This window comes from Balearica regulorum, chromosome 11 (assembly GCF_011004875.1).
Source record: "Balearica regulorum gibbericeps isolate bBalReg1 chromosome 11, bBalReg1.pri, whole genome shotgun sequence".
In the NCBI taxonomy this organism is placed as follows: Eukaryota; Metazoa; Chordata; class Aves; order Gruiformes; family Gruidae; genus Balearica; species Balearica regulorum.
In genome coordinates this window covers 12074830-12214693 of record NC_046194.1, presented here as the reverse complement: position 1 = coordinate 12214693, position 139864 = coordinate 12074830, and the positions used below count along the sequence as shown (strand labels likewise).

Sequence of the window (139864 nt, the reverse complement as noted above, 5' to 3'; positions counted from 1 at the left end):
AAACGCAATTCAGGGCAGTGCAATCCCACAGCAAAGTATGCCAGGTCTGTGGGCAGGATAGAGAGAACATCCAGCTTGAACTGTAAGGTGTGGATGTAGTTGTCCCATAACTTCTTCAGGTCCTTAACCAGAAGGCCCTGTTCCAAGAAACCTAACAAAGAAGTAAATGATAGAATTATCTTGTTCAACTCTTCTGCAGACTTTATAAGCACATCTGTGAAACATTTTATGGTATGCCATGCACATGTGTGCACATATACACAGGGTCATCCAAATATTACCAGTTCCACCTGATCTATTCAGTTTACAAACTTTTGTCATCACTCAAACCCTTCATGTGGCAAAAGCCACCTAAAGGTATCACTTAGGGATTTACTCTGTTGCCACGAAGAAATGGGGACACAAAGGTTTCCATCCTCCAGATCATGCATTATTGCAGTTCTCACAGAAAATGTACAGCCACCTGCCGCGTTCCAAGAACACTAAATTCTACCATTTTTCTGTGTAGATAATTCATTAGCTGAACTGACGCAAAATCAGAGATACAGACCTTCAACTATGCCTGATACTAACAGTAATGCAGGTAATTTTGTACAATTATTCAAAGGTGAAGTTGAAAGCTGGGATGATTAATCTTTCATTCTGAAACTTACTCCATTTCTCAGATCTTTTAATTAGATTCTTTCTCTGGAGACTGCTTCGTACTAGTGAGTGCCAAGGTAGACAAAGCCCTCTTTCTAATGGAGCTGTAGATTAGGCCTCTCCCTTGCAGCTCATCTCCACTTTTAGGGGATTAAAGCAAAGCACTCACAAGCCAGGATGCTGCTTCTGCTTACCTGTGTGCAGGCGGATCACTATGTCCCCAATGTAGATAGAGTCTGAGATGTAGTCTAACACCAGCCAGAGAACAACATAGGTCTTTTGCAGGTCACTGAAGCAAGCCCTGGAGGAAGGTCATATAAAAAAGGATGGTGAGACCAACAAATCTCCGTATCATCTCCAACTATTACAGCTGAATATAGGCTGATTCTGAGGCTCCTAACTCTGCAACAGAACTTGGCCACTTGCCCGCCTTCTCCTAGAAATTAAAACCCCCTTCTCTGAAAAATCTGCCCTCCCTTTGACCTAGGTAAAGCAACGTCTTGAAACCACCTCCTAAATGTACCTTGCAGCTTTACCCTGAAGTCATGGTCCTTTCCAGCCGGGGCCAGAGGATGGATGCTCTGCCTTTGCACTGCAGAAGTCACAGTGATAGCGGGGGTCCCTTTCCTTTAGGTTCCCACCAGCCCCAGCACCACCAGTGTCAGTTGTCTGATCCTGGCTGAGCCACGACAACTAGGAGAACAGGAGGATTAAAGGACACAGGGACCCTACAACCTCCCAGCTCACCTGGCTATGAGCAAGCACCAGTTATAGAGGACAGGAACTGCAATGACAGCCAGCCAACGGTAATACCAGTCCCCTGCAGGGTCCACCACAAAGATCTGCCATTTCTTCCTGGAAGCAGAGAGAAGCCAGAGCTGGCAAGGTATGAATAAAGGGCTAAACATAGAAAATAGGGTTGGAAGAAACCATCTGAGCCACATCCTTCATCCCTCGCACTAGACTGGCTCAAACATAGCTGCAGCTTGAGTGCCAGTCTGTAAGCTAAAACCAATCCCAGCAGTACTGAACAAAAATGTCCAGCACTGTTTAAGCTCCTTTATCCCCAAAACTGGGCTCGGTAATGTACCAGAAGAGGAAACTGTAGGATGGTAAGGGAAAGCAGGTGGCCTACATGCACACAGCACCCCAGTGGCAGAGCCAGAAATAGATGTATGGAAGAGGATGATCAGAAAACTTCTCATTACATGACATTGCCTCACCCAGATGACGTATGGATTGGTGCCAGAGAGATCTTAAGAGAAGATTAATTAGAGCAGGAAGGAAAGTGTGCTGCAGATGAGTGGGAGCATGAGGAGGGGATGCCCAAGCCCCAGAGCAGCAACTGGGGGAGTGGCTGGCATTGCAAGGATGCCATCACCATGCTGCTCGCAGCTGCCTGCCTGTAGTCTGCTCAGTCCTGGGTCCAGCCTTTGAACTGCTCCCAAGTGTTTGATCCTGCTCGTCTTGGGACTCTGAGATAAGATGCGTGTGCTCCTGTCACCAGATTTCACTGGAGAAGCTGGGGAAGAGAAACTCTGGCTGCGCTGATAGGCTTAGCTGCTACGGCCTGGTAGGGCAAAGCTCCCTCTCCCCCTCCCTCCTTACCTCCCCTCCAGCTTTTGAACATGCAAAACTCCCTCCAGTGACGGAGAAAACCAACCCACTTGCCAACAGATTCCCCGTAACCACCCCACTACTTCTGACAACTTCAAAAGCAAAACCTCTGCCTTGAAGTCTCCTTCCCAGCTGCACAGGCAGCAGCACCCACAGTGCCTGGAGCGTTGGGACCAGCAGTGAGCACAAAGCCAGCAGCCGTCCTTCATGTTCACTCTGGGTACAGCCACAGACAAGCAGATGGTCCAACCTCCCCATTAAAAGTGCTCATAAAAAGTTTTGCTCAGAAAGTGCAACTTAAATGTTTTTTTTTGAGAAAGGGACTCTGCTCCCTGAGACATACAGCACTGACACAGGGGAAGCGCTGATTGACCTGCAGCCAGCCAGTGCTGTTGTAACACCCATAAGTGCTAATAACCTCAACAATGGTGTTAATTACATTGGTAATTTCAGCTTTAAATCACCAGTGTTGCTGACAGCAGGTGGTCAGAGTCACTGACATTATGCTGACAGTGGGTCCAGGGCTCTGGGTTTAACCCAGTAAGAGAGAATCATCATCTACCTCTTCCCAAAGGCTTTGCACCCAAGCCTGCAACCATGGAGGCTCTCATGGCCATGAACAGTGGCTCATGTTCAGAGTTACCAGACTTGGGGCTCTTCTTACCTACAGGGCTGAGGACCTAGAAAACAGCAGAAGTTACCACCATCTCCCCAGGAGCCCACTGGCACTGAGCAGCCCTTTCATGGCACACTTCAGGTCCCTCTGATAATTAACAAGCTCCCCTTAACCTCGCAGGGCAGAATGTTTTTTTCCATTACTAGTAAAGACTCAGATACAAGGCTCAGATGTAATTTTCTCCTACAGAAAATAATCTTTTTTTGGTGTTTTAATTACCATGTATAATGGTAGGGTCCAGAGTAGACCATGAGCTTTACCCTTTAATTAGCCAGAAGAAGAAAAGTCAGGTTATTGCTTTTCACTGGGAGTGTGAGCTGAAAGGGCTGAATTTGAAAGCTTTTTCAGAAAGCTGCCATCACAGTGTCTGCTCCTGGGGGGGCATGGGCAGCAAATGCACTCCCTTCATCTCCCTTCATCCTGCAGATGATGAATGAGACTGGCAAATCCCATGCGTTTGTGCTTGCTGTGGTCTCCTGGGTGGAGACCCCACACCCCTTGGCTTGTCCCCAGCTCCTCATGCACACAAGCTGAAGGTGCATCTCTTTACAGACCCAGGGCTGGCTCCAAATGCCAACTCTAGTGTTGAACTGCTCTGAAAATGAGGAGATCTGTTAGCTGTCATGAGCCATGCAATGCGTATTTCCTACCAGGGGAGAGAAGACCCCATGGGTGACAGACAGGACAGGTCTTTTCCACAGGGACAGGCTACCAGGTCCTGTGTGCCTGCACAACAGCCCAGCAAAGCCAGGCTGGCTGCCAGGACAGAACACGACATGACCACTGCGTCCTACCTCCCCCTTTTCCATCCCCATCTGCCTCCACTAGCCATCACTGCTGGGAGCCCCTAAGCACCAGGCATGGCTTATCTCCAGCAAAGGACAGTTGGGGCCACAAGGAAGGCACCCTACTTTTTGTTTTCCTCCTTGGTCTCCTTGTCCTCTAGATCGTTGGCAGCACCTGCAGCCACTGTCCAGAGCTCGGGGCCCTGGAAGCGCTCGAGGAAGGGGTCTGGCTTTTGCTGCTCCTCATGAAAACTCTTGCTGGCCCAGTCCCTCAGCACCAGCACCAGCCGGACTATCCTGGACGGGGGAGAGAGGCAGAGTCAGTAGGTGTCTGCGGAGCAAGGAGAAAGCAAAAGCTTGAGAGCAAGTGGTGGGGGGTAGAGCTGAGAAGAAACTCTCACAGCTCTCTCTCAAGCCCAAACATTTCCTTTTCCCCCCTTGTAGTGGTGGTGTGGGACCAAGAATATACAAGCAAGAGAACCCACCCTGGCAGAGTCCCAAGGCTCCTTCCCCAGTCCTGCTGCCATTCCCACAGGGACATGAAGAATGGCTGGATGACTTGGGCAGAGTGAGTTGAGGCTGCCTGCAAGGGAAAGGAGCCTCCAAGCCCTCACTGGGGCCCCAGGGGTGATGGAGCCATCCCCTTCCACAGCCCTCTCCGTGGGCACTGGGGCATGCGGAGCAGCATTCACAGATGCTGGTCCCTGCAACCCTTGAATGCCATGCAGCAGAAGGAGATGCTGATCCCAGGCAAGTCCCCAGTGTCAAAGCCAGGCACAAAAGGCTCAGGCTTACCCCGGGCTGGTGGCACACACAGGTACCTGGCCAAGGCTCGCCTGCCTCGGAAAGCAGAGGCAGCCAGCTGTTCCCCTCCATCCAGGGGACTCCCTCTCTGCAGCTCTGAGGAGGTGTCATCCTGCATTGAGCAGGCCCTGCAGTGGGGAAAAGGGGGGGGGGGGGTCACAGCCACACCGTGCCATTGTAGCACCTGCCCACAGCCAGACAAAGTGGAGGAAGCAGGCAGCTGAGGTTTGGCATCACAGCCCTGCCCATGCCAGGTCTCAGCAGACACACCGAGCTGGCCCTCCCCTGCCCCACCACTGCCTCCCTTAACCAAACCAGGGACCAGTCTGACCTCCTGGTGCTGAGCTCCGTCCTCTCCACATCACCCTCTACTCGAGCTTCGGTGGGTTGGCAGGGGTGGCGGTTGGCCGGTGAGCTGTGCAGACCATTACTCTTGGCCATCATCCTCCATGTGAGGAGACCACGGGCACACACTCTGTCCCAGAGACCTGCAAAGAGCAGAAAACAGCCACAAGAAGACCCATGCAGGACACATCACATGGTTTGAATACAGAGATAAGGCACAGCATGGGAAGAGAGAGGGTCAAACCCCATGGGATGTGCCTACCCCATATTTTCCACCACCAGCCATCACTGATGCTGCAATAAGAGCTCTGCAGAGCATTTCACCCTCCCCAAGAGATCCCACATCTGCCTGTGGCCCATGAAAGATGTACTCCTTGTGGTTGAGGCTCCTCAGCTATTGCCAGGGGAACAGCATCCCCAGTGAGCCGTGCCATAACAACAAGCCCACAGCTCTCAGCAACATTGCCTGCCGAAGGACAACAGAATAGACTCGTAAGGGATGTAAGGCACAAGGCCCGCCCTGGCAGAGAGATGCTGTCATGCAACAGAATAGGGTAGAATTTGCATGTAGAAGGGTGTTTGCACTCGAGCAGCTGCCCTCTTTCCCCAGGGTACTGCAACCTGCTGGTGGTCTGCCCAGTAAGCCCCACCTCTCATCACCACAGAAATCTCCACTACGTTGGAAATTGAGGTTTGCAGAGAGCCTTTAAAAAGAGCCTTGGTGAGGTTCCTGCTGGCAGGAGCTACCATGTGGTTTCAGAAAGCAGCAGAGAAGACTCTACATTAATACACAGAGGCCGCTGTGGAGTTGTTAAGTGTGGGATTTCACCGGAGTTTTTTTATCTAAAAAGTGAGAGATGCTCATAGGGCTTGCTTACCCCAGCATCACATGCAGCCCTCACTGTTCTGCTGCACCCTAGTATAGACCATACCATGCAAAAGCACCTCACAGAAACACAGACTTGCACATGCATGGACACAAAGGCACACAGGCATTGCCCAGCCCTACCTAAACCACATATTCCCAACTCTGGCAGTCCTGGCTGCTCCACCCAGCACACAGTAGGCCCTCCATACCTGCAATGCACAGATGGGGCAGATTCCTGGAGACAACACGCTCGTGCTCTCACACGGTGCAGCCCACAGCCAAGGCTCTGCTTGGGGGAAGACATTGCCTTGTACACCTCTACCAACACACACAAAGACTACATCCATGCTACACACACAGGGACATTCATGCATGCCCAGGCAAGCCACCTCCCCGGGGTAGCAGAGCTGCTGCCAAGAAGCCACCACTGTCCACTTACGAACCTGGCATGCCCTGAAGCTTTCAACACTTGGCTGCTGCCTAACGCAGGCTAGCAGTGGTGGCCTCCCCCAGGAGCCTCCCAGGCTGTCTCCGGAGCACTCAGGCTTTTAAAACGTGTGTTGAGCTGCAAAGCAAAGCCAGCACAAGTGCAGCTGCCTGCGCTCCTGCCCCTCTCCCCTGCCCAAGCAGAGAAGCAGGCGAGGCGGCTGGGCAGAGTGGCCTTTGCAGTGTGCAGGGAGGATGCACACGCGCATGTGTGTACCTCGTCACTACAGCACGCCCATCCCCTGAGCATCCTTGATGCCCTGAGCAGCAAGGCACACTTCACAGGAGTTAATAGCAGCCAGCTTTGTGTCTGGGCAATGAAAGGGAGGAGGGAAACATGCTGCTCAGGGGTGCTCCATTTCCCTACCCATGTGTCCCCTTCTCCCCCTGCCACCTCCTCAGTGGCTGGAGGGACCCCAGACATCTCTCAGGGCAGAGACCAGCTGGAGATCGCAGCTGTCCTGAACAGCTCTGGACCCAGCAGCTCCTGAGTCCCCAACAAACCTTGGGGAAGGGTCACTGCCCACCCAGGGACAGGCACAGCTGGCAGATCCCCAGCTGGGCTCAAGAGGGCCACATGAGGGGATGCGCGGGATTGCCTGCTTCTGCTCCCCTCCCAGCCCTCTGCTCTAGGGAAAAGCAAAGCTGGTGACTATTTCCCTGATACACAGGCTGTGCCACAGCTACTGCTTTGCTGGAAAATTTGCAGAAGTAGCTACATTTTAACACCCTCCCATCCATTTACCTCTTCGCACACTCAGGGATCTGGAGACCAAATGTGCTGCTCTGGAATCCCAACAAAGAAAGCTGCAGAGTTTGAAGATGATCATGTAGTGCATCTTTCACCAATTTCTGCCCTCGTATTTTGTTCACAAGGCCGTTCTAATAAACAGGTTAGCAAAAAAATTGCATCCCCAAAGGAATAAGGAAGAGGTTAATTTTTACCCCCTTCCTCCAGTATCTAGCCATTTGCAGTGGCTGAGGCTGGATCAGTCCCTGCCATGTGCAGGGCTGATCTGAAAGTACCAGCACAAGGAGTCCCTTCACTATCAAAGGTTTACCTTTTTTTTTTCCCCCTTCAAAGCCTTATATTCCATTTGTTCTGATCTCACTGAAAAACTGGACAGCAGGGAGCCCAAAGGAAGAAACAGAATTTTTGCAGCCTTGGGCAGGGCTGGTGGCAGCATTCGGTGCTGCCTGGGTGAGCACCCAGCAGCGAGGGACACGTCACCCTGCTCCTATCCCCACACCACAGACTCTGGCACGTGTTCCTCTTCTACCTCTCCTCTTGCTCCCTGCCTGCAGCTGCTTTCAAAAGCAACATGGGAACTCCAGGAGCTTGCAGATGCCTTGAGCACAAGACACTATTTTCCATGTACATCGTTGTGGCAGTGACCCTAGGAGACCCAGCCCTGCCACGTGTGCTGCCCTGGGACTCAGAAGAGCCAGGAGGAGGAGGCAGGGAAGAGTGAAAGGAAATTAAAAAAGGATGACACCCCAACAGGGACAGGATTAACTAGAAACTCTCCTCCTGCCGATCCCTCCTGGCCAGGATGGCTGGCATGCGTGTGGGCCAAATGGCCTGTGGCTCTAGAGATGTCAGAAATCCAGCACCCAATTAAATAAGCACACATAGCTGAGGCATCCAGCACCAGGTCAGAATCCTGCTGCCAAGAAATTAAACCTTACCCATTCCCATCCGTTGGTAGAAGCAGCACGTCCAGAACACATGGAGTTTATTAAAATAAGTATTTATGAGTCAGTGTTTCCAGATTTATGCCTTACATAAAAGTCGTATTGTATCCCCTACAACCTGCCAATAACTAGCCTTTGAGAACAGATACAGTTTAATCACCCCTCCTCCAAACACCTTCAGTCCACACTTTGAAGGTGGTGTGTCCCTCAAAGTGTCAGCCCTTCTCACCTTAAAATACAGCTTTAAAAAACCAACCTGCAAGCTTCCTCCAAAACACGTTTGCACCTCTTAGACAAAACAAACCAGCCAAACAATTTACCTACTTTCCTGGCACGAGTCACACAGTGGCAACCCCCTTATACAGACCCGTTGTGTAAGGTCCCCTGGTAATCCCAACCACATCCCTGAGCCACAAGCCATAGGAACAACCCCTGCACCAGTGCTCCCATCCCTTACATAGACCCTGTCATGGCATGGCATGCCAAGTCCACCACACCATCCTGGCTCTCATCTGCAATAAATCTCAGCACTCAGCTCAGCTATCAGGCACAGGTTCAGAACTGCAATTACTTGTGAGACAGTTATTTAATAGTCAATGTCCAGCTGCCAGATTTACAGTCACAGATGCTTGATGCAGTTGCAGGCAGAAAACACCCAAGCATCCATGTCTGCAAATTAGCTATTGGACATGTAGGTGACCTGCAGATCCATCTACAATTACTTACAGGTGGAACAGAGAGGTCCTGTTAGGCCATGCCAAAACCTGTCCCCAGAGCCTGCAAGCACAACTCCAGCAGATGTGCTGGATGAACCACCAAAAGCATCTCAGTGTCACCTCAGGTCCAAGTGTTACTTGGACCTGAAAACTCCAGAAAAGGAAAGAAACAGCAAAGCTGTTGAACTGGGCTTGTTTTTAGCTAAAGACCATCTGGGCCAAGAATTCCCCTCACCTGTGTTCTTGCACCACCACTGAAGTTACAGCTTGGCAGCAGACATGGGAGAAATCCTGCCCTCTGGCATTGGCAACCTAACAGATACCTACTTCTGCCAAATGGGTGATTTTCCATGGGGTGTCTGGTGCCATCACTGTTGGTACAAGATCTTATAATCCAGAGAGTCACCATGGGCAGGTTTCCCATTTAAATCTCTTTGGGAAAGAGCCAAGCTCCTGGATAAGCCCAGACATCAGCAACGCTCTTACAGTCACTTTGGATCTGAACATTTGCAAACCCTGCTGAACTGCCTCCAGCAGGACAGGAGCCGAGGAGACGGTAGCACAGCAGTGGCTGCAGGAATAGGAGCTCCTGGCTCCTCTAGCTCCATACCTCCTAGAGTGGGGGCTATGGCATAGGAGAACTGGCAGTACAACCTCCATGAAAGAGCAGTCGTGCAAGGAAAAGAAAAAGCACCAGCAGTTTAAAAATTTCAACCACTCTACACAAGCTTTTGGGGTGGAACATGAGGAACAGACCACAGCAGCTGACTGAGGACTTTTATGGGGTCAGAACTGAGTTATCCAAGCTGCGACATGGTCAGGGGACTGGCCCCACCGCAGTCTAAGACTGTAACAGGACCCCATGTCCACAAACACCCAATGCCTTGGTTTTGCATCTCCTCTGGCAGACGACCCAAGGGCCAGAGGGTCTCCCTTTGCTTTTCACAGGACAGACATCTGTATCAGCCACCAACTTCTTATGAGACCTGGGCTCTTCACAGCAGCTTGCAACACAAGCACTGACCCCATCAAACTTACAAGGTGGTTGCTAGTGTACACAGAGTATTTGCAGCCACAGCCCAGCCCTGGGACTACACCTGTTGGGCCATACTGCTTGTACCCCACTTCTCCCTGACACTTGTCTCCATCTGCTGAGGCACGACGTCCAGCTTCACTGTTTCTCTCCCCCACCTCTGATGCCAGAGCATGGGAGAGAGATGGCACCTTTGTTGTAAGTGGGGCCTAAATGACACAGATCCTCAAGGGCCTACAGTACAAAAAGCAGGTCAAGTTAAGAAGAAACACATAGTTTTACTGTTTGCAAGTACATGAACAAGGATTCTCTCCCTGCCCTCACCCACACTGCCAGGGTTGGGCAGGGGAGGTCAGAGCACGTGAAATCATTTCCTCAGCCAGAGCCATGTGTTGATGAGGCAGGCGGAGATCAGCACGGAGTAGACCAGGGCCTCCTTCTGCCGCCAGGCATTGCACTGCTCCTCCAGCACACAGAGCCTCCCCGAGATCCTCGTCAACTGCAAGGGAAGCAGTGGGGCTGCTGTCAGCCCTGCAGCAAAGTGCAGGACACTGGCTACACCCCAGAGGTGTGGGACAGCAAGGGATGGAGGGATTGGAGCTGCCATCTCCTTCAGGGCCTCCTTTTCTAGAGCAGCAGCTATCTTTGTGTGGGAGAATTAGCAGCAGTACCTCAGCTCCTGAGCACATACTTCAGGAAAAGGTCCTTCCCATCAGAAGAGCATCTGAGCCCTTTACTGCCAGCAGATGGAGGGGTCTGGCTGTCTCATGTAGCCCCTCAGCCCCTCAGGATAGGAGCTTGATGGGTCAACACACATGTAAGTCCTCCCCTGCTTCTCCATTAGCAGCATCAGCAAGGACTAGCTTGGCAACGCCAGCCCATCAGGACTGAGCAACAGACCCCTGGAGCCCCCTCATCCACCCTCCCATAGCTTTCCCAGGAAACATTTTCAGCCCTTCACCTCATCTCACCTGCTTTCTCATTGCTGCCATCTCAGCCACCCCGACCTCCTCCAAGGCACTCTCTGGGCCTGGGCCAGTCTCCTGGGAGCTGGGGAAGAAAAACAGAGATGCAGACGGACAAACACTTCTTGAGAGGTGAAATCGCCTTCCTGCACACGCGGCACTGCCACGGGGAGCCAAGCCATGCAGGTAGCATGTGCGTGTCCAGGGTGTGCTGTCTGGATGCAGTATCCAGAGAGAGGAAACATCACCTGCACAGCATCTACTCATCTCTTCTTAACCCCTATCATGCAAATTTATACCCCTCCACCATGCATCCCGTAGCGATCACAACAAAACATACAGCACATGCCATGACAGACAACAGGTAAAACACATGCCTGTATTTCTTTAGAGGTCCAACAGAGAGAAAACACAATATTTACCAAGCATCCATTCTCTATAAGTCAGGGGAATTCATTGAGGGTTGGATAAATCATCTTCAGAGCCAGTCAGGTAAATATGTATCACAGGGCCAATACCGAAATGGAGGGATGATCTCATTTACATCAGCAGGAGAGGATCCCACTGCTGGGAAGCAACCATCAGCTGGGGGAGACTATCTGAGCAAGTGCATCAGCCAGCAGAGGGTCCTGTGTTTGCCGAGACATGGATTTGTTCCTCTCCAGTATCTCCAGATACCACGAGCTCACTTTCCCCACCCTACCCACCCCCACCCCACGACAAAAAAAAAAAAAGTATCACTTTTTGGTCTTATAGCAAATTTTACCTGCAACTCAAAACATAAACAAGCAACCCAAGCATGCAACACTTTCTTCCATCCCTGGAAACAAAGGGGCCACCACTGGGATTAGCTGCTGCACTGGCAGAGGCAACACAAACCATGGATCTCCAGGGCATTCCCTGGAGACACAGCCTTGCTGCAGGGCCCACAGCACCAAGCCACAAAATAAAGTATATCCACAGTGAGAAAGATCAAAATTGCCATGTTCTGTCTGTTGTTCCTACTACCTTAGGCTAGCCCTACATCAGTTCTGCTATAATCAAAACTCCTCTATGCACACCAATAACTCACATGGGCACTTGCTGATACCGTACAGGTTAACGAGTGTCTAACATCACTTCTTCGGAGACCTTGGGGAGGAGAAGGTATTTATTCCTGTTTGCAACATGATGTTGATCTCACTGAAGACAAGGCAGAACAGCACTTGGAGATTCAATGAATCTCTGCCTGAAAATACATCTCTGAGATAATACCGCCACGTAATGTAGCTGCGGTGTAAAATGAAGTCACAACAGAAAGAAAATCCAATTTCCCCCAGCACAGAGCCATTAAAAAGGGAGACATCCTGCAGCTTTGGACTGAAAAATCCCAGTTGATACAGGTGAACACCCTTTAGAGTAGAGACTAGAAATTACTTTCATTACTCATACCTTTCAAGAGGTCACTGTCAGGCAAATATTCCAGTCTCTGTTCAAGACTAGACTTTTCTTTATTAAAATTTCAGAACAAACAAGTCAGCTCAGTCATTTTTTTATTTTTATTGTTGCATAGGGGTACAAAGTTGTCATATTGAAGAGAAACCATATGCATCTGAAGTGATACAAAGTACCCAGGAGAGGTGGTTCAAGGTGGCTGGCTTCAAAGGGAGATCGAAACTCGGGGAGAGGCCTGGGACTCACCCCACTGCATTACAGCAGCTCCACAAGCTACCACCTCTAATGGTACCATGGCCTAAACCTCCTCTGCTGCTGATGGGAAGAGGGAGAAGGTCTTATGTAGCCACTAATCAGATCTGTTGGCCTGCCTAGAGTTCAATTAAAAAGAAAAAAAAAAGTGACATTTGAAGACAATCAGCCTACTGTGGTTAAGAGCAGGGACATCACTTTGTATCACCCGTAGGCAGAAGCCAGGTCTGCTGCCTGCACGTCCGCACCAGCTGGGGAGGGAAGGCAGAATGTGCCACTGATGGCACGGATGATGGATGTGCACTCTCCTTCCTTTCTGCCTGAAGGCTTTCCTCAAGGAGAATTAGAAGTATTTAAACATTCCTCTGGGTGCTCAGCAGCCTTAGAGCAGTGGGGACACCTTAAGGCTGCAATGATGTCTTTGAACATGTTAAATTTGCACAGACAACAGCATGGTGGAGACAGTTGCTCCAGCACATCTGGAGAGATTGAGGTCATTGCATACCTGCTCCAGTGAGCATGCAGGCATACTGCACCCTGGCCAGAAGCATCGGCTATGGGATGAGTAACTCGATGCAGCCATCGAGTTACTCATCATGGAAAAGGTTAATTAAGGGTGACCACCTTAGGCTGGCTGCACCAGCGCTCCTGGGCCAGGCACCCAGAGCTGGCAGACAGGACAGGTGAGGAGGAGAATCTGGGGCAACCATGCAGGACCAGCCTGCTCCTGCGCCCTGCAGTTAACAGAGCTCATGCCTGGCTCATGCCTTAGCAAGGTAAATGCAAGTCCTTGCAGAGTGACAGAGAGGTGGCTTAAGATGAACTGAAGACACCTGGATGGCACTGTATCTTGCAGAGACCCCTGGACATGGCAGAACAGCACCTGGCCAAGGTGGTACATGGTCTGGAAGATGTTCTGTATGGAGTAGAACCTGCCTGTCTCTGCGAGGAGGGGGAATGGGGCACTGCATGCAGGCAGGGGGCACGCATCCAGCCTGGGGTGCACACAGAATCATGCCTGTTATTTCCTGGTCTCGTACAGCACGGGCACAGCCTGGTATTTCATAGAATCACAGAATCATAGAATGGTTTGGGTTGGAAGGGACCTCAAAGATCATCTAGTTCCAACCCCCCCCCTCCCATGGGCAGGGACACCCTCCACTAGACCACACTGCCCAAAGCCTCATCCAGCCTGGCCTTAAACACTTCCAGGGATGGGGCCTCCACAACCTCTCTGGGCAACCTGTTCCAGTGCCTCACCACTCTAACAGTAAAGAATTTCTTTCTAACATCTAATCTAAATCGACCCTCCTTCAGCTTAGACCCATTACCCCTTGTCCTGTCACTACACTCCCTGATAAACAGTCCCTCACCATCTTTCCTGTAGGCCCCCTTCAGAAACCGGTAAGCCGCAATTAGATCTCCCCGGAGCCACCTTTTCTGCAGGCTGAACAACCCCAACTCTCTCAGCCTGTTCTCATAGGAGAAGTGCTCCAGCCCTCCAATCAGCTTCGTGGCCCTCCTCTGGACTCACTCCAACAGCTCAATGTCTGTCTTGTACTGGGGCCCCCAGAGCTGGACCCAGTACTCCAGGTGGGGGTCTCACAAGAGCCGAGTAGAGGGGCAGGATCACCTCCCTCGACCTGCTGGTCATGCTGCTTTTGATGCAGCCCAGGACACGGTTGGCTTTCTGGGCTGCAAGCACACACTGCCGGCTCATGTTGAGTTTCTCATCAATCATTTCAATCCATTCCTCGCCCAGCCTATAGTCGTGCTTGGGATTGCGCCGACCCACGTGCAAGACCTTGCACTTGGCCTTGTTGAACTTCATGCGGTTCGCACGGGCCCACCTCTCCAGGTCCCTCTGGATGGCATCCTTTCCCTCCAGCGCGTCAACCACACCACACAGCTTGGTGTCGCTGGCAAACTTGCTGAGGGTGCACTTGATCCCATTGTCCACGTCGCCGACAAAGATGTTGAACAGCGCCGGTCCCAGTACCGACCCCTGAGGAACACCACTCGTCACCGTTCTCCACTTGGACATTGAGCCGTTGATCACAACTCTTTGAGTGCAACCAACCAGCCAATTCCTTATCCACCGAGCGGTCCATCCATCGAATCCACCTCTCTCCAATTTAGAGACAAGGATGTCGTGCAGGACAGTGTCAAATGCCTTGCACAAGTCCAGGTAGACGATGTCAGTTGCCCCTCCCTTATCCACCAACGCTGTAACCCCATCATAGAAGGCCACCAAGTTTGTCAGGCATGATTTGCGCTTAGTGAAGCTGTGTTGGCTGTCACCAATCACCTCCTTGTTTTCCATGTGCCTGAGCATAGTCTCCAGGAGGGTCTGCTCCATAATCTTGCCAGGCACGGAGGTGAGACTGACCGGCCTGTAGTTCCCTGGGTCTTCCTTTTTCCCCTTCTTAAAAATGGGGGTTATGTTCCCCCTCTTCCAGTCGGCAGGAACTTCGCCAGACTGCCAGGACTTCTCAAATATGATGGAGAGTGGCCTGGCCATTTCATCCGCCAGATCCCTCAAGACCCGCAGATGCAACTCATCAGGTCCCATGGACTTGTACACCTTCAGGTTCCTTAGATATTCTCGAACCCGATCTTCTCCAACAGTGGGCGGTTCTGCATTCTCCCAGTCCCTGCCTTCTGTGACCTTGGCAGTGTGGCTCAAGCATTTGCCAGTGAAGACTGGGGCAAAGAAGTCATTGAGTACCTCAGCCTTCTCCATATCCTGGGTAACCAGGTCACCTGTTTCATTCTGGAGGGGACCCACATTTTCCCTTGTCCTCCTTTTCTCACTGACATACCTATACAAGCTTTTCTTGTTGTCCTTGACATCCCTGGCCAGACTAATTTCTATCAGGGCTTTGGCTTTCCTAACCTGCTCCCTGGCTGCTCAGACAGTATCTCTGTATTCTTCCCAGGCTACCTTCCCTTGCTTCCACCCTCTGTAGGCTACCTTTTTTTGTTTGACTTTGCCCAGGAGCTCCTTGTTCATCCATGGGGGCCTCTTGGTGTTTTTGCTTGACTTCCTCTTTGTTGGGATGCATCGCTCCTGAGCCTGGAGGAGGCGACCCTTGAATATTAGCCAGCTGTCTTGGGCCCCTCTTCCCTCCAGAGCTTTGTCCCATGGTATTCTACCAAGCAGATCCCTGAAGAGGCCAAAGGCTACTCTCCTGAAGTCCAGGGTAGTGAGCTTGCTGCACGCCCTCCTCGCTGCCTTGAGGATCCTGAACTCCACCATTTCATGGTCACTGCAGCCAACGCTGCCCGTGAGCTTCACATCCCCTACCAGGCCCTCCTTATTGGTGAGAATAAGGTCCAGCATGGCACCTCTCCTCATGGGCTCCTCTATCACTTGGAGGAGAAAGTTGTCATTGACACATTCCAGGAACTTCCTGGATTGCTTGCGCTCAGCTGCGTTCTCCCTCCAGCAGATGTCAGGGTGGCTGAAGTCCCCCATAAGGACCAGGGCTTGTGAGCGTGAGGCTGCTCCTATCTGCCTATAGAGGGCTTCATCTGCTCGGTCTCCCTGGTCAGGTGGCCTGTAGCAGACCCCTCTATGATGTCCCCTGCCCCAGTGCTCCCCTTAATCCTGACCCATAGGCTCTCGGTGTGCTCCTCATCCATTCCCAGGTGGAGCTCCATGCACTCCAGCTGGTCATTGATGTAGAGGACGATGCCCCCTCCTCACCTGCCCTTCATCACTTCAGCAGCTCCAAGCATCTCTGGTGCCATTGGCACCTGGACCCCCACATCACCAGGTCAGAGAACCCCCTCCAGCAGCCCCAAGGCTCAGAGGTAGTCACTTGACTCCTCCGAAGCCAACCATGGCTGTGTGACAAACAGACCTTAATCAGCTGCTCACGCAGGGGTTGCAGAAGGCAGCTCTCCTATCACCCACGACAATCCTGGACTTCTAGGGGGAAGAGTGGCTCTGCTCTAGGATTAAGTTAGAGACAATTTCTCCACTGGAGAAACTCCAGAGCCCAAGGAGATGAGCAGAGGACCGCTATCACCATGCTACTGCTCACAAGCTACACTCAAAGAACTGAAAAGCAAGTGTGGCCTTAGCCCACCCTGTCTGCAAGGCACCGCAAGTTTCAACAACTCTTGCAGAAACCTGGTTAAGCCCTGGTGCCTTGTTTGCCAGTGGTCACCTGCCTGCAGCCCCCAGCACTCTGCCGTGCTGGTGCTGGAGCAAGAGAGCACGTTGGAAAGCACTGAGAGGAAGATGGACAGAGCCAGAGAGACTGCGACAAGCCAGAGCAGGCAGCAAGGTCCTCTCGGCCCAATGGCCAGGCAAGGACCAATAGCACTCCCAGCCTGCTGCGAGAGGGGACGTGCTCTCCTACGTGTATCTCAGCAGAGAGCTCATCACGCTGAGGACCAATGCAGCTGTCTTCAATGCTGCCTGGCACTACCCTCTCTGATGCCACAAGCCATGTTCCTCTTGTGCAAGAGTAAGACTTGCCAGGCACTGCCTTGATCTGGATACCCCCCCCACCTCAGGGCACCAACACCAGACAGCATCAAAGGAGCACAGACAACAGGAGATGCTGATCCCCACCCACCCAGCCCAGACAGCTCTGGGCTCGCGCTCACCACTTACGGTGCTGGCCTGGGCTGTGCAAGGCCAGCTGGGTACAGTCACTTGGAGTCCTCTCCCACCGCAACCTGCTGCTGTGATGGCCCTGTTGGCATCAAACACAACCATGTTAGTGCAGAGACCCTGCACAGGGCGAGGCCAGCCCAGTGCCCAGCGTGGTCTGCAGTGCCAGGAGCCCGTCAGCATGGGGAAAGCACTTAGTGCTGGGACTGTTACATGAGCCCCAAACCTGGTGAGCTGATGCTGGAGCAGGTGGGGAGACATGCTCAGAGCAGGGCCCGGGTCACCAGCAATCTGATTCAGATCTGCTAATCTGATTTCCTTTCAGATCAAAAATCCTGAACCTAATGCATCTGAGAATGGCGCTTGAATCTCAGGAAGGTGAAAGCACTTGAGAAGGCAGATCACTAGCTCCAGCAGCCAAGCCAAGCCTTTGTCTGCCCATGTCAGGGGACTGTCTTTGAAATAGTTTCACACAAGGTTAAAAATCTGCTTTCAACTCTGACACCAGAACCCTTTACAATGGAATGATGAAACGGCTCTGTCTCGTACTTCATCCAGGAGAAACAGTGGTTGAAAAGGTACTTCACAAGTAGCAGAAGGAGGTTGTGGGGGGACTGCACCTACTTCAGCCTGTCTCCTGCTCACAAAATGTGGTAGGAGATCTGGCTGAATCAATGTCCCATCATGCAGGTGTGCACTGGACTCCTAGGACGTTCTAGGAGGAGGGAGCACTCTGGAATATGAATTCTGGCTTGGGCTGATAACAGACCTCTGGAGAAACCCACCGCTGGCATTGCTCCCCCTTCCTACCAAAGGCAACCCTGTCCACTCTCAATATTGTACCGATCGTTTGCGTTTCTGGGAGCTTGATCTGCTGGCTATGTGCAAAAAAGGGAACTCCCCGAGGTGTGTGGGCTGCACAGCGGAGTCCGGGGACATATGCACCGTGACAGAGGGGACCTTCCTTTGCTGGTTCAGCAGGATGGGCCTCAAACTGGCATCTGATATTTCTACAGAGAGAAGAGAGGGAAGAATTAAACCAACCTGAATGCCCTCAAGACAGGACAGAAGAGAGATCCACCCATGCAGGAGAGCCAGCCCTGTGTCTAGTGTTACCAGACGTACATCAAAACCCATGTCCCACAGGTGTGAGTGGCAGGACAGCCCGGAGAGGCATAGACTGGAAAGAACCAGACACACTGCTCCAGGAAAGTGAGGTCTAGGAGCTGTTTTAAAGAGCCATATGCCTCTGCATCCCAAAGCCAGGAGCCTACCAAAGGCAAAGAGGGAAAGAGATGTGGAGGGAGATGCCTCCACATTTTGCTCCTCACCTTTTGGAGCTAAGATGCCTCTTGCCTTCTGATGGTTACCTTTGCCCACCTCTCCCCAAGCATCTCTCGACCATCTTGTCCTACCTTTCAGAAGGACATTGCCCCTGTCCTCTCATCTTGCAAAGCAAACCACTGGGGATTTATAAAGGGATCCTACTCCCTAAGATGTTGTAGACTCCCACCAACCTTCAGCCACCCCAAAAGACAACCCAGGACATTACCTGCAAGAGAAATCTTATCGGGGATGTGCATCCGAAAGGAAGGAGGGACATCCTCTGTCACTGGCTCCTCGTCCACAGGTCTGAAGCTATCTGCTACTTTCAGCCTGTTGGGAACCTGCATCCTTTGATTGATGGCTTCTGTGAAGAGCAGGTCACAGCGGACTCGGGTCAGGTCCAGTCCCCAAAATGGCCACATCTTTTTTTGATTTCCTCAGATTGCTTGAACACCCTGAGGTTTCACACAGAGGAAAAGAAAGCTGAGCGAAAGTGGTAGTAAGCAGCTCTTCCAAAATGGCATCACACAGGGATGACACGCATACTGTAAGGCAGCTAAAATAGAGGCAGAAACAACTCAAATGACAGACACTGTTAGAGTTGACCCAGAGAACAGGGTGTCCCACGAAGCCCAGCTGGCAGGGGCAACAGCTTGGGGCTGCTGCAGGTGGGAACTCCTGCCCGGCAGGGTGAGAAAGGAGAAAACTCCTGTATCCTGGCGACCAAAGCATAAGCTTAGCACCTATTGCCTCAATTGATAGCAAGGAAAGGGCAACAGTTTCACACACCTGTGGGAGAAGAGCAGTTCAGTATACTCTGAAAATTAGTAAAAAAAAAAAAAAAATTTTTTTTCAATCCAGAAGTTAAGTTTTTTGGAGGCCTGGAAGCACATTTTTGTGTTCCTACACCTTCAAGGAAAAATCAGGTTTTCTAAAAACAAAACACACATTTTGGTGATAAGATTTCAGGTCACCACAGGAAAAACTGAGCACTAAACTCTTTTTCCGTACTTTCACTGCAGTAACCCTCAGGGCTCATTCCCCACCTGATCCAGAACCCATCTCCTCAAGTGACCCACACCAAGCTGAACAAGATGGACTTTGCCCCGAGCAGAGCTGCCAGATGCTGAACCATCCTCTCAGAGGAGGAGGGAAAAGTGTATATCAGCTCCCTCAGGGCAGCACCGACTCAGGTCTCTCTCCCAGGAGGGGACTGGCACCAAGGAGGGTGACAGTCCCCAGCTCTCACTGCTCCTGGGGGCAGCCGACAGCAGGAACAGGACATGGGATGCAGATGTTATCTGGGGCTTTGCAGCTCCTCAGGACACACAACTGCCCCATGCCTCAGTTTCCCCTTTGCCAAGTCCCAGGGCTGCGAGAAGTGCTCTGGGGCCACAATGTCCCAACACTTTCACTGAGTGATGTGAGCAGAGGGCAATCAACAGACATTTTTGGGAGAGGAGCCAACAAAAAGACGCCTTCCTGGCTCCCAGCATATGCACGTTTTATTCTTTCTCAAAAAGCTGCAGCCGAGGAGAAAATCCCAACAAGCAAGAGCTGCCAAGGCTGGCAGACCCCAGCCAGACCCCAGCACTGCCCCAGCATCCCAGATGTGCCACATGCATGCGGCCCCCTGCACCCTCCTTGCTGCAGCTCTTTGAGCTCACCATGCCCATAAAGGTCCCCCTTTGCTTCCAGGTCAAAATCTCCACCATAAGAGGAGGCTGCCTGCTCCAGCACAGCCCAAACAGCCAGAGGAAGGAGAGGTTTTCCTCTTCAAAGCTGAAGGGGTTGGAAACAGGAGGAGGTGAGTGAGCGGGAGCACACAGGGGCCCTGCCTTCTTTGATCATGACCAGGGACTATATTTAGCAGCTGGGTCTCTGACGCTGCATTTCCAGCCCACCAGGCTGCTCCCAGCTGGCAGCAGCCAGAGCTGCCCAACACCACTTAGGGCTGCCCAGCACTACCCTCGCTGCTGCTTCTATGGGCACTTCAGACCCTCTGGCCTGCCCTAGCCTCCTGCCACCCCCTGGGATATCACCTAGGGGAGAGGAGCGGGGGAAATCCCTGGAGAGCAGCACAACCTCCCAAAGCCCAAAGAACCCCAAGAGACATGGCCCCCGAGCCACCGATCCTATCCCCTGCAGCAGCTGAGCCCTGTAACTCCAGGTACACAAGGGTGGCAGAACCGGCTCCACATCTACAATAACCAGCACTTCCAGTGATCACCTGCCTTGCACTGCTCTCTCCTCCTCTGTCATTAAAAACCTTTTAATTAAAGAGACAGAAATTCATCCAGCATCAGCTGCAGTGATTTCCTGCTTCCAGCCACACAGAGGTGAGATCCCAGTCTCTGTAACCGGGTCTGCCCCAGAGGCGCTGCTGGAGACACTGTGCACAGGGGGCACAGCAGCCCCTGGCTGCCCCACACAAACCCAATGCAAGCATGGGTGACACCAACCCATGGGTGTCACAACACACACACACACACACAGACACACCCACACCCCACACCCCCCCCCCCTGTTTCTCCCCAAAACCTGAAAGAAAGGAGATTTTTGCAGGAAGCCCCATTTGGGAGCAGGACAGTAAGTCTTGGGATGGTCCCACAAGTCCTGAGATGGTCCCAGAGTGGTATCAGTCCCACGGGAGAAACATGTGTCAGACACCCAGCCCCACAGTCCACAACCATGGAGAGCACCAAGTTTCTCCTTCACATTTTTTGTGCTTTAGAGGAGCCCACACCCTGTGTTGCTTTCTCAGCCTGCTCTCTGGGAAACCAGCATATATTAATAACAATAAATTTGGAGAGGGCAGATAGGTTCAATTTCTAATCACCTACGAATCTGCAGCAGCTCCCAAAGAGCAGAGAGATGGGAGGGGAGTGAGAAGCAGGCTCTCAGAGACTAAGCTATTAAGAAAAAAAAAAATCAGCTATCAAAACCCATAAGAACAAAATGCTTAAGTAGCTGGATTTCCTCCGTTAACTTTCTTTAGGGTTTTTTCCAGCTATTGCCAAGCAACCACACACCCCCGCTCAGCCTCCGCTTTCGCACTTCTTGCATTTGCAGCGACAAGGCATTTCCGGCACACTAAGCCTGTGAGTAGGTTTAAGTCGTGCAAGTCCGGAAAAACCTGCGTCGGGGAGGGAAACCCCACAGCCTCCCTCTCTCCGTCCCTCCCGAGCCCAGGATGCTCCATACAACGCAGGCGGGGGATACCAGCCTGCTCCAGCACCCCCATTTCACCTCTCAGGATGGGGTGCTAGGGTGAGCCCTCTGCTAGAGGAGCTGACCTCGCTCGCTGCTTCGCCCTTCAGCTCGGGGCTGCACCGTGTCACGGCAGAGGGGCTAACGGGGAGGGAACGGCTGTTGTCACCGGCTCAGGTCCTGCCGCCTGCCACGGCCAAGCCGCGGAGTGCAGCCGGCCACGCAGAGCGGGGGTGACCGCTCTGCCCCCCGCGTCCCCCGGCCTCCGCTGAGGAGCAAAGTGCTCCGGAGACCCAAACACAACGCCCCGGCTCTGATCACTGCGGGGGTGGGGGGGGAGATGTCGAGGCGGGAGACACAACACGACTGAGAAACTCAGGCCACGGGACACGCGTGAGAAGAGCCGGCTACCCGCGGGGTGCGAAGCGGAACGGGAGCGGGACTGGGGTGGGCTCCTGGGCACGGAAGGCTCCCCTGCCCTCCCACAGGAGCCATCCCGCCCCTCGCCCCCCGGGGACGCCCCAGCACCTCCCGCTGCCGGACGCGCTCCCCAGCCGGGGACGCCCGCAGAGCCCCGTCCCCGGCTCCGGCACCCACCGGCTTTGCGGCTTGGAAAGGGAAGGAGTGGGGGGCACTTACTTTTTTTTTTTTTTTTTTTTTTTTCTTCAGTCCAAGGCAACTGTCAGACCAGCAAACAGCCGCGCCAGCTGCCAACCGGTGCCGTGCCGCGCTGTGCCAGGCCAGCCCGCCCAGCCCGGCGGCCCGCCCGCCGCGCTTAAAGCCGCAGCCGCGGTAATTAACGAGCTGCGACTCATCAGCGCGCGCCTCCCCGGGTTCAGGGGGCACCGCTCGGCCCGGCCCCACCCCCCGCCCGCAGGTCAGCCTCTCCCGGCACTGATGACGGAGAAGTTTGCCAGAGCGAAAGGATTGCTCTTGTCAAGGGCAAAACCGGGGGACAGAAGCAGACACACACACACCCCACGCACACGCAGCCCAGGCATGTTTGCAGGCAAACCAACCCACGCTTCAAGGCGAGGCCTCATCCTATCTCTTCTTGGTACCCCAATTCTGCTGCCTGTGGCAGTCCCAGCCGCAGCAGGTCCCCATGGGAGCCCTGGCAGGAGCAGAGACAGTGGCCAACCAAGCACTGAGCTGTGCCAGACCTAATCTCTCCTGCCTCTCAGAGGAGTCCAGAGCGATGAAATGATCCATTTGGGACGAACGAGTTTTAAACACTTCTGAATGGGGACGGGGTCCAAGACCTGACTGTAAAATCTGGTTTTGAAAGGGCTTAAAATAAATCCCATGCTGCCCTAGTCTTGTTATTTAAAGGGGATTATCTAAGAGGTTTAGGAGCACACAGAGGAACAGCAAGACAACTTGTGCACCTAAATCCTCTCAAAGATCTTAGGAAATCCCTCTGCACTTCACCTACCAACTGGTCAGGGTTCACAGGACACACTCCAGCTCTCACTAAGAGTTGTGCCACATGCCCAGAGAATTCAAAGGCTGTTAGTGGATGTGTGGGGTTTGTTCCTAGCCCCACAGCAGCACACACCAGATCTCCAGAAATGGCCCCCTCCTCACTGGGGACTGTGCTGCAGCCGTGCCTGGGGCAGGTATTAGTGCCATTGTCCCACAGCTGTCTCCATCACCTCGCAGAGCCGAGCCCCAGCACTCCCACGAGATGGAAATCCATTTGTTCCCAGTGAGACATTCCCTCTGTGGGAAAAAGCCACCCTGTGCCACTCAGACAGTGAGGGTTTTTTAATAAATACCTTTTTTTTTCTTTTGCACAGAAATATACCAAGTTTTACAGAATACAAACTGTAGGGATAATGACTGAGCATCAAAGACAGAGGATGCAGAGCACCCTTCTGTCTCCCTCTGGTCTTTTCCAGGCTCTGTCCCCGACGCTCGCTGTCAGGTCTTCCCATAACCCTGATTTGCTAAGGTCGAAAGGCAGAGTAAAGGCCTGGGAGAGGACAGACAAGGTGCCAGCAGCTGCAAACCCCACATGTCCCGCCCCAGGAATGGCACACTGGGCAAGCCTCAGCTCTGGGCTGAGGGTACCTGCTGTGAGAGCATCACTGGGACCAAGCGTGGTGCAGGCAGCCAATGGATGTCCAATAGCCTGTCAGTGCTGGTGGAGAGACTGGTGCTGGGGTGAACACCAAGGAGTCTCAGTGCTGGGAGTTTCTGTGCTACTCCGGGGGGGTGGGTGAGCACAATGCCCTTTTTAACCCATCAGACATGACTGGAAAGGACAGCCCCATTGCTTGGACCCCAAAAGCAGCTCCCCAGGAAAGGGGGACACTGTGGTCCCACAGCAAAGCACCTAGCTCTGCCCTGCTCTGGCACCACAACCACCCCGTGGTCAGGCACAACACGGTTTGGCCCTGCTCCCAACCCACCAGGATTGCTGGGTTGTGGCATGGTCAGCTCTCACCTTTGCAGCCACCTCTGTCAGCAGGCCTAGAAGAGAGTGGAGTCTTGCATTCCCCTTTACCTGTTCTGGAGGAAAAAGAGCCTCAAAGAGAGAGGCCAGGCAGGACAGAGAGGTTCAGGGTCAGGAGAGGGGACGTTTGGCCCATCCGCAGTCTCCCTGTGCCAACATCCCACTTCTAGGGCAGATACCAGATAGGCCATGCTCCAGGAAAGAGAAGCATCCCCACCACTTAAAGCCATGGGACCACGTTTGGCTCCAGGTCAGAGATGACCCCATCAGCCAGCTCCGCTGCAGCCAGACCCTTAGCTGCCCTGCCCCCCACAGGGGGAAAGCGGAGAGCATCAGGGAAAGGACCTGCTACTTACCTCACATACAAGACCACCACGAGCCTTTCCCCCTTTCCAAAAGGATCTAGGAGATCAGAGAGCACCTCACTGACTGCTCCCTGATCTCTGGACAGCAAATGCTGCTACAGGGACCGCAGGATGGACCGAGCTCCCCACTCCCACCTGCAGCAAATCCACACGGGGGAGGCACTTTTTCCACAAACACAGACCATGGACACTGATTGTGGGGATGGATAGAAATTTGCCACATCCCTCCTGCATCCCCAACTCCTAATCAGAGCCCCGAGCAGCAAAATGGGACCCGATGAAGATATGGGGTAAGGCTGAGCAGTGCCCCAGGGAGGCAGTGAGGCCATTTTAATCATGGAGTATGTTATGTCTGTTTGAGGGGGAAGTGAGGAAATCAAATGCACCACAGGGACACCCCCGTATTGAGCCAGGAACAAGCTGCCGCTCTGCTCTCGCTGCTAGAGCACTTATGGGAGCAGGGAGTGAGGGGCAGGAGACAGCTGGCTGGCTCCAGAGCTATCCCCGCAGCCCAGCCTCACCCCACTTGGGGACAGCTATTTTTGGTTAGGAGGATAAGGCTATTGTGTGATGGCACCAGCAGGTGAGATGGGGTGCTGACTGGCACCCAAAGGGGGTCCTGGGCACAGCAAAGGGCGGAGGGGGGTGGTGAGCATGAGTGTGTGTGAAGAGGCAGGAGGGAGGCAGACCCGCTATTTGCCTGTGACAGAGGCAGCAGCGACGATCTCTTCATACTTTGGTGGTGGGTCATTGTAGGAGACACTGGTCTCTTCACTGCTGCTCTCTGGGTGGCCCGTCACCTCGTCATATGAAGGTGGAGGGATGGCACTGGACAGTCTGGAGAGGACAGAGACTGAATGTTCCAGTGGGTAGAGGGTGCCATCTTGCTGGGGGGTGCCCCCAGCCCTCCTGTCTCCAGCCACACGGTTGCTCGCTTCTCGCTGATACTGGGTTTCCCCTTGACTTTGCGACCGCTCCCGGTACACCATAACCCTGGGGAGGCTGCGTCCTGTTCGGCTGGCCAGGTAACGATTCTGGGCATAGGAAGGGCGGTGGCGGGTAGCCTTTTGAAGCTGGCACCTCCAGATGATGAAAAGGGCGATGACTATCAGAAGAGCCACTCCCAAGAGGGGCACCACCACGTACATAGCATCTGAACGTTCTGTGCTGTGCCCAGGGTCCTTGACAGAGTAGACAGAGTTGGTGTAGCCCTTCCAAAACTCCATCTGCAGCAGGAACAGAGAAGAAACTGTCATGCACTGCAGGTGGGACAAGCACCTCCTGACCACCACCAGCAATTATCACTGCCCTCCCTAGGCCCATAAAAGAGGCAGTTTTTTGGCTGTCCCCCACAATCCTCACCAGGGCTGCAAGTGTCTGAGGCGCTGTGGGAACCAACACAAAAGATCAAGGGAACATCCGTCAACAGCGGCCAACAGCTCCTGCACCAAGCAGGGAGAAATTTGGCTAACACCAAGCCCAGCCTGGAGAGAGAGCACAAATTTCCCATACATGCCATGGGAGTGACAGCTCAACCTGCAGCTGTGGGTAGGGTGTCCTGGCAATGCCAAGGTGAGGGCATTGCTTGGGAAGGGAAAGTCCTGCTGGAAAGCTAGGCCACAGTATGCTGCCTGCAGAAGGAAGAGGACAAACAGAATAGGAGAAGCTGTTCCCCCTGTGCTTTTCTTCTCTGTCCCCAGCCCACTAAGGCGTAAGCCCTCACACATCCACTGGGGAGCAGGGCAGGACAAACACACCGTTTTCTCCTTGTTCTCGAACACTTCCTTGACCTCCTCATAGCTGCAGACCTCCTCAATGCACTCCCGCTCAATAGTGCCCTGCCGGATCTCCTCCAGGAAGCCATTGGCTCGGGGAAAGCGCTTCAGCATCGAGTGGGCATTCCTGGCCCCCAAGAACACTGCAACACACAAGGTAGAGACATGCTGAGCACGGACAATCCCACACTTGGCCTCTGCCCAGCCAGGCTTTCCCACCTGGCTTCCCACAGGATTTTGTTGATACAGGCAGCCCAAACACCAAAAGCCCTGGGGTACAATTCAGTTAGCATAGCAGAGTGCCCGTTGAGGGAGAGCGTACGCAGAGGGGTGCAGGGCTCTTTGAATCTGCCCAGAGACATAAGGCATCAGGAGCATCCTTCCAGCAGGGCTGAGATGCTAAAGACATTGGAAGCAACAGCTGCAGACCACACAGGGCAGCTGAAGAAGAGACAGAAGGTTCCAAAAAGACTTGTTTTCAACCTCCTGCCCTTGACAGGATTTCACCTTGCTGCCCCTTTGCTGCAGGGCAAGGAAGATCCCACCAGGTGAGCTAGACCCCGCAGGGCTGGGGGGTGCAAGGCCAGCACTGAGATGGACTCACAACACATAGTGCATTGCGCATCATTCCACAGTGACCCTGTGCATCACCCCAGAGCCTCCTCTCCTGCTTCACACCTCCACAGCCCCCCAGAAGGAGAGCAGACAGCCTGCTAGAAGTTGGTGTCCCTGCTGCCAGCTGCTGTGGGCTCATGCAAGCCCAGGTGGCTTCAAGGACTCTGTTCAGATCCCAGAGAAACCCCTGTGTCTTCTCCCAGGCCCACCAAGGGCAAACATCCTCAACACACGGGGACAGCACAGGGGGTCATGAGTCAGATACTGAAAGGGGCCTGAGCCTCTCCTCACATGGCATCACATTTTCATCCCTACTACATTTTGGTGCAGAGGCCTCACAAACCTTCCTCTGCTCCCAAAGCCTTGGAGATGCTATGTTGCCCACATCAGATCTTCCCCAGAGCATGCAGTCAGGAAGCCAGACCAAGCAGGAACAGCACCTTCCTGCCTGCAAGAGACATAGCCCTTTTAAAGCCTCTTCCCCTCCATATTCCGCAGGAGGGAGACCTCCATGGGGTACAGGGAGCAAGTACCTACCAGGACCTACAGCATCACAGGAGAGCCAAATGAGTGGTTGCCCAGAAAGCAGAAACACCACACAAACCACGACCCTTCCAGGATCTAAACATCCCATGCACACATTTCATAAGGGAGTGTTTCTGTAATGCATCTCAACACACTCAGCTGTAGGCTGGCACCATCTCTTCCCACCAAGCCATATAATCCTGCTGCTTCCCTTGAGGAAGATGAATCAGTTCAGCTGGCTGATCTGTAGAAACCTATTTGCCTCTTCAGGCTGTCTTCCATTGGATCAACCAGATGAACCAACTTAAACTGCAGCAACATCAACAGATGCAGGACAAGGAGGCAAGGGGACAGCTGGAGTCTCCCATTAGACCAGTTTGGCTGTAACACAGCAATATTCCATCAGTAAGGAGGTTGGTGAAGATCAAATATAACAGTTACTGAAAAGCTACCAAATTCTTTCATTGGGAGCCTTTTACCAGAGAGACCAGCAGGTTTTCTTCTGCTTTACCTTCCATGTATCCTGCTCCTAAAACAATACAGGAAGGTATTTGTGAGAGTATTTGTAAATGTCAAGGCAGGGACAAGATCATGGCATAAGCAACTACTACTGTGCTACACCATCCTGTGCTTGGAGGCACTGTGCTCTTTTGTGCTGTGTAGGTGCACTTCCCCCCCCATAATTTATTAATGGCTTACTTCAGTGAGAGAGTTTGCAGAGGGCTGAACCACTGAGGTGTGAAAGAAGAGCAGCATGAATGACGTGAGTCAGACTTCCTCTCAGAATTGACTTTATTATGCAATTTTTTTTTTTTTTTTTTTTTTTTTTTTTACACAAGGACAATAGAAAAAGCTTTTTCAAGAGACACAGAAGGCATCTTGCAGTAAGGCTGGGATCAGCTTGCCTTGGCTTTTGCAGTTAAGGAGGGCTATCCTCGCTGGAGAGGGAGCAAGTTGGCAGGCCAACCTTCTCTTGAGCCTTTCCAGAATGAGACGAAATTGTACAAAGACACCATCCATTCCAAAAATGTCCCATCCTTTGCTGGAGAAGTCTGGCCTCACCTCCTTTGTCTCCCACCTTGATCAGGCTGCATTATCAATGCTCCCCACCTCAGCACTTGAGTCTGAGCCTCTTTCCAACTTCCTCAGCACACCTTGGAGCAGCACGCTTGGCCACAGATCTCACTGTCAGGGTCTTCCATCCCTGCAGATACCAGTCACTTGACCCCTTCTCTGCTTTGCCATGCTGAACCGGCCACTATGGTGGAAAATAAAAACAGACACACAGGCAGGGAGGCATCACGAGCAACATCCTGACTGAAAGCATGCTGCAATGGAGGTGTGCGCATCTCCCCACATCCAATTTCCCTCAGGGACCTTGAAATGGCAGAATACCAGACCCTAAGTCACTGCTGCCTCCCCTCTTTTACAGGGAAAGTACAAGGAGCTCCCACACACCTGGGGACCAGAGCAGAGAACCAATGGCCTTCACGAAACGAGCCTTGCCAACTCTCATCTCCAGCCTGGATCCCCAACTGACACGAAGAGCAGACAGCTGAGCAGGTACTGTCCATGAACCACAGGGCACAGGGGACTTCCCAAGGCCCAGCAGCTTCAGTACTGACCCCTTGTGCCTCTCCAAGTCTTCCCACACCAGCTGGAGAACCGGTGCTCAGGAAAGATCACAGCTTTAGGCAGGGGGAGCAAGAGCGAGGGCTTGGTTCACTACATCCCTGCTAGGTTTCCTGAGGTGCTGATGGCCCGTGGTGGCAAGCAGACTTGGCCACATCACTACCCCACAGCTATGCTGCCCAGCGTGTGGGGACACCCCCAGGGCTGCTTGTCTGCAGAATGACATGTGGCTGTGTCTGCAGAGGGACAGCCAGGGCTGCATACTGCCAGAGCATGATGGTGAGCATGCTGACCACCACATCCACCTCCAGCATGTCAGGATCACCACAACGGGGACATCTCCCACAACCAGTAAGTACTGGTGAGCCAGCACCTGAGCTCTGGGAGGGAGAAAAGGCAGCAGTGGAGGAAGGCAGGAACCCAGCTGGGTACCCTCCTCATTAAGAGAAGATTAAAACTGCCTTTTAAAAACACTGCCTGAAGATCTCTGCTCCCTGCCCCACCTAGCACAGCACAGATAATGAAAGAAGGCATACCTGTCATCCCTGGGGTCGTCCTCCTCCTGGCCAGCATGGCTACTGCCTCCACCTTCATAGCTGGCTCCAGTGACACCTTGACCAAATCCCAGCAAGATCTCTACATCTCCCTGTTCACAACCACCGTCCTCCTCAAGCTCCCATCACATTGTTGCGTGCAACCCCCATGCAGGCTGCCCAGAAAAGCGAGGAGGGAGGGCTGAGTCCAGCTTTTCACAGACCATAGGCCATCCTCCACCCTGCACCCTCACTAGTCTCAGCCCAGCTTTAGCCACTGGCCCCAAGCAGCCCTGTCTGCCAGGCACTCCTTCAGATGCCAAGACGCAGTGAGCTCCTGGCAGGGCTGAGTTAGGCAGCTGCTCATCAACTGGGAATGCAGAGCCACAGTGCCACCAGCCACCCAGGTTACAAGGTAGTGTAGCCCCCAGGATGGGCAGCTTGTGGGATGCAAGTCATGGGCCATGAGGAACACCGCTGTTAGGAGATGTCAGCAGAGACCGGCAACCCTTGCAGAGGCCAGTCAGTCCAAAGAGCCTCAGGGAAGCCTGCCTTGCACAGCAAGCATCACACAAATAAAGAAATGCTGCAGCGTACGGGGAGTCCCAGAGAGGTCAGCCATTCAGCACTTCCTCTCGACTCCCACCTTCCGCAGGGGAGAGAGAAAGATAAGTCAGGCCAGACCTCAGACCTCAGCCAGGGATAACAGCCAATGGCATCTGCTCCCCACAGAGAGTAACACCCTCCAAAAAGCACAGGCACCCCTTCCTTGAGAGGTGTCTGCCAAACATCCCCCTTCTCTCCTCCAGCACCACCGCCACCTCTCCGCTCTTGACTGGGGAACACTTACTTGCCATGCTGCCTCACTCAGCTACAGGGGGCTCCTGCCTACCTGCAGGGAAGAAAACAGGAGAGTCACTGACAGCTTAAATTTCACCCCCCCCGAAGCGCAAGACCTCCATCACCCAGGGTCAGATTCATGCAGAAAGCAGGATGCTGACTAGTGGACCCATGACAGTTCCTAGCCAAGCAGTGCCTCTTCAGAGAGCCAAGGACTCACACTGCTTCCCCACTCATCGCATGGCTGGAGGGACCCATGGCTCAGGGCACCCTTGGCTCTCTGAGAGCCTGGGGCAGGTCTCTGCCATACTTGTGCTGCACCAGCCCAGGGAGGGCCAGGGCCCTGCCCAAGAAGCCCAGAGGGCTGCAGACAAGTAAAGTAAGAAGGGAAGAAGCGGACAAAGGAGAGTCCGCATATCTCATCAGCAAAGATGACCTGCGTGTCAGAAGCTGCTGGGAGCAGCCTGGTGCTCTTCCCTTTCAGAAGAGATTGATGGATACAGGTAAAGCAGTCATCCTGTTTTAAATCAACTTCACAGCCATGCCAGTTCCCACTTCTGCAACTCCTACCCACAATCTGCAATAAACAGGGCTGTTTTCTCCACTGCCATAAAGCCAACTACACAGCAGGAAAGAAAAGGATATGCCTTTCCTGAAGGTTGTTAGGCCAAGCTAAGGGCAGCAGCAAGAGTGACAGAGCTCCCTGCACACCCAGGACAACAGTTCTCCAGCTGGAAAAGCACCTTTTGTGCTTCAAAAGGAAAACTAAACTAAACAAAACCCTACAAGAGTGAAACAAAGTCCTGCAGAAGCAGAGTACATCCCTCTCTGCTTGCAGGAGGAATTTCACTCGTTTTTCACGTATTGCCTCTTCCTGTGCTTGAGGCTCCACTGACCAGACTATCCTGGGCAAACTCATCTCCTCTTGCCTTGTGTGATGAAGCCACAACTCTGACAGGAGACAGAGGGGACAGGACTAACCAGCTTCTACAGGGATTTATTGCGGATGAAGGAGCAAACGTGGTTAGAAACAGCAGGAACTGAACCACATGCTGATCCTAGGTCCAGGACTTCAGATATTGAGAGTTATCCCAAAAGCACTTGAATCTGCTCAGCTGGAGCGAGGTCAGGGACAGCATAGGGCTGTTCACAGGGTCAGTGGGGCTAGAAATACATTTGTCATTTCACATAAAAGCCAGACATCCAGACACACAGAAGGGCTGATGCACACCACCACATCTCACCAACAGCCACCTTCTCAGCAAATGTAGCACCTCTCCCTGCCAACATCAGGTTTCCTGTGGTTTCTGAGGTTCCTGCCCCAAAAGTGCAAGGGGCCAAGCAAGCCTGGAGCTGTCTCCAGAGGCAGAAAGCAGCTTACTTCCAACAGTTTATGAAACTCAGATTTCAAACCTCAGTCTGGAGTTTAAGCAGGAGTGACGGAAAGCAGCAGAGCACCAGAATTACGCAGGAGGGGTCTGCCGCCTTCTGCGCCCCGCCACCCACACCAGGAGGTTTTTTCCTCAAGAAACTGCACACCCAACTCCGCTTCTCTGAGCTGTTCTGGGGGATATGAGAGCAGCTGAGAGGCCTCCAGATAGGAGCATTCCCCCCACAGGCTGCATCAGCTCTAAGCAGGGACTACCTGACCTGCTTTTGTTGTCATCAGTTTTTACAAGGAGACCCAAACCCACAGGATAAAAGAATGCACGGCATGGAAAACTTGCCCTCATTGTTACAGGCATTCTCCCCCCTTTGACAGACATGAGAACAGAGACGCAGAAATAAGGATATTCAAGACCAGATTTGTTAGGACCCCTAGCTCCATAACTCACGTCATACATCAGGCAACACATTTAATGCGTCAGGAAGGTTTTATCTTTAACTTTTTTCTAAGTATCTATGCCAATGCAGACAATGTCAGAACTCAGAGATAGTTTATTCCAGTGCAACAATAAGCCAGGTCTACACAAGCCTACAAGCACGAGTGATGCCTGCAAGAAGGGCAGACATCCCAGACATTTGTTTTCATTTCCACGTGCAAATTCCTAACTACCTCCCCTGGCTCCACTGAGCAGGAAGAGCTGGACCACCGCACACACTGACACCAAGACGAGCAGCATCCCTCCTGCCTCCGCACAGCCATGCAAGCCAAAAGATGCCTGAAGCTGGAGGCTGAACTAGCAGATGCCCACCCAGTCCTAGTCCCCCCTCCAGCTTCTCAACACGCATTCGCCTCCTCTGTAAATACCCCATTGACAGGAGGTTGCTAAGGCAACTGTGAGGAGGTGCGAGGGATGCAGCCGTGAGAGTGAGGATGCTGCAGTCGCACATTTGTGTCTCCCCGGGGCTCCCCCCATCTCCACCCTCGCTCCCATCACCGATTCCAAAGGAGGAAATCATGCTGGTAAAATATGATGCGTGCACAGTGCCGGTCTTCCGCAGACCTCGAGCGGGCATGTGGGGCGCACTGGGAGGCAGCACCTCATTGCCAGGCTGAGGGGCACAGGTACAGGTCAGGGGGATCCACAGATGTCAGTGACATGCCACAGCACACAGAGAGGCTGCTGGCTCTCCCAGCATCACGTAGCCACAGCTGCCAACCGCTCAGCAGGATCCTAGCAATATTTGGGGTTTTCCATGCCAAGATCCACAGCAAGGAGAAGAGGCTGCACCAGCTCTGTTTGCCAGGGGCCGCAGGGTCCCCGTGGGGTGCCAGGATGCCTCACCCTCCCAAAACAGCCTCTGAATCCCATCCGACCCCACACGGCCGGTCCTCGCACTGCCCCCAGCCAGCCTCCGCCCCAGCCCCTCCATCCCAGCACTAGCCCTGCCTTCCCCAAACCCAAGTCCAAATTAGTTCCACCTATGCTTTAGTGCCACCCCCCTGCAGGGTCCCCCCCAGCTCACCTGCCCCATCAGCCAAATGTGAGCCTGCCCAACTGAGCTGGGCTTTCTAGTCGCAGGCGAACCCCATCACCACACCCCCTGCCCCACTGACACACCCCACCTCCGCAGCTCTTCTCTTCCCCAAACACCCAGAAACCCTTTGCCAGCTCCGCGACCCCAGCCCATCCCCGCACCCCATAACCGACCCACAGCTCCTGTCGTCCCGCCCCATGCCCCTGCCTGCCGCCCCGGGGCCCCCCTCGCCCCATGACCACGGCCACTGTCGCCCTCGCTCCCCGGCAGGGCAGCACCGCCCCGCCCCGCCCGTACCTCATGACGACCTCACGCCCCGCTGCAGCCGCTCCCTCCCGCCGACTGAAGGGAAGGCCCCGCCCCCACTCCGCCTCCTCCCGCCCCAGCACCGCCTCCGGGCCAATCGAGACCCCCGCCGCCAGCGCGCACCGCCTTCCTCCTCCCGCGGCTGCAATAGAAACGCAGAGCGGGGGCAGTGGGCGGGGCTACACGCTCTTCCCCCACGCTGAGCCAGACTGGTACCCAATGAGAGAGGGATACAGCTGCTGGGAGCCGCCACAGTGGCTGCTGGGAGTCGTAGTCCCCTGTCCGGCGCGGCGCTGCAAGCCACCGGCGGGACTGCCGGGCGGCCTGGAGCTGGGCATGGAGCCGGAGCCGGAGCCAGGCCGGTGGCCGCGCAACCCCCGAGTGCCGGTGACCCCGGGCGGTGGGGTCTGTGCCCGCTGCCTGTCCACATGATGCCTGCAGGGCAGGCATCCGCCTGCACCTCCCTGGTGCCTGCCCTTGCCTGATGCACTGTGCCCTCACACCGGCCTGCCAGGACTGCCTGCTTGTGGCTGAGGACCTGCTGCCATGTCCCCTGCTTCCTCCTCCTCTTCCTCCTCCTCCTCTTCCTCCTCCTCACTGCCCGAGTCCTCGTAGAAGCAGAGGGTGGCCTGCACTGGGAAGTTCTCCAGCAGCTTCTCCCCCACGCCGTAGAGATAGTCAAAGGACTTGGACTTGGGCCAGAGGATCCTGCTGGGGAGACCCAGGGTGAGAGCCGCTGCCTGCCTGCTGCCCTCGGGCCCTGCCGGGATGCCCCAGCAGCAGGGGACGTACCTGACTGGGTGGTGGAAAAACGCCAGCGTTTTGTCGGGGCCGCCGTCCCCTGCTGCATCCCGAGGCCAAGCCTGAGGACACACAGTTGGGGTGGTACTGCACTGGGGCTGCCGCTGCCCCCTCCTCCTGGCGTGGTGGCAGGGGGTGCATGGGACCCCCCCCCCCCCAGCAGCAAAGGCAGGAACCTTTCTCTCCCGTTGGCAGGGGTGATTGCCCCACAGACCTGGCAGACCCTTGCGGGGTCATCCTGCCCTTCTGTCCTCTGCCCCTGGGTTTAGGTCCTCATACCCCCACAAAGGAAGCTGGCATCTACCCCCTTCCCCGACACGCTTTTTTGCCAGTGTAATCTCCCTGTTGTGTTCAAAAGCTCGTGCCCAGGCATTCCACTAACCCTCTGAGGAATGCCCGCCAGGCCTGGGAACAGGCGGCCCTTTCAGGCCCCCGTGGCACAGCTGTGCTGGCTGTGGCTGCCCAGGTGGGTCTACCGGGCCCTGCCCTGGCGAGGCTGCGCGGCTTGTGGGGCAAGGGGCGATGCACCAGGGGAGATGGGCACAGTGCTGCCCTCCAACACTGCCAGGGTGAAGGAGTCTGGGGCGAGAGGATGGTTTTCTGCCAGAGACCCCAACCCTGCCAGCAGGAAACTGGGGGGCACCCAGCAGGGAGTGTAAAACTCACAGCGTCCATCTGCTCCTGCTGCTGCCCAGTTCCCTCCTCTGCTTGGGGCAGCCACGGTCTCCAGGGAGGCAGGGATCTAGGTGTGGAAAGCAGGTTCAGTGCGACAGCCGCCCACCCTGGCCTGCTCCCCCTTGCCTTGCTTCCCCACCACCACAGCCACACACCCCCAGTCTCACCTGCCTGGCTCAGCCCCTGCCTGGGTGTGTGGCTGGGGTGCCAGGCACATGCAGGTGTCCTTCTTGCCCTGCTACAGCACCCCCCAGCATCCCTGGGAGCATCCAGCATTGCTCCTCAGGCTCTGCACCCCCTCTGTCACCCGTGGCTGCTGGGATCAGAGAGGTCCCCATCAGAGCAAGGAGCCACGCAACCTTCATCCGAACCCAGCTGGAGCCTTCCCCATCCCACCTTCCACTCATTCCCTGCCCTCTCCGCCCTCTCCACCCTCCCCATTCCCCGCAGGCTGCACAGCACCCAGGTACCTTCCCCCTTGCTGCAGCCCCAGGGCTGGGCAGGCATTGGCTCCGGGCACTTGGAGCCCATGGGGAGGCAGACAACAGGCAGCAGCTTCCATGGTGGCAGGCAACAGTGTTCCCTCTGATGCTGCAGACCCTTGGTGAGGACACCTTTATAGCCCTGCCCTGTCCGGTGACTCACAAATTCTTCGGGGCAGGGGCAAGGGCAGGGGAGTGAGGGACTGGGGTTGCAGGGACAGCGGTCCCCAGGGTGTGAAATTTGTCCCAGTTGTGTAAACAGAGCCTGGGGGCAGAGGAGGTGCAATCTCTGGTGGAAAAGCAAAACACAAAAGGGAAAAGTTAGACACCATTTGTGAGAAAATCCCCAGGGGGGAACAGGGGACAGCAGAGACAATTAACAAGGATGATTAAGTGCTCTTTGTAGCTATTTGCATAAGGGGGGGGGGGGCGAGGGGAGAGGATGGGGCGTGCTGGGGCAGCACGATGGAATGGGATGGGGACAGTGCAATGGCCATGTGATGGGACAACCTGATGGGCATGCCATGGGGACAGTGTGGTGGGCTTGTGATGGGGATGGTGCAATGGGCATGATGAGGACCATGTGATGGGCATGCCCTGCGGACACAGTGATGGGCATTGATGGGGTGCAGTGGTGGCAAGCACAGAGCAACCAGGAGGCAGGTGATGGGATGCTCAAGAGAGGACGGGGAGGGAAGACAGACAGCAGGGGTGGACCCCAGGCATGGACACGGCAATGGTCCTGCTCAGGCACCCAAGGCCCCTGCATGGATTGCCCCAGGGAGCTACCAGGCTCTGTTCCCACACTGCTGGCACAGTGGGGAGAGCATGCACTTGCCTGTGCTCCCTGCCCTCTCCTTTGGCTTTTTGAGATGTGGACCATATCAGGAGGTACAGAAAAGCTTCTCGATATGAGGGTGCAAGGCTCGGCCTCCCCTGGCACTGCCACACATCCCATCCCTGCCTGCTTCTCCTGCCTGAGTGCTCAAGGCAAGGTGCTACTGGCAGACAGGTCACCTCCTGCTCCGGGGAGGGTTTCAATTTGAGACAAGGAAAGAAAATAGCAAATGGTCCCTGCTGTGGCTCTGCTATCAGCATCCAAACACCCCTGTCCAAATGCTGGCTGGACCCTGCTCAGCTCCGAGCACAGTTTGTCATCAGGGGCTCTCCCTGCCCCTTTCCATCTGTGGCAGCCAGCAAGCGGGAGGGGGCACAGGGCCAGCACAGCCCTCATTACTGTCTCCATTTGCTCCTCATTTGGGCCAGGAGTCTTACAACAACAAACCCCACAGAGGACAAGCAGGGCCAGGAGGAGTGAACCAAAAGCCTGAGCTCACCCTGCAGGCACAGGGAGTTCAACCTGCCAGCGTTTCACTGCCCCTCCCGGCCCTGGCACAGGCGATGCAGCCCAAAGCAGACACGGTGGCACACAGTCACCTGCTGGCCACCAAGGCTGGCCAGAAAGGTGACAGCAAACCACAGACCTGAGCCACTTAGGCAAACCTACTCTGATAATTAATAGACAACAAGCAAAATGAGGCATTCCAGTTCCCCAGTCCTTCCCAATACTGAAAGGGTTTAATTCTGATCTGCAATAAGCCTCTGATCCAGGCTGAGATTTGCAAGTGGATTTTGCAAAGCTGTAGCTAAACAATTCACAGCCCCTGATCCCCCGGGCTGGGGCCCCAGCCACTCGCCCTGCCCCAACCAGCCATCTCCGGTCCTAGGTGACCCCTGGCCGCTGCCACCCTCGGTCCCATGCTGTGTCTCCAGCTGCCTCCGTAAGTACCGCAGAGCTCCGGCATGACCCTCCCGTGCCTTTTTGCCAGCACCCCAAGCACCCCAGGTGTTTCTTTTGCAGCAACACCCCTGAAACAGAGCAGGAGGTCTTGGTTAGCGCACAGGAAAGGAGACAGAAAGTTGGGAAACTTTGGTACCAAATATTCGAGTTGCCAGCTGGGTGACAGGGAGAGAAACAGAGGCACTGGTCCATGGCAGCACTCTCAGCTGGGAGTGTTCCCAGCGCCAGAGGCTGCCAGCCATGGTGTCGGCGTGGTTTGGCATGGACTTAGGCCGGTTTCGCAAGATGCCACAGGATGGGGAATTTTGAAACAAGGCAGAGGGAAACAAACCACCCCACTCCACTGCCTCTGCCAACCCCCCTCCCCCCCCGCCATGGCCAGGACTGCAGGCAGGAGATGGCACCGGCAAAAGAACTCCTGCCGGAAGCAGCAAGCACGAGCTGCACCCTGGCGTGCTCATCCCACCGAGGGATGGGTCACCCCGCTCGGCCAGGGCGCTCCTGGGAAGCATCCCCAAGGTGCTGCCAGCATGATTTGCCCTGATGTAATTTTGCCCTCCATGGTCCTCCAGGCTCTCCTGGGGATGCAGGCATCACTGTCACATGCATCCCGTTCCATCGTTGTCCCCAGCGGCACAGAAAGGCTGATAGCCATGGTTCAACCTCAGGTGGGCACATCCCCTTGTCCCACCGGCGCCTTGGCAGCTCAGGGTGGATAGTGGGTGGCTGCAGGTTCCTTGGGTGAGCCCTGTGCAGATGGGGATGAGGCACAATCCCTCTTCTTCTGCTGTGGGACCCTCAGGGTCACCACCTGAAATTGCCTCCGACAGGTCCCAAACAACATGGCACAGCCATAGCTTTTTGTCTTCCTTGGCTTGGGTCACCACAGAAGACAAGGGACACCCAGGAAGGATGGGGGTCTTTCCCCCTGCCAGCGGCCGGCTCTCCATCCCTGCCTGTGCCCCAGTGCAAGGGAGGGCTTTGGCATCCTTCCCAGGCAGCACTGCTCTGTCTCTGAAGTCTGGCTAGGCAGATAGCGGAGGTGAAAGGGCGCTTGGCGCTCCTCCACAGGCTTCGGTCAATCGTTAATCGGGGAGGGATTGCTTTCCACTCTTGCAGGTAACCTCTCCTCCCCCTGGCTCCCACCCACGCGCCAGTGCCTGCACAAAACCAGCACTCGCGGGAGTGGGGTGGAGCTGCAACGCAGCGAGCGGAGCCGCCAGCAGGGCCATGGGAAAGGTAAGCACGGGAGCGAGCTGCTGGTGAGCTGCGTGAGAAGCCGTGAGCCCTGGGGAGGTGACAGCCAGCTCCCACCATGGTCTCCATGGGGCTCCAACTGCTGGGCTACGCCATGGCCTTCCTGGGCTACATTGGCACGCTAACAACCACACTGCTGCCCACCTGGAAGACCAGTTCCTACATTGGCTCCAGCATCGTGACAGCTGTGAGCTTCACCAAGGGGCTGTGGATGGAGTGCGCCACATACAGCACGGGCATCACCCAGTGTGACATCTACAGTTCCCTGCTCAACCTGCCCACCGACATCCAGGCGGCCCAAGCTTTGATGGTGAGCTCCTGTGTCATTTCCTCCCTTGCCTGCCTCCTCACCGTCGTGGGCATGAGGTGCACTGTCTTCAGCCAGGGCTCACCAGGCAAGGACCGGGTGGCAGTGGCAGGAGGCATGGTCTTCATCCTTGGGGGGCTGCTCTGCTTCATCCCGATGGTGTGGAACATCCATGTGGTGCTGCGGGATTTCCACAACCCCATCCTCCCTGACAGCATGAAGTTTGAACTTGGGGAGGCACTTTACCTGGGCATCATCTCCTCCCTCCTCTCCCTCATCGGCGGCTTCATCCTCAGCACCTCCTGCCCTTCCCGGGACCCAACAGCCACGTACACAAGCAGCCACCAGCCCCGGCTGCTGGCAGGCAAGAGCCTCCAGCCCTCTGTCAGCCAGACACAGAAGACCAAGAGCGAGCTCAACTCCTACAACCTGACAGGATACGTGTAGCAGCTGCGAGTGGGAACCAGGCTGGCACCTCTCCTGGCTCCCCAAATCATCCAGGCTGGCACTAAGGGAGCATAAGAGGAGGATGCGGTGGCATCTCCCATGCTCAGCTCTCTCACTCACATGCTTGGGGGGTTTGACCCCACTCTCTGCCCAGGGATCCTGAGAGCCTTGTGACTGCTCGGAGATCCCAGCTGGTGGCTTACATCAGTGAAGAACCCCAAATCCGGCTTCTGTTCTCTCCTTCATGCTGCCAGCCTGCAGGCAGCCCCTGGCACAGTGGGATCCCAGCCCACATCCCCAGTGAGCCTGCCTGGATTGGGATGGGTGGGCTTGTGCCCCCAGGGACCAGCCCACTGGCCACAGAGGCATCACAGGGGGGTCAGGACATCCACACGGATCTGGAGTCGCTGTTGGGGGGGGTTGCGTGCTGGTTGCAAACCGATGTCACAATAAACCTGTGTTTCTAGCCAGGCTGTGGCTGAGCTTTCCTCCAGAATTGAGGGGCCCTGGCTGCTCCCCCAGCAGGGTGGGCTGTGGTGGGGGCCGTGCTCACTTACATGGTGAGTCCATAGTGCAGAGGGTGCCCCCAGTCCTTGCCTGTGTCCCCTCCACCCCATGGCTTTGCCACCCAGGAGCCCAGGTGGATGGGAGCGCTGTCAGAGGAGGACCAGGCAGGGGGAGATGGAAGGTGTCAATCCCCTGCACCATTTGTCCCTGGGCCACTGTGTTGGGTGGTTGCCATGTGCCACCACTGTGAGGGTGCCAGCAGGGACAAGCACAGCTCCCCAGGGGCTAACAGCAGGCAACACACACACACATACATACACACACACACTCTCCAGTCCTGCTAGCTTCCAAGGGTGCAGGTATCACTGGGACTGGGGTGCCCACAGGGGGATTTGCTGCCCCCAGGTGCATGTCTAGGTCCCCAGGTGGTGGGGAAAACCCCAGCATCACCACATCTCCATCCCAGGATGCTGTGAGCACCAGCACCCAGGGGGTAATACGGTCCTGAGGACCAGAGGCAGCTGCTGGCCATGGTGGAGGCTAGCACCCCAACACAGCTGCAGAGGGGTCTCGCAGGCAGGTCCCGAGCCTGGGGGTCCTTGCAAGGGGTTGTTTTGAGAGGAAAAATGCCACCAGCGAGACATTGGTAAGCCACAAGGGATGGGCAGACAGGGGCCAAGACTGCTCCACACAACCCTTCAGCAGCAGTGGGATGTGGTGCGTGGTTGCAACCCTGCACAGCAGCAGCAGCAGACAGCTTGCATAGGCTGCTGGTGGCACAGAAGGAGGAGAGGAGGCGCAGGCAGCACAGCCTCGCTGCCCACCAAGGAGCAAGTACATTTTAACCACCATGCTCCCTCTGACGTCCCACTGCTGGAGATGAGATAACCCCACTGCTGCTTTGCCACAGCACAGGGCCGCCTGGGGACCCCCTTGCCCTGGCTCCCTGTCCCCCAAGGAGCAGGAGGCTTTGGTCTACCTGCTGGCCCCTCATAAAGCAATTTAGATTAGGTCCCAGAGAGGAGGGGACCGTGTTCCCTGCATAGACGTCACCACCGTTACCCTTGCACCAGTGAAATCATGTTTGCCACGGGGTTAACACACTCCTGATAACGGCAAGTCACGCTTTCTCCCCTCCTCATTGAGCAAGGGGCCACCCGGGGACCCATCCCCAGCGTGACACTCGTTGGAGGGGACCAGGGTGGATTTCAAGGCAAAGGCCGGTCACCCCCTTTCCATGCCCAAGGGACAAAGCGCTGCCTCAGACTTGGACCAGCTGAGTTACTTATTGCTGCCCTGGGGAAAAGAGCCCTGGGTGCAGAGGATGGAAAGTGTGCAAAGGCTGCAGCCCCCCAGGAGTTCAGTTAAGTCCTTCAGCCGTAAATGTTTTGTTTCTGGGCAGCTGACGCAGAGAGGAGGTGAGAAAATAGTTGGTACAAGAGGTCATGCCTCCAAAAAGGAGGAATTCCTGGGCGTCAAGTCCTTGCCCCTCACCTCCCACCCCAGCCTGCAGGGCTGAACAGCACTGCCTGTGTCTGCGGACAGGGGCTCTGCTAATTAAACAAAGGGGCATTTGAAACTTTTGATTCAGAGTTTGATGGCTGCTGGGTTTATTAACACTTTAATTCAAGCAGCAGAAGGGCAGAATTTTGGTTTTAGAGGACGCAGCTTTTGCACAGCTTCCCCCTGAAGGATAAAGGCAGCCGGTACAGGCAAGGGCAGGCAGAGCAAGGAGCTCAGGTACAGAAACACCCGTGCTTTGAACAGACAAGCACAGGGCAGAGGCACTGCAAGGGGCCTCAATGTTCCAAACAGCCCCTCAGTTTCTTTCTCATCTGTGCACTCCTGTTCCATGGGTGCAGCACACCAACTTCAGCTGTGGCACAATAGGAGAGGAGCTAACAAGCATCACACTGAAAAGAGGGTGAGCCTCCAGCCCTGCCAAGGCGGGGGGGCCTGCATTAAGCGTGGGTAGGCTCAGGGAGGAGAAGGTTTCTTCACTCCAGCTTTCCTCGCTTTTAACTTGAACACACCCAAAGATGGAAGTGTTCAAGGCCACGTTGGATGGGGCTTTGGGCAACCTGGTCTAGTGGAGGGTGTCCCTGCCCATGTCAGGGGGGGGTTGGAACTAAATGATCTTTAAGGTCCCGTCCAACCCAAACCATTTATGATTCTATGATTCTATATATGAAACTTGACTACAGGTCAAGGCAGATTGAAAAGGATTTTCCACTTCTTTACGAGCAGGAGCGGAGGACAGGGAAGGGAAGGACACTGAGTGCACAAACATGGTGGCAGTGGTTATCTCTGCCTCGTGCAATAGACATTCCCAGTTATCGATAAGCCGGGTCCTTGAGGGCAGGCTGGATGTGGCCCAGCCCAGGGCCAGAGAGGACGGGAGCCCAGACTGCCCCGGAAGCCAGCTCCACCAACAGCAACCATGAGCAAAGCAATGGAGCCAAGCCAGCTGGTGCAGTACAGAGCCAACCTCTCGGGTCGCTTCTTGCCCCTCACCAGCTCAGCAGGAAAAACTGAGGATGCTCCAGGTTTTTCTGCAGGAAAGCCACAGAGGAGCATGGCCCCAGCTCAGGACAGGAGCGGGATGCAAGGGGGACGGGCAGGTAAGGGGAAAGCAGAGGAGGGGTAGGAAGAGGGCTGGGTGGGGAATGGCTCCCCCCTCAGAGCCCCCAGGCTGGAGCCATGGCCTTGCAGGACAGCATGGTGCTGCAGGGAGCCTTGCAGCCCCTCACTGGAGGGCCAGGCTGCAATGACTAATCCCCTGTCATAAGGAAACCAGTCCTTCCCCTCTCTTCTTCTTGCTCTGGATGGTGCCTCAGATGAAGAAAGGGGGCAATAAAATACTAACATGCCCTTATCTTCAAAAGCAATAGAGTCACTATAAATGCCCAGCACACCGAAACCCGCAGCTGCGCCTGGGCCAGGGGCTGCAATGTCATTGGATGGTTGTGAGAACCATGCAGAAAGTCCTCACTACTACTTCTGAAGAGGGAACAACACATGCTTGTCACCAAGGCCTTTGCATCCAACCCATGCTCACCAGGCACCCCCACCCACCACCCCCAGCACCCCTGGCGACGCCGTCACCAAAGCACCCTCCTGCTTCCCTGGCCCAGCAGTGCCCAGCCACTGCCCCATACAAGCAGGGCCTCTTCTCACACAGAGCACTGAGTAGGGATGCCCGGGGGGGCGAAAGGGCACAGGTTTGTCCCAGACCTGGCCAGATCCCATGCCTCCTGCCTCCCTGGAACCCTCCAGGCAAGCAGAGCTTTGCACCTTCTAGCATCCCCGACCTGCTGCTTGTTCCTGCCTAGCATGGCTGATCGGAAGCAGCAGCAAATAATCCATGCAAGCTCTCTGAAGAGTGTCAGGCCAGGTGCTGGGAGAGCCCGTCTGCCCACAGCCCCCAGCCCCCAGGGAGTGCTCAGATAGGAGAGGCAGGAGGGGAAAGAAAATTCAGGCCAAGTTTCTGATGGGCCAAGGCACTTGGAAAGGGCCTCCACATTCCTCCAGTCTCCTCCCAGCTGCAGCACACTCCCAGCTGCCTCCCGTATCACACTGGAGCCTCCCAGCCCCTCAGCAAGGCAGGGCTGGTGTGGAAGAAGACAAACATTTCCTACCCATGGCATTACAGCAGCCTTTTCAGGAGCAGCAGAGGAAGCGCTATGGAGAGGGGCTGCTCTCAGGAACTTCAAACCCTGACTCCTAGGCTGGGCTAAGCAACAGCTCAAGTCATGGACTGTGCTGGTGGGAATGGGAGATGCACTCCTCACCCCAGCTATGCCCTAGGCCCCACATGATGTTCCTGCTGTTGGCCACACTCTAGCCCAGGAATCAGCCTCATGGTTTCACCTCAGGGCATCTATGATGCTTGGCTGCCAACTGCAGTCACACTTTACCTCCAAATGCTTCCTGCCCTCCCAAAGCCCCAGGGATGGCCGCATCCAGAGTCACATGGCCAGGACACTGCCATGAGACCGCTGGTGCCTGGCTCTTCTCATTTTACTGGGAGATGTTGCAATGGAGGTGAGGGGCTCAACTTCCAAAAACACCTTCAGTCAGACAAAAAGCCTGTCCACAAATTCATGGCTTTCCATAGCCTCCTGGAAGAGACCTGTTTACAGGCACTTTAAAGGATCTTTTGATCTTTAAAGATATGAGGGAAACAGGGCGGAATGAACTCTGTGGCACCACAGGGGACAGAGACCTTAGGGTGTATCAGAGGAGATTGCTAGAAAGCACCTTCCTGGCTGGGTTTGAACAACAGCTCGAAAATCTATCAGGAGAGTTATAAAAAAGTGTTTATCTCAGAAAACCATGATATCTGTGAGGACAGCATGGAGGTTTGATCTTCCAGGCATTACATTAACATCACAATCAGATTTCTCCGTAATTTGAGTCTAATCTACGCTAGAGGAGCTTTAGGTTAGTGATTGCAGCAAACCTAGCATGTATGCAATCTGTAGTAGCGAGAGCAGGCTTTATTAGTAGAACCTACATCAATTCAGCAAGCAAAATAAGCTTTATCACCAAGACACACTTTTATAGTGATGTAAACATAAGCCCTTCCAGGGATTTTTGCGGAACTATCAGAGACTATTAGAGACTCCATCTCCAGCCAGAATCTGCCCTGGAGAACTGGCCTAGAGAATTGAAGAGAATTTATCCTGCACCCTTGGCAGCTTCACTGCCGATTGATGGTTAAACAGCACCACGCTGACAGAAGAGATGAAGACAGAGGATCCCAAACACCTTTACACGGACAAACTGAGCTACAACCACATCAGCCAGTCTACAGATTCATCCCAAGCAATCCAGTCTACCAGCCTGTCATCTCCATGCTCAGGGTACACTTGAGGGCACCAATATTTCAGCAGCTGCTAACCTAGTTTCATACCTAGAAGATGCTCAGACCCCAGACACAGCTGAGCCCCTCCAAGCTCCCTCTATGCACCAAGTGTCTGGAAGAAACAACATCACCCTGTAAGCACAGAAACTAGGGAGGCTCCACCGGCTCTGAGGCTGCCTCTTATCTCTGCTCCGGATTTCAGAGGAAGGGTGTGTTTTGATGCAGCTTTTGCCACACTGGAGGACTAATCTTTCCTCAAGGCAGGTGACTTTTTTCACAGAACTTATAACACTTTCTATTTCTGGAATGTCCAGCCTGCTAAAAAAAGCTAAAACCAGGACAAGATCCATGTCACAAAAAACCATGATTGCTTTGAATTTGCTTTCCTAGAAAAGCTGCCTCTCTAGGTTTCTTAGGTCACTGGAGCTAAGTCCCACGCCACCGGCTATACCTGGCAGGTGCTCCCAAGATTGCGCCGACGTGCATTTTCCTTACCCGGATTTTTACCCCTTTCCTTTTGGGGGAGGATGGGATCAATTCCAGCCTTCAGTATTTTCCAAGGCTTAGAGAAGCCCAGGGAGTCTGCAGGCATTACAGAGCTAAGGACCACAGCCATCGCTGGCTCCATGACCATGATGCTCCTGTGCCCTTTGAGCTATTCCAGTACCCTTTTACAGGAATGAGGGTGCTGGCCTTTGCCTTTGGATTTTCCCCTGGCTACAGTGGAGGCCAGGCACCGCATCTCATGAGTAGGCAAGGAGGCAATTAACCTCTGATCTTCCCTGCAACCGAATGCTTCCTCATTGGCCTTCTGGTCTTCCCAACGCACCTTTATTTTAATGGTGTTTCTAGATTGCAAACTGGCAGCTCGTTTCACCCCAGGTCCAGCCGCTGGCCTGTGCAAGGCTGCTCTCTCCATCTCTGTGCAGGCAGAGGAGGCACAGGCTGCCTGCACTGGGGGGAGGCTAGCAGATGAGAGACAGCAGATGGAAAAAACAATTAGCTCCTTGTTTTCAAGGCAAGGAGAGCAGGCACTTCAGGACCAGGGATGTTCCTCGGCAAGGGGAAGGACCTCTGTGCTGCAAAGCAAAACCCCTGGAAGGGGAAAGCAGCTACCAGCACAAAGACTGCTAGCTCAGTCCCAGGGAGCAAGACGTGAAGAGCTGCAGCTGCCAGGAGCCTGCTAACACATATTGAACTTCTACCTCCCTGGGCAGAGCTGGCTATAGGAGACCTGTCCCTGTAGCTGATGTCCCCAGGCTTGCTCACAGACAAGGGTCTTGCTGTGAGTTATGGCCTCCTTCCCAAAATCGAAACATCCCCTCACCCAGATGTGTTAGGGTGACTAGCATCCCACATAAGGCATGTGGGCTGATTTCCGGCTTGTAAGTCTGCAACTGAAAATAAGTAAATTTTACCACTCAGGTCACAGGCAGATGCAGCTAATCCACCCAACTTCAGTACTTCTGGCTGAGTAAAAGCCTCAGGGGGAAAAGGGGGAATAACCAGGGCAAAACACTCTGTAAACGCAGCCCAGTCTTGTACAAAGAGACAAGTTTATCCTCAGCTGTCCCTGAGCACAGCTACCCTTTCCCATGGGAGATCTTTGCAAACAGAAGGAGGCTGCCCACAAAATACAGTGCTAAAGCTCCCAGCTCACCAGTGGGATGAAGAGAGCCAGACCGCCTGTGGCGCTGTCAGCAGAGGGGAAACATGACAGTGCTCTTCCCTGGCTCCTCGCACCACCTGCCTGCTCCTGCACACTTCTCACTCAATGCTGGAAAGCAAGGGCAGGACAGGCTGGGTTTCCCCTCCGAGCCTTGCAGGGTTGCTGGCTACACAGGACTTCACAGGGCACAGTACAGTACTGACAGGGACGATGCGAAGAGCTCTGGGAGGGGAAAACTTTGCCAAACAGCCTTATCTTCGAGTTGCTTTTCTGACCTCTTCACCTGCAATAAATATTTATCTTCACTACACAACTTAATCCCCCCAAACTACTATGGCATCAACCTTCTAGCATGGGCACTGTTGACCAAGCTTTGAAGGATACAGGAGAGAATTGCCAAGTTTCAAAACCAGGTACTTTGATACCAACTTATCTAAGGAAAATTAATAGCTGCACTATTTGCCAAGTGACATCCATTTAGGAAACGCTCCATCACAGAACTGCTTTCTGTGTTATTTCTTTACACTGAGGAAAACAAATCAACTCAAGAAATGTCAAAAGACCCACGTATTGCTGTTAGGAGCATATATTTTGCCTTGCTGGTAATGTGAGACACAGAGAGATGAGAGTATGATGCCTGCTAACTGTTCACAAGCTGTTAAATGCTTCCGTGGGCTCACAGATCTTGCATCAAAGCTGCCCTTTGCTCACCACCTCCTCATTCAGCAAAGCCCAATCCTACCACTGACACCTGACCATCTGGTTTCTGTACATCACGCAAACATGTTCTCCTTTCCCTGGGTGGCAGGAATTAACCAGGAGGAGCTCTAAGTTGTGCAGGCTTTGCCACAGCTTCCTCCTGGGGATGGGGTCTAGTCCAAGGGCTCCACATGTCACATGACAAACATCAAGGATGTCTGTGAAAAATCTTCTAAAAAAATAAAGTCAAGCAGTATTAGAGATAAAGTTCAGATCCCAGAGCTAGTTATAATGGGATGGAATAAACAAGATGCAAAGAGGAGCAGCAGCAGCAGCTAAGATTACCAGCTCAACACATATGTGCTGTGAAGAGCATTGAGATAAAGCCTAAAGGAGGTGTGGACATTTCCTGCTTTAGAAGCAGCTTTGGAGAAGAAAATAAAGGTCTGTCTCTTCCCCTGCCCAGGGTAGATGCTTCAAAGGATGACTGGCTTTTGAGATAAAACTTCCTAGCATGATCAGAACCATGACGGCTCCCCAAGATCACTGGCTATTTTGCACCTCAGAAACCATATTTCATGCAACCATAAAAACTAATTCAAGTGTCCCAAACATTGTGAAAAGAAACTTTGACTCATTGGGATATCCTGGTGCACATTCAATCTCCTCAACAGCTCTACTGAAAATTAAATGAAATGGGGGTGTAGTCCTGTGGTTTGAGGACCAGCTGGCAAGATGTCAAAAACAAACAAACAAACATGAATGGAGATAAGAAATGCTACCTTCAAACCATGAATGGAGGGAGATAAGGAACCTACCTTCAAGCCTAAGTGTTATCACCCATAGTACTGACCTGAAAACATAGTAAACAGCACAATCCGAAAATGTCACAGAAACAGCTCTGAGATCTAGAAACACAAGCTGAAAATGAAACAGGATTCAACCAGAAAGGAAATCAGGAATGGTATACACAGAGATAGCACCTACAGCTGTATAGACAGATCCTTTCAATCTCCACTAGCAACAGTGAAAGTAACTTACTCAGTATTGTGTGTTAAGTCCAGCCACGAAGGAAAAGATGTCGCAAAGTCCTTAACACGCAGGATGGGGCACTCTCTGTCCACATACCTGTGTTGCTCAACTCTGACTTCCAGGCAACACATACTACATGTTTGGTGATACCACCTAAGCCACTGGTTTCTGTCACATGGTGGTGTGTTTTTTCCAGGATAAATGAAGTGCTTGAGTCAAAGGAGCAAGGCTGTGCTGGCCACTGAGGCACCCTCTCCTCCATACCCACCATTTGGGCAAGAGAACGCACTTCAGGAAGGACAGTACATGCATGACTGTAAGGGGGCTTTCTCCTCAGCTCCTTTAAGCTAGTCATTTTATACCAGTGGGAAAACATGTTTGATTCAGGAAGCTTCTGAGCTGGAAATAAGTACAGGCTTGAACAATACTGAACTATATGCACTTGCCCTTGCCCTTAGTTTCTTCCCATGAACCATGCTGTAGGCAGGACAGGGAGCTGCAGCATCCTTTGGTCTGAGCGTGATTCTTCCCCTGTGTCATGTCTGGCTGCTCTCAAACCCCACATCTTCCTCCAAACACCCCATCATCCTCAACATTTCCCAGGTTAAAAGGATTGTCATGCTGCTGGCTAAAGAAAAGTCTAAGAAAATAAGCCTAAAAAGAAAGTTTAAAGGCAAAGCTCCCACACATGACAGCATCTGTTGCAAGAAGCTGGGCTCAGCCACACTTGCCCAGAGCCTTGCAGCAAATCTGACTGCAAGCCCCAGCATCATCATACCACCGACTGTTCCCATAGCTACGCAGGAAGATAAATTTAGTTCAAGGAACCTTGTGTTGCTACATTATTTAACAAACAGACACACTCAAGAGGAAAACACAGGGAAGAACCCAGTTTAGCTGACATGTGGGCTGATCAGACCTATGGACTCGAGACTGCTTCCTGGAGTGAAAGGGCCCAAATCCTGAACCTCAGCACCATGCTGCTCTAGCCCAAGTCAGTCAGCTGTGTTATTCACAAGAAGACTCCAGCAGGGCCACAGAGGAGTGCCAGGGCTGCACTCTCCTGGGATATTTCTTGCATCAGGAGCTGTGCAGCCACCGCCAGGGTCTCCCTGCCTCTCTGCTATGCAACCCAGACTACTAAGGAGTGCGGCAAAGAGGCCGTTGGGGGTGTCTGCTGGCCAGGCATGACCCAGCCTGGCTGTGCTTGGAGCCATGCCTGTGCTGCAGTCCCCTCTGCTCACAGTAACTCTGGGTTTCCACTGCCCCAGGAACCCCAGCCCCCAGCAATGGGGAGCAGAAGAGCCATGCGAGTCCTGCAAGACAAGGAGGGTGAGGAGAACCCCCTGCCCCACCAGAATGATAGCCTAGAGTACAAGTAAAGAAGTCAGGGTTTTATTAATGATCATGTGCAAAAAAGCAGGGGACTACTCCAATATGAGGTTTGTCTCCTCCAGTATGGTCTGCAAAATCTCATCCACCTGATTAGACTCAAACTTAATATCCTGGAGTTCCAAGGTGGGGGAGGATAAATGAAAAAAGCCAGCAGGTTAAGTTTCTCCATAACACTGTGGGCAAGAGGGCAAAAGCCAAGAAGAGAATAAGTAATGAGAGCCTGGATCTGGTATCTCCCATCACACATCCAGCTGCTATCCTCCTTCCTGCCACAGAGTACCATGTGCACAGGGGTTCCTTGCTCCGTATCTCCATTGCAGACCCAACACCGTGCAAGGGATCCAGCAACACGGTGCCATAGTATAGGACAAGCACAGTACGGACAAAGCACCTTCCTGTAGGGCGTCTTTGAAGCTGGATCAATTGTTTGGATTCATCTGGTGATTCCACCTCCTCACAACAGCAGGATCCTCACTTCTAACCCAGTTACCTATACAGCAGGGTGATGGATACCAGGGAAGCAGTGTCCTGTGGAAATAGCAGCCCACAATGACTCCTGCCCTCTCACCCCATCTTAAGGATAACAGGGCTGCCAACCAGCCAACCCACAGCTCTGACCTCGTCGTGTCTTCTTTCTCTGGGCCCCTGCAGGAAACCTGTGCCTCCCTCAGCATCCCTAAATGCATCTCTGTATTCTTGAGTCTCTCTGTCTGTTCAGCCTTCTCCTCTGCGGACCTCACCAGCTTTGCTTTCAGCTTCCGCCACACAGCTTGGCAGTAACATGTGCATTTCTTGCTGCAGGACAGGCCTTCCATCTTCTGAGCTCTGAGCAATGCCAGTTCCTGTTGACATTTCAAGAACTCTGTTTTCAAGCAACACTTCTCACACTCAATTTTCTCCACCTGAGATGTGAGGAGGGTACATGCACAGGAATTACATCAATCAGCAAGAAAGAAAGAGTTTTGCCAGGCCTGAAGAAGTTAAGAGTCAGCAGATCGAGGAAGAAGCCCACTACATTCTTTAGGAGAGGTCACTCCTTCTCAACACACTTCAACCTGCTCTCTCCAAAACCCACCAAACCAGCAAGGATGCACAGACAAATTCATTACCTTGCAACGGAGCACATCCCACTCTGCTGAAATAGTCTTCAGTTACACAAAAATATTCCTCACTGATCTTCTCTCACTGCATTATATTTTCCAGCTCCTGTGTGTTAAGGACCTGCAATTCTCTTCCTCCTCTGTCTCCATCACTGAGGCATGGGGCTTTCTCCACCTTTGATCTGTCAAGTAGAATCATAGAATCATAGACTATCTATCTCGAGTTGGAAGGGACTCATAAGGATCAAGCCCAACTCCCTGCTCCTCACAGGACTATGTAAAGCTAAACCATATGACTAAGAGCATTGTCCAGACACTCACTGAACTCTGACAGGCTTCGTGCCATGACCACTTCCCTGGGGAGCCTGTTCCAGTGACCAATCACCCTCTCAGAGAAGAACCTGTTCCTTAATGTCCAATCTGAACTTCCCCTGACGCAGCTTCATTCCATTTCCTCATGCCCTATTGCTGGTAACCAGAGAGAGAGTAGATCAGCACCCCGCCCTCCACTGCTACCCTTGAGAAAGTTGGAGACTGGGACGAGTTTCCCCCTCAGCCTTCTCTTCTCCAAGATGAACAAACCAAGTGACCTCAGCTGCTCCTCCTAAGTCTTGCCCTGGAGGCCTTTCACCATCTTGGTCACCCTCTTCTGGACACACTCCAATAGTTTGATGTCATTCTTATATTGAGGCGCCCAAAACTGCACACAGTACTTGAGGTGGGGCCATATCAGTGCAATAGCCTCCCTCAACCAGCTAGGTATGCTGTGCTTGATGCACCACAGGACACTGTTGGGCCTTTTGGTTGCCAGGGCACGCTGTTGAATCATATTCAACTTGCCATCAACCCAAAACCCCAGATCTCTTTCCACAGGGCTGCTCTCCAGCCTCTCATCCCCCAATATGTATGTATAACCAGGATCACCTCATCCCAGGTGCAGAATCTGGAACTTGCTCTTGTTAAACGTCACATGGTTGGTGATTGTCCATCTCTCTAGTCTATCCAGATCTCTCTGTAAGGCCCCTCTACCCTCAAGGGAGTCCACAGCTCCTCCTAGTTTAGCATCATCAGCAAACTTAATGTACATTCGACTCCTGCATCCAGATCATTTATAAAAACATTAAAGAGCACTGGCCCTAAAATTGAGCCCTGGGGAACTCCACTGGTGAATGGCCACCAGCCTGATATAACCCCATTTACCATAACTGCTTAAGCCCCAGCCATCAGCCAATTGTTCACCCATCATACTACGGACCTGTCTAGCTGTGTGCTGGACAGTTTGTCCAGAATGATACTGTGAGAGACAGTATCAAAAGTTTTGCTAAAATAAAAAAAACCCACCCACATCTACTGGTTTCCCTTGGTCAACTAGATGGGTGATATTGTCATAAAAAGAAATTAAGTTTGTTAAGCAGGACTTTCCCCTCATAAACCCATCCTAGCTACGACAAATGACTGCATTGTCTCTCAAGTGTGTTTCAATAACTCCCGGAATAATCTTTTCCATAATTTTACCAGGCACTGGAGCGAGACTGACAGTCCTGTTACCAGTGTCTTCCTTCATACCCTTCTTGAAAACTAGGACAACATTTGCCAGCTTCCAGTCTACTGGGACCTCTCCAGACTCCCAAGACCATTGAAAAATAATGGAGAGAGGTCTCACAATGACATTGGCCAGCTCTTTCAGTACCCTGGGATGAACCCCATTGGGCCCCACAGACCTATGCACATCTAGCTGGAGCAGCAAGTCTCAAACTTCAGGTTTGGCTATGAGTTCATCATCCCTCCAGTGACAGTCTTCCAACACAGGGCTCTGGGAGTCCCAGGGCCCATCATCGGTGTTGAAGACAGAGGCAAAGAAGGCATTAAATGTCTCCACTTTGTCTATGTGCCCATTTGTGAGGTGACTGACTTCCATTGGTAATGGACCAATGTTATCTCTGATCCTCCTTTTGCTGTTAACATATTTAAAAAAGCCTTTTTTGTTGTCCTTCACAGTACTGGCCAGCTTGAACTCTAATTGAGCTTTGGCCACATGATTTTTCTCCCTACAATGGCGAACAGCATCTCTGTAGTCCTCCTGCGTCACCTGTCCTTGCTTCAAATGTCCATACACTTTCCTTTTCCACCTAAGTTCTAGAAGAAGATCCCTGCTCAGCCAAGCCAGCCTTCAGCCCCACTTGCTTGACTTCTGACTTTGGAATTGCCTGCTCCTGCACTCTTAAGAGATGGCTTTTAAAAAATGACCAGCATTCATGGACCCCAATACCTTCAAAAGCAGATTCCCAGGGGACCTTACTAACTAGGTGGCATATTGGGTCTTCTGTTCCCCTCAGAAGAGAGGCTCCTATGACAATAACCTGTCTTTTTTTCTTAATGGATGTGGTTTTGATGTGGGGTGCATGCCAGCTTGACCTGGGTGACACATCCAACCTAGATGGACCATTGTCCTCATCACTGTTTCGTTCCACTTGCAGAGTACCTATTATGTAAGGGCACCTGGGACAGAAGGGTAGTTATGGAGGAGATGCGCCTGCTGTGTCAGGCAGGAATGTGTTGCCATTCCCCCCTAAACTTTAAGTCACTGCATTCTGCCAGCTGGAGAGAAGATAGGGAATCCTCCACATCATTTTTCTGGTCTGCCTGACACACCTGTCCCAGGGAAGGTAGGGTGCAGTTCCCTCTTAAGACTCCCTGATACTCCTCAACCTAATCACCTCCTCCCAGAGCTCTGCCACTAAGCTGAGGAGCTCCTCTGCCAAGGCACACCTCCTACAGGTGTGCTCACTACTGCCGTCCTGTACTGGTGTAAGAGTACGGCACACCCTGCAGCCTGCCACCTGGGAAACAGCATGTTCCCATCAGACCTGTCTGGGAAGCTGCATCAGTTGCAGACATAGCCTTCTGCCTGGTAGAGACCACTGCTCCCTGACCGAGCCAGCAGAGTTACAGCGCCCTTCCTGCACACCCTGCTGCACCATGCCCTGGCTGACGCTCCCCAGGGGTTTCTCTTATAGCTGTGGGGGTTTGGCCACAGCTGCTCCAGGCACTACCAAGGTCTCGTCAGCCACTCTCGCATGAGCTGCCAGCTCCTGGCAGATCTCTTCGCTTCCCTGAGGTTTCCCCAGTTCAGGAAACCCCCTCGTACACCACACCAGAGAGCAGGAGCGTCACCATTTGCAGCAGTCTTCAAAACACCAACGGCCACAAAAAGTCCCTTGCTGAAATGTCACAGAGCTTCTCGGACAACCCATCCTGGGCAGCTGTGTCCAAAAAACACGTCTCCTGACAATTCAAAACATCAGAGTCTTTAATATAATCAGTTAACCTGGGGAAAGATGCCACACAGGACCAGTGCTGCAACCCTAAGAGAGGAATCATGGAGCTTTCTGCATCCTCTTCTAGCCAGGAGAGTCAGGAAGGAACACAATATGACTAGGCAGTACAGGGTAGGACTGAGTGCACGGACTGGAACTGCCCTGATCTCTTGTTACTGTTAAGACTTTTAAGCATGTCCAAGCTGCACACAAATAGGAATCGAAGTCTCATTCTATATGATGCTCCAACATCTTCACATGCTGGCATCTCTCTTGGCATGAAGGAACATGAATAACAGTGAGGCAGGGCTGAAAACCTGCCAAGTCCTGCAGCATCAAGCATCAAGGCTTTCGTCATCCTGGCTCCTGCAGCCTTCTCTCTCCTGCCTCACTTGCTGTTCCATGCTCTCCCTGGATGATGACAACAATCTCCTCTTCCTCCCTCTGTCCAGCTCCCTAGACCAACAAAAGGGGAAAAAAAGATCAAGTTTCTCCTTGCTGTCTTACCATGGGGTAAAACATTCTTTTACTTGAAGAACAACAGGACAACAAGAGAAAAGCAGCAGCAATCTGCTGTATGCAGGACACCAAACACCTCTTTCCCCTGTCTTTGCTCCAGGTAGCTGAGCTGCAAACTGGAATGGGATATACTCATCCCTTCTGGGATTTCAGTCTGTATCTGGGTCTCCTCCCCTCATCACTGTATTCCTACTCCTCAGGTGCCGAACAGTTTCTGCAAAAAGAGCTGTCAACCCTGCCTGAGTGTGTGTGTGAACAGTTTGACTCCCCTCTCCCACCAAAAATCTTCATTGTTTGGACATCTGTGCAATCCTTTAGGATTTCAGATAAAAGAAGATCAAGAGAACTGCTGAAGAATCAAACACTGTGTTTAAGGGCTGAAGGGAAAAGAAATCCCTTGAATCCCAAAATAGCATATATGAAATGAAGTACAGACTATGCAACAGAGTTAAGCACAACACATTATGGCAGTCATTTCTGCTTCAATTTTGAGTTGACAGAGAAATGCATCATAACCCATGTGGGCAGCACAGACCACTAATACCAGCTACTTCAGAGGAAAGGAACTGTCACAGTCATGAGTTATGTGGAAACAGTCTATAGGAAAAGTTCCCTCTATGCACTAGTATACATTTGCAGTGATACCCTGAAGCAGAAGATAAAAATCCTGCGTATGCAGGTTTAAAACACAAATGTAACTATTAGTTTTCTGGCAGCCACAAGTACTGCACAGGTGTTTTCACTGAACTGTCCAACACATTCTTAGGTCTCCATCCTCAGACAATAATGCTAACTTAGAAATTATCTAGTCAATCCTAATTACTCCTCCTACAGTATCTTGCTTGTTCTGGTCTGCCATCACCTTGCTGATTGCTTAGTTGAACCAGGTGAGTCTGAAGGTAGTCACGAATCCCACAGTCCGTTTGTCTGGCTTGACAAAGAACTGTCTCCCATCTGTAATCTGTGCTGCTCCCTCTTCCAGATCACTGATTTTTAATGTATCGAAGAGTTTTAAATGGAGGCAGTCCTGGATTAGCTTCCTCCTCTGTTGAAATGTGCCTTAATTATCTAGTTTCTAGACTATAAAAACTTACTCCTCGGCCTCCAGAGCCAACTGGTTTCCTTAATAGTTTATCCTGAAGGCTATCTCATCTATCTTTGTGGAATGCCAAACTTTAACAGATAATGGCAATTCAGCCGTATAAACTGGTTGCACCCTGGAATTTGTTGATCAGAGAAAAGGATTTTTCTTCAGTAATATCCAGACAGTTGGTCTCAGTCCCAACTCTACCAGTTCTTTCTGCTTAGCATTTGAGCTGATATTCTTGGTAAGGAAGTAAAGCTTTTTCATTCTCCAACAGGTCAGGAGATCTCAACAAGAAACTGTATTTTGTTAGTAGCAGTTTTGCCATTTGACTGTAACTGAATCAGCACATTTAACTAAAACCCCATCCAATCCTTCAGAAGCACTATCATTTAAATAGCCAGATTCCTCTAGATCAAAGGCTGTTATTTTAAAGGCGTCAGGAAAAAAAAGGTGTCCTGGTTTTGGCTGGGATAGAGTTAATTTTCTTCCTAGTAGTGGGTATAGCACTGTGTTTTGGATTTAGGATGAGAATAATGTTGATAACACACTGATGGTTTTGGTTGTTGCTAGGCAATGTTTACACAAACTCGAACACTTTTCAGCTTCTCATACTGCCCTGACAGCAAGTAGGCTGGGGGTGCACAAGAAGGTGGGAAGGGACACAGCCAGGACAGCTGACCCAAACTGACCAAGGGGATATTCCATACCATATGACATCATGCTCAGTATATAAATGGGGGGAAACTGGCTGGAGGTTTAGAACACAGCTCGGGAACTAGCTGGGCATTGGTGGTCTGTGGGTGGTGAGCAACTGTGCTTTGCATCACTTGTTTTGTATATCCTATTATTATTATTACTATTATTATTATCTTCCTTTTCTGTCATATTAAACTGTCTTTACCTTAACCCATGAGTTTTAATTTTTTTTTCCCGATTCTCTCCCATCCCACTGGGCGGGGCTGGCTGAGTAAACGGCTGTTTTAGGTGCCTGCTGGATTAAATCACATCAAGGGGTCAGGCAGTGACCAAAGCAAGCAGGTACTGAAACATTTTCCTGTTTTAACATCACCTGTTTTAATGAAGATCTGTATTCGCAGGTATGTGGAAGGAAAGCAGGAAGTCAAGCATTTTACAGAAACCATTTGTATTTCAAGGATGTGAGATGGCATGGAAAAAAGTCATCCAGGACTCAATTAATGAGTCTCCTACCTGTATTTGGGGAGGGGATGGAGATGACAAAACCAGCTTTCTAGTAACAATCTAGGGTTAACCCGATCAGGGAGCTTCCCCAACTTCAGACACCCATCACGTACCCACGTCTGGTCTGGTCTCTCTCTGCAAAAAACAATGCTCAGTCTGAGTCCTTCAAGTGTGGAGTAAACACTAGAAAAGGCTGTTCAGAATAAGCGCTGCCACCTAGTCCCAAAGCAATCCCAGCCCATTTGGCACAGGACATGGGATGCTCTGGGGCACCCAACATGTCTCTGCTCTCCTGGGGAGACCCTGCTGATGGTGTGGCATCCCTCCTAGTAACCACCAGGCCAAACTCCACAGGTTCAAATCTCAATCCCCTATAGGAAAGAGGAGTCCAGTCATCCATCAGCAGCCTCTGCTCCTCTTGGTAGCACATTCCCACCCCACCTTGGCCAAGGGAAACTCCCAGGCCTTTAACGCTGGCAAAGAACAGAGCAGTGGCAAACCGGCTCCTACGCTATTACGAAAGCTGCATCCATGTTTCCCAAGTTCATCTGTGCCATCACTGCCTTCCAATAGCTGTTGAGGTCATGTCCCAGCACAGCCATCATCCTTCTGCAAGGAAGAATTCCATAAGAAGCCGGGCAACTCCTACTGGCATAACAGGCAGCTCAAGGAACAAACGGGGCAAATACAAACCCCGTTCCCCAAGAACTTGACTTAGACTTGTGATTGCAGGTTTTAGGTTGGCACCTTAGCAGCCCTTCTGTATCACCCACTCCACAACTGCAAAAAATGGGCCAATATCATCATTAAAAAGTTCAGGCTACAGGTCCCTTTCCCTAAGTTCAGCCTTTCCCAAAGTGTGCTGCACCTCCAGAAGAGCAGGGCTTAGAGGCCTAGAGGGAGGACGTTGCCTGCTGCTGCTGCACCCCTTAACTGGAGGCTCCAAGTGACAATCTTTTTTCTTTTGGCTTTATAGGTGTGTTCCCGGTTTGAGCGTCTCTGCTAAAGTGTACACAAACACAGGCTCAATTTTACTTCAGAGCAGTCTCCTCAGGTCTGGAGTCTTGTGAGGAAATGAGCTGGAGGAACACAGAGACTGTGTCCTTTCCTCAGTCCAAGGCTGTATGTTTGCACCAGGCTTTCAGGATAAAATTCTCCATGCTCTCTAGAGGTGCTAGAGAAGGCAAAAATGGGCCAATCTGGGGCTACTTCACAATAAACAGACCTAAGAACACATGCAGTACTCAGAACAAAGGCTGTATCACAGCAAAACCCTCTCCAAGCAGCAGCCTTGGGTGCAGGTCTCTCTTACCAGTACTCTTTGCCTTCTTCAAAGTCCTCTTTGTTGTGTGCTCAATTCAGGAAGTTACATTCAATTACACCAATCACACCTGTACCTCTTCCCTGCACCAGGGGCCAGAAATGAAGGGAAAGAGTTGCTTTAGCCAATTCTGCTTGGAACAAAAAAAAAAAAGTAGTCCTTTTGGGAGCACTGACACCCCAAACCCCTGATACAAAGGTTGATGGCAACACCATGGCTGGTGCCTTGCACATATAAGGTACAAACACCTGGCAACCCCCCCTGCAAAGGTATTTTGGACATATAATGAAGCTTTTTCTTCCAGAAAGCTGAGCACAGGCTGGCTAACTAACAGACCAGAATTATCTGTGGTGTGTCTCCAAGACACGCCATAGCTCTGAAATACTGCTGCAAGGTAACACCTAGAGCAAAATGCTTCAGCATCGCTTCTTAACAGAGTCCACGCTATCCTGCCAGAGTAGATCTGCTTCTGGAAATCACTCTGGAGGAGAGGCAGGCTGCCCATCTTCTGGTAGCATCTCCAGCCACAGCAGTATTAAACAGTTGCTGGACATCTCTAGTTAACTAAAACCTGGACAGCCACCCATTGTGCAGATGCACACACTGATCTGATCCTAGGGAAACACCAGGTCTCCTTGTTCAACTCTGGACACTGTGCAACATAGAAGCAAGGATCTAAGACAAGGCTCCTTTTTGCAAAGCCCTATTCGCCCCTCTCCCAGACAAAAAGGGGTAAAGACAAGTCCACCTACTCACCTTCCTTTGACAGCCCACCTTTTCACAGGATCTGATGAGCCTTGTGGTACATCATGATCTCATAGTGGCTTTTGTTCTTGCAGGTGAATCCAATTCACCTTTTTGCTCTGAGGGAAAATATGTCAAGGAAGAAATAAACAACAAGCTCTAGAGGAGTGGGGGAGATGCACGAGTTCCACAGGAAGGAGTGAAACACTCCGGAGAGGCCGCTGCATCAAGCAGCCCACGCTGCATTCCTCAGCACAACACCTTCCCTCTTCAGCAGGGAAAAAGTGCTCAGCCTTGGCCTGTTAACAACTCCATGCACGCAGCCAACAATCACAGATAAGAACATGTGTAACTGACTGGAGGGGAGTTGGATACAGCTGTACTGAGCGGAGACAGTCTGTAACTGCAAAGTCAAAATATGCCTTGTTTATAGCTTTAATAAAAACTCTGATATGCATTTTTATTACCCCGATAATAGAACAGACAAGATCTGGCCAAAGAAAATTGCCTTGGAGTGTATCACAAATGAGATAACTGATGACAAATAATTTTACTTGTGATTAAAAAATAAATGACCAATATTTACCAAACCAAATCAAGCACATCCAGTCAGGACACTAAGGTGTCGCTCAAAGAACAGTGAGCTCTCCTTCAGTAGATTCCAGTTTCACAAATTCAGTTCCAGACAGACCACTATTAGATGGGGAACTGTGGGTTTAGGATTAAAATATTTCATTAACCACTTTTTATCTAAATATATTTTAATTTGCTTACTTCTTGGAGTCAGAGCTCATGTGTTTGCAACGTACATAATCACCACGTGCTTTCCAATACAATGCTACTTTGTACACAACAGGTGCTAAACTTCAAAACTCAAGGATCTGTTATTTTATGCACACTGGCTATGGAAGGCCAAAGCACCTCTGAAAGCAAGTGGAAAACCACTACTGCTTGGGCACTACCACCACAGATTTCTAACGTGCTGCATTTCTGCAAATCATCTCAAAACACAGTGACTGTGCAATCCTTGGACAGAGCATTAGCACACAGATATGAACTAACGTGAAGCTACAAAAGCAGGAAACCAGCTTTGTTGGTTATCCAATTCCTGACTAAGTAAGTAGAGAATTTCAGTAAGGTAGAGCATTTCAGTAACGCCTTTTCATCTTTGGTAAATCTTTTCATATTAACATAAGCTCAGAAATTCACAACACAAAATGATCTTTAAAGCACATAGGAGGAGGGAGGATAAAAGATGCTCAGGTGTAGTTCAAAACAGCTTAAGCAAAGTTCTTTCTGGAAAAGATCTGAAGGGTAGATTGTTCTTGACACTTGGCTTTACTTGGGGATACTGGCTTTTGTTCTGTGGATACCGGTCTCCAAAAGCATGTCGGCAAGTAAGCCAAAAAAGTCATCTTACTCCCAAAGAGCTGGGGTGGCCTAGGAGCACGTGTTGGGAATGAGAATCAACATGCTCCAAGAACTCAAATAACCAACTTCCAGCCAGCCAGGAAAAGTCAGCAACCAACTGCTGATGAACAGAACAGAGAGGAGGAAAGGCTTTTCTGGTCTCATTTACATTTTGATAAAGTGGTTTTTTCCACTGAATTGAATAATGCTGTCCTTTAAAGTACATTTCAGCAGATGTTTTTCCAAGCAAAACTGACTGGCCAGCAAAAGCCTCAAGCCTTTCTCCACCTCATTCTCCCCTGAAACAGGCTTTGGGCTAAGGCAGGAACTGTCTCACATACAAGGTGAGCCATGAGCCCTATCACCCACTGCTCCAACAGAAGCAGCTTTGAGGGCTCCCTTCTAAGCTTCACACGAAGATTTGGCTTCTCAAAGGTGACCAGAAGATAAGAAGGAGAAGATAATTCAGCTTCAGGTACAAGATGCAATATGCCTGGGAGAGGGGACAGCACAACAGAACAGGCAGGAGAATTCTAGTCGTGTAGTCTTTTCCAGGTGAATCCAAAATCTAGGATTTAATGTCTTTCATCCCCTGTGGGTCATGCACAGAACAAAGCTGGGGAAAAGCCATCCTGATACCTTTCAGCTCTTGTCAACTTACTCCATTTCCAGGCCAGGGACCATCTGGAACCATCTTCTGAGAGTGTGTCGTGGTTTAACCCCAGCCGACAGCTGAGCACCACGTGGCTGCTTGCTCACCCCTCCCCCCACAGTGGGATGGGGAGGAGAATTGGAAGAAAAAGTTAAAACTCATGGGTTGGGATAAGGACAGTTTACTGGGACAACAAAGGGAGAGGAAAATAACAACAGTACTTAGAATATACAAAGTGGGTGATATATGATGCAGTTTCTCATCCGACAACCCAACAACCGTACATGACTCCTGGAGCTACCTGGAGCCTGTGCCATCCCTCCCCGACTAGCCCCCTTTTATGCTGAGCATGACATCTATGGTATGGAATACCCCTTTGGTTAGTTTGGGTCACCTGTCCTGGCTGTGTCCCGTCCAAGTTTCTCGTGAAAATTAACTCTATCCTAGCCAAAACCAGGACAGAGTGCAGAACCCTTCTGCTGGGAATCTACCTGTCATCTGCAAGGAAGTTTGCAATTCGAGTATCATGCTTGTCTGTATCAAAATCCAGCTCCAGCTTCCCATCTTTATTTCTGAAAAACACCAAAGAAAAATAAAGACAGTTTCCTCCCATCACCAGCACCCCGGTCTGCTCTTCTGTATTAGGATCCCAAGGGAACCTCCTGAGGAGCAAATAAAACAGTATATTTCACATGCTCCATGCATGTCATTACTCAGTCATTTAATTACAGGTATTTCTGTGCAGAACACCAAAGTAGCAGAACACTTCAGAACTGTCTTGGTAACACAGAAATATGGAAGTTCCATTGCACAGATGGGAAAAGGAAGTAAATTTAGTAATTGGTTTCCTCTGAAAAAAAGAGCACACCAGTGACAGACAGAACTAGACCCATCTCTTCCAACTCCCAGCGTGACACCTTAAGCACTCAGTCATACAGAGAGATGAGGGAGCAACCCCTGCGTTTGTTCCTCGGGTGGCCAGGCTGGATGACAGCAGGCTTAGACTACCCAGGCCAGATGCTGTCCTGAAGCTGTCTCTGCTTTTAGCTCTTCCCCATCCTCGGGGCACCACTGCCTTGCTGCACGCCCCAGCCCTGTACCTGCGAATGTTGCTGATAAGGATGCACATGCCCTTTTTACCTGGAACAGCATCAAACTCTGCTGGCAACTCCTCCCTGAAGCTGAAGACAGTATGCTCCAGGATGGCCTCCAGACTATAGACAGTCTTCAGTAACAACTGTTTTCTCTAGAAGCCACAGAGTCACGAACAGGGTTGCCCAGTTCACCTACCTCCATTTTGCCACAGAGGCACAAAAAATCCAGCTGCAAAGACCTGGCCACAGGCCTGACACTCCAGAGAAGTGTGACACAGGAGAGACTACAGAAGGATGGTCTCAGAGAAAGACTGAGACATGACAGACATGACAGTAGGATGCTTTGAAGAAAAATACTTGAGCGTATCAAACTGAGTGGGGGACAGCAATGTCATGCCAGCTGATAATATACAAACAGTGCTGGGGAGCTGTATATTCTCAGCTCCCTTTGGCATGAAGGAAACACAGCCTGGAAGTATGCCAGCATGCCCAGGCAGCACCAAAGCCCATTATATGTGCAGAAAAGCAGCTCCTGGGCAGGGGATGCGTACATGGGTCTGCACGACAGGGACAAAAGGGACAGAAACAGGTAGCCCATGGGTTGGTGGCATGACTGCAAAGGCTTTCCAGGAGCCAGGTTAGCAGCAGATGCCCCCAAGCAGACACATGACAAGTTCTAGCCGAAGGAAAAGGGAATAATGCTGCGTGGCAGTGTGTTAACAGCAAGGCCCGCCACAGGAATTCTCCAGGTACAGCACTGATTAGTTATTCTCACCCTCTCCAAACATTGTCCTGTGCACACATGGCCAAGGGACAGCCACAGGCAGCCTGTGCCCTCAGCATCATGGCAGTGCCACTGGCCCCCCATGTTCCTTTGGAGGAGGGTAGCAGCTTGGCCACTCAGCCACAGGAGGATACCATGTTGCTGGCTGAATGACATCAGTAGGATAAGCACTATCTCAGCATGGACATGGTCCATGTAGGTCTAGGAAAGCAGCCCCACACTGAGAGACCGTCCAGTCTTAGGCCTTCTTCATCAGCCACATGGAGCCAGACTTGAAGACATACAATCCAATGGACAGGTGGTCTCTCTTCGCAGTCCGTGAAACCAAAGCTGAAAGCAAGCAAAGCAGAAAAGGTCTGGAAATAACAAATACCTGCCTCACTCCAGGCAAAAGTCCGTATTACCGCTCTTAACTTTTGCAAAGGGAGCTTAGCTCCTGTTCAACAGAGAAGACTCAGGATGGATGCAGTGCTGGTAAAGAAGGCAAATCCTGCCAGTCTGTGCTGGTTTTGGCTGGGATAATTTCCTTCATAGTAGCTTGTATGGTGCTATGTTTTGAATTTGTGCTGAAAACAGTGTTGATAATATGGAGATGTTTTCATTACTGCTGAACAGTGCTTACACAGAGTCAAGATCTTTTCTGCTCCTCACACCACCCCACCAGCGAGTAGGCTGGGGGTGCAGAAGGAGTTGGGAGGGGATACAGCCGGGACAGCTGACTCAGACTGGCCAAAGGGATATTCCATACCATATGATGTCCTGCTCAGCGTATAAAAAGCTGAGGGAATAAGAAGGAAGGGGGAAGCATTTGAAGTTATGGCATTTGTCTTCTCTTCCCAAGTCACCGTTACGCGTGATGGAGCCCTGCTTTCCTGGAGATGGCTGAACACCTGCCTGCCCATGGGAAGTGGGGAATGAATTCCTTGTTTTGCTTTGCTTGCGTCTGCAGCTTCTGCTTACCTATTAAACTGTCTTTATCTCAACCCATGAGTTTTCTCACTTTTACTCTTCCAATTCTCTCCCTCATCCCACCAGGGGAATGAGCGAGCGGCTGCATGGTGCTTAGCTACTGGCTGGGACTAAACCACGAGACACAGTCCTAGACTGCCTTTACCACTGAAGAATGACATAAATGGTCAGGAAGAGTTACTGACAAGGAGGATTTCTTTAGCCCTTAGGGAAGGACTCCAAACCTTAATTTACCCTAAGCACCTCCACAAAATTTTTTACATTACAGACAGGGAAATCAAGAAGAGGAGCAAGGCAATCTGTTTGCAGCACTGCACACCCAGGCCAACAGCCAGCCAGGGAAATGCCATGTGCCTATTCTTCATAATTCTGCACCAAACCTCACCTCTCACTGTCCCCTCTGGTGCGGTTTGTACCGGCAAGGGTATGGCCCTCCTCCACTGCACACAATGACAGGGCAGGAAGGGGACAGGGCCTCTGTTTTTTATCCCCTGAGCCCCACTCACTTTTCTGAAGTGCTGTGGTTATGTGTCTTCTGCATTTAAAGAAACAATTTTCTCTGCTTTGCTCCCCCACATTTTGCTTATATCAATCAGAATGGTCAGACAGAAATAAAAACAACCCCCAGCCCGTTCACCCCTGTGGATAAGCTACAGCAAAAAAGAAGGGGCAGGAGTTTCACATCAAAAGACTCCTTCCTCAGCCTTGAACACGTCTAGTCCAAGAGACCACCAAAGGACCATGGAGAAGGCAGAGCTGCTTTGGCAAAAAACCCTCATCCTGGCAAAGGCCTTTCTGTGTTTGGGCTCAAAATGCCCTGGTAAAGTTACAGCCTTTCTGTAAGTCTCGCTTCATTGACTGTTCACATAAAAGCTTAAAATCTATTTTCGTTTAAGTTAGTTATGTAATTAAAAGACAAGCCCTACTGAACTGAATAAAATGCCATATCACACTTTAAATCTCTTGCCATTAGCCTGCCTCATTCTCTCTCATTGCTAAACAATTCACATATAGAAAGATTAACCTGATATAAACACGTCCTCTAAAGCAACGACTCATTTCAGCATCTAGAGGGTAAGACAGACAAGAGAAGAAACTCCTCCCTAACATGAGTCTACAGAAGAGGACTCTTGGTTTGACTTCAGGCACACATGTTCAGTTTTATGCGGACCTTCTCTATGTCTCAGCACAAAAGCACCTCCTCTGCTTATTACATAGTTTGCACACCAAGAAAGCCAAATGGCTTACGTTAGGGTGTTAATGACAAGCAAAAAGTTTGCTATGAGTCTCTAGACCACCTATTACACATTGAGGCAGACTGGTTTTAAAACACACCACCTGGGCCAGCCTGGGGTCGGGACTGAAGCCCGGGCACGGGCCAAGGACTTCCTGTCAGGTCGCACCGACCCCTGTCCGGGGGCAAGGCCGATGGGGCCCTGCTGGGGCCCCTCTCCCCACGGTCCCCGGTGCTTACCGAGCAGCTCGGCCACGGCACTGAAGGGCCGTGCGTAGATGGCGCTGCAGCTCTGCACGTAGCGGGGGCTTAGCCGTGGGGACAGACAGCGGCAGTCAGTGCCAACGGGGCAGGCCCGGCCCGGCCCGCACTTAGGGCGCGGAGGCATATGCCGCCCCGGTGCCAGCCTGGCTGGCTATAGCCGTGCCCCGGCTCCCCCAGCCCGCCGCCGGCCACAAGACAACAGCCCCTTCGCGGCGGCGCCCGACAGCGGCTCCCACGCGGGCCGTTGAAAGCGCTAACGCCCCTCCCTCCCCCGCCGGGCGCGGCGACATGGCGGCGTCCAGTGCCGTACAAGATGGCGGCACGCGGTCCCGAGCCCCAGCTGAAGCGAGCCGGCAGCACTGGGGGAACTCCGGGGGGGTGAAGGTGCCAGAAAGCAGAGGCCGGCGGTGGTCCTAGTGCTCAGGCCGGGCTGGCAGGGCTTGTGCCAGCAAAGAGCCTGGGCAGGTGGCCAGCAGCTGCCTCAGCCCAGGCCACAGACCTCCAGAGGTGCATGAGTCCAGACAGGCCTGGGCGACCTTCTCCTGGGCAGGGGGTTGAAAGCAGCTGCAGGGGCCTACCTCTGCTTGGTCCCACTCTCCCACAGGGACAAGGCGGGCAGAGCATGGTCTGTTCACAGCTCTGTGGTGCTGGGGGCCACAACCACCCTGTAGCCACGTCAGCTCCTCAGGACAGGGCAAAACTGGAGCTCAGCAACACCACAGCCCTTTTTTAATTTTTGGTTTTCTCCGAACTGGAATCACGTCCTCGTAGGTCCGGTGCAGCCTTGGCCAGATTAGTGTATCTGTGTGCTGTTGCAAGTGCATTTACCAGGACAGTTGTGAGGGGAGTCACACAGCCTAGAGGAGGAGATGGCAGCAGGGAGTAAAACCATGGCTCTTGGGAACATTCCTCTTCACACGTCTGTATTTAGGTACGCAAAGGAAGCCTGCAACTCAGCTCTGCTGGGAAAGCCTGGGTTCCCTCAGCCACCATCACCAAGAACTGAGATGTTGCTCCCCAGGAGTGCTGGGACACTTTGGGAAGCATATGACATTAGCTTGCCTTGTTCACAAAAAGCACCAGAACAGGTCAGCAGATAAACCATGGCGTCTGCCACAATGGTACCCCATCAGAGCAACCATCCTCCATGCCACGGGGTTTTATGGGGATCAACAGTGAGGAGCCAAGACATATCTGCAATCACAAAGCACCTGTGTAATTAGATACCTGTGCAGCCAAAGTGTCTGGAAAAAAAGGAGCAGCCTTTTTTCTTGTCCTAAAACAACGTGTCTGCTGCCACCAGAGATGGGGCAGCAGCCCCATCACTCCCCACATCGGTCAGGTACTCCAGTGGCCAGGACTGAACTCTGCTGATGCAGGACTGCGTCAGCAGAGTGCAGCACACTCGGCTCTAGAAGACTTGCACAGGACAAAGGTGAGTAAACACACAATAAGGAATACCATAATAAATACATTTATTTACACAGCTTCTTCCCTCCTTGCCACAAAGGGCTGAGAAGGCAGACACACATGTAGAACAGGAGGAAAAAGCCAGTATGCCCCAACAGTGTAAAGACAGTGCCCATCTCTCTCAAGGAAGAACTCAGTCCCCAGCTCTCTCCCTTCCCCACTGTGAGATTTATGGACCTGCACGTTAACTCCCAACAGTCCTTCACTGTCCCAGTTATGACCAAGGAGCTCCCATGGCCCATGCAAATCTATGAGGTTCCTGGTTATCCATCCCTTACTTGGCAGAGGGGTTCTCTCCAGCAAAGTAGCAGGGGGTGGCAAAGTTAGCCTCTGGCAAATGACCCTTGCTTTTCCCAAATTCAATCACCAGCGGCTTCCCCTGCAGATTGTACCCATTCACCAATAGCATGGCGTCCTGGGCTGACTGAATATCTGCAACAAGAGAGCAAAATGGGTGCAGGTTACATGGCAAGTTCTAGAACAGACACACATGGTGTTCACGCAGATACTCCTGGCTCATGGACCCTCAGCCTGCACCGCAATCCAGTGTGGCACTGGGATTCTCCAGCCAGAACGACGTGCTGAATATAAATATGGTACGTAACACCACTGCATGCCTTCTGTTTTGATGAATCCTCTTCCAGTCCAGGGAAAAGACTATGGCATGATAGGAAGAGGAGGGTGTGAACTCCCTTCCTCCTCCTTGGAGAGCAGGATTGGCGCCAGCCCAGTGCCCTGTAGGAAGATACAGCACCCTCACAGGTCAGGGAAGAACTGAGAGACACAAGGCAGCAACTCACCAGGGAAGGTGATGAAAGCCTGACCCCTCATCCGGCCGCTCAGGAGGCGGAACTGGATTGAGGGGCTGTCCTCTTTCTGGAACCGAGCAAACAAGGACACTAGGTCCTTCATTGTCACTCGAGGGCCCAGGTTCTTCAAATACAGCACCTGTTCCAGAGACAGAGGGTTAGCCACCAGCCTGTGCCATGCAGACAGACACCTTTCAACCTGATCCCAAGTCCATACACCTCAAAGGTATGAATTAGTTCAGCCCCTCTGCCATCCCAGTCCTTCCTCCACCTGCACGCTAACAATGGAGTTTGGAAGACAGGTGGTTGTACAGAGAGAGGCAGCTCTGGACTCAAGGCATCATCATGCTTGCCTGCTCCAAGTTGTCATGTTTTTCAGCTGGGAAAGAGTTAATTTTCACAAGAAGCTGGGATGGGACACAGCCAGGACAGGTGACCCAAACTAGCCAAAGAGGCATTCCATACCATATGACATCACGCTCAGCATATAAGGGGTAAGCTGGCCAGGGAGAGGGGATCGCTGCTCATTGGGTTCTGGGTGGTGAGCAAATTGCACTGTGTATCACCTACTTTGTATATTCTTTTATTAGCACTGTTGTTCTTTTCCTCTTCCTTGCTGTCCTATTAAACTGTCCTTATCCCAAACTCAGGAGTTTTACCTTTTTCTTCTGATTCTCCTCCTGATCTCACTGGGGAAGAGGAGTAAGCGGCCACCTGGTGCTTAGTAGCAACTAGCTGGGTTAAACCACGACACAAATGCCGATAGCTCCAGTTATTTATGAAACGCAACAAGCCCCAGCTATCAGTTAAGCACAGTTTAAGTAAAGCCACAGCTGGTCTGTCAGGCCCAAACAGGGAGAGGGCATCTTGACTACTGACCTGCTAAAGCCAGGAAGGGCTGGGGTCTGAAGTACAGCTCTTTGCCAGGCCAAGCAACTTCCAAATAGATCTAAAGGTCCCCTTCCCTCCCAGAGTGGAGGCTGCTCTCCCTTGGCCAGGAGGATCAACCAAGCACCCTCCAGGCAACAGCCAGTCAACAGAAAAGAGGAGCCTTTGCCTGCTGAAGCAGCTTCAGAGCATGCTAGTGAGGAAGATGATTAAATCCTGGTTCATCTCAACATACCTTGTTGGGCTCCCCAGGATGGTAGGATGAGAACCTAGGTATATTCTGAAGTTCTTCCTCTGAGAGACGGTTCTTGCAGATCTCCTCTTCCGGGACAAACTCTACAGGCTCTTTGATAATCACAAGCCTTGGAGGGGACTGGTGAGGACTTCTTGCAGGAAGGCTGGGACTTCTTGCCTGTTCTGCCTGCTCTTCCCGGTCCACAAGCGATGACTCCTCAGCCTTAGGTCCCTGCAGGGCCAGGGAAGGGCACAAGCATGGGTGACTCTTGGTAGGCTGGACTTCTTCAGGCCACTTCTTGCTCAGTAGCTCTTGGTAAACACCCTCCAGATGAACCATGGGGTCCTTTTCATCTGTTACCCTCTTTTGAGTGTCATCTAATCCACAATGGAGAAACATGGTAATATGACTACCACCAATAACCTGGAAAACGCACAGACTGCACGAAGAAACACGGACAGGAGAAACTCTGTTCTGACCCACTCTCCATGCAGCTGCCAACCAGGCCCTGCAGGTTATTTAAAACAAGAAGAGTAGCCCCAGCAGCCAGCAAGTGCTGGTGTCCCAGCTCAGGATGAACCTGCAGAGAGCAGCAGCTCCACCAGTGCTTTGTACAGAGCTCATTTCTTCCAGAGCTATCCTCACTAGCTTATCTGCAGCCACATTTCAGCACATTCTAGCGACTCCTTCAACACACCTTTCTTCTCCTGCATGCATGACCAGAACGTGCCACACTGCCTTTCTACACCACTACATGGAATATAAACTTTTTGCTTCCAGCTTAAGCTCCTGAGTTTAAAGAAGGTCCATGGTATTGCCTACCCAATGGTATCTCCTTTACTGTATTCAATGGAAATGAGGACAGAAGTGAGAGGGGCATCTCCCAGCCTACAAGCTTCAACTTTGGTGCCTCTTGGTTTTGCTAAATGCTACAACACTGACACCAAAGGAGGGAGCAGAGGCCAGAGGACAATGGGTCAGCTGGACATTATAGCTTAAAACAGTGTCGACACTGATCAAAGTGGTGTTTTAGGAGTTAGGAGTTGGAGTTTAGAAGTTCCTCCTCATCTTCTATTTAATACTATCTTACATACTGTCCTGGTTCTGGCAAGGATAGAGTTAATTTCACAAGGAGCCAGGACAGGTGAGCCAAGCTGGCCGGGGGCTATTCCATACCATGTGACGTCATGCTCACCATAAAAGGGGGAGGGGGCGGCGCGATTTCGGCTGTGGCTGTGGTTCCGGGACCAGTCTTGGATCGGTAAATTGTTCTCTGTTATCACCCATTGTGAATATCTGTTATCAGTACTGTTGTTGATTGTTTTCCCTCTCCCTTGCTGTCCCAGTAAACTGCCCTTATCCCAACCCTCGAGGCTTTGCTGTTGTTTTTCCGTTCTTCTCCGCATCCTGCCAGGGGAGGGGTGAGCGAGTGAGCGGCACGGGCTGCTCAGCTGCTGGCTGGGCCTAAACCACGTCACATACAAAAATCTGTCTGGGCTGGAGCTTCATACCCGCATGTTCTCTAGCTAAAGCAGACTGGAGCAGTTTTTGCCATCTCTGGACAACACTTGACTCTCCATCCAGAAAAGTCGCATTAAGCCACAGGCTTGGGGACAACACTGCAAGTGCTGTCATCCATGGGGACAGTACTAGGAATCAGCAACTGGGCTCCATTTTCCACTTTGGCTACTGGGAGGGGCCTTTAACAAGTCCCTCCTACTCTTTCCTGCTCTGTGCCTTTCCCTCTCACCCTTGTTAGACTCAGTTAAATCAGAGAAGGGACATCTCCAGCCCCACACAGGCACCTTGTGTTACTTGGTGCAGCTTGGTGGGGACCTCTGGGCTCTACTAAAGCGTAACCCCAGCTGCTCTCCCACATACCGCGCTGGGCTCTGCAGTACATGCAGCACGTCAATGAGATCCATGCTCTCCGAACAGAGATGGACTTCACAAGTCTCTATATTAAATCCTTCAGAGTGCCCCACTCTCTATCTGCTCATGTAAGAGAGGAAAGTATCTCCTCCCACACAGTGCCAGAACAGAACCATGTCTTCAGGGACAGAACGCCAGACAGAAATGTGTTGGACTCCCACACACCCTGGCTCTCCATGCTGGAGCAAAGGGAGGAACAGTCTTAAACCTACAAACCTTGGTGGTAGAGCGCTCGGAGGAAGGAGTGGCGGTCTGTTCCCTGAAAGAGGGCATTTTCAATCTCCATCTCCCGCCGGCTCAGCTGCTTGCTGCCAGCAAACCTCTGGGGCAGAGCGAGTATGCGCTGACGCTCTTCCATCTTCTCCTGGATGGCATGGAGTCGGTCCTGCGTGGCCTCTGGGGCTGCTCCCAGCCCAGAGCCCTGGAAGACAGGCACAGCTTTGCTCAGATACAGCACGTGCTGCTTCTTCAGACACTCGGCCAGCAATCAGACTTCACGTCCTCCAGCCCTGGAGTGGGTGCAACTAGGAACCATCCCCCAAAGAGGAGGTCACCAAGAGGTCCTGTTACTGCAAGGGTAGGACAGAAATACAACCACTCAGCAAGCCTGAGTTCTTGAGAGAAGTGGAGAAAGAGCCCCTTTCTCCTGTGCTGCTTTCCTTCCCCTTGCCTCACTGTCTAATGGTGCCTGTGTCCCAGCAATCCCTGCCTCTGCCAGCTTGTCCTGGTTCTGGCTAGGACAGAGTTAATTTCACAAGGAGCCAGGACAGGTGAGCCAAGCTGGCCAGGGGGCTATTCCATACCATGTGACGTCATGCTCACCATAAAAGGGGGCTAGGCGGGGAGCGACAGGTTTGGTATGGCTCCAGGATGGTCTGAGCATCTGTCCATTATCACCCATCGTGAATATCTGTTACGAGTACTGTTATTGATTGTTTCCCTCTCCCTTGCTGTCCCAGTAAACTGTCCTTATCCAAACCCTCGAGGCTTTGCCTTTGTTTTTCCCATTCTCCTCCCATCCCGCTGGAGGGGTGACTGAGGTGGTGCTCAGCTCCCAGCTGGGGCTAAACCATGTCAGTCTTTTTTGGCGCCCAATGTGGGGCACAAAGGCTTGTGATAACAACAAGTCTGAGCATGTTAAAACAAAGTTGTTATAAGCATTTATAATGTCATTTAAACAGTCACTGGTCACAGTCATGTGCTGTTTGGTCACATGGCTCTGTTCTGTAAACCCGTGTTTACTCTATGTAATCCCTGCGGCACTGTTTATCACCTCTGGAAGAGGGGTTCGTATTCTCATAGTGTTTGTATTGTGTGATATTGATTTATGATATCATTGACAGTCATGAGTCCTGAGCTAGTACTTGTATGTAGCATTTCTGTCATGCCTGTACCTTGGTCAGCATCTTCTCAGACTTGATGAATAGTTTGCACCCAATCTATGGGGAAGACAGAGGGGGGATACCTTCTCCCAGTCTTCCGCCTCCCCTTTTCCCTTTTGGTTGGTCACGACAATTTTTGAGACGGTTGAATACCCTTGGAATGTCCAGGCCCGTATATTCCTATTGCTAGGTCTCCTGCCTGTTTTCCCACTCCCGTTCAGGGTTAGCAAAAATTGTTTCAAGAATGGCAGCCAGGGATCTTCCCCAAGGCTGAATGGGCAGGGCTGGCATGGCATGTGGGAGAGTATGGGCGAGTATCGAGAGAGACCTTTTCACCCCCAATGGTTTGGAGCTTCGCTCCTGAGCAACTGCAAGACCTTCATAAAATGGTAGACTATTTGAAAGGAAAACGCTGTGGGGATTCTAAGGAGACACAACATACCGCGCGGTGCCGGGCCCTGGCCACAATCTAGCAAACACTGCTTGACAGTAGACAGCACCATCCAGAGGGAGAGAGCGGACACACAGGCACCGCAGCTGCCCAAGCCCCTGCAACAGGCATTGTGGCCGAGCCAAAAGGTCAACCCGTATCAGTATCAGTCGCCCCTCGACACAAAAAGAAATACACAAAGAAAGCGGTTCGCTTAGTGAGAGAGATGAGGATGAACCGGGACCATCACGAGAACAAGACAAAGAGCCGGGCCCAGAAGTGATCACCCGAGCCCTGTCCCTGCGTGAGCTGTGAGGTATGCGGCAAGACTTCAGCCACCTTCCAGGGGAGCACATTATTACCTGCCTGCTCCACTGCTGGGATAACGGAGCCAGTAGCCTGGAACTGGAGGGCAGGGAGGCCAAGCACCTGGGATCCTTGTCTAGGGAAGCGGGCATTGACAAGGCAAGTGGGAAGAAGGCAGAGGCCCTCGGCCTCCGGAGGCAACGCCTGTCAAGCGTGAGGGAAAGGTGTCCTTTCAGCGAAGCTGTCGTATGTCGGCCAGGCAAGTGGACCACCATGGAGGGAGGTATCCAATAGCTGAGGGAATTAGCTGTGCAGCGAGATGGTTTCTTACGATCCGGACAACGCACAGTTGCCCACAGACCCCGATGAAGTCCAATGTACTCGACGACCCACGTGGCGAAAATTTGTGCGAAGTGCACCATCGTGGTACGCCAACTCACTGGCAGTAATCGACTGGAAGAGTGAAGAGGCACCCACGGTGCATGAAGTGGCTGGCCGACTCTGGCAATATGAAGAGAGCCTTTCTGCCTCCCTCGTCTCGGCTGTGGAGAAACTGTCCCAGGAGGTCCGGCAACTCAAAGAGGACATCTCTTACTCCCCACCTGCCCAGACCCGTATTTCAGCTGTTAGGAGTAAGCGTTTTTCTGCTCCGGAGAGGGGCTATGGAGCATACACACCACGAGGCATCCTGTGGTTTTTATCTGCGTGACCACGGCAAAGACATGAGGGAATGGGATGGGAAGCCTACCTCAACCCTGTGGGTACGCGTACATGAGCTACAAGGCAAGACAGCTGTACAAAGGGACTCTTCCAGAAAGGATGCTGCTCCAGTTTCCACCGGGCAGCCCCCCAGATCAAGTGGAAGGCCTGATGGCACCTATGAGCCTCTTGAAGGGACTTCTAAGTCCTTTCTGCAAGAGGTGAGTAGTGACTATGCTGAGCAGGATTAGAGGGGCCCTGCCTCCAGCCAGGTGGAGGAAAGGGACAACAGGGTTTATTGGAGTGTCTGGCTCCGAGGGCCTGGCACATCGGCCCCACAGGAGTACAAGGCCCTAGTGGAGACCGGTGCACAGTGTACCCTAATGCCATTGAACGAAGAAGGGGTGGAACGGCGATCTATTTCTGGTGTGACCGGGGCGGAGGGGGGGCGGGGGGGTGGGGGAGCGGAACCCAACAGTTGACTCTGCTGGAGGCTGAAGTAAGTCTAACTGGGAATGAGTGGCAAAAGCACCCCATTGTGACTGGGCCAGAGGCTCTGTGCATCCTGGGCATAGACTACCTTTGGAAAGGGTATTTCAAAGACCCAAAAGGCTGCCGGTGGGCTTTTGGAATAGGTGCCTTGGAAGCGGAGGAAATTGTCTAGTTTGCCCGGTCTCTCGGAGGACCCTTCTGTTGTGGGGTTGCTGAGGGTTGACGAGCAACAGGTGCCGCTTGCTACCACACCTGTGCGCCGGCGGCAATACCGCACTAACAGAGCCTCCCTGGTTCCCATCCACAAGCTAATTCGTCAACTGGAGGGTGAGGGCGTGCTCAGCAGAACCCACTCACCCTTTAACAGTCCCATAGGGCCAGCGCGGAAGTCCAATGGAGAGTGGAGGCTGACGGTAGACTATCGTGGCCTGAATGAAGTCACACCGCCGATGAGTGCTGCCGTGCCAGACGTGCTGGAACTTCAAGATGAACTGGAGTCAAAGGCAGCCAAGTGATACGCCACGCTTGGTATAGCTAATGCATTTTTCTCGATCCCTTTGGCAGCAGAGTGCAGGCCACAGTTTGCCTTCACTTGGAGGAGCGTCCAGTACACCTGGAATCAACTGCCCCAGGGGTGGAGACACAGCCCCACCATTTGCCATGGACTGATCCAGGCTGCACTGGAAAAGGGGGAAGCCCCAGAGCACCTGCAACACATTGATGACATCATTGTATGGGGCAACTCAGCAGAGGCAGTTTCTGAGAGAGGGAAGAAAATAATCCAAATCCTGCTGCAGGCTGGCTTTGCCATAAAATGAAGTAAGGTGAAGGGGCCTGCGCAGGAAATCCAATTTTTAGGAATAAGGTGGCATGATGGGCGGCGTCAGATCCCAATGGCTATTGTCAACAAACTAGCAGCCATGTCTCCACCAACCAACAAAAAGGAGACACAGGCCTTCTTAGGTGTTGTGGGTTTCTGGAGAATGCACATTCCGAATTACAGTTTAATAGTAAGCCCTCTCTACCGTGTAACCTGGAAGAAGAATGATTTCAAATGGGGCCCTCAGCAACGACAAGCTTTTGAACAAATTAAACAAGAAATAGTTCATGCCGTAGCTCTTGGGCCAGTCCAGGCAGGACCAGATGTAAAAAATGTGCTGTACACCGCAGCCAGGGAGAATGGCCCTACCTGGAGTCTCTGGCAGAAAGCACCAGGGGAGATTCGAGGTCGACCCCTGGGGTTTCGGAGTCAGGGATACAGAGGATCCGAGGCCCGCTACACTCCAACGGAAAAGGAGCTATTGGCAGCCTACGAAGGGGTTCGAGCTGCTTCAGAGGTGACTGGCACTGAAGCACAGCTCCTCTTGGCACCCCAACTGCCAGTGCTGGGCTGCATGTTCAGAGAGAGAACTCCTTCTACACATCATGCAACCGATGCTACGTGGAGTAAGTGGGTTGCACTGATCACACAACAGGCTCGAACAGGAAACCCCAATCATCCAGGGATTCTGGAAGTGGTCACAGACTGGCCAGAAGGGAAAGATTTCGGAATGTCGCCAGAGGAGGAGGTGACACGTGCTGAAGAAGCCCCACCGTATAATAAACTAACAGAAGATGAGCAACCATATGCCCTCTTCACTGATGGGTCCTGTCGCACGGTGGGAAAGCCTTGAAGGTGGAAGGCCGCGGTATGGGGTCCTGCACGACGAGTTGCAGAAGCTGCTGAAGGAGAAGGTGAATCGAGCCAGTTTGCAGGGATGAAAGCCATCCAGCTGGCATTAGATATTGCTGAAAGAGAAAAGTGGCCAACGCTGTACCTCTACACTGGCTCATGGATGGTGGCCAATGCCCTGTGGGGGTGGTTACAGCAGTGGAAGCGGAGCAACTGGCAGCGTAGAGGCAAACCCATCTGGGCTGCCCCATTGTGGCAAGCTATTGCTGCCTGGCTAGAGAACGTAGTTGCAAAGGTACGTCATGTAGATGCCCACATACCCAAGAGTCGGGCCACTGAGGAACACCAGAACAACCAGCAGGTGGATCAGGCTGCCCAGATTGAAGTAGCTCAGGTGGATTTGGACTGGCAGCGTAAGGGTGAATTATTTCTAGCTCGGTGGGCCCATGACACCTCAGGCCATCAAGGAAGAGATGCGCCATACAGCTGGGCCCGTGAGCGAGGGGTGGACTTGAGCATGGATGCCATCTCACAGGTCATCCATCAATGAGAAACGTGCACCGTAATCAAGCAAGCCAAGCAGGTAAAGCCTCTGTGGTATGGAGGACACTGGTTGAAATATAAATCTGGGGAAGCATGGCAAATCGACTACATCACACTCCCACAAACCCGCCAAGGCAAGCGTTACATTCTTACAATGGTGGAAGCAACCACTGGGTGGCTGGAAACATCTCCTGTGCCCCATGCCACTGCCCGGAACACTGTCCTGGGTCTTGAAAAGCAAGTCCTGTGGCGACATGGCACCCCAGAGAGAATTGAGTCCGACAATGGGACTCATTTTCGGAACAACCTCATAGACACCTGGGCCAAAGAGCATGAGTATTGAGTGGGTGTATCACATCCCCTATCATGCACCAGCCTCTGGGAAACTTGAAAGGTACAATGGCTTGCTAAAAACTACCCTGAGAGCAATGGGTGGTGGGGCCCTCGAACACTGGGACACACATTTAGCAAAGGCCACCTGGTTAGTTAACACTAGGGGAGCTGCCAATCGAGCTGGCCCTGCCCAATCAAAATTTCCACACCCAGTAGAAGGGGATAAAGTTCCTGTCGTGCGCATGAAAAAATATGTTGGGTAAACCAGTCTGGGTTATCCCTGCTTCAGGCACAGGCAAGCCGATCTGCGGGATTGCTTTTGCTCAGGGACCAGGGCGCACTTGGTGGGTGATGAGAAAAGATGGGGAAGTCCAGTGTGTACCCCAAGGGGATTTGATTTTGGGTGAAAATAGCCAATAAATTAAATTGCATGATATTAATAGCGATATACTGTATCAATGGTATAACCATAAGAACCACCCAAAACTAATGAAGGATGGACTTTGAAACTGAACAAAGTGCCATGATGATGGAACTAGAACTGCCTTCAACTGGTGCCCAGGAACTTTATCAAAAATCACATCTTCAACATGCAGACTGTGAGCATGGACCATGCCAGATACACCAGCCATAAAACTCCAGATGCAGCGTGCAACAATCCGGCAGCATGCACCACTGCTCCTGCTCTGAGAGACTGTAATGGCAGATGGAACCCAAAGCCATGGACGAAATGAACTTGACAGACATCTTAGAGTGATGGCCCACAGAGTAAGGGAATGGTATCTGTGAATAATCTGGGCATGACGTAGATGGTATAGAATAAAGGGGTGCATAATGTCCTGGTTCTGGCAAGGATAGAGTTAATTTTCACAAGGAGCCAGGACAGGTGAGCCAAGCTGGCCAGGGGGCTATTCCATACCATGTGACGTCATGCTCACCATAAAAGGGGGCTAGTTGGGGAGCGGCAGGTTTGGTATGGCTCCAGGATGGTCTGAGCATCTGTCCGGTCCTCGGACCAGTAAATTACTTTCTGTTATCACCCATTATGAAAATCTGTTATCAGCACTGTTGTTGATTGTTTCCGTCTCCCTTGCCTTATCGTAACCCACAAGGTTTTGCCTTTGTTTTTCCCCCTTCTCCTCCCCATCCCGCCAGGGGAGGGGTGAACGAGCAGCTCACGGTGCTCAGCTGCCGGCTGGGGCTAAACCACATCACAGCTACAGCCATCTTCTAAAGCCACCTACACTATCTGCACAAACCCCCTTTGGTATTTCTTTTGCCACACCTATAGCATCCCCGAGCTCAAGTTTCCATCAAGCTTTTGGTCTATGACCCTGGTGTCACTGAGAGAACCTTATTTGCTGAAAAGTGGACCCCAAGCTGCTGTTTGGCACTTGAGGGTAGGTTTATGCTGAGGACTTAAACCCTTGACCAGCTTCACATGAGCCAGCTCCCAGAAACCACCCAGCTACTGCAGTACAGACCTCATAGGTAAGCTGGCTATGAGCAAGCATTCCTGTATAAATAAACCTCACTTTCACAGGGCCAGGGCACTGCTAAAATTCACCAGACTCGTGCTGCCAAAGCACAGAGATATATATACCCCAACTTCTGGAGGGGCAATTCTGTTCCCCCATCCACCTCTATCAGAGGCCAGAGAATACACTTTTATGGGACTGTAGGTGGATTTCTTTTCTCAATTCAGTTTGAGAATTACTATGTCAGACCCTTCTGCCTCAGGAAAGAAACCAGGCTTTCTCCCTGCACTGAGCACAATCTAACAAAGATTTACCCATGGGTACCTCTCCCTTCTCGCCTGACTGCATGGGCCCACATTTGCATGGCTTCCATTCACCATTTCACAGCTTCCCTGGGGCACAAAAGGCTGTTTATATGGAAAAGCAATTCTGGGAAATCATTTATAGTACTTTCTTTTCAAAAAAAGCTGCAACTTAGCAGCTGAAAATAACAGAAGCCTGCACTCAGTACTTTGCTGAGAGCTCCAATGAGTATGAATATGAAGTCGTCTCTGTCTTTCACTCAGGGCCTCCACATAAAAAGCTGCACACTGCTACCTGACTTGGACTTTCTCAATATTATTCTTCTCTCATGAGCTGTAGACAACGTACCCTAATATCACTGGTCCTTTCTATCAGAGTAGTGTTTGCCTTGCTAATCTTTATTTCTAAACATCCCAGAACTGATTTCATACCAACTACAACAGCTGGTACTGCTGACATTAATTTTCATTTTTAAATTAACACCACCCCTCTCTAACCCAAGCTTTAATGCAGGTCACACCAGGGCTGGGTTTGCATTTAAACACCAAAGCAAGTAATGACTTCAGCTGAAGAGAGGCAAACCCATGATTACTGCAGACAGCTTCCTCCTGCACACAGCTAATGCTCAAGAAGAGGAGAGACAGAGGGTCAGCCCAAGTCCTTTATTGCACTGTCTGGCTTACCAAATTAAAAGCAGGACACTCCAGTGCACCTAACACATGACAACCCCAAAAGCCCCTTGTCTCTGGAACATCAAAGAAAAGCGTGAAGGCAGGGGAAGGTGAGAAGCCTCCCTTGGCACTGCTCTGCTGCAAACTGCACCTGAGGAGGAACACGTCATTGCAATCACATACTTGGTCTAACTGCTCTGCACTGCTGTTTTTACATGGCTGTTTCAAGTCCTTTGAAGCATCTGCAAGCCCCTGAGAACGTACAAAACCCCTGGTACAGACAGCTATCCAAGCCAGCCATGGGATCCAGGCATGTGTCAAAATACAGAAAAGAAGAGGTTTGAAGTGCTTTGAAATGTTTCTTCCTTTTTCTCCTCCAGCCTTTAAATCCTTCTTACACAGGTGCAAACAGGTAAAATGATCTGCTTGAGACCATGAGGCAGAGACAAGAATATAGTCAGGTCTTGCTGTTTTCCAAAGGACCAACTCTTCTCTCCACAACAGCTTTTAGCACAGACCATTTCACCAAAGAAAACAGGCCAGAAGAAATGCAGGATCATGCTGGCCTAAAGGCAAGATATACATGGAGTGGCCATTCTTTACCAGAGGGCTTACAAGGACTTGAATTTTCTACCAGAGTGCCATAGGCCAAGGGGTTAGAGGAACTTGACCATGTTCACATCAGAGCAGAAGCATGCCTAACCTTCCCTGTTGAAGCCTGGTTCTTCCAGAGCAGGATCTCTGAGTCAGGAGAGCCCCAGTTCTCGGAGAGAGGCAGTTTCTTTGTTGCTCTCCTGCAGGGCCTGGAACTGTGACAACGTCAAAGCCCCTGCAGCCTCTTCGCCAAAAGGCTTGTAAAAAGCTGCAGGCGCAAAGCATCTCCGCTTTGACTTGCACCTGTAACCCAAAGCAACAGAACAGCAGAAACAACTTAGCGCTGAGAAACTAGGGGAATAAGAAGGGGCTAGCCTCTCCCCCCCACTCACATTTGGTCCCTGCTGCACCTAGGCAGAGATGCTGTGTTTCCCAAAGTACAATTGAGCCACACTCTCCTGGACCCTCTTCCATGCCCACAAGATCCCACAAGGCAGGAGGCACCTTGTGACACTGTAACACCAAACACCCCACAGGTGTAAACACAGGCCAGCCTCACAGGGACCAGCTCTTCAGCCTAGAAACTCAGCCCTGCGTCTCGCCCAGGCAAATTGGTTATTTTCACCTGTTAGATGAAAATAAGTTACCACCAGTGTTTGCTCCAGAAGACAAGAGTTCTTTATCTCCTGCTGGGGTGTCCAGGCAGGAGACCGAGCAAAGGGGAAAGGGTTTGTACAGCTGTTTTGGCAGGTACTGCCTGCACCAACATCTCCCTGGGAAGGAGGCCTCAGTGAGGTGACACTGCCGCTGACCATAACATGGGCCAGACTCTGCTCACCAGCCCCGCTGGCAGCACCCCCAGGGGCCCGATCAGGACATACTGCTCGATTGAGACAGTGGTATCAGCTGGTGGTGAAGGAGGCTCTTCAGCTAGCCCTCTCTCCTTCTGTCTCCAAGTCTTCTAGGAGGAGCTCATCACTGGACAAGCTGCTGTTGACCCTGGGGCACACAAGCACAGCACAGAGGGCGGTCAGTAAGATAAACCAGGAAAACACTGCTCAAAACACACCACTGCTACAGCCTCTCTCTACCTTCTTGACTGTTTTTTACAGGATTTAAAGCACAACAAGGAATCAAAACTACTTGACCAAAGCTCCCACTAAACATTAACTGGAAAGCCAACAGATTTGGAACTACTTTGAAAAACATTAAAATATCCCAGGAAGCTATTTAAAAAAAAAATAAAATAGATGCAATCTTATTTTTATTGCTTGGAAGTTGTTTTGTATCAGCACCTAAACAGAACACTGCTAGTTTCAAACGACTCCAGAAAGCAAGAAAACTGCAAAGGAGAAGAAAAACGGTAAATTTGAGCAGCACTCCATGGAAAGTTCCTTTTCCCCTCCTGGGGTCCTCTGCTTCCAGGCAGACAGACAGCCACCGCTTCCATCATTACCTCACAGACAGCACGTATTTTTGTGTGGCAGCTGAGGCCCTTGCTGGCCCCTCTTTGGGGACGGCACTCCTGCCACCGGCGGGCCTCTGCCGAGCCGTTGGGCGCCCGAGAACCAGGCCAGCGCAACAGCGCGGCTCAGCCGCAGGCCGGGACGGGAGCCCAAGCCAGTCCCGGGAAGCCGTTTTGGGCCGACTCTGCATCGCTGAGAGGCCCAGTTTCAGGTGAAAGCTTTCGCTGCCGCTTGTAGTGCCGTAGCGGCTCCAGGAGGGTATGACACCCCCCGCAGACCGCCCAAAAACCAGCTTGCCAAGGCATCGCCGTCTCCACAGGAACATCGTGCCCCGCGAGGCGCCTAATGAATCCCCGGGCCGCGCTGTCACCCGGGATAAAGCCAGACACGACCCCCGCACTGGCCGTTTTGAAACACGAGGAAACATCGCGCGGAGACCGGCCCGGGCCCGCTCCCCGCCCGCAACCCCCGGCCCACCCCACTCACCGCCGCATGGCCGTGGCACTCCCAGCCGCCGCCGCCCGACACTCCAACTCCCAGCAGCGCCCGCGGCGCAGGGCGGAAGGGGCGCCAGGGCAGGGCATGCGTCAGAGTTAAAAATTAGTGATTCGTAGCAGTCACTGAGGCAGGGAAATGGTTCCACTCCCAGATTAAAAGCTGTAGCGAAGTATCTGGAGCCCTCTCCGAGGGTTTCCCACACGTCCCTGAACAACAGCCTCATCTATAGCATCTATGAGACTTCCTCTCCTTTAAAGAGGATGAAATGGGCAGAGAGGTAAAAAAGAAAGAGTGAAAGAGCAACTCACAAGTTTTAACTCACATTAAAGTCAGTACATTACTCTAGAAAGCAGGCCCTTCCCTTTTTTTCCAGGGAACAACATGTAAGACAAGGCAGATGTGGTGCAGGCAGAGAAAGGGAAATATAAAGCCTGTCACACATTATTTGCACCCTTTCAGCTTTTTGCAGAACAGAGGCATAAAGTGCAAAGGAAAATTGAGTGTGAGGGCAGTTTCTGCTAAACATGTGATCATTCATTTCCCTCTATTAATAAAGATACACTGGAACGTGCATTATAATCGCATTTCATCAAAAAAGTGGTGGTATGACTCTGTTTCTTAACATGTCTTCACAGCAGACTTGTTGACCATGTTCTTTCCTGCACCCTTGCGATCTGAACAAGCTACGCTACACCAAATCACCCCACAAGTACCATTTTTTCTACTGGCACACCTAATAATTTTTAATTGCGTAGAAATTCTGCTTACAGGTACCAGCACAAAAGCTGTTTATTGCCAAAAGTACAGAAAACAAGACCCCCTTTCAGAAGAAACACAAATTCCAGATAGCTATACGAGGAATTTGAGTCTCTCGGACTGCTGCAGCTCCTTCTGAGGGCAGCTTTTCATTAAACCATCTCCGTAACGACCTGAATAAAAGCTTATGAAGTCCTGGTTGAATGTAGTCAAGTTACATTTAAGGACTGCAGAGCTCAGCCTGGAGTCACATACTGCTTAAATCCCTCAAGGGCAGCATTTTGTGTATCTCACCAGTCTGCACGCAGTTACAAAGAACAGAGACAAAGAACGCATACTTCCTGCACAAACTTCACACAGTGTCTCAGACTGGAGTCGGTGAATTCCAGTCACACACCGCAAAGACTGGTGTAGGAAACAAACAACAGATTTTATTGCAAGAAAAGAAACAAACCCAGATCATACTTTGAGACCAAAGTCCCCAACAACCTCTGCTTTCCGGCGGAGATTTTAAGTTAACCCTTTAAAACTTTGAGTCAATCAATCAAATGTGATCCGAAAACTGCGCTCTTGCTCCTTGCGGCGACTCTCACAAACCTTTGTCACCTCTTCTACCTTCTCTGCAGCACGGCTGTGGGAGAAACAAGCGATTAATCTCACAATCACCCTAAAACACAACCCTACGCAGCTTGGCTTGCAGAAGGAAAAAGAAAAAAACATTTTGACAATCACTCAGACTTGACATTGCAGAAAGAGGGAGGAAAACCCAATACAAAGCACCGCCGCGCTCAAAGGCAAAGGAGATTGTCTAAACAGTATTCTGAGGCATTCAGGGACTGGCAGGCAGAACCGGAACAGTCCCGGGACATGCTGTTGACACTGTTTGCCATACCAGTTTGCTGCAGTTTTCAGGGCACTGCATCTCAGAGAGCAGAGCAAACCCTCCCTGAACAGGAACTGCAAAAGCTGGTCTGCAGGTTAAGAAATAGCAATTGCTGGATACACCAGTTTCCCCTACTCACCGCCTGCCTAAACTCCTTCTGAATTATGCAAACTACAGGCAAACCACACAACCTGTTACAAGTATATACATATTTCTTGCAGGATATCACACAGCCATAACAAGCTTTTAACTGTAAATACAGAAAAGACGGTGCAATCGCACAGACGAGCTGCAGAAGCACTTGCAGCGACAACACAGGTCATCTCTTTTTTGCACATCACCCATTTGGAAATTCATAAGCCACTGATGGATCATCAGCTGGAAACGCAGCAGGCACTGCGATATACAAAAAAAATCTCAGCACAAGCTAAAGCAATTTCTCATTTCATTCCATGAAAGCTTATCAGAAGCAATTCAACAGGCCTTATGTCGGCCTGTGGCTTGGAGACAGGTATTCCAGGTTCGGTTTTATTTTGTACAGCATGCCAAACCTAGAATCTTCCAGTAACACACTAAGCAACACATTTCTGTTTGCCATTTTTATGCCATAATCATTTTTGCATGGTGAATTTTTGAAAAGTGACAGTCTGCTCCCCTGTCTCGCAGATCTCTCTCGCTCAACTTGGAATTCAGTTGCAACTACAAAAGAGAAGACTTTCTGGTTCCCTCAGGAAGAGGCAGAAAGTCAGAACAAGGCTTTGTCCAAACACTCCTCCTCACTCGCGGAAGCAGCACCACCCTGTGCCCGTGTTCAGCAAGTCCACTGAATTGTCACAGTCTAGGTTAACAGTAATTTGAATAAAGTGCCACAGTTGCACATAATTGTTTAACAAGACAGACAAGTTAATAGCCACTGTGTGTAAGTATGCCTACAAAAGATCACTGGCTGTTGTGTCCTCGAGGTGTTCCACAGGAAGCAAAGAGGTAACATTACCCACAGCACAGATATCTCAGCTCTGGTTTGTGGGATTTGGGGTTTTCTTAATAGAAAAAGAATGTTAAGGAACGTGTCCTTCCAGGCCTACCCAATTTACTAATGGCAAGGGCCACACAAAGGCTTACTTCAAAAGTGAATTGTTTTTCCACCGTGCCACTCAAGCGCACACAGTAACAGGAATTCTTCTCCTTGCTAAGAACCCCACAGAAACAGAGACACACATTAACCTTTTTTAAAAGCTGCAATTGCTTCTTTCTTGTTTGAAGGTGAACTGAAGATGACTTGTTTCTTTAGATGCACATTTCCCAGAGAGAATGAATCGTTATTAACCAATAAGACAATTTCTTTGGTATTCAATGACAGAGGAAAAAAATGGGTCTCCTTTCTATGAAAATTTAAAGGGAACAGGTTGCTATTTTCACATGCATTCTGTAAAGTCAGAATTCTGATGCCACAGGAGCAGCACAACATTTCCCAACAAAGTCACGTTTGGAATGTGGAAGTAGGCATATATGTTCTGGAAGAAACAGCCAAATTAAATCCTGACCTAAGCCAATACTACTGTTTAAATAGGGATGGTAGTATGCCTGCTTTCACCCAAGAAGCACACCAGCTGTGAGCACTTTCACAGCACTGCAGCCAGACTGTGCCACTTGGTGTTGCTGAGAGCAGCACTGCTTTATCCTGCCATGCACCTGTGCGGCTGCTAACATCAGTTAAAATCAAAACCATGTAGAATTCTTGAGTCCCTCACAAGAAGGCACTCCCCAAGAGAAAAGTTCCCTTTTTTCTGGGTTTGGTTTGGTTTTTTTCTTCCCCCAGTATGGCACCATGGTATACTAGTTAAGGGTGAATCCAAGACATGAAACAACAGTCACTACAACTGTCAAGTTTTCACTATTGAGCTCATCTTCTGGCCTGCGCTACATCTCAAGTTATTGCTACTGTGAAGTGTCCACACTATTACTCCAGAATTACCACGCCTGCAGATAAATGCATGCTGCTCAGTCTTACCTGGATTTGACTTTCCAGTTGCAGGGGGGGGAGGATGATAACATTGAACACACACCTCCCTTGCCTCACCTGTTTACCTATTCCAAAGGGAACCCTGCAACATTTTAGAAGTTGAAATATTTAACCTTAGCCTGACAGAGCAAAGCACGAGCCTTTCAAGTTCCTCTGCTTTGCACTGATGCATTTCAAGCAGTGCTTTTTTTGTAAAACATTAGCAGTTGCCAGGAATTTCTTAGCAGAGACCTTAATGCACATCAGGAGAAATCAAGCACAGAAGGGACAATGTCACTGAAGGTGAGAAGGAGAAGATTCCTCAGGGATCTTCAAGAATTCATTTATGTTCAAGAAACACTTGCACATATGCAACATGCTTTCTATTTACATTCCCAAAAAGCTGCAAGATGACACGCACCTGAGTTCTGGTCAATCCACTGCAATGAATCCATGTGTGCATTCAAAATTTTACAGATCTGCTGAAGCTGAGTGAAAGAGAAGGTGCAAGTCAGTTGTTATGTAGTGTAACAAATAAGAGCAGTAAAAGACAGCCCGCCCGTCCCTGCTTTTGGAACATGACGCAATCAAGTTTCTCATATGTACAGCTCCACTAACTTAGCAGCCACCTTCCCGGGGAAGCATGTGCAGCAACTGTGTTGCATTGCTTCTCTTTACCAGCAAGAAAACAGACTGCTTTAAAGTATATGCCTGTGGCTTAGGCTTATTCCAGTTCACACCTAGGAACCACCACCACATTAATCACCTTAGTCTTAGAGGTGGCAAAAGTAAAAAGGCGTGGGGAAAAAAACTCAGTCTGCAATACCGAAGGGGAATTTTTACTGAAAAAAAGCTTCTCAGTAAAGCCACAAAGAGTATCAAGATCAATTTATACATATCAGAAAGAGCTGGTAAGTCAGATCTTGTTTTCAAGAGGATTCAAAAGTACTATAAGGAAAAAGCAGCTACAGAGGGCATTCTGAACAAAATTTAGATTTGCCACAAGAAAAATGCAAGTGGTGGAGCAGGTAGCTGGACCAACATTAAGAAATGCCTCTGACATAAATTGTCATCTAGGCAATAGTTAGGCAACAAGAAAATAACCGGAGTTCATACCAGAATGAGATACTTTGAAAGTGGAAGCATTCCAGGACAGGTTGGATACTGCTTTGGGCAACCTGGTCTACTGGAGCATGTCCCGGCCCGTGGCAGGGGGGTTGGAACTAGATTATCTCTGAGGTCCCTTCCAACCCAAACCATTTATGATTCTATGAAAACTATTAACAGAACTGCAGAGTAAGTATGTGAGTCAGGCTGGCTTGTGTTGTGTTCTAATGCAAGTCGTACCAGAAGAGAACCACCCAAAGACAAAACAAAAATACCCTTCCAGGGCTGCAACTACGAACAGCGTGCAACTATGCACAAGTGGACAAACAAAGAGTTAGAACTGTTTTAATATCCTTTGCCCCTTTACGAATATAGAAAAAAAATAAAGCTTGTATTTACCGGGTCACTTGTGTCTGCTGGGCCTCTTGATGTATTCAAGTGCTCAGTGATGTCCTTCAGATCTTGTGCCATACGCTTCAACTGAGCATCTATGTTTTCAGCCAGTTTATAGCTGCAAAATGCATGGGAACCAAGGTCAGAATTGGTTCTCTTGAACCAAAAATTTTATTTATTTACCCTGCTTACCATTCAACACTTAAGGCTTAGAAGGGTGCTTGAGCCACACATTCTGCTCTCATCATTCCTATCGCTAAATAAGCACTAATTTTTAGACATTACGCTAAAATTAGGAACCTTCCCCAGACAGCTGATTAGAACAACATTCAAAGAGCTTTTCATGCTGATTCAAGGGCTTCCAGTCACAATTCCCCTGTTTCTAACGCATAAAATCTAAGTTGCCATGCATAAAACAGAACTACATGTTTGACAAAGGCATTGATAGATCAATATTGTCATGCATCCCAACTGTACTTCTTACTGATCGATCATCACCACATATGTCTGCTCATCACATGTTCCAAGCAGATATTTGTCTTACGTCCTCTCCCGTTCTTCGTCCGCATTGCTGCAAGTAGATAGTCCCGCTCTGTTCCTTCACAGACTCCTCCAGAGGGGTCAACAAAGTCTTCAAGCTCTTTCTGCTGTGACAGAATGAAGTCTAGCTCCTGATCCAGTCTGAAAAAGAGAAAACGTTAAGTACTTTACTTAGAGGTTACATATGTAACCATAGCTGCCGTACCACAACGCAGGAAGATGCAAAAAAGAAACAAAATCATCTCAAGTGTTCATAGTTTTGTACCTCTTCTGATCAAGCTTCACTTTCTCTACTTCTCTGTGTAATGAAGTAATCTGGAAACAGAAGACACTTAATTATACTATGAAAATCCAAAAGTCAACTCATAAAAGAAGAGCGGTGGAACTGTGAAAGCCAGCACCATACAAACGTCTACTAGAAACAAGAAACAGTTACATAAAGATTTACAGACCGATATTTGCATAATGGCAGTTTGGCTTTGAAAGCTCCACCCTAAGATAACTTGTTACCATAGTGTAAACTCACAGAACAGATTTCCAAGCTTCAGTGCCTATAGACCAGAACAGACAGACAGTCAGTCTTTCAAAAGCACCCAGATACAATTCACATCTATTTTTTTTTTTTTTTTCCAAGGAGAAAGTCCCACTGGATGGCTTGTTGCACCTGTAACAATGAAGGCCTTTAACGATCTAAGCAAGCAAAATCAGGTTACACTGGACGTCACCTTACCTTCTCTCCATTCTCTATCAGCGTCCGATCCCAGGCATTAACTTGCGTAGCTTGATGGAGAAAGTGTTTTCTCTTGGTCTTCCAGTTCCAGACTCCACTTGTTTATCAAACTCTCCAGCTGGGCATAAGTCATCACTGGAGGTGCGCTGAGAGGAAGTGTGAGACAGTACAGAACACAAGATCAAAAACCAAAATACAAACTTGACAACACTCATTTCACCTTCCTCCACCAGACACCAGCATTCTTGCCCCAGTCAGCAAATAGTCAGTTGTAACAAAAATACTCACGTGGTTGTTGTTGTGGTTACGGCAGCTGTAGAAGTCCCAGCTCCAATGGCACCAGTTGTATTTAATGGCTTCATATTCAAAGCAAAGCCAGAAGCAGAAGTTGTGCCTGAAATGAGAGATTCAAGTCAAGCAACAGAAGAGAACACGTCCTGCCATCTAACAAATCAAGAAACAGGTCCAAGATACACTTCTAAGCACAGTGCTGTTCGAGCTCAAATAGGTCCCTTTAACAAAATACAAATCCCACATCTGTCAAGAAGGGAACAAAGCACATCTTCACACAAAAGTAGCAGACGCTAAATGCCTGACTAGTAGCTCTAGTAAAACGAGGAACTGTCAGCCTGCACTTAGCTTGGGCATTACTCAAAGCAGCACAGCATTAGCCCACACCGCTCCCGATCTTCTCATGTTTTAATATTAGACCTAATAACTATCAGCACGCCCAGTTCCTCTCCTGCATCTTTGCAGGAGATGAGATCTCTATGTTCTCACAAGCTGAGAGCATCTATCTGCCAGTCACAGGCCACTTCTAGGCACTGAGCTCCAATTCTTTAGTCACTCCAGAAACAAGCTTTCCAATGACCCTGAGAAAAGGTCAAAGCCTACGGGCCTTCCGTCTCCCAAACTCCCTTTCCTGTGGACAGGCTCTCGGAAGCCATAAGCATCTGCATTTGGGGAGACGGAAAAGGAGGATCAGAGAAAGAAATACTGTGCTATTTTCAGTTACTGGAGGGCACTGGAAATCAGAACTGCTGTGCTGCTACACCAACGTGGCCCTTTACGCTACTACACGGCACTGAAGTCAGGCTTCCTTCTCGTCAGCTACTTTGAGCATCTAGTTCTTACTAGTGGCAGTGCTTGTTGCGGCAGCTGTTGTTCCAGGAACTTTTAACCCAAACCCAAGCGTTCCAAGACTGGCTGTCCCGGTGGAAGGGGCACCAACTGTAAACAGAAGAGAACATTAAGAGTTTGCATAACCTGTTAAATACAGTGCCCCTTTGAAAAGCTCTACCCTGCCTGCTCATCCATCTCCGTCTGGTCTTTATTTGTATTAACCAAGACCATCCAGACACGACACGAGAAAAGGCAGGCCAAAGCTATGATATAGCCAGAGTGCCCCACAATTCTTTCAGGAAACTTCAACAACCCAGGTGCCAAGCTACTGTCACTTCACCTATTTTGAAATATCATAGAATCATAGAATGGTTAGGGTTGGAAGGGACCTCAAAGATCATCTAGTTCCAACCCCCGCCTCCATGGGCAGGGACACCCTCCACTAGACCACACTGCCCAAAGCCTCATCCAGCCTGGCCTTAAAACACTTCCAGGGATGGGGCCTCCACAACCTCTCTGGGCAACCTGTTCCAGTGCCTCACCACTCTAACAGTAAAGAATTTCTTTCTAACATCTAATCTAAATCGACCCTCCTTCAGCTTAGACCCATTACCCCTTGTCCTGTCACTACACTCCCTGATAAACAGTCCCTCACCATCTTTCCTGTAGGCCCCCTTCAGAAACCGGTAAGCCGCAATTAGATCTCCCCGGAGCCACCTTTTCTGCAGGCTGAACAACCCCAACTCTCTCAGCCTGTTCTCATAGGAGAAGTGCTCCAGCCCTCCAATCAGCTTCGTGGCCCTCCTCTGGACTCACTCCAACAGCTCAATGTCTGTCTTGTACTGGGGCCCCCAGAGCTGGACCCAGTACTCCAGGTGGGGTCTCACAAGAGCCGAGTAGAGGGGCAGGATCACCTCCCTCGACCTGCTGGTCATGCTGCTTTTGATGCAGCCCAGGACACGGTTGGCTTTCTGGGCTGCAAGCACACACTGCCGGCTCATGTTGAGTTTCTCATCAATCAATACCCCCAAGTCCTTCTCCTCGGGGCTGCTTTCAATCCATTCCTCGCCCAGCCTATACTCGTGCTTGGGATTGCGCCGACCCACGTGCAAGACCTTGCACTTGGCCTTGTTGAACTTCATGCGGCTCGCACGGGCCCACCTCTCCAGGTCCCTCTGGATGGCATCCTTTCCCTCCAGCGTGTCAACCACACCACACAGCTTGGTGTCGCTGGCAAACTTGCTGAGGGTGCACTCGATCCCATTGTCCACGTCGCTGACAAAGATGTTGAACAGCGCCGGTCCCAGTACCGACCCCTGAGGAACACCGCTCGTCACCGTTCTCCACTTGGACATTGAGCCGTTGATCACAACTCTTTGAGTGCAACCAACCAGCCAATTCCTTATCCACCGAGCGGTCCATCCATCGAATCCACCTCTCTCCAATTTACAGACAAGGATGCCGTGCAGGACAGTGTCAAATGCCTTGCACAAGTCCAGGTAGATGATGTCAGTTGCCCTTCCCTTATCCACGGACGCTGTAACCCCATCATAGAAGGCCACCAAGTTTGTCAGGCACGATTTGCCCTTACTGAAGCCGTGCTGGCTGCCACCAATCACCTCCTTGTTTTCCATGTGCCTGAGCATAGTCTCCAGGAGGGCCCTGCTCCATAATCTTGCCAGGCACGGAGGTGAGACTGACCGGCCTGTAGTTCCCTGCATCTTCCTTTTTACCCTCCTTAAAAATGGGGGTTATGTTCCCCCTCTTCCAGTCGGCGGGAACTTCGCCAGACTGCCAGGACTTCTCAAATACGATGGAGAGTGGCCTGGCCATTTCATCCACCAGATCCCTCAAGACCCGCAGATGCAACTCATCAGGTCCCATGGACTTGTACACCTTCAGGTTCCTTAGATATTCTCGAACCCGATCTTCTCCAACAGTGGGCGGTTCTGCACTCTCCCAGTCCCTGCTTCTGCGACCTCGGCAGTGTGGCTCAAGGATTTGCCAGTGAAGACAATATCTAACATTTAACTGCTGTCAAATGCTAAAGTAAGCAAAGGGTGCTGGTTTGTCTAGTTTGAAGAAAGGAGGCTGAGGGGCATCCGCATTGCTCTCCACAGCTTCATGAGGAAGGAAAGTGGAGAGGGAGGATGCTGAGCTCTTCTCCCTGGGATCCAGTGACAGGACGCCATGGGAATGGCTCAAAGCTGCACCAGGGGAGATTTAGACTGGATGTTAGGAAGCATTTCTTTACTGAGAGGGTGGTCAGACACTGCAACAGGCTTCCTAGAGAGGCCATTGATGCCCCATGTCTGTCAGTGTTTAAGAGGCATTAGGACAATGCCCTTAATAACATGCTTTAACTTTTGGTGAGCCCGGAAATGGTCAGGCAGCTGGACTAGGCAATCGTGGTAGGTCCCTTCACACTGAAAATATTCTATTCTATTCTTGTTTTGAACAAAACCCTCCCCGCCTCACCACTGAAGGCAACTTGCCAGAAATCGCAAAGAGGGAAGGTGGCAAACAGCGAGAAGAGCTGACCTTTTGAATTCTCCCATATTACCCCAACATCTGCAGCTGCGCTACTGACAGGTTGCGCCAACTGTGCTGCGTGTTTATTCCCCCAACAGATAAAATCTGTACATTGTGTCTTACGTGAGAGGCCTGTGGTGGTAGATGACAACGGTGCTGAAGAACTCGCTATAGACACAAGCAACGTAGGCCCCGTTGAACCAAGAATGGAGGCTGTGGTGGCGGAGGCAGTTGTAGCAGCTGCGGGTGTTACTACAAACAGAAAAAGCATCCAGGACCACGCCAAGCTCTCACCCATTTCAGAAGAATCATGCTGACAACAGGACACAAATTTGCCCATCTACACCAGGTTTGGTATAGAGGTAGGAATTTTAAACTATTTTTCCTGTATTCTACTTCAACTCTAGCTCCTTTCCGATGTACCCCTTAAACCTGTGGCTCCTTCCACTGTGCCCCAGCAACAAGTACAGAACAGAATTTGGCACGTGGGACACAATTAAAAAAAAAAAAACAAAACCACAAACAGGACACTAAGGTCAATGGCTGTATGCACTGTCACAGCTTACTGATGCCATTGCAAACTCACAGTAACAAACACTTCCAGCCCATCTCCAGGCTCCAGTTTAGAAAACTATTCCCGGAAGGACAGCAGATTCACAAAGCCACCTTGAGGAATTATTTCCTAAAATCACTTCCTACCTCCAAGTTTGGTTCCAAAAGGACGAAGCGGGTCCCTGGCTGGTACTAGTGGTCAGCGTTGCCGTGGGTGCACTAGTGGCCTGCTGTTGAAGGCAATGACCCAAAGTTTAGAACTGGAACAAGCAGCATACGTAAAAGGAAAAGACAAACCTTTTACTACAGACACACTGTAGTTTCCTCTGATCACAGCAATAGTCAAGTTAGAAGCAATAAGAAAAACATTAATATTCAATGTAACAAATATTCTATGTTATCCAGGAAATTAACTAGGCCTAACGAGCTCGTTACCTACAAAGCCTTTCAAGGATGACTCCAACGCAGATGGACATCGCCCTCACCCCAGAGCTGATGACCTTCCCTCCAAGGCCTGCACTGTCACCAACAAGTAAATCAAAAGCTGCAAACTGAACTTCTGCCGCACTCTGCAGGAGCGGGCAGGGCCCCGCCGTCGGGGAGGTGAACAGTGGTTTGGCACTGTGGGCCGGGCGCATCCTGCGGCACCCCCTCCCCACCACTCCGAGCCCTTTCCCTCTGCACCTGCAAACCCACCAAAAACATTTAAGAGAGCTTCAAATGCAGCTGGTGCTTACACACACACACTGGCAAAATTATTTCAGCCTCACTCTCCAAACTCAAAGGCTAAATAGCAATTGTTACTCCATCACTGAGGACCCTGGACAAGCATATCAGAGAAACCACTGATTCCAGCCACTCGCTTCATTTCACACCAGCGAAGCAGGAGGCTGCAGAACCCGCACGCCATCCCCGGTTGCCCTCCGTGCCAACGGACTTCCTGACTAGAGCTGCCATTTAAGGCCAGGCACTCACCTGTGGGCTGCCCCCCGAGGCTGAAGGGGGTGGTTGACTGGGTTGGAGCTCCTAAGGTGGTAGCAGTGGTGGCAGCAGTTGTAGGTGCTGTTCCAAAGGTCAACCCTGTCGGCGCTGCTTGCGGAGCTGCAGCGCCGATGTTGAAGCTGGCTGTGCCGGCCGGAGTTGTGGGTACCACTGGAGAAAGTAAACCCTCCGGCTGTCCCAGACTGTGCAGTGGTGGTGGTGGTGCCAGCAGATCCAAACACAAAGCCAGAAGGGGCTGCTGCTTGACTTGAGGCCACGCTGGTTGGTACAGAGCTACCAAATCCAAAGCTGCCCGTGATTCCAGTAGCTTGAGTCCACAGTGCTGCCTCCAAAGTTTAATTTTGGTGCGTTTGCACTAGAGAAGAAAAGAAAAGAAAAGAAAAGAAAGGAAGCTAATCTGTTTGAGAAACGCATCCAGTCAAGTACTGAGTCAACTTGCTTATAGACCTTTGCTGTTGACAGCAGAAACCACCTTCCAAAACACGTGCACTTGACCAGGTTTATGTTTCAATTTTGACAAAGACTGTGTTGCAACTCCTGTCGTCCGCAGTCCTCCGTTAAGTCTCTTTATACCAATTCCCGCCATTCAGGCACCAGAAGACATTTACGGCAGCTCAAGTGAAGTTGCTTATTCTCTCAGCTCCCAAGAACCCTTTTCACTTCCTCTACATAAGACTACTTTCTCTTCAACTAACTTTGACTGCTATCCCCCGTTTGAGCTCCCTTCCCGCTGCTCCCATCTGGGAAGCTTCAACAGCAGTTCTGAAGAATCCTCTCAGAGCTTACAGCCTTTCCGAAGGACAACACAGTCCCACTTGGCTGAAGAAACATTCTGAGTGCTCGAGATTCAGATCAGAAAGGACAAGCTGTTTTACACTCAGACACAGTCTTAGCGTTTCTTCACGCAAGCATCAATACCCCAATCCCAGACTGAAGTCTCGAACAGCTTGTTCTTAACAGCCATCCAAAACAGTCGGTTGTTGACAAAGAACAGGTCTCACCAAACGCTTTTCCGAGCATGCTAGTGTGCAGCAGGAATTCTAAGACACAAAAGCAACAGCCTTGCTCCCTTGAGAATTACTTGCAAAGCACTTCCAAACCAACGAGGAGGCGGGCATCATCCACTCACACCCCGCCGCGGCCAGGGCCACTCAGCAAGCCAACACCCCCACCCCGGGCCCGGCCGACCCCCGGGCCCCTCTCTCACCCCAGCGGGAACACGTTTGCTGCCGGAGCCGCGGTGGCCGTGACCGGCGTCCCGAAGCTGAAGCTGGCAGGCTGCGCGGCAGTGCCCGGCGTGCTGAAGGAAAAGAGACCGGCGGGCTGGCTGCTGGTAGGCGTCTGGGCCGCGCTCCCGAAGCTGAAGCCCCCCGAGGCGGCAGGCGTGGAGAAGGAGAAGCCCGTCGCGGCCGTCGTGGTGGCCGTCTTCGGCGTGCCGAAAGCGAAACCGCCTCCCGCCGCACCCGACCCGAAGTTGAACTGGTTCATGGCGGCTGCGGCCTGTGGGAAGAGGGACCGCCAACGTCAGCGGACCCGGGCCCGGAAGGGGGACAGCGGCGTCCCGGTCCCACAGCCACCCCACCCCCGGCCAGGCGAGGCGCACAGCACCGCGCCACGCCAACGCCACAGCCAACCCACAGCCCCGGCCGCCGCCAGCCACCGCGCGCGCACGCGCGCGCACGGATGACGCACAGGACCGTCACTCTGCTCCCGCCCCCTCCGGCCGGGTCTTCCCGCCCTCAACAGCTATTGGCTAATCCCGCCGCCGCTCGTGGGCGGCCCGGTGGGATTGGCTCGCGAGGAGGGGCAGCGGCGCCCCGTTGCTGTGGTGACGGGGGACGCGGCTCGAGCGGCTGCTCGCTACGGCTGGAGAGCCGGCTGCCCCAGGGCGGGCCGCTGCACCGAGCCGAGCCGGGCCGGGCCGGGCCGCGCCGCGCCTGGTGCGCCTGTGGGAGGGCGGGGTGGGCCGCCCCGCCGCGCGTACGGCGGCGTCGGGAGCCGCGGTGAGGGCGGGTTTCCCTGACGCTGTGTTTCCTTTCGCCCTCAGCTTGGGCCTGGAGCAAGGCAGGTGGGCGGAGAACCGGTGTGAAGACCTCTGCCCGGCCCCTCGGTGCCAGGCCTGAGCCAAGCCGTCCTGCTGCCCTTGCCCTGGCTGCAGCAGCTGCAAATCCGGGTTGACATGGGGTCTGCCAGAGCAATAGCCACTGTAAGGCTTGAGCTGTGATTGCAACTCATGCTTGTGGAGCAAGAGTCCGTAATCAAAGCACAGAGAGGAAAGGCTGATTATGTTCCATTAGATATGTTTTGACATCACACATGTAAGAGTTTGGCTAAAGTTTATCCTTCCAAAGCACACAGCAGGAAAACTGTGCTTTTTACAGACAGTACAGAACGCATTTCTTTCATTCTTCATCTGTCACCTGTTTTTTCTGCACAGGTAAGCCGTGGGTATTGGCATGGAGAGCGTTTCCTCAGGCTCTGCTCTGCAGTTCCTTGCCAAACTGCTTCGTGATGCTCAAGATGATGATGATGATGATGATGATGATGATGAACGTGTGGTGAGTCTTTCGTAAGAAATGCTGCTTCTTTTACATGTTGTACCATAGCCTAACCTTGTTAACTGAGGAGAAGCAAATCTCCCTTTCCCCAGAGTGAGTAAAAAGAAGGAAAAACCTTAGAAGGTTTTGGACTGCCTGAAACAACTAGAAGATACTTATTCTCTTGAGGGAGAGAATAAGGAAGATGCCCCAGGACAACAAGGAGAGATTGTGACCACCAAATGGGAGGGAGATTCAATTTGTCAGCCTGAAGGAAATGAGAACATGTAGTTGCAAGAGCTTTAGGTGCTCTAGACTTCCCCCTACTTCGCCCTGAAGCCTGCCAGACATGAAGGCAATTACAGCTAAATACTTCATATGAAGGAGGAAAAAGTCGCCGCTCAACTTCTGAGTAAAGACCTAAAATATCCAGAGGTGACTGAGTGTACTAATTCTGTGTGTCAGGCATTGAAGAACTGTAGAGATACTTGATCATTGTGGTACAATAGATACATTGGTGATTGTAGAATAGGGAGGGGTGAGTAATCATTCTAAGGTGAATGACCTGAATGATTAATGAGAGAAATATATTTCCATTCTGCTATATCGATGCATCTCAGGACGAGATGAAAATCACAGCTTTTGGAAAAACTACATTGTTCCTGCAATACGCAGCTGCTGCTTTTATCTAGGCATGCATGTGTGCTGGGGAGAAACATCCCAGGAGGGCCACAGGTGCCAACAATCCCAATGCAGAAGGCCTCTGTGAGGGCTCAAAACTTTGCCAAGTCTCTTAGGATTTTGAACAAGTCCATCTCATGACATGGATAACAAAAATGGCACATGCCTCAGTGTTCCTCCAAATCACTCCTCAACAAAGAGCCAGCTGGCTGACCCAGCAGTTGTGCGCTAGCGGTGGCAATGGTAGTAATCTTTGGGATAAAAGGGGGCGGGGGGGGGGGGGGGCACAACCCGTGACATTCCTTTTCAGTAGGTGCTAGGCGTGGTCCTTCACACTCTGGCTACCCTTCAGCACTTTAATGCCTGCCTTTTAGAAGTAGCATTATTGCTGTACGTCTTTGCAGTAAACATCCTGATTTTAAAAGAATTTGTTTACATCTTATTAATAAAATGAATGACACTTCAGAGACAGAAATGGAAAATTGTTACAAGGGATGTCAATTAAGTCTGAGTCAATCTGGGTAAATTGAAATCTTTATTTTGATTTAATGTTCTGTGCATATGGAACACTTTATCAAACCAAGGAATCTTCATATATAGAGAAATGCCTTGCATTGGCCTATTAGCACTAAATTGATTCATAATTAGAGGAAGAGGTTGTTGCCTCATATGATCTCTACTGTCAAAAGGAATCCAAATGCTGTGATGGGGTTTTCATGTTGCTTTCCTGCAATGTTTTCATGGCAGACAAAGCATGGAAATTTTGCCAAAATTGCCATGGAAAATAATACTCAAAAAGCACATCCGTCTGTAACACTGTGCTTCTGGAGCCCCTGCTTGAACCCAGTGTGTCAAGGTCCCTGTCTGCTGGGTGAGAGCAAAGAAGCAAGAACATTCAGTGGTTTGGTCATAAAATTGTGGGATAATATTTTTTGGATTCTAGCAGGTATTTGTGTGATCTCAGATGGCATTTTGTATTTATTGACATCATCATTGTTACTGAGCTAGGCTCTATGAAAATTGACTGAAGCCCCATTTGCCTTTTTTGCAGCCACACTCTCCTCTTAGCGCCATGACTCCTGGTAGTATCGGACCAGTAAAGAAGAGAAGAAAGAGACCACTGGTAAGGAGGAGCGTTTGCATGTTTTAGCACAGTCCCATGTTAGCAGGCTATAACAGCTGTAGTAATTTACCACTGATGGGGTTTGCTTCAATAAGAGAGTGGCCACTGAGATGGAAAGAGCATTACATTTTACAATTGCACTGTAAAATTCTTCTTTTCCTGAAAGCTTAACTGCAAAATATACACAGAGAGGCAGAAAGGGTAACTTCAGAGCACAGCAGCCTCAAGTGGCGATACGAAACAGAGCACAGAGGCACAGCCTGGAGCCTGGTCGCGGGCTGAGGGAATCACAACGGAGCAGCAAAAAGCTCCGTATAAGCACTCTGATGGACTTGTTAATGCTCACTTAGAGCAAACAAGGAAGATGGACTTCTAAGTACTCACCTGAAAGGATCTTCGAGGAGTAAAACTGCGTGGAACTGAGCCGATGCCTATGAGGAAGAGCTATGAAGTGTACCGGGAAGCAGAGTCATACCATACCCCTTCCCCCCGCCAAAGTTTCACAACCCTGTTTGGACTACAGAGAGGGAGAAACAGAAGCTTTGCTCAGTGCTGCCCTCAACAGACCGAGAGACGTTTTTTTCAGTTATTCTCCTTCCTGCACCTAATTCTGTGCCTGAAACCCTGGACAATTACATGCTTTACCTGACTCCAGGTGTTCTGGCATCATATAGAAAGGCAGACTCTCACACAAAGAGAACAGATATCTTGATGGTTCCTAAATTTGTGTCAACACCTTGGATTGTACTCAGGAAAGAAAGGAAGATGAGTTCAGTCTTGGCAGAGTTAAAGTTCCTCCTGGAGCTAATGCTGTCGCATTATTGGGCAGCTTAGTTATGAGCTGTAAGAAAAGTCAACGAGAACCAGGCTGAATGTAGGAGGGAAGGAGCTGTGGCAAATGTAACAAGTAGAGTATTTTGCTTGGGATTGTAACAATAACCAGAGACTTTACTATAAAAACCTCCAAGCTGCAGATTTACCAGCTTACTAGAAAACACATCTTTCCATGTAGGACAGGCATAAACCATGGCATTCTGCCCATGAACTTTCATGTTTCTTAAGTACCTTATTTGGGCTGTGCTCAATAATTAATGGAAAGATGTGGAGTTCTATGTGAGGAGGGGGTCATTTAGTAAATTACTCTGCTCGCTTAAAAATCTCATGCCAGGGTGCTTGGGAAAGATAAATATTTCATACTTCTACACTTCACCCGTTTTGAAGTGCTAGATATTTTATACCTGAAATGAGGATTTCCTTGACATAGAGGTTGGGTAAGGAAGTATAAGGGAAAGGAAGAGAAAACATCCTCTCTCTGCAAATTCTTGTTCATAAGATACCGAGGTGAAGGAGACTGTAATCATTAACTAGAATGCTTTTAATACAAAGATTTTTTTCTAAAGCCTAGAAAAGTCTAAGTTTTCAGCAAACCTAGAGGAACAGAAACATTCCAAAATATGACAGTGTGATTTTCCTCATCACTTACAGGTGCTTTACAAGTGAAATCTGAAAACAGGAAAACTATTTGGAATACAGAGGAGGTCCCAGAAGGATCTGAATTTGATGATACCTGGGACCTTAGAGAACAGCCAGAGTGAGTGAGTTGAGACTGCCTGCATGAGCTTTACATAGCATTAGTGGAAATAGGAGTTAAGCAGCATCTACTGCATTTGAGTGAAACAGCCATCTGAAAAGCTTTTGTCATGGAAAGAGAAAGGAAGAATATTGGTGTTGCATCTAAAGCAACATGTGAGGAGTGATTTTTAACCTCTCCCTTGGAAACTTTCTGATCTCATAACAGAAACGAAGACTTGCTTTTTCCCTTTATAAGATTACTTGCAGCATCAGATACTTGTGTAAAGTGAGATTAGGAGGGAGAGTAGGCCAGCAAAACAATTTACTAGCTTTCAAATATACCATTTGTGTGAAATACCTGTCTTTTCCCGCTGCAACCACGATACAGTCATTTTTCATACTCATAAATTCATAATGTACTCCAACTTATATTTGCATTTCAAAGAGTTAAACTCTTTAGAGACAAATAATACTATGGGAAGGAAGGCTATATGCAGGTAGTTTTGAACTTTTAAATCTTGTCATTCAATCTCAGCCTGTCAAGGGACAGCCTAAAACCAGAGTCTTTTCCCTCGCACATAGAAAAACAATAACAAAAATATACTTGAAATAGATGCAACCAGGCATGTTAGTTGTAGTTTGTAGAGGTCAGAAAGCTTTCAGGGTCAACCCACAAAGCAGCCTTTGCGTTTCTAATCTTGTGTTCCAATGCATATCCTGGAGTGCTAAATGCTGGAGCAGATGGACTGAAGCCCACGAAGCTGCACATCGTATGCTAGTTTGTAGTCCAGAATCCTCACTTTTGTCTGCACATAAGTCATGCCATTAGGTGTTCGGTTTCCTGATCTAAACACGGGACTGACACCCACCTGAACTTAGGCTCAGCATTTCTGAAAATTATATGGCATTCACCTATAGCCTCACATACACTTAGTCTTGAAACCATCACCTGTGAGGTATAGAACATGCTCTCTTTTTATCGTGGGCACAACAGAAACTTTTCTCATGCTATTTTTTGACCCTCCCCTCCATGCTGGGTAAAATGCAGTGCTTCTTTAGCCTCAAACAATTATGTCTTGTGTTGCACAGATTAAAAGAAAGTATGAGTCTTTGTAACAGTTAATCAAATTGAATCAAGGAAAATGGCCCAGAAGGAAAACAGGTGGCTAGAAAAAATGCATCCAGAGCTATTAGACAGATTACTCATTGACTTAGGAATTACCACATACACGTATGAACACTGGAGATGTGAAAAAGACTTTCCCTACGCTCTTTCCAACAGGTTAGAGAAGTGACTCACTCCACTTATTTTGTTCAGTTTAGTAGGAGTAATGTATGTTCTAAATACAATCTTTAATTTGTATTTCCTCATTCATTAAGTATCAAGAGCAAGGGAGTACGTGATTCTAAATTTTGTAGATGTGAAGGGGTAGAAAATAAATGTTGGCCGAATGCAATAGAGTTAAAATTTGACAAGAGTGTTACACTCAGGCTGCAAGAATATGTTGAATGACAGAACAGAACACATGTCACTGCGACAGCATCCTTTTCAAATTCTGTTTCCCAAGAGTTTGTGGTGTTCAACTAGTTGATAAGTATCATATTCACTTAAGATGCATTTCCTGATCCTGCAAAGGCTGGTTAGTGAAGTATAGGCAGCAAAGTGAGTGCCTTGGAAGGTGGAGTGAATGATCTTCACCTGTCTTCTAGCTAACTTGGTCATGTCTCTGGACAGAAACCCAGTGCAGATGGGTTGAAGACTTGAAGGGAGACTGAAAAGGAGGAGAGACAACGCGATGAGGATATTTACAGTCCTCTGAGAAATACAATCTCCTTTAGTCTTCTGCCCATTCTCCAGTATTATTAGACAACTACTTCTCTTCCTCAGGTATCAGATTTTATTCAAACAGTGTGTGGGAACAGAGGATGTCTTCTTTGGGATGAGCAGGAAAGACTCCTCCACAGCCTGCTGTGAAGATATGGTGGTGAGCTGAACCTGTATCTTCCATCCCTTCTTTGTGCTCTTTCTCTCCCCTTTTCAATCTTGCCACCTTCTTGAGGGACAAAATGTAAACACCAAGCTGTATTGCTGCCTTTGGCCTTCTGCAGGATTTTCTTGTAGTTTTTCAAGCATTTGTAGATGATACCTACACTTGCTAACCTGAGGAACTCGTGTATCTCCTCAAAGACCTAGTGTATGCAAAAGAATCTGTGCAAATGCATATGCCACATACAAACCTGAGGGAAATAAAAAGTAGCTCTAAGATGACCATTTCATCTTGGACACAATTTCGGGGGGGGGGGGGGGGGGGGGGGGGCGGGAAGAGGCTGGGAAGGAGATGGTTTTCAGCTGCCTGCATTTATTACAAGGTATGTGAATTAGCAGAATGCTACAGTACTGATAGTCTTTAAAGTTACAAGTATCAGATCCTGTCCCATTATTATATGATCAAAGACCTCCCTGCTTTCTGAACTTCAGTAACAGGTAGAAACTGCTGTGCAACTTTCCTAGTAGAAGCAAGCTGTCCTTGGAATACACAAAGCCAGGGGGTTTTGCTGGATGTAGAATATCTGTCACGTACATTATCAGCTCAGGATTTTGAAGAAAATAGGAGATCAATACACATCACTAAGCTATTGAAAGCAATGATCACGACTGTCATATTTTCTCTGATAAAAACTACCTACTCAGAATGTTGCTCTTTGACACTAGCATCAAAATATTCATGACGATGAGATCTTTTATGGCTTGTAGGGCTACATATCTAATCACAGCTTTACCTCTGCCTGTCGTTTCAGATTAAAATCAAGCTGCCAGAGACAAAGTACTCAGACATCACATTAGATATCCAGGACAACGTTCTTGACCTTCGAACTCCCAAAAAGTAAGCAAAATACAATTGATAGAAGTACAGTTAACATCTTGTTTGAAAGGAGGTTTAACCAAGCCTTCAACTGAATGCTGTATGGAAAGCAAAGCTAAAGATGAAGATTGTATTATTAATTTCACATGAGGAAAAAAAGACAAAAAAACCCATAGTCCATCTGTAGGTATATAGTGTGCTAGCTTTGAATCTGTGATACTGTTCCAGCAAAAACAGCTTTAAGACAGATTTTAGCTACTTAAACAGCAAGGTTTCAAGGGCCCAAAATGTCTGGCAAAAAACTGTCCACAGTCTTGAAGGACTTCTTGGGAGTTTGCTTGCTAAATACTAATTTGTACAAATATATAACTGAAGATGGTGAAAAACGTGCAGATATATTTTCAGAAGTTGAAAGCCAAATTGTGGACATATCCAGTCATGGATGCAGAGGTGGACATGTTACAAGGTTTCCCTAAAGAGATTTCCTTTGAGTTCTTTTTTTATAGGGCTATTTCAAAATTTCAAACCTACAAAGATAATCAACTGACTGATATACTCTCAGACTTGTCAGTCTTCCTCCATATTTGCAATTGCCCTGCCTGAGATTTCCAGATAATTCCCATGTCTGTTTTCCTTTAAGTCCTTCTTCACAACAGTGCTTTCATAAGAAAGCTTAATCCTCTCTGGGCTGACTTGCTGCATTGAATGGCATGTGAGAAGATCCATACGTGAATACCTTCCTACAAATAAATTCAAGGTACAGGCCATGGACTAAGGCCCAAATTAGTTCTGTCCCTAGTGGACTAACTATAGAAAAGCCACTTTTCTCACGGACAAAACCAGGCTGAGTTGGTTATCCCCTGCTTGGATTTAACCCAAGGATGCAACAGGAGTGGAAGAATGTTTGGAAGTACTAGCTTTGAAACTTGAAAATCAGGATGAATAATTGTTCAGCTAATGACTTGCAGAACCTATAGGTAGTAACAGAGGTAGCTCAATGCAATACTGCAAATGTAGGAAAACCTCAGCATCCTTTTTCTTTTGCAATTCTGTCTTTTTGGTGATTCATATCTGCCATTATCTTCTTAGTATCCAGCTGTCTCTAGTCACAAGCGTAGCAAATAAAAAGTTTGCTGTAAATCTAATGGTTGCTTGGGTACAGCCTGAGCCAGTGCTGCTTTCACAAATACAAGTGCAAGTTGTCTCAGTATGAAAGAAAGAAACAAACCAGATTTTAAGTTCTACATGCTGAAAATCACTGTACTCTCACAGATGTGTAGGAGGGCTCAAAGGTCTGTAGTCCTGGGGCTAATTCTAAACCAAGCTGATTTTAAAGACTTCTCCAAATTATTGCAAACGGCTGCCTTCACTAGGTATGGTGCAAGGGTGTTTGTTTTGACTGTACCTCTTTCAGCCATGGCTCCTACAAAACAGCTGAAAAGGTCTGAAAAAGAATCACCATGACTTAAACCCTAATTTAAAGTAACCCCCCATCTATGCTACTACGTTGTCTTGTTGGGCTTTATAGAGTTTGGCTGGGCAGATCTATTGATTCTAAAGTGTCCTTGATTGTGTTTGCACTGTCTATTGACAGTGGAGGTCCAAGACTGCCCATCATTCATATTGTTAATATATAAGCCTGGGATAAGAGGGCAAAGAGTCCAGACTCTGCATGAGCAAGTAAGTTTGAACTGTCATCAGTGAGAAGAGTTGAATGGGTCCAGACTGAGACATCCTCGTGAGGAGATAAACCGGAAGGCTTGGCAGCCATTCCAGGAAAAGCTGTATGTCTAACATAGTGAGGAACTGTGGAATAGTTCCTGAGTCCAAGATCCAGCCTTTCTTTGTGTATTATCTGTCTGAGCCACAGGTGGATCACCAAATTAATCTTCAATGTAGGTTAAAATCCCAGCAACTTCATAACTGTAAGTCAATTCTCATACCTGAACTGTGCTTTGCAGTGTAGACATATCCTTTGTGAAACTGGATTGGCCAGAATCTCTAATCAGGCTGCACTACTTATTTACTTATTTTTTTTTTGCTAGAGAAGACAAACTCCTGAAGACATGTTCAGGCTTGAGGCATTATTCAGATTTTTCCCACCAGGACAGCATTATCAACGCAGCTCCTCCTTTCTCTGCATTTAAAATGCAGCACTGTGCAAAAGCAAGAACAGTGGAGAGAGCCCACAATCCATGACTGGAAACCGTTGTCATAGCCACAGCCACAAGAAAGGAATAGTGTTAGAAATATTTCAGGGCCTGTATAGCTGTGCACCAGCTACAGGCCCCACAAACATTCATGAGAATGAGATATACTGAAAGAACATTCCTTGGTATACTGATTGGCGAATTGCAAGAGTAACCTGCAGTGCCATCTCAATTGCTCACCTGGTCTGAGACATTAAAATTCACTGTGTCCTCTTTTACAGGAAGCTGCTGCTGCACCTCCCCTACCATGTAGACAGCAAGAATGGTAAAGCTCGTTTTCTCTCTGAAGAGGAGACCTTGGAAGTCACCTTGAGAGTATCAAGGAAGTTTGATTTCTAAAATTTTGTCTGATGGATATAGAAAAAGAGAAAGTTTGCAAAAATTAATCTCTAAGTTTTGATGCCTTCTTGAAACCTAACTGGTCATGAAATAGTAGATTGTGTCCCAATGCTGGGACTGAGGCCAGTTCAGAATCTCCTCTTAGCTACTTCTTGATGTGAGGATCAAAGCTCCTCAGGGACCCATATCCACATCTGAGACTCCTTTATATCGGCAGAACAAGGTAACCAATTATAGTTGGATTGTTGAACAGCTCAGCTCTTTTGAACAACTTTTGCAATGTATGGTTCAGTGTCATCTATTCATCTGCTGTCCCTCCAGCTATTTTTCTGACCTTTCTTGATTAATAAAAGCATGTGTTCTAATGAGTTACCTTTCATTCTGCCTTCTCTATATATGTCCCAAGAGACTTCCTAAAAGTGAGATAAGAGGAACTTTGCATAACAAAGCATGGTTTAAAGGGCTGATGGCTTTCAGGTCCAATCTAGAGCTACAGAGACCGGTAACCAAAATGTTTCTCTGACTAGCTGCTGGGCAAATATATTCATTTAACATTGTTAATCATGTGGGAAACAAAGGTATTTGCTCATTGATCAAAGTGGAAAGGACAAGAAGGGCCTTGCATGTTGACGGACTTTAAGTACACTTGACCAGAAGCTTGTAAGCACTTTAAAAACAAAATGGCTTGGGTCCCGCGTTCTTCTGGTGTAGAAGTAGAGGAAAATAATTGACTAGCTAGGTTGCAGACGGTACCCACGCAGCTAAATTTGTGGCAGGCTGTAATGAGCAGATGAATTCTCCATGATAGATTGAAGACACTGACAGTGAGGTTTCCATGTATATCTTTTGTTTTGTCAGGAATTTTCAGAATTCACTGTATGTTTGTAATATATGCATTATAACCCTAGGACAAATTAAGCTGGTGTCTGGACATTTCAACCACTTCTCTAAAAGTGGACCCATTGCTTGGGTCAGAACAATACTACTTACCTCTGCTTTAGTGTTAATGCACTGGAAAGTAGAGACCTCAGTTATGATTCATCACAAGCTATCAAATATGCTGATAACACTAAGGGGCTATTCCAATTTGTATTTGCTTAAGTTTCTATAAATTGCATTTGAATGTTTCTTATTCCTACTCTACAAAGCTGTGGTGGAAGGGAACTATGCAGATGTATGAAAAGACTGAGATCATTCCTCCTGACTCAGTTTGTACTGCCTGTGGTTGCCAAGAAGTTACAGTAAGGCTGTTTCTTGGAAAAAGGTTCTTTGTGGTCCCTAGACAATATGCTGCTTCGTTTTTGCATTTCTTATACAGATTACAAGAAAAATGGAAGTTTGACCTGTATTTATACACATGTGAAGATAACATTTGCTCAATTCATTCAGTAAATCCATGGCAAAGCAGAGTATAACTCTGCTCTTCTGAGCCCTGTTCCAGTGCTCTATCCACAAGGTAACGTTGCCTTCATAGTTGACAGTAGTAATTTACTAAGCCTTAAATCATCAAGTTCTGCTTAATTTAATATCAGTGTTTGAAACAACCATGAGTTTGGCTCATTGTGCCTCTCTCTGGTGTTTTAGATTCCTATGGAAATGAGCATATGCCACACTGGTATCCATGTCCTATTTTCTCCCCAAATATTTTTTAACCTGGGGGCATTTTATCTGCATTCAAGAGACAAAAAATCTGAGGTAAGGATGGTTTTTAAGAAAGTTGGCTGCTGAATAGAAAAGGGAAATACAAATTAGTACTGCCTAAGGCAGAAGTTCCAGTGTGATTTCTTGTACCTGCTGGCCAGTCACTCTGTACATTCACACTCCAGGCTACAGTAGGTCATCCACACTGTCCTTTCCATGTAGGACAGGCATAAACCATGGCATTCTGCCCACAAACTTTCATGTTTCTTAAGTACCTTATTTGGGCTGTGCTCAGTAATTAATAGGAGGTCTGCATAGAGCAAGGCGAGTGGGCAGAAAACCTCTGCCCTAAGTCAAGTTATATAGCAACTCACATTAAAGTCAGTACATTACTCTAGAAAGCAGGCCCTTCCCTTTTTTTCCAGGGAACAACATGTAAGACAAGGCAGATGTGGTGCAGGCAGAGAAAGGGAAATATAAAGCCTGTCACACATTATTTGCACCCTTTCAGCTTTTTGCAGAACAGAGGCATAAAGTGCAAAGGAAAATTGAGTGTGAGGGCAGTTCTGCTAAACATGTGATCATTCATTTCCCTCTATTAATAAAGATACACTGGAACGTGCATTATAATCGCATTTCATCAAAAAAGTGGTGGTATGACTCTGTTTCTTAACATGTCTTCACAGCAGACTTGTTGACCATGTTCTTTCCTGCACCCTTGCGACTGAACAAGCTACGCTACACCAAATCACCCCACAAGTACCATTTTTTCTACTGGCACACCTAATAATTTTTAATTGCGTAGAAATTCTGCTTACAGGTACCAGCACAAAAGCTGTTTATTGCCAAAAGTACAGAAAACAAGACCCCCTTTCAGAAGAAACACAAATTCCAGATAGCGATACGAGGAATTTGAGTCTCTCGGACTGCTGCAGCTCCTTCTGAGGGCAGCTTTTCATTAAACCATCTCCGTAACGACCTGAATAAAAGCTTATGAAGTCCTGGTTGAATGTAGTCAAGTTACATTTAAGGACTGCAGAGCTCAGCCTGGAGTCACATACTGCTTAAATCCCTCAAGGGCAGCATTTGTGTATCTCACCAGTCTGCACGCAGTTACAAAGAACAGAGACAAAGAACGCATACTTCCTGCACAAACTTCACACAGTGTCTCAGACTGGAGTCGGTGAATTCCAGTCACACACCGCAAAGACTGGTGTAGGAACAAACAACAGATTTTATTGCAAGAAAAGAAACAAACCCAGATCATACTTTGAGACCAAAGTCCCCAACAACCTCTGCTTTCCGGCGGAGATTTTAAGTTAACCCTTTAAACTTTGAGTCAATCAATCAAATGTGATCCGAAAACTGCGCTCTTGCTCCTTGCGGCGACTCTCACAAACCTTTGTCACCTCTTCTACCTTTCTCTGCAGCACGGCTGTGGGAGAAACAAGCGATTAATCTCACAATCACCCTAAAACACAACCCTACGCAGCTTGGCTTGCAGAAGGAAAAAGAAAAAAACATTTTGACAATCACTCAGACTTGACATTGCAGAAAGAGGGAGGAAAACCCAATACAAAGCACCGCCGCGCTCAAAGGCAAAGGAGATTGTCTAAACAGTATTCTGAGGCATTCAGGGACTGGCAGGCAGAACCGGAACAGTCCCGGGACATGCTGTTGACACTGTTTGCCATACCAGTTTGCTGCAGTTTCAGGGCACTGCATCTCAGAGAGCAGAGCAAACCCTCCCTGAACAGGAACTGCAAAAGCTGGTCTGCAGGTTAAGAAATAGCAATTGCTGGATACACCAGTTTCCCCTACTCACCGCCTGCTAAACTCCTTCTGAATTATGCAAACTACAGGCAAACCACACAACCTGTTACAAGTATATACATATTTCTTGCAGGATATCACACAGCCATAACAAGCTTTTAACTGTAAATACAGAAAAGACGGTGCAATCGCACAGACGAGCTGCAGAAGCACTTGCAGCGACAACACAGGTCATCTCTTTTTTGCACATCACCCATTTGGAAATTCATAAGCCACTGATGGATCATCAGCTGGAAACGCAGCAGGCACTGCGATATACAAAAAAAATCTCAGCACAAGCTAAAGCAATTTCTCATTTCATTCCATGAAAGCTTATCAGAAGCAATTCAACAGGCCTTATGTCGGCCTGTGGCTTGGAGACAGGTATTCCAGGTTCGGTTTTATTTTGTACAGCATGCCAAACCTAGAATCTTCCAGTAACACACTAAGCAACACATTTCTGTTTGCCATTTTATGCCATAATCATTTTTGCATGGTGAATTTTTGAAAAGTGACAGTCTGCTCCCCTGTCTCGCAGATCTCTCTCGCGTCAACTTGGAATTCAGTTGCAACTACAAAAGAGAAGACTTTCTGGTTCCCTCAGGAAGAGGCAGAAAGTCAGAACAAGGCTTTGTCCAAACACTCCCTCCTCACTCGCGGAAGCAGCACCACCCTGTGCCCGTGTTCAGCAAGTCCACTGAATTGTCACAGTCTAGGTTAACAGTAATTTGAATAAAGTGCCACAGTTGCACATAATTGTTTAACAAGACAGACAAGTTAATAGCCACTGTGTGTAAGTATGCCTACAAAAGATCACTGGCTGTTGTGTCCTCGAGGTGTTCCACAGGAAGCAAAGAGGTAACATTACCCACAGCACAGATATCTCAGCTCTGGTTTGTGGGATTTGGGGTTTTCTAATAGAAAAGAATGTTAAGGAACGTGTCCTTCCAGGCCTACCCAATTTACTAATGGCAAGGGCCACACAAAGGCTTACTTCAAAAGTGAATTGTTTTTCCACCGTGCCACTCAAGCGCACACAGTAACAGGAATTCTTCTCCTTGCTAAGAACCCCACAGAAACAGAGACACACATTAACCTTTTTTAAAAGCTGCAATTGCTTCTTTCTTGTTTGAAGGTGAACTGAAGATGACTTGTTTCTTTAGATGCACATTTCCCAGAGAGAATGAATCGTTATTAACCAATAAGACAATTTCTTTGGTATTCAATGACAGAGGAAAAAATGGGTCTCCTTCTATGAAAATTTAAAGGGAACAGGTTGCTATTTTCACATGCATTCTGTAAAGTCAGAATTCTGATGCCACAGGAGCAGCACAACATTTCCCAACAAAGTCACGTTTGGAATGTGGAAGTAGGCATATATGTTCTGGAAGAAAACAGCCAAATTAAATCCTGACCTAAGCCAATACTACTGTTTAAATAGGGATGGTAGTATGCCTGCTTTCACCCAAGAAGCACACCAGCTGTGAGCACTTTCACAGCACTGCAGCCAGACTGTGCCACTTGGTGTTGCTGAGAGCAGCACTGCTTTATCCTGCCATGCACCTGTGCGGCTGCTAACATCAGTTAAAATCAAAACCATGTAGAATTCTTGAGTCCCTCACAAGAAGGCACTCCCCAAGAGAAAAGTTCCCTTTTTTCTGGGTTTGGTTTGGTTTTTTTCTTCCCCCAGTATGGCACCATGGTATACTAGTTAAGGGTGAATCCAAGACATGAAACAACAGTCACTACACTGTCAAGTTTTCACTATTGAGCTCATCTTCTGGCCTGCGCTACATCTCAAGTTATTGCTACTGTGAAGTGTCCACACTATTACTCCAGAATTACCACGCCTGCAGATAAATGCATGCTGCTCAGTCTTACCTGGATTTGACTTTCCAGTTGCAGGGGGGGGAGGATGATAACATTGAACACACACCTCCCTTGCCTCACCTGTTTACCTATTCCAAAGGGAAACCCTGCAACATTTTAGAAGTTGAAATATTTAACCTTAGCCTGACAGAGCAAAGCACGAGCCTTTCAAGTTCCTCTGCTTTGCACTGATGCATTTCAAGCAGTGCTTTTTTGTAAAACATTAGCAGTTGCCAGGAATTTCTTAGCAGAGACCTTTAATGCACATCAGGAGAAATCAAGCACAGAAGGGACAATGTCACTGAAGGTGAGAAGGAGAAGATTCCTCAGGGATCTTCAAGAATTCATTTATGTTCAAGAAACACTTGCACATATGCAACATGCTTTCTATTTACATTCCCAAAAAGCTGCAAGATGACACGCACCTGAGTTCTGGTCAATCCACTGCAATGAATCCATGTGTGCATTCAAAATTTTACAGATCTGCTGAAGCTGAGTGGAAAGAGAAGGTGCAAGTCAGTTGTTATGTAGTGTAACAAATAAGAGCAGTAAAAGACAGCCCGCCCGTCCCTGCTTTTGGAACATGACGCAATCAAGTTTCTCATATGTACAGCTCCACTAACTTAGCAGCCACCTTCCCGGGGAAGCATGTGCAGCAACTGTGTTGCATTGCTTCTCTTTACCAGCAAGAAAACAGACTGCTTTAAAGTATATGCCTGTGGCTTAGGCTTATTCCAGTTCACACCTAGGAACCACCACCACATTAATCACCTTAGTCTTAGAGGTGGCAAAAGTAAAAAGGCGTGGGGAAAAAACTCAGTCTGCAATACCGAAGGGGAATTTTTACTGAAAAAAAGCTTCTCAGTAAAGCCACAAAGAGTATCAAGATCAATTTAATACATATCAGAAAGAGCTGGTAAGTCAGATCTTGTTTTCAAGAGGATTCAAAAGTACTATAAGGAAAAAGCAGCTACAGAGGGCATTCTGAACAAAATTTAGATTTGCCACAAGAAAAATGCAAGTGGTGGAGCAGGTAGCTGGACCAACATTAAGAAATGCCTCTGACATAAATTGTCATCTAGGCAATAGTTAGGCAACAAGAAAATAACCGGAGTTCATACCAGAATGAGATACTTTGAAAGTGGAAGCATTCCAGGACAGGTTGGATACTGCTTTGGGCAACCTGGTCTACTGGAGCATGTCCCGGCCCGTGGCAGGGGGGTTGGAACTAGATTATCTCTGAGGTCCCTTCCAACCCAAACCATTTATGATTCTATGAAAACTATTAACAGAACTGCAGAGTAAGTATGTGAGTCAGGCTGGCTTGTGTTGTGTTCTAATGCAAGTCGTACCAGAAGAGAACCAACCCAAAGACAAAACAAAATACCCTTCCAGGGCTGCAACTACGAACAGCGTGCAACTATGCACAAGTGGACAAACAAAGAGTTAGAACTGTTTTAATATCCTTTGCCCCTTTACGAATATAGAAAAAAAATAAAGCTTGTATTTACCGGGTCACTTGTGTCTGCTGGGCCTCCTGATGTATTCAAGTGATCAATGATGTCCTTCAGATCTTGTGCCATACGCTTCAACTGAGCATCTATGTTTTCAGCCAGTTTATAGCTGCAAAATGCATGGGAACCAAGGTCAGAATTGGTTCTCTTGAACCAAAAATTTTATTTATTTACCCTGCTACCATTCAACACTTAAGGCTTAGAAGGGTGCTTGAGCCACACATTCTGCTCTCATCATTCCTATCGCTAAATAAGCACTAATTTTTAGACATTACGCTAAAATTAGGAACCTTCCCCAGACAGCTGATTAGAACAACATTCAAAGAGCTTTTCATGCTGATTCAAGGGCTTCCAGTCACAATTCCCCTGTTTCTAACGCATAAAATCTAAGTTGCCATGCATAAAACAGAACTACATGTTTGACAAAGGCATTGATAGATCAATATTGTCATGCATCCCAACTGTACTTCTTACTGATCGATCATCACCACATATGTCTGCTCATCACATGTTCCAAGCAGATATTTGTCTTACGTCCTCTCCCGTTCTTCGTCCGCATGCTGCAAGTAGATAGTCCCGCTCTGTTCCTTCACAGACTCCTCCAGAGGGGTCAACAAGTCTTCAAGCTCTTTCTGCTGTGACAGAATGAAGTCTAGCTCCTGATCCAGTCTGAAAAGAGAAAACGTTAAGTACTTTACTTAGAGGTTACATATGTAACCATAGCTGCCGTACCACAACGCAGGAAGATGCAAAAAAGAAACAAAATCATCTCAAGTGTTCATAGTTTTGTACCTCTTCTGATCAAGCTTCACTTTCTCTACTTCTCTGTGTAATGAAGTAATCTGGAAACAGAAGACACTTAATTATACTATGAAAATCCAAAAGTCAACTCATAAAAGAAGAGCGGTGGAACTGTGAAAGCCAGCACCATACAAACGTCTACTAGAAACAAGAAACAGTTACATAAAGATTTACAGACCGATATTTGCATAATGGCAGTTTGGCTTTGAAAGCTCCACCCTAAGATAACTTGTTACCATAGTGTAAACTCACAGAACAGATTTCCAAGCTTCAGTGCCTATAGACCAGAACAGACAGACAGTCAGTCTTTCAAAAGCACCCAGATACAATTCACATCTATTTTTTTTTTTTTTTTCCAAGGAGAAAGTCCCACTGGATGGCTTGTTGCACCTGTAACAATGAAGGCCTTTAACGATCTAAGCAAGCAAAATCAGGTTACACTGGACGTCACCTTACCTTCTCTCCATTCTCTATCAGCGTCCGATCCCAGGCATTAACTTGCGTAGCTTGATGGAGAAAGTGTTTCTCTTGGTCTTCCAGTTCCAGACTCCACTTGTTTATCAAACTCTCCAGCTGGGCATAAGTCATCACTGGAGGTGCGCTGAGAGGAAGTGTGAGACAGTACAGAACACAAGATCAAAAACCAAAATACAAACTTGACAACACTCATTTCACCTTCCTCCACCAGACACCAGCATTCTTGCCCCAGTCAGCAAATAGTCAGTTGTAACAAAATACTCACGTGGTTGTTGTTGTGGTTACGGCAGCTGTAGAAGTCCCAGCTCCAATGGCACCAGTTGTATTTAATGGCTTCATATTCAAAGCAAAGCCAGAAGCAGAAGTTGTGCCTGAAATGAGAGATTCAAGTCAAGCAACAGAAGAGAACACGTCTGCCATCTAACAAATCAAGAACAGGTCCAAGATACACTTCTAAGCACAGTGCTGTTCGAGCTCAAATAGGTCCCTTTAACAAAATACAAATCCCACATCTGTCAAGAAGGGAACAAAGCACATCTTCACACAAAAGTAGCAGACGCTAAATGCCTGACTAGTAGCTCTAGTAAAACGAGGAACTGTCAGCCTGCACTTAGCTTGGGCATTACTCAAAGCAGCACAGCATTAGCCCACACCGCTCCCGATCTTCTCATGTTTTAATATTAGACCTAATAACTATCAGCACGCCCAGTTCCTCTCCTGCATCTTTGCAGGAGATGAGATCTCTATGTTCTCACAAAGCTGAGAGCATCTATCTGCCAGTCACAGGCCACTTCTAGGCACTGAGCTCCAATTCTTTAGTCACTCCAGAAACAAGCTTTCCAATGACCCTGAGAAAAGGTCAAAGCCTACGGGCCTTCCGTCTCCCAAACTCCCTTTCCTGTGGACAGGCTCTCGGAAGCCATAAGCATCTGCATTTGGGGAGACGGAAAAGGAGGATCAGAGAAAGAAATACTGTGCTATTTTCAGTTACTGGAGGGCACTGGAAATCAGAACTGCTGTGCTGCTACACCAACGTGGCCCTTTACGCTACTACACGGCACTGAAGTCAGGCTTCCTTCTCGTCAGCTACTTTGAGCATCTAGTTCTTACTAGTGGCAGTGCTTGTTGCGGCAGCTGTTGTTCCAGGAACTTTTAACCCAAACCCAAGCGTTCCAAGACTGGCTGTCCCGGTGGAAGGGGCACCAACTGTAAACAGAAGAGAACATTAAGAGTTTGCATAACCTGTTAAATACAGTGCCCCTTTGAAAAGCTCTACCCTGCCTGCTCATCCATCTCCGTCTGGTCTTTATTTGTATTAACCAAGACCATCCAGACACGACACGAGAAAAGGCAGGCCAAAGCTATGATATAGCCAGAGTGCCCCACAATTCTTTCAGGAAACTTCAACAACCCAGGTGCCAAGCTACTGTCACTTCACCTATTTTGAAATATCATAGAATCATAGAATGGTTAGGGTTGGAAGGGACCTCAAAGATCATCTAGTTCCAACCCCCGCCTCCCATGGGCAGGGACACCCTCCACTAGACCACACTGCCCAAAGCCTCATCCAGCCTGGCCTTAAACACTTCCAGGGATGGGGCCTCCACAACCTCTCTGGGCAACCTGTTCCAGTGCCTCACCACTCTAACAGTAAAGAATTTCTTTCTAACATCTAATCTAAATCGACCCTCCTTCAGCTTAGACCCATTACCCCTTGTCCTGTCACTACACTCCCTGATAAACAGTCCCTCACCATCTTTCCTGTAGGCCCCCTTCAGAAACCGGTAAGCCGCAATTAGATCTCCCCGGAGCCACCTTTTCTGCAGGCTGAACAACCCCAACTCTCTCAGCCTGTTCTCATAGGAGAAGTGCTCCAGCCCTCCAATCAGCTTCGTGGCCCTCCTCTGGACTCACTCCAACAGCTCAATGTCTGTCTTGTACTGGGGCCCCCAGAGCTGGACCCAGTACTCCAGGTGGGGTCTCACAAGAGCCGAGTAGAGGGGCAGGATCACCTCCCTCGACCTGCTGGTCATGCTGCTTTTGATGCAGCCCAGGACACGGTTGGCTTTCTGGGCTGCAAGCACACACTGCCGGCTCATGTTGAGTTTCTCATCAATCAATACCCCCAAGTCCTTCTCCTCGGGGCTGCTTTCAATCCATTCCTCGCCCAGCCTATACTCGTGCTTGGGATTGCGCCGACCCACGTGCAAGACCTTGCACTTGGCCTTGTTGAACTTCATGCGGTTCGCACGGGCCCACCTCTCCAGGTCCCTCTGGATGGCATCCTTTCCCTCCAGCGTGTCAACCACACCACACAGCTTGGTGTCGCTGGCAAACTTGCTGAGGGTGCACTCGATCCCATTGTCCACGTCGCTGACAAAGATGTTGAACAGCGCCGGTCCCAGTACCGACCCCTGAGGAACACCGCTCGTCACCGTTCTCCACTTGGACATTGAGCCGTTGATCACAACTCTTTGAGTGCAACCAACCAGCCAATTCCTTATCCACTGAGCGGTCCATCCATCGAATCCACCTCTCTCCAATTTAGAGACAAGGATGCCATGCAGGACAGTGTCAAATGCCTTGCACAAGTCCAGGTGGATGACGTCAGTTGCCCTTCCCTTATCCACGGACGCTGTAACCCCATCATAGAAGGCCACCAAGTTTGTCAGGCACGATTTGCCCTTACTGAAGCCGTGCTGGCTGCCACCAATCACCTCCTTGTTTTCCATGTGCCTGAGCATAGTCTCCAGGAGGGCCCTGCTCCATAATCTTGCCAGGCACGGAGGTGAGACTGACCGGCCTGTAGTTCCCTGCATCTTCCTTTTTACCCTCCTTAAAAATGGGGGTTATGTTCCCCCTCTTCCAGTCGGCGGGAACTTCGCCAGACTGCCAGGACTTCTCAAATACGATGGAGAGTGGCCTGGCCATTTCATCCACCAGATCCCTCAAGACCCGCAGATGCAACTCATCAGGTCCCATGGACTTGTACACCTTCAGGTTCCTTAGATATTCTCGAACCCGATCTTCTCCAACAGTGGGCGGTTCTGCACTCTCCCAGTCCCTGCCTTCTGCGACCTCGGCAGTGTGGCTCAAGGATTTGCCAGTGAAGACAATATCTAACATTTAACTGCTGTCAAATGCTAAAGTAAGCAAAGGGTGCTGGTTTGTCTAGTTTGGAAGAAAGGAGGCTGAGGGGCATCCGCATTGCTCTCCACAGCTTCATGAGGAAGGAAAGTGGAGAGGGAGGATGCTGAGCTCTTCTCCCTGGGATCCAGTGACAGGACGCCATGGGAATGGCTCAAAGCTGCACCAGGGGAGATTTAGACTGGATGTTAGGAAGCATTTCTTTACTGAGAGGGTGGTCAGACACTGCAACAGGCTTCCTAGAGAGGCCATTGATGCCCCATGTCTGTCAGTGTTTAAGAGGCATTAGGACAATGCCCTTAATAACATGCTTTAACTTTTGGTGAGCCCGGAAATGGTCAGGCAGCTGGACTAGGCAATCGTGGTAGGTCCCTTCACACTGAAAATATTCTATTCTATTCTTGTTTTGAACAAAACCCTCCCCGCCTCACCACTGAAGGCAACTTGCCAGAAATCGCAAAGAGGGAAGGTGGCAAACAGCGAGAAGAGCTGACCTTTTGAATTCTCCCATATTACCCCAACATCTGCAGCTGCGCTACTGACAGGTTGCGCCAACTGTGCTGCGTGTTTATTCCCCCAACAGATAAAATCTGTACATTGTGTCTTACGTGAGAGGCCTGTGGTGGTAGATGACAACGGTGCTGAAGAACTCGCTATAGACACAAGCAACGTAGGCCCCGTTGAACCAAGAATGGAGGCTGTGGTGGCGGAGGCAGTTGTAGCAGCTGCGGGTGTTACTACAAACAGAAAAAGCATCCAGACCACGCCAAGCTCTCACCCATTTCAGAAGAATCATGCTGACAACAGGACACAAATTTGCCCATCTACACCAGGTTTGGTATAGAGGTAGGAATTTTAAACTATTTTTCCTGTATTCTACTTCAACTCTAGCTCCTTTCCGATGTACCCCTTAAACCTGTGGCTCCCTTCCACTGTGCCCCAGCAACAAGTACAGAACAGAATTTGGCACGTGGGACACAATTAAAAAAAAAAAACAAAACCACAAACAGGACACTAAGGTCAATGGCTGTATGCACTGTCACAGCTTACTGATGCCATTGCAAACTCACAGTAACAAACACTTCCAGCCCATCTCCAGGCTCCAGTTTAGAAAACTATTCCCGGAAGGACAGCAGATTCACAAAGCCACCTTGAGGAATTATTTCCTAAAATCACTTCCTACCTCCAAGTTTGGTTCCAAAGGACGAAGCGGGTCCCTGGCTGGTACTAGTGGTCAGCGTTGCCGTGGGTGCACTAGTGGCTGCTGTTGAAGGCAATGACCCAAAGTTTAGAACTGGAACAAGCAGCATACGTAAAAGGAAAAGACAAACCTTTTACTACAGACACACTGTAGTTTCCTCTGATCACAGCAATAGTCAAGTTAGAAGCAATAAGAAAAACATTAATATTCAATGTAACAAATATTCTATGTTATCCAGGAAATTAACTAGGCCTAACGAGCTCGTTACCTACAAAGCCTTTCAAGGATGACTCCAACGCAGATGGACATCGCCCTCACCCCAGAGCTGATGACCTTCCCTCCAAGGCCTGCACTGTCACCAACAAGTAAATCAAAAGCTGCAAACTGAACTTCTGCCGCACTCTGCAGGAGCGGGCAGGGCCCCGCCGTCGGGGAGGTGAACAGTGGTTTGGCACTGTGGGCCGGGCGCATCCTGCGGCACCCCCTCCCCACCACTCCGAGCCCTTTCCCTCTGCACCTGCAAACCCACCAAAAACATTTAAGAGAGCTTCAAATGCAGCTGGTGCTTACACACACACACTGGCAAAATTATTTCAGCCTCACTCTCCAAACTCAAAGGCTAAATAGCAATTGTTACTCATCACTGAGGACCCTGGACAAGCATATCAGAGAAACCACTGATTCCAGCCACTCGCTTCATTTCACACCAGCGGAAGCAGGAGGCTGCAGAACCCGCACGCCATCCCCGGTTGCCCTCCGTGCCAACGGACTTCCTGACTAGAGCTGCCATTTAAGGCCAGGCACTCACCTGTGGGCTGCCCCCCGAGGCTGAAGGGGGTGGTTGACTGGGTTGGAGCTCCTAAGGTGGTAGCAGTGGTGGCAGCAGTTGTAGGTGCTGTTCCAAAGGTCAACCCTGTCGGCGCTGCTTGCGGAGCTGCAGCGCCGATGTTGAAGCTGGCTGTGCCGGCCGGAGTTGTGGTACCACTGGAGAAAGTAAACCCTCCGGCTGTCCCAGACTGTGCAGTGGTGGTGGTGGTGCCAGCAGATCCAAACACAAAGCCAGAAGGGGCTGCTGCTTGACTTGAGGCCACGCTGGTTGGTACAGAGCTACCAAATCCAAAGCTGCCCGTGATTCCAGTAGCTTGAGTCACAGTGCTGCCTCCAAAGTTTAATTTTGGTGCGTTTGCACTAGAGAAGAAAAGAAAAGAAAAGAAAAGAAAGGAAGCTAATCTGTTTGAGAAACGCATCCAGTCAAGTACTGAGTCAACTTGCTTATAGACCTTTGCTGTTGACAGCAGAAACCACCTTCCAAAACACGTGCACTTGACCAGGTTTATGTTTCAATTTTGACAAAGACTGTGTTGCAACTCCTGTCGTCCGCAGTCCTCCGTTAAGTCTCTTTATACCAATTCCCGCCATTCAGGCACCAGAAGACATTTACGGCAGCTCAAGTGAAGTTGCTTATTCTCTCAGCTCCCAAGAACCCTTTTCACTTCCTCTACATAAGACTACTTTCTTCTTCAACTAACTTTGACTGCTATCCCCCGTTTGAGCTCCCTTCCCGCTGCTCCCATCTGGGAAGCTTCAACAGCAGTTCTGAAGAATCCTCTCAGAGCTTACAGCCTTTCCGAAGGACAACACAGTCCCACTTGGCTGAAGAAACATTCTGAGTGCTCGAGATTCAGATCAGAAAGGACAAGCTGTTTTACACTCAGACACAGTCTTAGCGTTTCTTCACGCAAGCATCAATACCCCAATCCCAGACTGAAGTCTCGAACAGCTTGTTCTTAACAGCCATCCAAAACAGTCGGTGTTGACAAAGAACAGGTCTCACCAAACGCTTTTCCGAGCATGCTAGTGTGCAGCAGGAATTCTAAGACACAAAAGCAACAGCCTTGCTCCCTTGAGAATTACTTGCAAAGCACTTCCAAACCAACGAGGAGGCGGGCATCATCCACTCACACCCCGCCGCGGCCAGGGCCACTCAGCAAAGCCAACACCCCCACCCCGGGCCCGGCCGACCCCCGGGCCCCTCTCTCACCCCAGCGGGAACACGTTTGCTGCCGGAGCCGCGGTGGCCGTGACCGGCGTCCCGAAGCTGAAGCTGGCAGGCTGCGCGGCAGTGCCCGGCGTGCTGAAGGAAAAGAGACCGGCGGGCTGGCTGCTGGTAGGCGTCTGGGCCGCGCTCCCGAAGCTGAAGCCCCCCGAGGCGGCAGGCGTGGAGAAGGAGAAGCCCGTCGCGGCCGTCGTGGTGGCCGTCTTCGGCGTGCCGAAAGCGAAACCGCCTCCCGCCGCACCCGACCCGAAGTTGAACTGGTTCATGGCGGCTGCGGCCTGTGGGAAGAGGGACCGCCAACGTCAGCGGACCCGGGCCCGGAAGGGGACAGCGGCGTCCCGGTCCCACAGCCCACCCACCCCCGGCCAGGCGAGGCGCACAGCACCGCGCCACGCCACGCCACGCCACCCACAGCCCCGGCCGCCGCCAGCCACCGCGCGCGCACGCGCGCGCACGGATGACGCACAGGACCGTCACTCTGCTCCCGCCCCCTCCGGCCGGGTCTTCCCGCCCTCAACAGCTATTGGCTAATCCCGCCGCCGCTCGTGGGCGGCCCGGTGGGATTGGCTCGCGAGGAGGGGCAGCGGCGCCCCGTTGCTGTGGTGACGGGGGACGCGGCTCGAGCGGCTGCTCGCTACGGCTGGAGAGCCGGCTGCCCCAGGGCGGGGCCGCTGCACCGAGCCGCGCCGGGCCGGGCGGGGCCGCGCCGCGCCTGGTGCGCCTGTGGGTGGGGGGGGTGGGCCGCCCCGCCGCGCGTACGGCGGCGTCGGGAGCCGCGGTGAGGGCGGGTTTCCCTGACGCTGTGTTTCCTTTCGCCCTCAGCTTGGGCCTGGAGCAAGGCAGGTGGGCGGAGAACCGGTGTGAAGACCTCTGCCCGGCCCCTCGGTGCCAGGCCTGAGCCAAGCCGTCCTGCTGCCCTTGCCCTGGCTGCAGCAGCTGCAAATCCGGGTTGACATGGGGTCTGCCAGAGCAATAGCCACTGTAAGGCTTGAGCTGTGATTGCAACTCATGCTTGTGGAGCAAGAGTCCGTAATCAAAGCACAGAGAGGAAAGGCTGATTATGTTCCATTAGATATGTTTTGACATCACACATGTAAGAGTTTGGCTAAAGTTTATCCTTCCAAAGCACACAGCAGGAAAACTGTGCTTTTTACAGACAGTACAGAACGCATTTCTTTCATTCTTCATCTGTCACCTGTTTTTTCTGCACAGGTAAGCCGTGGGTATTGGCATGGAGAGCGTTTTCCTCAGGCTCTGCTCTGCAGTTCCTTGCCAAACTGCTTCGTGATGCTCAAGATGATGATGATGATGATGATGATGATGATGATGAACGTGTGGTGAGTCTTTCGTAAGAAATGCTGCTTCTTTTACATGTTGTACCATAGCCTAACCTTGTTAACTGAGGAGAAGCAAATCTCCCTTTCCCCAGAGTGAGTAAAAAGAAGGAAAACCTTAGAAGGTTTTGGACTGCCTGAAACAACTAGAAGATACTTATTCTCTTGAGGGAGAGAATAAGGAAGATGCCCCAGGACAACAAGGAGAGATTGTGACCACCAAATGGGAGGGAGATTCAATTTGTCAGCCTGAAGGAAATGAGAACATGTAGTTGCAAGAGCTTTAGGTGCTCTAGACTTCCCCCTACTTCGCCCTGAAGCCTGCCAGACATGAAGGCAATTACAGCTAAATACTTCATATGAAGGAGGAAAAAAGTCGCCGCTCAACTTCTGAGTAAAGACTAAAATATCCAGAGGTGACTGAGTGTACTAATTCTGTGTGTCAGGCATTGAAGAACTGTAGAGATACTTGATCATTGTGGTACAATAGATACATTGGTGATTGTAGAATAGGGAGGGGTGAGTAATCATTCTAAGGTGAATGACCTGAATGATTAATGAGAGAAATATATTTCCATTCTGCTATATCGATGCATCTCAGGACGAGATGAAAATCACAGCTTTTGGAAAAACTACATTGTTCCTGCAATACGCAGCTGCTGCTTTTATCTAGGCATGCATGTGTGCTGGGGAGAAACATCCCAGGAGGGCCACAGGTGCCAACAATCCCAATGCAGAAGGCCTCTGTGAGGGCTCAAAACTTTGCCAAGTCTCTTAGGATTTTGAACAAGTCATCTCATGACATGGATAACAAAAATGGCACATGCCTCAGTGTTCCTCCAAATCACTCCTCAACAAAGAGCCAGCTGGCTGACCCAGCAGTTGTGCGCTAGCGGTGGCAATGGTAGTAATCTTTGGGATAAAAGGGGGCGGGGGGGGGGGGCACATCCCGTGACAGTCCTTTTCAGTAGGTGCTAGGCGTGGTCCTTCACACTCTGGCTACCCTTCAGCACTTTAATGCCTGCCTTTTAGAAGTAGCATTATTGCTGTACGTCTTTGCAGTAAACATCCTGATTTTAAAAGAATTTGTTTACATCTTATTAATAAAATGAATGACACTTCAGAGACAGAAATGGAAAATTGTTACAAGGGATGTCAATTAAGTCTGAGTCAATCTGGGTAAATTGAAATCTTTATTTTGATTTAATGTTCTGTGCATATGGAACACTTTATCAACCAAGGAATCTTCATATATAGAGAAATGCCTTGCATTGGCCTATTAGCACTAAATTGATTCATAATTAGAGGAAGAGGTTGTTGCCTCATATGATCTCTACTGTCAAAAGGAATCCAAATGCTGTGATGGGGTTTTCATGTTGCTTTCCTGCAATGTTTTCATGGCAGACAAAGCATGGAAATTTTGCCAAAATTTGCCATGGAAAATAATACTCAAAAGCACATCCGTCTGTAACACTGTGCTTCTGGGAGCCCTGCTTGAACCCAGTGTGTCAAGGTCCCTGTCTGCTGGGTGAGAGCAAAGAAGCAAGAACATTCAGTGGTTTGGTCATAAAATTGTGGGATAATATTTTTTGGATTCTAGCAGGTATTTGTGTGATCTCAGATGGCATTTTGTATTTATTGACATCATCATTGTTACTGAGCTAGGCTCTATGAAAATTGACTGAAGCCCCATTTGCCTTTTTTGCAGCCACACTCTCCTCTTAGCGCCATGACTCCTGGTAGTATCGGACCAGTAAAGAAAGAGAAGAAAGAGACCACTGGTAAGGAGGAGCGTTTGCATGTTTTAGCACAGTCCCATGTTAGCAGGCTATAACAGCTGTAGTAATTTACCACTGATGGGGTTTGCTTCAATAAGAGAGTGGCCACTGAGATGGAAAGAGCATTACATTTTTACAATTGCACTGTAAAATTCTTCTTTTCCTGAAAGCTTAACTGCAAAATATACACAGAGAGGCAGAAAGGGTAACTTCAGAGCACAGCAGCCTCAAGTGGCGATACGAAACAGAGCACAGAGCACAGCCTGGAGCCTGGTCGCGGGCTGAGGGGAATCACAACGGAGCAGCAAAAAGCTCCGTATAAGCACTCTGATGGACTTGTTAATGCTCACTTAGAGCAAACAAGGAAGATGGACTTCTAAGTACTCACCTGAAAGGATCTTCGAGGAGTAAACTGCGTGGAACTGAGCCGATGCCTATGAGGAAGAGCTATGAAGTGTACCGGGAAGCAGAGTCATACCATACCCCTTCCCCCCCGCCAAAGTTTCACAACCCTGTTTGGACTACAGAGAGGGAGAAACAGAAGCTTTGCTCAGTGCTGCCCTCAACAGACCGAGAGACGTTTTTTCAGTTATTCTCCTTCCTGCACCTAATTCTGTGCCTGGAAACCCTGGACAATTACATGCTTTACCTGACTCCAGGTGTTCTGGCATCATATAGAAAGGCAGACTCTCACACAATGAGAACAGATATCTTGATGGTTCCTAAATTTGTGTCAACACCTTGGATTGTACTCAGGAAAGAAAGGAAGATGAGTTCAGTCTTGGCAGAGTTAAAGTTCCTCCTGGAGCTAATGCTGTCGCATTATTGGGCAGCTTAGTTATGAGCTGTAAGAAAAGTCAACGAGAACCAGGCTGAATGTAGGAGGGAAGGAGCTGTGGCAAATGTAACAAGTAGAGTATTTTTGCTTGGGATTGTAACAATAACCAGAGACTTTACTATAAAAACCTCCAAGCTGCAGATTTACCAGCTTACTAGAAAACACATCTTTCCATGTAGGACAGGCATAAACCATGGCATTCTGCCCATGAACTTTCATGTTTCTTAAGTACCTTATTTGGGCTGTGCTCAATAATTAATGGAAAGATGTGGAGTTCTATGTGAGGAGGGGGTCATTTAGTAAATTACTCTGCTCGCTTAAAAATCTCATGCCAGGGTGCTTGGGAAAGATAAATATTCATACTTCTACACTTCACCCGTTTTGAAGTGCTAGATATTTTATACCTGAAATGAGGATTTTCCTTGACATAGAGGTTGGGTAAGGAAGTATAAGGGAAAGGAAGAGAAAACATCCTCTCTCTGCAAATTCTTGTTCATAAGATACCGAGGTGAAGGAGACTGTAATCATTAACTAGAATGCTTTTAATACAAAGATTTTTTTCTAAAGCCTAGAAAAGTCTAAGTTTTCAGCAAACCTAGAGGAACAGAAACATTCCAAAATATGACAGTGTGATTTTCCTCATCACTTACAGGTGCTTTACAAGTGAAATCTGAAAACAGGAAAACTATTTGGAATACAGAGGAGGTCCCAGAAGGATCTGAATTTGATGATACCTGGGACCTTAGAGAACAGCCAGAGTGAGTGAGTTGAGACTGCCCTGCATGAGCCTTTACATAGCATTAGTGGAAATAGGAGTTAAGCAGCATCTACTGCATTTGAGTGAAACAGCCATCTGAAAAGCTTTTGTCATGGAAAGAGAAAGGAAGAATATTGGTGTTGCATCTTAAAGCAACATGTGAGGAGTGATTTTTAACCTCTCCCTTGGAAACTTTCTGATCTCATAACAGAAACGAAGACTTGCTTTTTCCTTTATAAGATTACTTGCAGCATCAGATACTTGTGTAAAGTGAGATTAGGAGGGAGAGTAGGCCAGCAAAACAATTTACTAGCTTTCAAATATACCATTTGTGTGAAATACCTGTCTTTTCCCGCTGCAACCACGATACAGTCATTTTTCATACTCATAAATTCATAATGTACTCCAACTTATATTTGCATTTCAAAGAGTTAAACTCTTTAGAGACAAATAATACTATGGGAAGGAAGGCTATATGCAGGTAGTTTTGAACTTTTAAATCTTGTCATTCAATCTCAGCCTGTCAAGGGACAGCCTAAAACCAGAGTCTTTTCCCTCGCACATAGAAAAACAATAACAAAAATATACTTGAAATAGATGCAACCAGGCATGTTAGTTGTAGTTTGTAGAGGTCAGAAAGCTTTCAGGGTCAACCCACAAAGCAGCCTTTGCGTTTCTAATCCTTGTGTTCCAATGCCATATCCTGGAGTGCTAAATGCTGGAGCAGATGGACTGAAGCCCACGAAGCTGCACATCGTATGCTAGTTTGTAGTCCAGAATCCTCACTTTTGTCTGCACATAAGTCATGCCATTAGGTGTTCGGTTTCCTGATCTAAACACGGGACTGACACCCACCTGAACTTAGGCTCAGCATTTCTGAAAATTATATGGCATTCACCTATAGCCTCACATACACTTAGTCTTGAAACCATCACCTGTGAGGTATAGAACATGCTCTCTTTTTATCGTGGGCACAACAGAAACTTTTCTCATGCTTATTTTTTGACCCTCCCCTCCATGCTGGGTAAATGCAGTGCTTCTTTAGCCTCAAACAATATGTCTTGTGTTGCACAGATTAAAAGAAAGTATGAGTCTTTGTAACAGTTAATCAAATTGAATCAAGGAAAATGGCCCAGAAGGAAAACAGGTGGCTAGAAAAATGCATCCAGAGCTATTAGACAGATTACTCATTGACTTAGGAATTACCACATACACGTATGAACACTGGAGATGTGAAAAAGACTTTCCCTACGCTCTTTCCAACAGGTTAGAGAAGTGACTCACTCCACTTATTTTGTTCAGTTTAGTAGGAGTAATGTATGTTCTAAATACAATCTTTAATTTGTATTTCCTCATTCATTAAGTATCAAGAGCAAGGGAGTACGTGATTCTAAATTTTGTAGATGTGAAGGGGTAGAAAATAAATGTTGGCCGAATGCAATAGAGTTAAAATTTGACAAGAGTGTTACACTCAGGCTGCAAGAATATGTTGAATGACAGAACAGAACACATGTCACTGCGACAGCATCCTTTTCAAATCTGTTTCCCAAGAGTTTGTGGTGTTCAACTAGTTGATAAGTATCATATTCACTTAAGATGCATTTCCTGATCCTGCAAAGGCCTGGTTAGTGAAGTATAGGCAGCAAAGTGAGTGCCTTGGAAGGTGGAGTGAATGATCTTCACCTGTCTTCTAGCTAACTTGGTCATGTCTCTGGACAGAAACCCAGTGCAGATGGGTTGAAGACTTGAAGGGAGACTGAAAAGGAGGAGAGACAACGCGATGAGGATATTTACAGTCCTCTGAGAAATACAATCTCCTTTAGTCTTCTGCCCATTCTCCAGTATTATTAGACAACTACTTCTCTTCCTCAGGTATCAGATTTTTATTCAAACAGTGTGTGGGAACAGAGGATGTCTTCTTTGGGATGAGCAGAAAGACTCCTCCACAGCTGCTGTGAAGATATGGTGGTGAGCTGAACACTGTATCTTCCATCCCTCTTTGTGCTCTTTCTCTCCCCTTTTCAATCTTGCCACCTTCTTGAGGGACAAAATGTAAACACCAAGCTGTATTGCTGCCTTTGGCCTTCTGCAGGGATTTTCTTGTAGTTTTTTCAAGCATTTGTAGATGATACCTACATCTTGCTAACCTGAGGAACTCGTGTATCTCCTCAAAGACCTAGTGTATGCAAAAGAATCTGTGCAAATGCATATGCCACATACAAACCTGAGGGAAATAAAAAGTAGCTCTAAGATGACATTTCATCTTGGACACAATTTCGGGGGGGGGGGGGGGGCGGGAAGAGGCTGGGAAGGAGATGGTTTTCAGCTGCCTGCATTATTTACAAGGTATGTGAATTAGCAGAATGCTACAGTACTGATAGTCTTTAAAGTTACAAGTATCAGATCCTGTCCCATTATTATATGATCAAAGACCTCCCTGCTTTCTGAACTTCAGTACAGGTAGAACTGCTGTGCAACTTTCCTAGTAGAAGCAAGCTGTCCTTGGAATACACAAAGCCAGGGGGTTTTGCTGGATGTAGAATATCTGTCACGTACATTATCAGCTCAGGATTTTTGAAGAAAATAGGAGATCAATACACATCACTAAGCTATTGAAAGCAATGATCACGACTGTCATATTTCTCTGATAAAAACTACCTACTCAGAATGTTGCTCTTTGACACTAGCATCAAAATATCATGACGATGAGATCTTTTATGGCTTTGTAGGGCTACATATCTAATCACAGCTTTACCTCTGCCTGTCGTTTCAGATTAAATCAAGCTGCCAGAGACAAGTACTCAGACATCACATTAGATATCCAGGACAACGTTCTTGACCTTCGAACTCCCAAAAAGTAAGCAAAATACAATTGATAGAAGTACAGTTAACATCTTGTTTGAAAGGAGGTTTAACCAAGCCTTCACTGAATGCTGTATGGAAAGCAAAGCTAAAGATGAAGATTGTATATTAATTTCACATGAGGAAAAAAAGACAAAAAAAACCCATAGTCCATCTGTAGGTATATAGTGTGCTAGCTTTGAATCTGTGATACTGTTCCAGCAAAAAACAGCTTTAAGACAGATTTTAGCTACTTAAACAGCAAGGTTTCAAGGGCCCAAAATGTCTGGCAAAAAACTGTCCACAGTCTTGAAGGACTTCTTGGAGTTTGCTTGCTAAATACTAATTTGTACAAATATATAACTGAAGATGGTGAAAAACGTGCAGATATATTTTCAGAAGTTGAAAGCCAAATTGTGGACATATCCAGTCATGGATGCAGAGGTGGACATGTTACAAGGTTTCCCTAAAGAGATTTCCTTTGAGTTCTTTTTTTTATAGGGCTATTTCAAATTTCAAACCTACAAAGATAATCAACTGACTGATATACTCTCAGACTTGTCAGTCTTCCTCCATATTTGCAATTGCCCTGCCTGAGATTTCCAGATAATTCCCATGTCTGTTTTCCTTTAAGTCCTTCTTCACAACAGTGCTTTCATAAGAAAGCTTAATCCTCTCTGGGCTGACTTGCTGCATTGAATGGCATGTGAGAAGATCCATACGTGAATACCTTCCTACAAATAAATTCAAGGTACAGGCCATGGACTAAGGCCCAAATTAGTTCTGTCCCTAGTGACTAACTATAGAAAAGCCACTTTTCTCACGGACAAAACCAGGCTGAGTTGGTTATCCCCTGCTTGGATTTAACCCAAGGATGCAACAGGAGTGGAAGAATGTTTGGAAGTACTAGCTTTGAAACTTGAAAATCAGGATGAATAATTGTTCAGCTAATGACTTGCAGAACCTATAGGTAGTAACAGAGGTAGCTCAATGCAATACTGCAAATGTAGGAAACCTCAGCATCCTTTTTCTTTTGCAATTCTGTCTTTTTGGTGATTCATATCTTGCCATTATCTTCTTAGTATCCAGCTGTCTCTAGTCACAAGCGTAGCAAATAAAAAGTTTGCTGTAAATCTAATGGTTGCTTGGGTACAGCCTGAGCCAGTGCTGCTTTCACAAATACAAGTGCAAGTTGTCTCAGTATGAAAGAAAGAACAAACCAGATTTTAAGTTCTACATGCTGAAAATCACTGTACTCTCACAGATGTGTAGGAGGGCTCAAAGGTCTGTAGTCCTGGGGCTAATTCTAAACCAAGCTGATTTTAAAGACTTCTCCAAATTATTGCAAACGGCTGCCTTCACTAGGTATGGTGCAAGGGTGTTTGTTTGACTGTACCTCTTTCAGCCATGGCTCCTACAAAACAGCTGAAAAGGTCTGAAAAAGAATCACCATGACTTAAACCCTAATTTAAAGTAACCCCCCATCTATGCTACTACGTTGTCTTGTTGGGCTTTATAGAGTTTGGCTGGGCAGATCTATTGATTCTAAAGTGTCCTTGATTGTGTTTGCACTGTCTATTGACAGTGGAGGTCCAAGACTGCCCATCATTCATATTGTTAATATATAAGCCTGGGATAAGAGGGCAAAGAGTCCAGACTCTGCATGAGCAAGTAAGTTTGAACTGTCATCAGTGAGAAGAGTTGAATGGGTCCAGACTGAGACATCCTCGTGAGGAGATAACCGGAAGGCTTGGCAGCCATTCCAGGAAAAAGCTGTATGTCTAACATAGTGAGGAACTGTGGAATAGTTCCTGAGTCCAAGATCCAGCCTTTCTTTGTGTATTATCTGTCTGAGCCACAGGTGGATCACCAAATTAATCTTCAATGTAGGTTAAAATCCCAGCAACTTCATAACTGTAAGTCAATTCTCATACCTGAACTGTGCTTTGCAGTGTAGACATATCCTTTGTGAAACTGGATTGGCCAGAATCTCTAATCAGGCTGCACTACTTATTTACTTATTTTTTTTTGCTAGAGAAGACAAACTCCTGAAGACATGTTCAGGCTTGAGGCATTATTCAGATTTTCCCACCAGGACAGCATTATCAACGCAGCTCCTCCTTTCTCTGCATTTAAAATGCAGCACTGTGCAAAAGCAAGAACAGTGGAGAGAGCCCACAATCCATGACTGGAAACCGTTGTCATAGCCACAGCCACAAGAAGGAATAGTGTTAGAAATATTCAGGGCCTGTATAGCTGTGCACCAGCTACAGGCCCCACAAACATTCATGAGAATGAGATATACTGAAAGAACATTCCTTGGTATACTGATTGGCGAATTGCAAGAGTAACCTGCAGTGCCATCTCAATTGCTCACCTGGTCTGAGACATTAAAATTCACTGTGTCCTCTTTTACAGGAAGCTGCTGCTGCACCTCCCCTACCATGTAGACAGCAAGAATGGTAAGCTCGTTTTCTCTCTGAAGAGGAGACCTTGGAAGTCACCTTGAGAGTATCAAGGAAGTTTGATTTCTAAAATTTTGTCTGATGGATATAGAAAAGAGAAAGTTTGCAAAAATTAATCTCTAAGTTTTGATGCCTTCTTGAAACCTAACTGGTCATGAAATAGTAGATTGTGTCCCAATGCTGGGACTGAGGCCAGTTCAGAATCTCCTCTTAGCTACTTCTTGATGTGAGGATCAAAGCTCCTCAGGGACCCATATCCACATCTGAGACTCCTTTATATCGGCAGAACAAGGTAACCAATTATAGTTGGATTGTTGAACAGCTCAGCTCTTTTGAACAACTTTTGCAATGTATGGTTCAGTGTCATCTATTCATCTGCTGTCCCTCCAGCTATTTTTCTGACCTTTCTTGATTAATAAAAGCATGTGTTCTAATGAGTTACCTTTCATTCTGCCTTCTCTATATATGTCCCAAGAGACTTCCTAAAAGTTGAGATAAGAGGAACTTTGCATAACAAAGCATGGTTTAAAGGGCTGATGGCTTTCAGGTCCAATCTAGAGCTACAGAGACCGGTAACCAAAATGTTTCTCTGACTAGCTGCTGGGCAAATATATTCATTTAACATTGTTAATCATGTGGGAAACAAAGGTATTTGCTCATTGATCAAAGTGGAAAGGACAAGAAGGGCCTTGCATGTTGACGGACTTTAAGTACACTTGACCAGAAGCTTGTAAGCACTTTAAAAACAAAATGGCTTGGGTCCCGCGTTCTTCTGGTGTAGAAGTAGAGGAAAATAATTGACTAGCTAGGTTGCAGACGGTACCCACGCAGCTAAATTTGTGGCAGGCTGTAATGAGCAGATGAATTCTCCATGATAGATTGAAGACACTGACAGTGAGTTTCCATGTATATCTTTTGTTTTGTCAGGAATTTTCAGAATTCACTGTATGTTTGTAATATATGCATTATAACCCTAGGACAAATTAAGCTGGTGTCTGGACATTTCAACCACTTCTCTTAAAAGTGGACCCATTGCTTGGGTCAGAACAATACTACTTACCTCTGCTTTAGTGTTAATGCACTGGAAAGTAGAGACCTCAGTTATGATTCATCACAAGCTATCAAATATGCTGATAACACTAAGGGGCTATTCCAATTTGTATTTGCTTAAGTTTCTATAAATTGCATTTGAATGTTTCTTATTCCTACTCTACAAAGCTGTGGTGGAAGGGAACTATGCAGATGTATGAAAAGACTGAGATCATTCCTCCTGACTCAGTTTGTACTGCCTGTGGTTGCCAAGAAGTTACAGTAAGGCTGTTTCTTGGAAAAAGGTTCTTTGTGGTCCCTAGACAATATGCTGCTTCGTTTTTGCATTTCTTATACAGATTACAAGAAAAATGGAAGTTTGACCTGTATTTATACACATGTGAAGATAACATTTGCTCAAATTCATTCAGTAAATCCATGGCAAAGCAGAGTATAACTCTGCTCTTCTGAGCCCTGTTCCAGTGCTCTATCCACAAGGTAATGTTGCCTTCATAGTTGACAGTAGTAATTTACTAAGCCTTAAATCATCAAGTTCTGCTTAATTTAATATCAGTGTTTGAAACAACCATGAGTTTGGCTCATTGTGCCTCTCTCTGGTGTTTTAGATTCCTATGGAAATGAGCATATGCCACACTGGTATCCATGTCCTATTTTCTCCCCAAATATTTTTTAACCTGGGGGCATTTTATCTGCATTCAAGAGACAAAAAATCTGAGGTAAGGATGGTTTTTAAGAAAGTTGGCTGCTGAATAGAAAAGGGAAATACAAATTAGTACTGCCTAAGGCAGAAGTTCCAGTGTGATTTCTTGTACCTGCTGGCCAGTTACTCTGTACATTCACACTCCAGGCTACAGTAGGTCATCCACACTGTCCTTTCCATGAGGGAAGCTGGCAAGTTGGTGACATAGCAGGATAGGGAAGGTATTGCAGGGAAAGGCAGATAAGCTGGTAGGACGAAGCTGAAATCACAGTGTTAGGGTATATGAACACAGAGGACAAACTCATGGGAAGCCAGGCTTTGTATTTTCCACTGCTCAAAAGGACAAGCTCTACTGCTGTTTTCAATAGAGTAGAAACATTGGTCCGGGGGGGTGGGTAATTTGCTGTTCTGATTGGGTCTGTTGCCTGAATGCACCATCACCACCTGGAGATCCTCTCACATTCTTACTTTTTTCCTATCAAGGAGACAGAGTTTGCCCTAGCAAAAAGGTTGGTTGGTTTTTTTTTCCATAGATCACCCCAACAGGAAACTGGTCAAAAGGACATACAGGCTGCCAAGCTTCCCAGAAATCTGGGGCCTACTGCCAGCTAGAAGAGAGTTAACTTTTTTGCAAGGGCTTGAAGGCAGTTTTGCTTTGCTGAACTAGCACTAGCAGAAATCATTTTGAAGGGGATACAAAACCCACTTTGCCTCTGAACATCAAAGCAGTTGCCTAAGTATCACTCCAACACCTGCAGGCATCTTAATCAAAATTATTAGCCCAGTTAAACAACTCAGCCATTGAGCCCCAGCCATTAAGCATCATCAAGCTTTATTTGGTTTCCTAAGAAACATCTTGATTAAATGTATTGCAGTTAAGTAGAGGGTACTGTAGCTGTGGAAATGAGATAGAGGCTGTTTACAGTAGTATCCCAATAAACTGCAGGTTGTCATCTCACCTTGTTCATGCATTCTGTCCTCCAGTTGTGGTGGCAGAGCCACGATTCCCATTTTGATTTGTTCCTGCCTTCTGTCAGAACTATGGTGGTGTGCTAAAGTGCACAGCCCAGCTTGTTCCGTGTGTTTCACCTCTTTTCATACTCCCCTTTGTCCACATACTGACCTTCTGAGGCAAAGATACTTTCCTCATTCTACAGCACAAGAAAGAGAAAACCCAGAAGAGTTGCTCCATATAAACACCCGAAACAGAGCAAGAACTTAAATTTAGATTTTTCTCTTAAACTTGCAGTCTAGCTTCTGGGCTGCTGTCATTCCCATCTTCCTCCAGGTCTGTTGCTGGTACCATCATATACCCCTTGTATTTGTTTTAAAAGGAAGACTACTTAATTTTTCTGCTGTTCAGTTTAAAACTTGTATCTAAAATTTCTATGTATTTCTTTCATTGTGTGAAACATTGCTTTATTGGTATCTGCTTCCCTCCAGATAAACTTTATCTAAACTGTACCTATGTGAACAGAAAGATCTCTCCCCTACAGCCTACAGAGGAAGAAGACTGGTATTGCTTCTGTCTTTCTCATCTAACCTTGGGCCCCGGTGCTCAATGCATGAGATTGCACTCCTGTGGGCAAAATGGAGCTCTGCAGCATCCTTTGCAGGCTGCAGTGCTGCACACTGACACTCAGAGGAGTGTGAATACACAAAGGAAACTCTCAATGACATAACCTCTGTCTCCAAGACCTTCCAGACTTTCTCATTCAGGTAGCAGGTAACTGCTTTTAGCATTATCTACTCTGGCTGTTTGGCAGCACAGGCTACTGGATATGCAGCAAAACAGACCGATGCGCAAGGGCACGCACCAATGCCAAGTCCTGCAGGCAGCGCCTCGAATATGTCCAGCAGGCTCACTGTGTGCTCACATATCCATTTCTTGTGCAGCTCCTCATGCTGGAGTGGGTGCTTTTGAACCTGCTGGTGTTGGCAGACCTTTACCCTCTTCTCTGCAGCACCTGCAGCTTGGATTCATCCTTATTCTCTGGAATCCCATTCAGGAGCTGCTGCCAGTCAGTCACTGTTGTCTGCCTATGGTCTGGGCTCCAAGGAAGGTGCCTGGAATCTGCTGGAGGTTGGGTTCTTTCCTATAATCTTCACTAACAGAAGACAATTTCTCTATGTGTTTCTCTGTCTTCTCCTTCAGGTAGATTCTACTTTCAAATTGTGATGCAGAACAGCCAGTCCCCATTTTCCTTTTCCCTCCTGATCATTCCATGCTCGTTTCAGGGGACTCTGATTCCTTCTTTCCTAAGTGCTTTATCTCACTTCCCTCCATCATTTTCACATTAGGACATTTCTCACCAGAGTCTCCTCACACATTGCAGTTGACATACCTGACCCTTGCTGAATGTACCAAATGTTGGTGAACTGTGTGATTCGCCTCCCGCAAGCAGAAGCACCACAGGTAGGACCTGGATTGCATTAAGGCAGTTATATTGAAGGATCACAGCACAAAAGCAGCAGATGCTGCAGGTCAAGGCAGAGCTGTGTGAGGAGTGTTGACAGAATTGAGGAGGAGCCTCTCGGCACAGGTACAACCTGCTTGAGTCTGTGCTTCAAACACAGCCAGCCCCACAGCTCCCTGGCGCAAATAGGGCTGGGAACGAAGGAATGAGCCAATTCAGAAAAAGTCAGAATCATTCAGAATTTTCAGCCTGAAAAGTTTCTTTTTGCTTCCCAACATGCCTCTCTGTGTCCCTATCCTGGTTTTCAGCTAGGATTGTGTTAATTTTCACAAGAATCTGGGAGGGGACACAGCCAGGACAGGTGACCCAAACTAGCCAAAGGGGCATTCCATGCCATATGACGTCACGCTCAGCATAAAAGGGGGCTGGTCACCTACAATTCTTAGAGACCATCTCTCTTTAATTGTGAGCATCTTTTGTGGATCCCAGCACCCTGGCAGCTCACTTCTGATGCTGATCAGCATTTTTTTTTAATCCACACCATTTTAACTTGGTGGTATCACAATCCAGCAAAGACTGCCAAGGCAGCTAGGTTGTATTTGGCAACATATCTCCTGCAGCTGCTCAGCAGAGAAGAAAAAAGCCATAGACCTCTCTGGAAAATTCTTTTCCTGATGAAAAGCTGCATAAAAAGGAAGAGGATAGGAATTGAGATGGACACAGCTGATTTTGTTAACTCATAAGGAGATGATGTAGGCAAACCAGACAATTTTCAGACAGCAGCAGACTAGAAACTGTAGCAGATGCAAGATCAATGCTTGAGCTTAAGGATGCTGTGAGATTTGGGTTGGTTCCACCCATCACACATGTTCAAGTAATGAGAGTCTACCATCCCTGTGGTTTTCCATAGCTGGGAACTCAGGTGATGGGATCTCCTGAACAATAACTTTCTTCCTGGAAGACTCAGGTTCCTATAGCATTATCCCTGAAGCAGAGCCTTGGGTAGCTCTGTGGCAAGCTAGCAAGTATATAGACAGGAACAAGGGGTTGACTTCACCTAGGATAGTCAACTCTACCTTGTCTCACCTGAGCTAATCTCAGCCACCTGGGAGCCAGAGTGCTCCACCCAGGAGGAGTTTAATGGTTGCAGAGCAGCACTTAGAGAAGCTAAGCAAGTGGGGGAGCTAACAGGGACAGTATGTGCTATGGTCATGGTATTCCTGGGGTAGGGAGCAGAGGAGAAAAGTTGTAATGGCTACTGTACAAGGAACAGTAAGGTAGCTGGAACATGTGTGATTTATCTTGGCTTTGGGACTATGTGTGCTGTTTCTGGCAGATTCAAGAGGCAATTGGCCAATGGCTGAGTGTGGGAAGCTCTGACAGGGTGAGAAATGTTTCTGGTTTTGTTCTGGGTTACAGGCACTGTATGAAGGCTGGAGTGTTGGTGTGACTTAGCTGGATGTATGGTTCTTGGTCAGCTGCAACTGTCAGAACCATAACAAGCTTCTGGTGGGAACTTGAGGTGCTGAGAGGAGCTACACAAGGTCACAAGAAACACTGAAAATGCCACCCTGGCTCCAAGTACAACTTGTATTATTATTTGCCTTTAGTAACTTGCTGCCAGACCTGGATGATGGTGTATTTGTGGAGCTGCTTGGAGGCCAGTGAATAAAGCAGGTGGAGGTGTTGCAGGCCATTGCTGATTACGTGTGGTACAGTGCTGGGCAATGCCTTGGTACAGAGAGTAACCAGCGGGGCTGAAGGGTGCAGGCAGAGCTATATGGGAATTCAGGGCTAGGGGTGTAGGGGGTCAAGTAGGACTGGAGCTGTGTGGTAAGGCAGTGAGTGACAGGTGAAATGGTGCATGATGATGTGTATTGGGCAAAAGCACAACTGGGAGGAGAAAGACATTATCAATGTTTCTTTAAAACCACTGTCAGAAGGGAAAGGTCAGAGCAGACAGTTGATTACCCCAAGCTCAGGACAGGTGAGATTCCTTTGCTAGAATGTCACCAGCACTGGAAATACTGTGCCAAAAGCAGCTGTGGGAAGGGGACTGTGCCTGGAATAGGTATGGTCTCCAAGAGGACCAGAGTGCTAAGATCACGTAGATCTATTGAGCTACAAACTCTATCTCACTCCAGGGGTCAGCCCAAGGTGTTACATGGCAATTACTTTTAAGACAGTGGATGAAAGGAGAATCAGTGTGGATGGAGTGAGAAACGTAGCTGCAGTTCATGAACCCTCTCAAATGCTTACAGCAACCTGATACTGTGCTGTCCTTGCTGCACCTGTTTCTGGGTAAGCAGAGTTAGTGTGCAAAGTGCCTGGGTGATAGATTGCTGTGCCCTGGCCTTGAAACAGTGATTGTCACATCTAGTTTTAGGCCCATGCACATACACTTTCTTGCCTCTATACATTTGCCTATTTAGAGCAGGCCTTGTTTATTTAAAAAAAAAAAAAAAGAAAAGAAACAAGCCTTTGCTCGAAGAACAGTAGGTAAAAAGTAAATGAGGAGATTAGAGTTCTTATTCTGCAATAAGGTGCTACATTCAGACCAGGGGCAGGGCATCTCTTGGATGAAGAGAAGGATTTAATTATCTAGAAAGATCCCCCAAGCTTGTCCCTGAACCAGTGCTCAGATGAGAGAGACGAAGGTGATCAACTGCTGCTATCTGGGTCCCTGAATGAAGAGAATAGCTAAAGCAATATAAAACCCCATTTGTGTTGTTCTCTTTAACCATCAATTCCTCAGCTTATGCTTTGTGAGTTTATTTAAATCAGATCTCTGCTTCTGTTTGAAGTATTTTTATTTTTTTTTAATAAAACATCTTTTCCAATGCTGTTGCCCCTCTCCAAGCCCACAGTCAAGCATATCTCAGCCTAGTTCTTTAAATCAAGAGAATTGTTTATGTCCTTGGAGGCTAGAATAATAACATCTGAAGAAAGTCATGAGACACAGCAGGAATTCATTTGTAAGTTAATGAAGGCTGTTGCAGTGCAGTGAAAGGATGATTGGGCTGTTCCTGGGCAGCAATACCAAGCTAGATTTCTTTCTGTTGGTATTGTTTCTCCCTGGAAGCATCATGAACCAGCTTAAATACCACTTACATATAAGTTTATTATAGTATTTCTTGGTATAAAGATGTATGCTGTGTAATAGAGCAGTGTCCATGACAAAAATAGGTGAAAGTGTGATATGGATCAAAAGAGAGAATCTACTTGCTTATATGCCCTACCAAAATGAAGGAAAAAAACAAACCAACCCCATCTAGGAAGTGTTTGGGTTTTTCCATGTAATAATTTGTCATGTCTGGAATGGATCAGACTGAAGTGGAGATGGGGCTGACCCCTGTGCTGTGTTTCAGGCATTAGCCTGCTACATAAAGCCCAGAACCACTTGGAGGGAAGTGTTGGTGATCTGCATGGGACTAAAATCAGAGCACTTGTGGGGTGAACTGCTGAGCAAGTGGACTGCAGGAAGCAATCTGTTGAGCAGCTCTTTCCATTTGGTCCTTGATTTGGAGGAGTCCTAGTGCGCTCTGACCTTGTTGCTCAACTGAACGGCATGCAGGTCCCTGGGATAGAGGGTGGCAGTTTAAAGCTCTGACCCCGTGTTCACTCCCAGTGCGGTTGTTGCAGCCTCGGCAGTGCTTCTTTAACCATGCTATGTCTGCGTTTTTCTATTGGAGACACTCTAACTTGCATGACTCTCTGCTGGCCAGTTACTCATACATTGTACCTACAGACATAGAAGTGATGGGGGCCACATCTTCCCTCAGAGGGGTGCTGCCAAGAGATTAATGGAGAAGGCTGCTTCTGTGATAAGGATTACATGCTGTGGATACTTGAGCTGGTGGGACTTGAGGTCTCTGTAAGAATATCTATTGAGAACAAGTTAACTTGTAGGCCTACTGTGCACCATGCTGTTCAAGCCCGCACAGATCAACAGCCCTGCAGTGGAGTTTTTGATCTTTATAAAATAAATGCTATCAGCCAAACTGCAAGGGAAGAAAGTGTCACCGAAATTCGGGAATGAAAGAAAACTCCTTAACACTAATTTAGCATTAAGAAGCAGGCATTTCCTTTATTGCAGCGCTGGGTGTCAGGAGGATAGTTCCTCAAATCAGGCACACCTAATGCTGGTTGTCTTGTCATATTTATACACAAATGTTACCAAAGATTACAAAGTGGTACAACTCCCCGTTCCAATAATTGGTTCATATTTCTTCGCATTAGTATGCAAACTAGAACGCATGCTCAGTTCTGTTCTCCGCCTCTATCTTTTGAGTAGGTGGTATAATTTGGGTAGGGGGCTTATGGGTCGGGGTTCGTGGGGACCCTGGCCCAAATTACCTTTCCCCTAGTTTCTCAGTATTTCAGTGTTGGTAATTGTTGCTATACGCCTCAGAAAGATAAGGATGTTGCTGGAGGCAATTAATGTCCTCCCTTTTCTGCAAAGTATGTACATAAGAACCTTGAAGTGTCTCTTGTAGCTCCTCCTTTTTCTCATGATGTGTAGCAGGTGCTCATTCTAAGAATTGTTAGCCTTCTACCTAAAGTAATAATGAATAGTTTCTTATCACATATAATACAAGCAGGCCTTTCATTACAGGCCTTTCTTCCTTGGCTACATTTTCTTATTATGTATAATATAAGCAGGCCTTCGTTACAGGTCCTATCTTTTTGGCTACAAAAGGGTGGACTGTCCACCCTATAACATGATACAACACTGGAACGTATGGTGGGGTAGACAGTTGTCCCCTGCATGTGAGCTTTGATGCAGCTTGTGTGATCAGTTTGCTTAGTGCTAAGAGGTGGAGGAACTTAATTCCAGATTTGCAAGCACAGAGGCAGGAGATATCACTGCAGAGGACAGGAGGGGGAAGAGGGTGTGCCATATTCAACCCATCTTCAGAAAGCAAATTCCTTGACTTAGAGGTGGTAGAACATTCCAGTGCTGCTGGGAGGACAGCTTCTTCTCCAGTAAAATGACAGCTGGCATACAGCATCACACCACCAGAGAGAGCCACACTGCTCTGTCCTCTCCCAAACCATTCTGCTAGACACGCAGGCATTGCTTTCTTCCATGCGGTGATTTTACTACTGGAAGCTGCAGAATAGCTGAATCTTAGCTTTGTCCTGGGGAGGACAACTTCACCAAGGCTGTAGAACAAGTGTGCAGCAAAGTCAAAAGCAGTGGCCCAGTGATCTGGAGGGATTCTCAAAGGGATGGAGAGCAGCTTATTCCTTGTTACGCAGCTGGCTTGTGGCACCTGCTGTTGGCTCTGACAGATCGCAGTGGTTGTGGCTTTTGGATCTGGATACCTTTTCAAGTACAAATGTGCTATTCACTGGCTGATATGAAACAAGTAACCAGATAGGTTAAATTGGCTTTGCAAATCATAGAATGGTTTGGGTTGGAAGAGAACTTAAAGATCATCTAGTTCCAACCCCCCGCCCCTGCCAGGGGCAGGGACACCCTCCACTAGACCAGGTTGCCCAAAGCCCCATCCAACCTGGCCTTGAACACTTCCAGGGAGGGGGCAGCCACAGCTTTTCTGGGGAACCTCTTCCAGTGCCTCACCACCCTCACAGTGAAGAATTTCCTCCTAGTATCTAATCTAAATCTACCCTCCTTCAGCTTAAAGCCGTTACTCCTCATCCTATCACTACATGCCCTTGTAAACAGTCTCTCTCCAGATTCCCTGTAGGCCCCTTCAGGTACTGGAAGGCTGCTAATAAGGTCTCCCCGGAGCCTTCTCTTCTCCAGGCTGAACAACCCCAACTCCCTCAGCCCGTCCTCATAGCAGAGGTGCTCCAGCCCTCTGATCATCTTTATGGCCTCCTCTGGACTCGCTCTAACAGCTCCATGTCCTTCTTGTACTGGTCACCCCAGAGTGACCAGTGCTCCAGGTGGGGTCTCATGAGAGCAGAGTACAGGGGCAGAATCCCCTCCCTTGACCTGCTGGTCTTGCCAATAAATTATTATTTCCCACTAAATTATTCACCAATAAATTATTATTTCCCAAATAATTATTTCCCACCCTTCAAGACCAGCAGCACAACTGAAAAATTCAGCTTAGATCAAAGTAGGGGGAGGGGAGGGAGAGCGACAAGACAATACTATGCTGTGGTTCAGGCCACTCACTCACCCCCCCCCCCATCCCACAGTGGGATGGGGAAGAGAATTGGAAGAAAAAGGTAAAATTCGTCAGTTGGGATAAGGACAGTTTACTGGGACAGCAAAAGGAGAGGAAAATAACAACAGTACTTATAACAGAATGTACAAAGCGGGTGATACACAATGCAGCTTGCTCACCCCTGGAGCCCAGCCTGTTCCCAGAGTAGCGGCCCCTCCTCCCTGGCCAGCCCCCAGTTGTATACTGAGCATGATGCCTTATGGTATTGGAATATCCCTTTGGACAGTTTGGGTTACCTGTCCTGGCCTCTGTCCCCTCCCAGCTTCTTGTGAAAATTAACTCTATCCCAGCCAAAACCCAGGACATCACGAGTTCTTCTTCCTTGCCTAAAGAAATTTTCTGTCTGTTGTTTCCCACAGCTTGAAATTCTTCTTTCGGTCTGAAAGAAAATCAGCTTGATTTGGGGTTTCTTTACAGAAAACCAGGGAATTTGGAGACTGGACTCTTGAGAGTGGTTAGCACCTGCTTTTCCACCAGCTAGTGTGCAACAGGATAGTCAGAGACGGGGACATGCATGTGCCCTGTCACTTATGATGTTGAGCTGTATGTTTCACACGTATATATGCACACAGACAACAGCATTCTTCACTCATTCTTTTATTCAAAAAAAAAGTTCAGTATCTATCTACCCACTTTCTGAGCAAGTGTGTTAACTACAGACTACTGGCAGAAACAGAGGCTAATGGCAACTGCATTCCCACCTACAAAAGCCAGAATGTGGCTTTGAAACC

At 49.2% G+C, this 139864-nt stretch overlaps 7 protein-coding genes, 1 long non-coding RNA gene and 2 pseudogenes across 21 annotated transcripts in view; 3 read left to right on the top strand and 7 right to left on the bottom strand.

The window, feature by feature from the left end:
* The window catches only part of CNGA2 (cyclic nucleotide gated channel subunit alpha 2), a 14391-nt gene extending 3115 nt beyond the window's left edge, over window positions 1–11276 (bottom strand). Inside the window, exons 1-8 of one of the 3 annotated variants that reach the window (XM_010304077.2) lie at window positions 11055–11276; window positions 10639–10717; window positions 4856–5012; window positions 4542–4652; window positions 3847–4017; window positions 1390–1497; window positions 837–943; window positions 1–151 (exon numbers count right to left, since the gene is read on the bottom strand). The exon at window positions 1–151 is cut by the window's left edge and continues 3115 nt beyond it. In XM_010304077.2, the coding sequence (XP_010302379.2) occupies window positions 1–151; window positions 837–943; window positions 1390–1497; window positions 3847–4017; window positions 4542–4652; window positions 4856–4968 (761 nt within the window). In that variant the 5' untranslated portion in view covers window positions 4969–5012; window positions 10639–10717; window positions 11055–11276. Of the gene's footprint in view, window positions 152–836; window positions 944–1389; window positions 4018–4515; window positions 4653–4855; window positions 5013–10638; window positions 10718–11054 lie in introns of those variants that run through there. The other 2 variants (XM_075763411.1, XM_075763412.1) reach the window with 2 other exon arrangements.
* An 83-nt stretch (window positions 11277–11359) lies between these two features.
* LOC104636798 (uncharacterized) lies at window positions 11360–22196 on the bottom strand. 2 transcript variants are annotated; one of them, XM_075763415.1, is made up of 6 exons: window positions 21521–21782; window positions 18498–18726; window positions 17789–17955; window positions 16939–17027; window positions 13152–13313; window positions 11360–12437 (listed from the first exon to the last, which is right to left on the bottom strand). In XM_075763415.1, exons 2-6 carry the CDS (start codon window positions 18691–18693, stop codon window positions 12416–12418), a joined length of 636 nt encoding a protein of 211 aa, XP_075619530.1. In that variant the 5' UTR covers window positions 18694–18726; window positions 21521–21782; the 3' UTR covers window positions 11360–12415. The 2 variants fall into 2 exon arrangements, with proteins under 2 accessions (XP_075619530.1, XP_075619529.1); XM_075763414.1 differs by lacking the exons at window positions 11360–12437; window positions 21521–21782 and adding an exon at window positions 22121–22196 and having other exon boundaries at window positions 12933–13313.
* Window positions 22197–23241: 1045 nt separating this feature from the next.
* Window positions 23242–33516, bottom strand: PRRG3 (proline rich and Gla domain 3). 8 transcript variants are annotated; one of them, XR_012837280.1, is made up of 4 exons: window positions 33444–33516; window positions 30235–30276; window positions 29388–30030; window positions 27994–28477 (listed from the first exon to the last, which is right to left on the bottom strand). XR_012837280.1 is itself a non-coding variant. In XM_075763416.1 (3 exons), exons 1-3 carry the CDS (start codon window positions 30239–30241, stop codon window positions 24997–24999), a joined length of 702 nt encoding a protein of 233 aa, XP_075619531.1. In that variant the 5' UTR covers window positions 30242–33151; the 3' UTR covers window positions 23242–24996. The 8 variants fall into 8 exon arrangements, 1 of the variants encoding a protein (XP_075619531.1); XR_012837278.1 differs by having other exon boundaries at window positions 29388–29560; XR_012837282.1 differs by having other exon boundaries at window positions 29388–29463.
* A 4076-nt stretch (window positions 33517–37592) lies between these two features.
* CLDN2 (claudin 2) lies at window positions 37593–39622 on the top strand. Its single transcript, XM_075763410.1, has one exon. The coding sequence runs from the start codon at window positions 38527–38529 to the stop codon at window positions 39220–39222; it is 696 nt and encodes a 231-aa protein (XP_075619525.1). The 5' UTR covers window positions 37593–38526; the 3' UTR covers window positions 39223–39622.
* Window positions 39623–49372: 9750 nt separating this feature from the next.
* LOC142603356 (uncharacterized) lies at window positions 49373–65314 on the bottom strand. The gene is made up of 7 exons (XR_012837275.1): window positions 65063–65314; window positions 61471–62949; window positions 60751–61313; window positions 57115–60657; window positions 56624–56749; window positions 54126–54264; window positions 49373–50673 (listed from the first exon to the last, which is right to left on the bottom strand). It is a non-coding gene; the product is annotated as an uncharacterized LOC142603356 (long non-coding RNA).
* Window positions 65315–66544: 1230 nt separating this feature from the next.
* On the bottom strand, window positions 66545–81373 carry RBM41 (RNA binding motif protein 41). Its single transcript, XM_075763429.1, is given in 10 exon segments — window positions 66545–66988; window positions 67357–67504; window positions 68489–68865; window positions 70637–70841; window positions 79433–79477; window positions 79479–79626; window positions 80205–80229; window positions 80232–80253; window positions 80256–80322; window positions 81276–81373. Coding segments are annotated over 10 exon segments (1293 nt in total). The 3' UTR covers window positions 66545–66830.
* On the bottom strand, window positions 80207–94449 carry LOC142603354 (nuclear pore glycoprotein p62-like; annotated as a pseudogene).
* A 913-nt stretch (window positions 94450–95362) lies between these two features.
* DNAAF6 (dynein axonemal assembly factor 6) lies at window positions 95363–104609 on the top strand. Its single transcript, XM_075763427.1, has 6 exons — window positions 95363–95464; window positions 97211–97247; window positions 98733–98838; window positions 100708–100804; window positions 101619–101704; window positions 104115–104609. The coding sequence occupies exons 1-6, from the start codon at window positions 95363–95365 to the stop codon at window positions 104230–104232; spliced, it is 546 nt and encodes a 181-aa protein (XP_075619542.1). The 3' UTR covers window positions 104233–104609.
* A 2480-nt stretch (window positions 104610–107089) lies between these two features.
* LOC104642725 (nuclear pore glycoprotein p62-like) lies at window positions 107090–119203 on the bottom strand. 4 transcript variants are annotated; one of them, XM_075763405.1, is made up of 13 exons: window positions 119163–119203; window positions 118736–119028; window positions 117503–117882; window positions 116677–116757; window positions 116102–116230; window positions 113457–113552; window positions 112612–112717; window positions 112326–112470; window positions 111861–111910; window positions 111603–111737; window positions 111066–111177; window positions 109980–110046; window positions 107090–107308 (listed from the first exon to the last, which is right to left on the bottom strand). In XM_075763405.1, the coding sequence occupies exons 2-13, from the start codon at window positions 119014–119016 to the stop codon at window positions 107217–107219; spliced, it is 1674 nt and encodes a 557-aa protein (XP_075619520.1). In that variant the 5' UTR covers window positions 119017–119028; window positions 119163–119203; the 3' UTR covers window positions 107090–107216. The 4 variants fall into 4 exon arrangements, with proteins under 4 accessions (XP_075619520.1, XP_075619516.1, XP_075619519.1 ...); XM_075763401.1 differs by lacking the exon at window positions 119163–119203 and adding an exon at window positions 109567–109643 and having other exon boundaries at window positions 116677–116787; window positions 118736–119118; XM_075763404.1 differs by lacking the exon at window positions 119163–119203 and adding an exon at window positions 109567–109643 and having other exon boundaries at window positions 118736–119118.
* A 4-nt stretch (window positions 119204–119207) lies between these two features.
* On the top strand, window positions 119208–128845 carry LOC142603360 (dynein axonemal assembly factor 6-like; annotated as a pseudogene).
* The last annotated feature ends 11019 nt before the right edge of the window (window positions 128846–139864 follow it).

Coding starts and splice junctions, on each gene's coding strand:
- LOC104636798 (XM_075763414.1), bottom strand. CDS start 18,693: ATGTGGCCATTTTGGGGACTGGACCTGACCCGAGTCCGCTGTGACCTG. Junction 17,956..18,497: donor CGATAAGATTTCTCTTGCAG/GTAATGTCCTGG, acceptor TTCTCTCTGTAG/AAATATCAGATGCCAGTTTG. Junction 17,028..17,788: donor CCCAGAAACGCAAACGATCG/GTACAATATTGA, acceptor TGATGCCAACAG/GGCCATCACAGCAGCAGGTT.
- PRRG3 (XM_075763416.1), bottom strand. Junction 25,531..26,061: donor TCGAGAACAAGGAGAAAACG/GTGTGTTTGTCC, acceptor TTCCTGCTGCAG/ATGGAGTTTTGGAAGGGCTA.
- CLDN2 (XM_075763410.1), top strand. CDS start 38,527: ATGGTCTCCATGGGGCTCCAACTGCTGGGCTACGCCATGGCCTTCCTG.
- DNAAF6 (XM_075763427.1), top strand. CDS start 95,363: ATGGAGAGCGTTTCCTCAGGCTCTGCTCTGCAGTTCCTTGCCAAACTG. Junction 95,465..97,210: donor ATGATGATGATGAACGTGTG/GTGAGTCTTTCG, acceptor GACTCCTGGTAG/TATCGGACCAGTAAAGAAGA. Junction 100,805..101,618: donor CCTGCTGTGAAGATATGGTG/GTGAGCTGAACC, acceptor CTGTCGTTTCAG/ATTAAAATCAAGCTGCCAGA.
- LOC104642725 (XM_075763401.1), bottom strand. CDS start 119,016: ATGAACCAGTTCAACTTCGGGTCGGGTGCGGCGGGAGGCGGTTTCGCT. Junction 112,718..113,456: donor CGCAACAAGCACTGCCACTA/GTAAGAACTAGA, acceptor CTCTCATTTCAG/GCACAACTTCTGCTTCTGGC. Junction 109,644..109,979: donor GTGGATTGACCAGAACTCAG/GTGCGTGTCATC, acceptor CCTTTGGAATAG/GTAAACAGGTGAGGCAAGGG.